Raw genomic sequence first — 143440 nt, forward strand, 5'->3', positions numbered from 1 at the left:
ATTTACCTTTAGAACTAGAGCACAAAGTTTATTGGGCTGTTAGAGAATTAAACAAAGATCCTAAACTTGCCGGTGATAAGCGGTTGTTGCAATTGAGTTCTCTAGATGAATGGAGAAGTGAAGCTTATGAAAATGCTAAACTCTTTAAAGAGAAAGTTAAAAAATGGCATGATAGGAGGATTATCAAAAGAGAATTTAATATTGGGGATAAAGTCCTATTGTATCGGTCTCGTCTCAGATTCTTTGCAGGAAAATTACTCTCGAAATGGGAAGGACCGTATGTTGTCGAGGAGGTGTATCGTTCAGGAGCAATCAAAATTAGCTCTCTCCAAGGCAATGCTACGCAAGTGGTGAATGGACAAAGACTCAAGCATTATATCTCAGGTGATTCCTATAATGTTGATGTTGATATTATTCAAGTGGAAACACCGGAAGCTTTCATCAAAGGACAAATTGACGATCCGCGTAACTCGACTTTGAATAGGTAACAGTACTGGTAATGAAAAGTACGCAATTTACTTTCCGAACTATATTTTTGCTGTTTTTGGAAAATATGAGAAATTACGAGTTCGAAACGGAGTGGAAAGGACGCACGAGGGGGTGCCACCATAGGGCGGCGCGGCCTGACCTGGGCCCGCGCCGGCCTATGGTTTGGCCGCCCCGTCGCCCCTTTCCGACTCTGGTTCGATCTGGTACTTTCCGTTTGTCGTGAAATTTTTTGCTATATAATCCCCCGGACCCCTGGAGGTCCGTATATCGTGTTTTCGACGTGTTTTGTTTCGAGTTGTTTCTGCCAGGATCTGTTTCGGATCTAGAGCCATCATGTCTTCGTCAGAAACTCCGAAGGACAGCTCCAGCAAGGATGTTGGCAACTTGTACATGGAGGAGCTGAGGATGCACCCCAAGGAGTTGCTGCTCGTTGAAGGAGAATTGCAGGTCAAGGATGTCCAGGGTCCTAAAGGAGAAGGAAGCCTGGAAGACAGGATGGAGAAGCTAGAACAAGAGGTTTTCAAGTACAAGAAGATGGCTGAGCGTGAGGTGGATATCTTCCACAAGATTGTGTCTGAACTCATTGCTGAACATGAGAAGGAAACTGCAAAGCTTTGGAGCGACATCCTCTCACTTCACGACACCACCAACAAGCTCCAAGCACAACTCTATGATTTTCAGAATCAGAACTGTGAGTATGAAAACAGGTTTAAATACATAAGCCGTGCTGCTAGTTTCAGGATCCCCGAGACCAAGATGTCGTTTCTTGATGGAGAGCCTCTTCCTTGGAAGTTTGATGACGGGAATTCATCACCACCATCGCCGAAGGAGTAATTCATCATCGGTATTGGCATCCCCTTGGTTTGTTCCAAGCTTGGGGGAGTGCCGCGGTATCACATTATCACTACCTTTTACTTTTATTGTCAAGTAGTGTCATATCATGAGTAGGGAAGTTATCATATAAGATAGGTTGCGTTTGGAAGTATCTCTCCTTTAGTTGGTTATCTATGTATCCATTGGTGTGAGTTATCGTTATGGAATATTAATGAGAAGTCTTATCATTTACATATTGCACATCTTATTCTAGTTTGCAATCTCTACTATATGATTCACCTTGTTGTTAGTATTGGTATCACTTTGGGAGCATTGAATAAATCTATTTGGTTTTGGCAAACTTAGCATTGGTCAATAGCAACAACACTTTGAGGTTTAAATAGAAAAGAGAAATACATGTAGATGTTTCATTGTCTTTCTTGTTAGCTCATAGCTTACTATTCTGAAGTTAAGATTGTTTGTGCTTACAAGGAAGATGCATGATTGTTTCTATCACATGTATATTTGTTTGTTTCCCTCGACTCTTATGCTTGCTAATTAACCTTGCTAGCCAAAGACCTGTACTGAGAGGGAATACTTCTCGTGCATCCAAACCTTAACCCAAACCTATGCCATTTGAGTCCACCATATCTACCTACTACATGGTATTTTCTGCCATTCCAAGTAAATACTTCATGTGCTACCTTTAAACAATTCAAAACTTAGTATCTCTTATTTGTGTCAATGTTTCATAGCTCATGAGGAAGTATGTGGTGTTTTATCTTTCAATCTTGTTGGGCAACTTCTACCAATGGACTAGTGGCTTCATCCGCTTATCCAATAATTTTGCAAAAAGAGCTGGCAATGGGATTCCCAGTCCCAAATTAATTAAACTAAATAGACACTCCTCCATGGTATGTGATTGATGGGCGGCACCCGAAGGATTCGGTTAGCCATGGCTTGTGTAAGCAAAGGTTGGGGGGAGTGTCATCATCATAATAAAGCTAAAATAAAAAGGCACTCCTTCATGGTATGAGATTGTTGGCAGGCACCCGAGGATTCGGTTAGCCATGGTTTGTGAAAGAAAGGTTGGAAGGAGTGCCACACAAAATGAAAATAATATGGGAGCCGCTCTTAGGAGGTTGTCTGGCAAGGGGGTTAGAGTACCCGCTACCAGTCGTTGACAACAACAAACACCTCTCAAAATGTTACTTTTATTCTCTTTATATGATTGCAAAACTGAAAAAGCTCTAGCACATGATTTAATCCCTGCTTCCCTCTGCGAAGGGCCTGTCCTTTACTTTATGTTGAGTCAGTAAACCTATTTCCCTCCATCTCAAGCAAGCATTTGAGTAGTTGTGATCAAACCATTATATTGTGATTTGCTACATCATGTCTTTTATTCTTCCTTGTTTAGTGCAAGTTTTATCTGAATGAATATAGCTTTGCAAGTTATCAATGATCATGAGAAGACCATTATGATTGGGTATGCAAGTTGTGCCTTATAAACTTTAACATGAGAGCGCTGCTCAATGAGATAAATATAATCTGTTAATTGTTCTCTGACCAAGAACGAAGTTTGCCATCACCAATTATGATTTCTTATGTACCTTTACTTGTGATTACCTTATACTTATTTCAAGATGAGTTATAAGAGGTTGTTTACTATAATGTCCTGTGTGAATGAATATGATGCTTCTTGTCCGTATTTTATTTATCGACTCTTCACTCCATAAACATGTGGTCATGTCTATCGAGCTCAGTTTCGCTTGGGGACAAGCGAAGTCTAAGCTTGGGGGGAGTTGATACGTCCAATTTGCATCACTATTTTATATCATAATTTGCTGTTATTCATTGATATATTTCATATTGGGACACAATACTTATGTTATTTCATCTATTTTGCATGTTTCATCATTATTGGAAGATCAAGCACCGGAGCCAGGATTCTGCTGGAAAAAGCACCGTCAGAACGCAATATTTCGGAAGATCAACTCTGGAAGGAAATTATACCAAAAATCCTATTTTTCAAGATGACGGAGGAAGCCAGAAGGAGGAGCCAGGAGGAGCAGGGTGGGCCCACACCCTAGGCGGCGCGGCCTGTGCCCCGGCCGCGCCGCCATGTGGTGTGGAGGGCCCACGGCCCCTTTCGCCTCCTTTTCTTCGCCAAACCCTTCGTCCCGAAGACCTAAGCCACAGAGGGTACCTCGCGAAGAGTTACAGCCGCCTCTGCGGGGCGGAGAACACCAGAGAGAAAAGAGCTCTCCGGCGGGCAGGAATCTGCCGGGGAAATTCCCTCCGGGAGGGGGAAATCGACGCCATCGTCACCGTCATCGAGTTGGACATCATCGCCATCACCATCATCATCATCTCCACCATCATCACCGCCGTCATCACCGCTGGACACCATCACCGCCGTAGCAATTTGGGTTTGATCTTGATTGTTTGATAGGGGAAACTCTCCCGGTATCGATTTCTACTTGTTGTTGATGCTATTGAGTGAAACCATTGAACCAAGTTTATGTTCAGATTGTTATTCATCATCATATCACCTCTGATCATGTTCCGTATGATGTCTTGTGAGTAGTTCGTTTAGTTCTTGAGGACATGGGTGAAGTCTAAATGTTAGTAGTGAACTATGGTTGAGTAATATTCAATGGTGTGATATTTAAGTTGTGGTGTTATTCTTCTAGTGGTGTCACGTGAACGTCGACTACATGACACTTCACCATTTATGGGCCTAGGGGAATGCATCTTGTACTCGTTTGCCAATTGCGGGGTTGCCGGAGTGACAGAAACCTAAACCCCCGTTGGTATATCGTTGCAGGAGGGATCGCAGGATCTCAGAGTTTAAGGCTGTGGTTAGATTTATTCTTAATTACTTTCTTGTAGTTGCGGATGCTTGCAAGGGGTATAATCACAAGTATGTATTAGTCCTAGGAAGGGCGGTACATTAGCATAGGTTCACCCACACAACACTTATCACAACAATGAAGATTATTTAGCCGTATGTAGCGAAAGCACTAGACTAAAATCCCGTGTGTCCTCGAGAACGTTTGGTCATTATAAGTAAACAAACCGGCTTGTCCTTTGTGCTAAAAAGGATTGGGCCACTCGCTGCAATTGTTACTCTCGCACTTTACATACTCGTACTTTATTCAACTGTTACATCAAAACCCCCTGAATACTTGTCTGTGAGCATTTACAGTGAATCCTTCATCGAAACTGCTTGTCAACACCTTCTGCTCCTCGTTGGGATCGACATTCTTACTTATCGAAGATACTACGATACACCCCCTATACTTGTGGGTCATCAACGTTTTGTCAATACTTGCCTCTTCCCCCCCTTTTTTTTAATTGTTGTCGAATTTTCACCTTCTGTATTGATTTCTTTTTTCCTTTGGTTTGCTCACCAGCCCGTGATGCAGTCATTTATTCGCCTCGGTACCCAATTCATCGGGTACCGTGATCATGCGAATAAACTAGAAGGTACTGTTTTTCCCTTGCCCTCTTTGCTGCATACTGCTTTAGTATGTTTGTCATGACGTTTTACCGTTGTCTGTTTTCTCCAGAAAATCTTGCCGAAGCCAACAAACGTGCTGACGCTCTTGCAATTGAATTAGAGCAAAGTGAATCAGCTCGTAAGAAGGCTGAAGTAGATGCTGCCTCTGTCGAAGACCTCCGAAAAAGGCTTCATGAGGCGGAAACTTCTTTGAGCGAGCATATAACCGCACAATCTGCTTGTGAAGAAGCGATTACTAAGCGCTTGGAATCGCAAAGCCATCGCTTTGTCAGTAAGTGCCCGAGCTATTTTGCATTCTTTGGACTTGCTTTTCTTTACTCGTTTGTTGATCAATAAATTTTTGCCTCGACAGGGAAAACATCTCAAGAATATGAACTTGAAGATCCCGACAATGATCCCCTTCTTGACGCACTTGCTTTCCTTGAGTTTCACGGAGATGAAGCACGCGAAGGTCTTACTGCGGCTAGGGAAGGATTGTCGCGGCTCTACCCTTACTTCTTCCCGAAGAAAAAGGAACCCGCGACTTTTCTTGCTCTTGCCATGTGCTTCAATCCCCCAGAAGATCTTGGACTGAAGCTTCGCCAAGAAAATATGAAGGTTGCCGTTGAAAGCACTATTGCCCTGGTTGCTGACAGCCAGCAAAACGTCGACTGGACCAAAGTTGGCGACACACAGGAGATGGAGACCACGAAGTGGCAATCGCTGATCAGGGCTGCAAAGCCCAACTCACAGAAGATCCTCGCCTATCTTGGATGCAAGCCAACTACTGCTCCTAGCTCGTCGAAGCAGGAGGTCTAGTAGAATGCCCTATCTTCTTCTGTATTTATTTTTACTGTTTCTTTTGATGTTGTCGTCACAATAGTTTTGGCGACAACTGTCGTGGTAGTTCTTTTGAAGACTCCTTCTGTAATAGCTGTGTATATTTTCTGAAGATCAATGGAATTCTGTTTTGCGTGATCATTGATACTGAAATTTTCTTTTGCAGTTGATATTTGATAACTACTCCGAAAATCCTCATCCTGCCGATACTTTTCATGCTTCCTCCTTCTCGAAGAAAACACTTGTCGATGATAACCTTATCGAAGGTTCTTCGAGTAAACACTTCTCGCAAGATTTGCAAGAGCTTCGCCAACAACTTCAATCCATGAAAAAGCAAACTCTTGCGATGATGGAGCAATCCCGCAGAGCATCCGAAAGAGAGGAACTTGCTCTTCAACAGACTCGAGAAGCCATAATTGCCAAGGAAGCCGCCGTTTCCGAAGCTGAAAAGGCAACCACTCGAGAAAATTCTATGTTTGAATTGATGAACGAAGCCAGTGCTGATATGTCCGGTATGTTTGTTCAAACCAGAAATTTTTCTATCTTTCTGCTATATCTTTCTTGAGTTTCTCATGCTGTCGCCAAATAGGTTCCTTTCTTAACGCTGCTGCTGAAGACGAAAGGGTAAACGCGAGGACCACTCTTCTCGTTAACCTTTCTCTTGATCATGGTTGTTTATTCTGGGCCACTCCAGAACGGACCGACAGATTGTCAGGTTTCAAGACCGCGCCTGTCAAGTTCGCGATTTCCTTGATCGCTCCACCAGAACATTGTCCCTTGTTTATAAGACAATGTTTCCTCGAGACGAGGCGCCCGAGACTCTTCTTGGTTTGATGGAAAAAATTTGGGATGCTCCTCGTATTCACAACTTTGTACGAGCTCAATTGACTGCTGGAGCAAGATTCGCCATGATCATGATACATATCTGCCATCCAAAATTAGATCTGACGAAGATTGTCTCTGAGTGCCTGGCCAAGAAATCGAGATGAAAGAATAACGTCGACGAAATCAATGGCATGGTGACTCCTGTAGCCGAAGAGATGATGGATGAACTTCTTCGGATGGATTCTGAATTCTTTGTCAAGGGGAGCTATGCTGATCACAAGACAACTGCTGCAAATAACAAAAGGTTTATCCATAGATAGTATATTAGGCATTGACTGAGTTGTACTATATTGCGAAAAGTTATGTCTATATTTTTCGTCAAATTCTTTGTATTGATGAAGTTGTCTATATTGTGAAGTGTAATCTATATTGCGAAGCCCCCGAGCCTTTGGTCGGAGCTTATACTATTTTTTTGTCTCGAAGAATTTACTGTTTTGCGAGAATATATGTATTTTGCTGTCGTGGGTTATGAGCCCCCGAGCCTGTCGAAGAAAAAGATGTATATCATCACTATCTTTTACTATATTGCAGCACCGCGAGCCCGCCTCATTAAAAACCTTTCCAGCCCCACTCGGTGCCCTGAAAAGGAAAAGAGTGCGTCTGAAAACTCGCGGGCGTTTCAGTACATTGTATTTTTACAAAGGAGGACTATATTTCGACTCTAAGCGTAGAACCGCCTGAGCTGCGCCACATTCCAGGGGTTTTTCTCGGGAACCCCTGTCTTCTTGTCCTTGATCCTGTATGCTCCTCCTTCAATTACTTCTGTGACGATGTAAGGGCCAAGCCATGGCGACTCGAGTTTTTCAGTACTTTGCTGATTGAGCCGTAGGACTAAATCTCCGACTTGAAAAGATCTTGGCCGTAATCGTCGACTGTGGTAGTTTTTCAGGTCTTGCTGGTACTTGGTGACCCGTGAAAGTACTTCATCTCGAGCTTCGTCGAGTGCATCTACATCGTCCTCCAAAGCTCTTCTAGAAGTTTCTTCATCATACTCTGTGACTCTTGGGGAGTCATGCTCTATTTCAATCGGTAGTACTGCCTCAGCTCCATGGACTAAGAAGAACGGAGTTTCTTGTGTCGCCATGTTTGGTGTTGTTCGAATACTCCAGAAGACACTTGGAAATTCTTCTGGCCAGGTATGTCGAGCCTTTTCAAGCGGTCCTAGCAGGCGCTTTTTAATACCATTGCAGATGATACCATTGGCTTTCTCGACTTGACCATTGGTTTGCGGGTGCCCAACTGAGGCAAAGTGCAATTTGATGCCTACTTCTGCGCAGTATGCCTTGAATTCCTTGGACGTGAAGTTGCTACCATTGTCTGTGACGATGCTGTGAGGTACTCCAAATCGAAAAACGATGCTCTTCACGAATTTTATTGCTGACGCTGCATCTGGTGAATTTATCGGCTTTGCTTCTATCCACTTGGTGAATTTATCAACAGCAACCAACATGTAGTCGTATCCTCCTGGCGAGGCCTTATGTAATTTTCCCACCATATCGAGACCCCATTGGGCAAAGGGCCAAGACAGTGGTATTGGCATCAGCTCTGTTGCCGGAGAGTGGGGTTTTGCGGCGAATCTCTGGTACGCGTCGCAGGTTCGTACTATCTCTTTTGCATCCTCGATTGCTGTCAACCAGTAAAATCCAGCCCGAAAAACCTTGGCCGCAATAGCTCGACTGCTCGCGTGGTGACCACATATTCCCTCGTGTACGTCCTTTAAGATTATCCTTCCTTCTTCGGGTGTAACGCACCTTTGCAGCACGCCCGAAATACTTCGCTTGTATAACTCCCCTTTGACCACTGTAAAGGCTTTGGATCGTCGAATAACTCGCCTTGCTTCAACTGGGTCGTCGGGTATTTCTTTCCTTAGGATATACGATATGTACGCTTGCATCCATGGGACTTCCACCATCATCACCAGCTCCTGGTCCTCTTCTTCTTCTGGTGCTTCTTTGATAGCCGTCGAAGTTTTTTCCTCCTTCTCCTTCTTCTGCGCCTTCTTTGGTTTGGTGGACCTTTCGGTTATCTCTTCCCAAAACACGCCTGGCGGAATTGCGAGACATTGCGACCCGATGTTTGCAAGAACATCGGCTTCATCATTTCTCAGCCTGCTAATATGATTTACTTCGCATCCATCAAATAGCTTCTCAAGCTCGTTGTACACTTCCTTGTATGCCACCATGCTGTCATTGACTGCATCACATTGGTTCATAACCTGCTGAGCTACCAAATGTGAGTCGCCAAAGATTTTTAATCGGGTTGCACCACAAGCTTTCGCCATCTTCATCCCGTGTATAAGAGCTTCATATTCTGCTTCATTGTTAGATGCGTTTGGGAACGTCATCCGTAGGACATACTTCAGTTTGTCGCCTTCAGGTGATATAAGTATCATGCCTGCTGATACGTCCCCGACGTATCCATAATTTCTGTTGTTCCATGCTTGTTTTATGACAATACTTACATGTTTTGCTTGCACTTTATGATGATTTCATGCGTTTTCCGGAACTAACCTATTAACAAGATGCCACAGTGCCAGTTCCTGTTTTCTGCTGTTTTTGGTTCCAGAAAGGCTGTTCGGGCAATATTCTCGGAATTGGACGAAATCAACGCCAAACCTCCTATTTTTCCCGGAAGGCTCCAGAACACCGAAGAAGAGTCGGAGAGGGGCCAGAGGGCCACCAGACCATAGGGCGGCGCGGCCTGACCTGGGCCCGCGCCACCCTATGGTGTGGAGCCCCCAGGTGCCCCCCTGCGCCGCCTCTTCGCCTATAAAATCCCTTTCGACCTAAAAACGCGATACCAATTGACGAAACTCCAGAAAGACTCCAGGGGCGCCGCCGCCATCGCGAAACTCCAATTCGGGGGACAGAACTGCTCCGGCACCTCGCCGGAACGGGGAAGTGCCCCCGGAAGCCATCTCCATCAACGCCACCGCCTCCATCATGCTCCGTGAGTAGTTCCCCCATGGACTATGGGTTCTAGCAGTAGCTATGTCGGTATACTCTCCCCCATGTACTTCAATACAATGGTCTCATGAGCTGCCTTACATGATTGAGATTCATCTGATGTAATCGGTGTTGTGTTTGTTGGGATCCGATGGATGATACATTATGATTAGTCTATCTATAAAGTTTGTGAAGTTATTGTTGCTGCAATCTTGTTATGCTTAATGCTTGTCACTAGGGCCCGAGTGGCATGATCTTAGATTTGAGCTCTATATTGTTGCTTAGATTGTATCTACAAGTTGTATGCACATGTCACTGTCCGGAACCAATGGCCCCGAAGTGACAGAAATCGGGACAACCGGAGGGGATGGTAGTGATGTGAGGATCACATGTTTTCACGGTGTGTTAATGCTTTGCTCCGGTGCTCTATTAAAAGGAGTACCTTAATATCCAAAGAGTTTCCCTTGAGGCCCGGCTGCCACCGGCTGGTAGGACAAAAGATGTTGTGCAAGTTTCTCATTGCGAGCACGTACGACTATATACGGAAAACATGCCTACATAATTAATAAGCCTGATGTTCTATCTTAATGCTTTGATTCCTATCAATTGCCCAACTGTAATTTGTTCACCCAACACTTGTCACTTATTGGAGAGTTACCACTAGTGTAGATCGCTGGGAACCCCGGTCCATATTTCATCATCAAATACTTGTTCTACATGTCATCATATTACCTCTCGTGTTACTATTATCGCCGCTGTGTTACTATTACTACTGCTTCTCATATTATCGCTACTTTCACATCACCCCCGTTACTAGTGCTTTTCCAGTGTGCAGCTGAATTGACAACTCGCTTGTTAAGGCTTATAAGTATTCTTTACCTCCCCTTGTGTCGAATCAATAAATTTGGGTTATACTACCCTCGAAGACTATCGCGATCCCCTATACTTGTGGGTTATCAAGACTGTTTTTTAAGGCGCCGTTGCCGGGAGGCATAGCTCTACTCATAAGTTCACCTGGGGAGTACACTCTACCTCTCTCTCTGTTTTATTTTATTTTGTTTTGCTTAGTTTACTTTTGTCTAGTTTATTTTTGCTTAGTTTATTTCTGTCTAGTATTAGTTTGCGTAGTTTACTTTTGCTTAGTTTATTTTTGTCTTGTTTTATTTGTCTCATATACCCAAAAATCCATAAAAATTTGAAAAACCAAAAAAATTAAAAACTGCTGTTATGGGAGAACCAACAACCTACTTGGAGCTTATAGAATGTTATAATAATTATAGAAAATCAAGAGCTGGTGAAGTAATGAGTGCTATGATAGAAAAAGTGAATACAATTGCTAAAATCTTGCTTAAACGCCATGATATAAACTGTTGCTCTCAACAGGATACTAAACATCTTAAATTTCAATGTGGCTTTAGTAAGGAATTTTTAATTAAGAACTATAATCGGAATTGCTATATTCATTATGGGTTTGAAGAGGTAGAACAATTTGTCGTGTTTATGGGAGCCTCTGAGATCGAATCCTTCATGGTTGAGAATTATGAAACTTGTGTTGTTTGTAAGGACCTTAAAGATTATGTCTCTTCTATCCTTAATTGTTGCATGGAATGCTTCGGTAATAATCCTTATATCATTGATTATAAAGAGAGACACATTGATGCACAAGAATGCACTCACAATTTGCAGGAACCGGTGGAAGAAGAAACTGATGAACCTGAAAGCTCATTGGATGAAAAAGAGGAGGAAATTGATGAACCTGAAAGCTCATTGGATGAAAAAGAAGAGGAGAGCGACGAACAAAAGGGGGAAGAATGGATTAGCTACCCATGCCAACCTTCTAATGAGAGTAACTCTTTATCTCTTACACTATTCGATTGTCCTCCATGCTTACCGGAAAAGGTTGAATGTTATGTTCCTGTGGATTCTCTTGAAATAGTACCTATGAGTAAAACTTGTGAGAATAATTATGCTACTGTTATTTATGATAATCCATGCTACTTTGATAAATCTTATGATAATGCTTTGTTTGTGCCTGAAGTCGAAATGCATGGTACTAAAGAATTTTGCTTAGCAAATGTTTATGATAAAGCTCTAGATGATGGTCCTATGTTACTTGATACTATTAATTGCACTACTAATGAAAATGGGATTGGAGAGTTCTTGACTTATTCTATGAGTCCCATATCTCTTGAGATTGATCAACTACCTTGTTATATTATTAATAAAAGTAAGTTTGAAAGTTTTTATTCCACTATTCTTGAACTTGATAAAAATTATGTGTTTGGAAATCATGAGAAGCATGCTGCATGTGATAGTTACATTGTTGAGTTTGTTCATGAAGCTACTGAAAATTATTATGAGAGAGGAAAATATGGTTGTAGAAATTTTCATAGTACTAATACGCCTCTCTATATGCTTAAAATTTTGAAGTTATACTTATTCTATCTTCCTATGCTTGTTACTTTGCTTTTCATGAACTTGTTTATTTACAAGATTCCTTTGCATAGGAAGCATGTTAGGCTTAAATGTGTTATGGATTTGCTTCTTGATGCTCTCTTTTGCTTCAAATACTATTTCTTGCGAGTGCATCATCAAAACTGCTGAGCCCATCTTAATGGCTATAAAGAAAGTAACTTCTTGGGAGATAACCCATGTGTTATTTTGCTACAGTACTTTGTTTTATATTTGTGTCTTGGAAGTTGTTTACTACTGTAGCAACCTCTCCGTATCTTAGTTTTGTGTTTTGTTGTGCCAAGTGAAGCCTCTAATCGAAGGTTGATACTAGATTTGAATTTCTGCGCAGAAACAGATTTCTATCTGTCACGAATCTGGGCTGTTTTCCCTGTAGAAAAATCAGAAAAATATGCCAATTTACGTGCGTGTTCCTCAGATATGTACGCAACTTTCATTAGTTTTGAGTTTTCTGATTTGAGCAACGGAAGTATTTTATTAAAATTCGTCTTTACTGGCTGTTCTGTTTTGGCAGATTCTGTCTCTGTTTTTTGTATTGTCTCTTGCGGACTTTAAGCGAGCTTTTCTAGACGTAGAGGGCTGTAGCTAATGTTTTATTGAGTTCTTGCAATGTGCCACTACAGGACCAAGGTGGATTCAATTTTTTTTTGAGTACTAACCCCTCTAATGAAGTTTATGAGAAGTTTGGTGTGAAGGAAGTTTTCAAGGGTCAAGAGAGGAGGATGATATATGATCAAGAAGAGTGAAAAGTCTAAGCTTGGGGATGCCCCCGTGGTTCATCCCTGCATATTTCAAGAAGACTCAAGCGTCTAAGCTTGGGGATGCCCAAGGCATCCCCTTCTTCATCAACTTATCAGGTTCCTCCCCTGAAACTATATTTTTATTCGGTCACATCATATGTGCTTTACTTGGAGCGTCTGTTTATTTTCGTTTTGTTTTTGTTTGAATAAGATGGATCCTAGCAATCCTTGATTGGGAGAGATACACGCTCCGCTTTTTCATATGAACACTTGTTCTTCGTTTTACTTTTAATGTTCAATGAATAAAAGTTGGAAGCTACAATATTTATCTTTATTTGGTTGGGAAAAGAAAATGCCTCATATGTCTTGGATAATTTGATACTTGGCAATTGTTTTGAGCTCTCAAGTAGATCATAAGTTTTTGCATGTAGTTTAAACCTATTAGTGGAGAACTACCGTAAAGCTTGTTAAAATTGGTTTGCATAATTGATCTCTCTTAAGGTCTAGATATTTTCTGGTAAAGTGTTTGAGCAACAAGGAAGACAGTGTAGAGTATTATAATGCTTGCGATATGTTCTTATGTAAGTTTTGCTGTACCGGTTCATACTTGTGTTTGCTTCAAACAACCTTGCTAGCCTAAGCCTTGTATCGAGAGGGAATACTTCTCATGCATCCAAAATCCTTGAGCCAACCACTATGCCAATTGTGTCCACCATACCTACCTACTATGTGGTATTTCCTGCCATTCCAAAGTAAATTGCTTGAGTGCTACCTTTAAACAATTCAAAATTTATCACCTCTGATTTGTGTCAATGTTTTATAGCTCATGAGGAAGTATGTGGTGTTTAGCTTTCAACCTTGTCATTTACTTTTGACGGACTCTCATATGGACTAGTGGCACATCCGCTTATCCAATAATTTTGCAAAAAGAGCTGGCAATGGGATTCCCAGTCCCAAATTAATTAACTCAAATAGACACTCCTCCATGGTATGTGATTGTTGGAAGGCACCCGAAGGATTCGGTTAGCCATGGCTTGTGTAAGCAAAGGTTGGGAGGAGTGTCATCATCATAATAAAACTAAAATAAAAAGGCACTCCTTCATGGTATGAGATTGTTGGCAGGCACCCGAGGATTCGGTTAGCCATGGTTTGAGAAAGAAAGGTTGGAAGGAGTGCCACCCAAAAATAAAATAAAATGGGAGCCGCTCTTGAATGTCCGGTTGGCGAGGTAGTTAGTGTACCCATTACCATTCGTTGACAACAACAAACACCTCTCAAAATTTTACTTTTATGCTCTCTATATGTTTTCAAAACCAAAGCTCTAGCACAAATATAGCAATCGATGCTTTCCTCTTTGAAGGACCATTCTTTTACTTTTATGTTGAGTCAGTTACCTACTTCCTCCCACCTTAGAAGCAAACACTTGTGTTAACTGTGCATTGATTCTTACATACTTGCATATTTGCATTCATCATATTACTTTGTGTTGACAATATCCATGAGATATGCATGTTGAAAGTTGAAAGCATCCGCTGAAACTTATATCTTCCTTTGTGTTGCTTCGATGCCTTTACTTTGAATTTATTGCTTTATGAGTTAACTCTTATGCAAGAATTTTGATGCTTGCCTTGAAAGTACTCTTCATGAAAAGTTTTGCTATATGTTATCTATTTGTTAGCAACTATAGATCATTGCCTTGAGTCACTTCATTCATTCCATATGCTTTGTAATAGTATGATCAAGGTTATGTAAGTAGCATGTCACTACAGAAATTATTCTTTTTATCGTTTACCTGCTCGGGACGAGCAGGAACTAAGCTTGGGGATGCTGATACGTCCCCGACGTATCCATAATTTCTGTGGTTCCATGCTTGTTTTATGACAATACTTACATGTTTTGCTTGCACTTTATGATGATTTCATGCGTTTTCCGGAACTAACCTATTAACAAGATGCCACAGTGCCAGTTCCTGTTTTCTGCTGTTTTTGGTTCCAGAAAGGCTGTTCGGGCAATATTCTCGGAATTGGACGAAATCAACGCCAAACCTCCTATTTTTCCCGGAAGGCTCCAGAACACCGAAGAAGAGTCGGAGAGGGGCCAGAGGGCCACCAGACCATAGGGCGGCGCGGCCTGGCCTGGGCCCGCGCCACCCTATGGTGTGGAGCCCCCAGGTGCCCCCCTGCGCCACCTCTTCGCCTATAAAATCCCTTTCGACCTAAAAACGCGATACCAATTGACGAAACTCCAGAAAGACTCCAGGGGCGCCGCCGCCATCGCGAAACTCCAATTCGGGGGACAGAACTCTGTTCCGGCACCCTGCCGGAACGGGAAGTGCCCCGGAAGCCATCTCCATCGACGCCACCGCCTCCATCATGCTCCGTGAGTAGTTCCCCCATGGACTACGGGTTCTAGCAGTAGCTATGTCGGTATACTCTCCCCATGTACTTCAATACAATGGTCTCATGAGCTGCCTTACATGATTGAGATTCATCTGATGTAATCGGTGTTGTGTTTGTTGGGATCCGATGGATGATACATTATGATTAGTCTATCTATAAAGTTTGTGAAGTTATTGTTGCTGCAATCTTGTTATGCTTAATGCTTGTCACTAGGGCCCGAGTGGCATGATCTTAGATTTGAGCTCTATATTGTTGCTTAGATTGTATCTACAAGTTGTATGCACATGTCACTGTCCGGAACCAATGGCCCCGAAGTGACAGAAATCGGGACAACCGGAGGGGATGGTAGTGATGTGAGGATCACATGTTTTCACGGTGTGTTAATGCTTTGCTCCGGTGCTCTATTAAAAGGAGTACCTTAATATCCAGTAGTTTCCCTTGAGGCCCGGCTGCCACCGGCTGGTAGGACAAAAGATGTTGTGCAAGTTTCTCATTGCGAGCACGTACGACTATATACGGAAAACATGCCTACATAATTAATAAGCCTGATGTTCTATCTTAATGCTTTGATTCCTATCAATTGCCCAACTGTAATTTGTTCACCCAACACTTGTCACTTATTGGAGAGTTACCACTAGTGTAGATCGCTGGGAACCCCGGTCCATATTTCATCATCAAATACTTGTTCTACATGTCATCATATTACCTCTGTGTTACTATTACTGCTGCTGTGTTACTATTACTACTGCTCTCATATTACTGCTACTTTCACATCACCCCTGTTACTAGTGCTTTTCCAGGTGCAGCTGAATTGACAACTCAGTTGTTAAGGCTTATAAGTATTCTTTACCTCCCCTTGTGTCGAATCAATAAATTTGGGTTATACTACCCTCGAAGACTATCGCGATCCCCTATACTTGTGGGTTATCACCTGCACCAGCTCCTTCCACCCTCTTGGATCCGTCGAAGTTCATGGTCCAAGTTCTCAACAAATCTGGGGGTCCTGTATTTTGCAGCTCCATCCACTCTGCGATGAAATCTGGCAGAATTTGCGACTTGATTGCCTTTCTTTTTTCATACGTGATGTCCCGAGGGGAAAGCTCTATTCCCCAAAGGGAGACACGCCCTGTGGCTTCTGGATTGTTCAGTATATTTGATAGAGGTGCTTCATTGACCACTATGATCGGGTGTGCCGAAAAATAGTGGCGCAATTTTCTTGCTGTTGTGAACACTCCATATGCTAGCTTCTGGTACTGCGGGTACCGTTGTTTTGAAGGCGATAAAACTTCATTAATGAAATATACCGGCCTTTGCACTCCATGGAGTTTTCCTTCCTCTGCTCTTTCGACGACTAGCGCCGTGCTGACCACCTGAGGTGTGGCTGCGATATATAACAGGAGAGGTTCCTTCTCTTTCGGCGCCACCAAGATTGGTGGTGTCGAAATTATGCGCTTTAGATCCTCGAAGGCTCTATCTGCCTCTTCGTTTCACTGGAATTTCTCTCCTTGCTTGATTAGAGCATAGAACGGTAACGCTTTTTCTCCCAACCGGGCGACAAATCTGCTTAAAGCTGCGACTCGCCCAGCTAACTGTTGTATTTCTTTCAACTTTGTTGGCTTCCTCATTGTTACGATAGCTTGGATTTTTTCGGGATTTGCTTCAATCCCTCTTGCTAAAACTAGAAACCCAAGAAGTTCTCCTGCAGGGACACCAAAGGAACACTTTGTTGGGTTCAACTTGAGGCAAAACTTGTCGAAGTTATCAAAGGTTTCCTTCAAATCCTCGATTAGCGTCGTCCCCTTTTTTGATGTTATGACGACATTGTCGATGTACACTTGTACGTTTTTTCTAATCTGTGTTGCTAAGCACTTCTGCATCATCCTCTGGTATGTTGCTCCCGCGTTTTTCAGACCAAAAGGCATTGTTCGGTAGCAAAACACGCCATAAGGTGTGATGAATGCTATTTTGACCTCATCTTCTTCTTTCAATCTGATCTGGTTATAACCAGAATATGCATCCAGGAAGGAAAGACGTTCACATCCTGCCGTGGAGTCGATAATTTGATCGATCCTCGGGAGGGGAAAGTGATCCTTTGGACAATGTTTATTGAGACACGTAAAGTCGACACACATGCGAAGGACTTTAGTGTTTTTCTTCGGCACCAAAACTGGGTTCGCTACCCATGTGGCCTCTGTATGCAGCTCCTTGATAAAACCAGCTTCTCTTAGTCGATCGATTTCTGATAGCATAGCTTTGCGGTTTGGCTCCGAAAAACGCCGAAAAGGTTGTTTTATTGGTCTCGCTAATGGATCCAAGTTTAGGTGGTGCTCGGCAAGTTCCCTGGGTACTCCTGGCATGTCAGCTGGACACCATGCGAAGATTTTCCAGTGCTCACGGAGGAACTCGATGAGCGCGCTTTCCTATGCGAGGTCCATGTCTGTCGCAATGGACGTCGTCTTTTTCGGGTCTGTCGGGGTGAATCTTCACCTCCTTACAATTTTCCTCGGTGTTAAAAGCTGATTCTTTGTTGGGCCTTCCTACATCTGGCAACACATCATAGTCAGTCGTGAGCCTTGACGCTATGTACTCTGCTTGCATCCCGAAGGTTTCTGACAGTCGATGAAAATCCTTATCACACTTATCGGCTAGCGCAAAGCTTCCTTTGACTGTGATTGGTCCCTTAGGTCCAGGCATCCTCCACAACAGGTACGTATAATGTGGTACCGCCATAAATCTGGCATATGATGGTCGTCCCAACAAAGCGTGGTATTGTGATGGGAAATCCACAACTTCAAATTCCAGCCTCTCTATTCTGTAGTTTTCTCGGGTTCCAAACTGAACGTCGAGATTAATCTTCCCCAGCGGATAACTTGGCTTCTCCGGTGTAATACCGTGGAATCGCGTGTCGGTTGGTTTCAGGTTTGCTAGGGATATGTTCATCTTCCTTAATGTATCTGCATACATAAGGTTTAAACTGCTGCCGCCATCTATGAACACTCGAGATACGTCGAATCCTGCAATTACTGCTGGTAAGATAAGTGTTGATTGCCCTGGTCGAGGGACTTGCTGTGGATGATCCGCTATTGTGAAGCCAATATCTTGCCCTGACCAGTTAAGATACTCAACCGTTGGTGGAGGCATCTTCTCTGCCATGAACACCTATCACGAGATTACTTTCTGAGCTCTATTGGATGGCCTGCCTTTCTGAATCATCGAGACCGCTCCGTTGGAATTGGGATCAACATAAGGCGGTGGTGCAGGTGCTGCCACTATTCTGAGCTGATGTCGATTTTCATCCGTAATTGCGAGAGGAGGTGGCAAGTGAATCTCACTCCTGGGTCCTTGAGGATTTCTGTGTGCTGCCTGGGCATTGGCATGCCCTGCCCACCTTAACATTGCTTGGAAATTTCGGCAATCCTTTTGCAAGTGTCCTGAATGTCTTTTTCCGTTATTGTCGAGATAAAAATGCATCTGACACGGCCCGTTCATCATCTCCTCGGGGGACACGAAAGGTCTCTGAAACCTTGACCCAGTATTTTGCCTGTTGTTTCGAGAGTCATCTCTATTGTCGCCTCGCTGCTCGTTGCTCCTCTGATAATCATCTCTATTGTTTCCTCCGGCGCTTGCTCGGAAGCCAGCCGAAATTTGCCCAGGAGCATCATAGCCTGAGTACTGCCGAGGAAATCGTCGCCTATTTTGATAATTTCGACTGCGGTCCTCCTCTGGTGACCTATGTTGTTTGTTGTGAACAGCATCTTCTCCATCTGCCCATCTGTTTGCTATCTCCATTAATGCGGATACTGTCTTTGGATTGGTTCTCCCCAAGTCCTCGACAAATCTCCTCGCATGATTCCTGCGACAAACGCATCTATCGCTCTCTCGTCAGATATATTCTCTGCCGAGTTTTTAATGATATTCCACCTTTGGATGTATTTCCTCATTGATTCGTCTGGCTTTTGTCGACACGCTCTCAGTTCCTCTAGCGATGCAGGTTTTTTGCAAGTGGACCGAAAATTCTTGACGAACACGTATTCGAAGCTATCCCAGCTGTCGATAGATCCTAGAGGAAGTTTTTTTATCCAAGATCGCGCGGCTCCACTTGAATGCACCTGGATGCTTTGCATAGCTGTTGCTCTGGTTCCTCCTGTGAGCTTCACCATCTCGAGGTAATCAACTAGCCAATCCTCTGGATCTTGCAGGCCGTCGAATTTTTTGAAGTTATCAGGCAGTTTAAACCCCGAAGGGACTCGAGTTTTTCGGACCCTCCTTGTGAAGCATGGCAAACCACACATATCCTCGTCGTTTAATTCTGGGGAATGCCGATGTTCCCTTCTATTTTGCCGTGCTCTGTCCACCCTTGCTTGCGCTGATGTGTCTCTTGCTCCACTTGTTCCTTCAGGAACTGTTGCTGCTGCCGCAGGTCTTGGACTATTTTGCCTTGCTGTTCCTTCGGGAGGTGTTGATACAAACGCCGTTCCCATGGCTCCGACTCCTGCCATTGCCATGTTGTACAATGCCTCCCTTGGATCTCCTGGAGGTGGCCTGGATGCAAGGATAAAGGCCTGTGTCGCCATATACCCAGCTTCTGGTGTCTTGGGGATAATGTTCCCTCTCGTGTCTATCGACATAAAAGACATGTCGAGGTTTTGAACCAAGTGCTCTCTTTCTCCTTCAGGTATGTTTTGCAGCCTTGATCTCGCTCTATTCCGAGCTTCCCTGTGGCTATCTCCCGAAGTTCCTGATTGTCGACTTAACTCTGCCCTTCGTCTGCTTGATGCGGAGGCTGCCTCCCTTCTTCTGTTCAGAGCAGCTGTCTGTTTTTCCGATTCCCTTGCAGCTCGCGCGAGCCTATATTGATATGCTTGCAATTCTTCTGGCGTGGCTGTTGTGGCCATTGGTTCTGAGCCATCCATAGCTCTTGCGGCTCTGTCCCATGCTGCTTGTGGGAGTTGAACCCTAACACGTGGTGTGGGTCCGACATATTTGCTGCCTAGACCTCGTCGTAAATCAGAGGGATCAACGTATGGATTTCCCAAATCGTCGAAAGCCTCAGACGTTTCCTCCTGATCGCGGCTTGGCTCTCCGATGGCATAAATCTGATGATATTTTGAATTCATATGTTTGTTGGGTTTGGTGACACCATCATAAAGATTGGTGAAGACCTTGCCCACAGTAGTGGATTTGTCGATGAAGTTGAAGCTGTCGACACTGCTCGAGTCATCGCTTATATAGGAGTCCGCGGATGACTCGAAGGACATGTCGCTGAAGATCTTGGCGAGCTTTTCGCTTGCCCTGGTGCTGATGAAGCGTGGCGATGAAGTCTCCTCGTCGCCTGACTCGATTGACGATGTTGAGTTCAAAAAATCGGAATCGACCGCCGATAATCCCGACGAGATCAGAATTTCGAGAAGATACGCTCCCTCCTTCTCGACGCGAAAGTGGAATCTTCCAAACGTCATCTCCATAGGCTCCTCCAGATACGCATATGCATCCAAACGGGAGGGCGGGTGAGGAACAAAATCGACAGGACCAGTTGCGATCTGTTTACCTCGATCCATCGCGTTGCTTGCTGTTGATGAAGTCGACGATCTTGAACGTGCCATCGAGATCAGATCCTTGACGCCTCTAATTCCCACAGACGGCGCCAATTGACAAGGGATTAACTTGCCAATGCCTACGGGTTGTAGACTAGGGTTTAGTTAGAAGTAGAGGGAAAGTAGATCTCGAAGGTTTCAGCCGAAAAGTATTCGACGATATGAAAACTAGGGTTTGTGAGACAATGATTCGATGCTTTCTTTGTCCCTCGACTCCCCCTTATATAGGAGGTGGAGCCGAGGGATTCGTGATGTACAAGTTACAGAGTCCGGGAGGGTTTCCAACTCATCCCGCAAGATTACAAATATCATCTTCTAATACAACTCTAGCTTTCCTTAATAACAATTTGGGCTTCTGATTCTTCTTATTCTTCAAGTCGTGGGCCTTCAGTAAACCCTGGGTACTATCTTCGGCAGGCCCATTGGGGATGCCTATATCATCGGCCACTTGGGGGCTGCGGCCTAGGAGGGCTTGGTGTGGCCGGCCCCTCCCCTATGCCCCTCATTATATAGGTGGAAGCCCCAAGAGTTGTATTCCAACTCTTCGAATAAGACCCCAACACCAAAACCTACCTTTGGTGGGAAACCTACTCAGGATGGGAGTCCCACTCTAGGTGGGATTCCCACCTTTCCTTGAGGGAGGGTGGCCGGCCACCTCAGGTGGAGCCCACCTGGGAGTCCTCCCTTAGGGTTTGGCCGGCCAAGCTCGTGGAGTCCCTCCGGGACTCCACCTTCCATAGTGCCTTTCTTCCGGACTTTTCTAGAACCTTCTAGAACCTGCCATAAATGCACCGGATCATTTCCAAACTTGGAATATTACTTCCTATATATGAATCTTATTCTCCGGACCATTCCGGAACTCCTCGTGATGTCCTGGATCCCATCCGAGACTCCGAACAAAACTTCGAAATCCATTCCATATTTCCATATCTACTTAAACGACATCAAACCTTAAGTGTGTCACCCTATAGTTCGCGAACTATGTAGACATGGTTGAGACTTCTCTCCGACCAATAACCAATAGCGGGATCTGGAGATCCATAATGGCTCCCACATATTCAATGATGACTTTAGTGATCGACTGAACCATTTACATACGATACCGATTCCCTTTGTCACGCGATATTTTACTTGTCCGAGGTTTGATCATCGGTATCTCTATACCTCGTTCAACCTCGTCTCATGACAAGTACTCTTTACTCGTACCGTGGTATGTGGTCTCTTATGAACCATTCATATGCTTGCAAGCTATTAGACGACATTCCACCGAGAGGGCCCAGAGTATATCTATCCGTCATCGGGATGGACAAATCCCACTATTGATCCATATGCCTCAACTCATACTTTCCGGATACTTAATCTCACCTTTATAACCACCCATTTACCCAGTGGCGTTTGATGTAATCAAAGTACCTTTCCGGTATAAGTGATTTACATGATCTCATGGTCGAAAGGACTAGGTAACTATGTATCGAAAGCTTATAGCAAATAACTTAATGACGTGATATTATGCTACGCTTAATTGGGTGTGTCCATTACATTATTCATATAATGACATAACCTTGTTATTAATAACATCCAATGTTCATGATCACGAAACCATGATCATCTATTAATCAACAAGCTAGTTATACAAGAGGCTTACTAGGGACTCCTTGTTGTTCACATAACACACATGTATCAATGTTTCGGTTAATACAATTATAGCATGCTATGTAAACATTATCATAATCACAAAGATATATTATAATAACTATTTTATTATTGCCTCTTGGGCATATCTCCAACACGTTGCCGGGGAGATCAAGACACGCTGCAAGGGGAGTCTCCACTTCCAATCTCTTTACTTTGTTTTTGTCTTGCTTTACTTTATTTTATTTACTGCTTTGTTTGCTCACTATATCAAAAATACAAAAAAATTAGTTACTTGCATTACTTTATTTACTATCTTGTTTGCGTTCTCAATATTAAAAACACAAAAAAAATAGTTACTTGCATTTATTTTATCTAGTTTGCTTTATTTACTATTGCTAAAATGGGTACTCCTGAAAATACTAAGTTGTGTGACTTCACTAGCACAAATAATAATGATTTCCTATGCACACCTATTGCTCCACCTGCTACTACAGCAGAATTCTTTGAAATTAAACCTGCTTTACTAAATCTTGTTATGAGAGAGCAATTTTCTGGTGTTAGTTCTGATGATGCTGCTGCCCATCTTAATAATTTTGTTGAACTATGTGAAATGCAAAAGTATAAGGATGTAGATGGTGACATTATAAAATTAAAATTGTTTCCTTTCTCATTAAGAGGAAGAGCTAAAGATTGGTTGCTATCTTTGCCTAAGAATACTATTGATTCATGGACTAAATGTAAGGATGCTTTCATTGGTAGATATTATCCTCCTGCTAAAATTATATTTTCGAGAAGTAGCATAATGAATTTTAAGCAATTGGATAATGAGCATGTTTCCCAAGCATGGGAAAGAATGAAATATTTGGTTAAAAATTGCCCAACCAATGGACTGACTACTTGGATGATCATCCAAACCTTTTATGCAGGATTTAATTTTTCTTCACGGAACCTATTGGATTCAGCTGCTGGAGGTACTTTTATGTCCATCACTCTAGGCGCCGCAACAAAGCTTCTTGATAATATGATGATTAATTACTCTGAATGGCACACGGAAAGAGCTCCACAAGGTAAGAAGGTAAATTCTGTTGAAGAAACCTCCTCCTTGAGTGATAAGATTGATGTTATTATGTCTATGCTTGTGAATGGTAGGACTAATGTTGATCCTAATAATGTTCCTTTAGCTTCATTGGTTGCTCAAGAAGAGCATGTTGATGTGAACTTCATTAAAAATAACAATTTCAACAACAATGCTTATCGGAATAATTCTAGTAACAACTATAGGCCATATCCTTATAATAATGGTAATGGTTATGGTAATTCTTATGGGAATGCTTACAACAATAATAGTAATATACCCCCTGGTCTTGAAGCCATGCTTAAAGAATTTATTAGTACACAAACTGCTTTTAACAAATCTGTTGAAGAAAAGCTTGGTAAAATTGATATTCTTGCTTCTAAAGTTGATAGTCTTGCTGCTGATATTGATCTTTTAAAATTGAAAGTTATGCCTAATGAAAATAAAGATATTAAGTCATTTGCTACAGCAAACGCCATCCAAGTTAGAATTAATGAGAATATTAGATTGATGGCTGAATTGCGTGCTAGGTTGGAAAAAGAAGAAAATGCTAAAGAGAATAATATAGCTAAAGTTTGGACTATTACCACCACTAGTAATTTCAAAATGTTGGGGACAATGATCCCATTGTTGTAGATCATAATGGTTTAGATTTTGATGATTGGCACATCTCTGAAGTTATAAAGTTCTTAAAAAACTTGCTAAAAGTCCCAATGCTAGTGCTATAAATTTGGCCTTTACAAAACGCATTACAAATGCTCTCATAAAAGCTAGATAAGAGAAACTAAAACTTGAAACTTCTATTCCTAGGAAGTTAGAAGATGGTTGGGAGCCCATCATTAAGATGAAGGTCAATGATTTTGATTGTAATGCTTTATGTGATCTTGGTGCAAGTATTTCCGTTATGCCTAAGAAAATCTATGATATGCTTGACTTGCCACCATTGAAAAATTGTTATTTGGATGTTAATCTTGCTGACAATACTCACATGTTTTATACACACTTTATGTCATTATTATGCATTTTCCGGCACTAACCTATTGACAAGATGCCGAAGAGCCAGTTCCTGTTTTGTGCTGTTTTTGGTTTCAGAAATCCTACAAAGGAAATATTCTCGGAATTGGATGAAATCAACGCCCAGGGTCTTATTTTTCCACGGAGCTTCTAGAAGACCGAAGAGGATACGAAGTGGGGCCACGAGGTAGCCAAACCACAGGGCGGCGCAGCCAAGGAGGGGCCCGCGCCGGCTTGTGGTGTGGGCCCCTCGTCAGCCCTCCGACTCTGTCCTTCCGCCTACTTAAACTCTCCGTCGCGAAAACCCTATTACCGAGAGCCACGATACGGAAAAAGTTCCAGAGACGCCGCCGCCGCCAATCCCATCTCGGGGGATTCAGGAGATCACCTCCACTCCGCACCGCCGGGAGAGGGGAATCATCTCCCGGAGGACTCTACATCACCATGATCGCCTCCGGACTGATGTGTGAGTAGTTCATCCTTGGACTATGGGTCCATAGCAGTAGCTAGATGGTTGTCTTCTCCTCATTGTGCTATCATGTTAGATCTTGTGAGCTGCCTATCATGATCAAGATCATCTATTTGTAATGCTACATGTTGTGTTTGTTGGGATCCGATGAGTATGGAATACTATGTCAAGTTGATTATCAATCTATCATATATGTGTTGTTTATGATCAATCTATCATATATGTGTTGTTTATGATCTTGCATGCTCTCCGTTGCTAGTAGAGACTCTGGCCAAGTTGATACTTGTGACTCCAAGAGGGAGTATTTATGCTCGATAGTGGGTTCATGCTTCCATTGAATCTGGGACAGTGACAGAAAGTTCTAAGGTTGTGGATGTGCTGTTGCCACTAGGGATAAAACATCGATGCTTTGTCTAAGGATATTTGTGTTGATTACATTACGCACCATACTTAATGCAATTGTCTGTTGTTTGCAACTTAATACTGGAAGGGGTGCGGATGCTAACCCGAAGGTGGACTTTTTAGGCATAGATGCATGCTGGATAGCGGTCTATGTACTTTGTCTTAATGCACTGAGTAAATCTCATATTACTCATCATGATATGTATGTGCATTGTTATGCCCTCTCTATTTGTCAATTCCCCAACTGTAATTTGTTCACCCAACATGCTATTTCTTATTGGAGAGACACCACTAGTGAACTGTGGACCCCGGTCCATTCTTTTACATCTGAATACAATCTACTACAATCATTGTTCTCTGCTGCTCATTGCAAACAAACATCATTCTCTACACCATACGTTTAATCCTTTGTTTACAGCAAGCTGGTGAGATTGACAACCTCACTGTTAAGTTGGGGCAAATATTTTGATTGTGTTGTGCAGGTTCCACTTGGCGCCGGAATCCCTGGTGTTGCACCGCACTACACTCCTCCGCCAACAACCTTCACGTGGCCTTTGACTCCTACTGGTTCGATAACCTTGGTTTCTTACTGAGGGAAAACTTGCTGTTGTACGCATCACACCTTCCTCTTGGGGTTCCCAACGGACGTGTGCTTCACGCGTTATCAGCGCTCCACCGCGTGGCGGCAATAAAAGCGCCAGACGCGCTGGTGGCCGCCCGTCGCCGGCGTCCAGGGCGAGAGCGAAAGGGTGGTGCCACGGCAGGCAGCTCTCCCGGCCGCGAGCACAATGTCGCGGTGGCCAGGGTGCTCGAAGCGGACGAGAAACGGCTCCGGATGATGCTTGGACACGTGCATCCGGCCGGCAGGGACGGCGAGATCGCGGGCGACGTGGTGCGTGGTGATGTCGGGGCGCGGCTCGGGCAGGGAGACGAGCACCGCTGAGAAACGGAGCTGGTCGATGGTGTCCTCCATGCCCGGCGAGCAGAAGGTGAAGGTGGAGCCCCTCCCAGGCCATTGCGCCGGCTCACCAAGGCGGAACTCGGGCGCCATGGGTTGCGGTGGAGGAGACGGGGCGGGAAGGGGCGGCGGTGGTGGGGGGAGAGTCGCTTCCTAGGACGGAGCGGCGCTTCCGGCAACGTCGAGCGCGGTGACCGAAACGGAGGCAGCAAGCGCACCGCACAGGGTCTCTGCAGTGCGAGGCACGGTGGTCTGAGGCAAGGCACCGGAGGCAGCGGCCTTTGAAGCGCAGGATAAAGGGGTCCGGGCGCGCTGCGGAGCTGGAGCGGGGCATGTCGCCATTAACGCCCCGCGCCGAAGATGGTACGGCCAGCGCACGCCGCCGGCGCCTCGAGGAGACGAGTTGCCATTCTGGGCCATCGTCACCCGAGCGGTCAACACAGAGGGGATCCGATGCTTGGTCGCGAGATCCGCACGATCCGACACAGAGCGGGCGGATCCGGTCCGGAGGCTGGTCTCAGGGTGCCTTGAAGGCGCGCAGGTGGTAGATCGAGGGCGCCCCGCCCTGGCCGACGCAGGCATTGAAGGCTCCTTGCCTGAAGAGGGCCTGGGGCGCGCCTGCCCGCTCGGAGAGCCCACTTCAAAGCGGCGGAGAGGCTCCCGCATACCAGCAGCGGCATGAGCAGGCGCCGGCGCAGCAGCCGGAGCAGGCGGGGCCCGGTGGAGGAGGCGCAGCCGCGTTTTCCGCAGATCCGGCAGGCGCCCAACGCTGGGAGGGAGAGACAGGATGGGGGAGGGTGCTCGACGGGCCCGGAGCGGACGGCGCCGATATGGTGGTCGTTAGGGGACTGGGCGTCACCGACGAGAGGCTGGTGGGGAGGGGGGAGGCCGCCGACGGGCTAGCAGGCACCGGCGGGGAGCACGAGGCCGCGCACCCCCCAGGGAGGGAGACGCGAGAGCCATCCGTATTATCAGAAATCATCAGAACTGGATGGCTGGTATGTGTATACCTACTGAGAGTACACTAGTAACCACATGCACTAAACAATAGTAGTACTCCCTTCGGCCCAAATGACGCAGCTATAAAGCTGCACCAATTAATTTGGCCCGGGGGAGTAGTACAAATTAGAGAGGGACATACAATCATCGCATCAGATCCACAAAGTAACGTCGCTGACTGAATTCGAGCACCATAATCAGAAGATTACTAGTAATGTTGCTGACTGAATTCGAGCTCATCTTCTCAATGCTGCTTTCATGTAAATTACCTTCCATCATTCACTCGTCCACCAATGTCATGTGCATTTTCGCCTCTTGCTAATCCATTTCCCTTGACAGTCAGTGCACATGCACTCCACTCTACTAGCTCAGCACATTAATCCTAGTCCTAGGCGCTGCATTCATGTGGCTAAAACTACTGTGCTGAAGTGTGCATACTCAAAATTCTAAAATCCAAAGTAACCACAAAATTAGCAGGCAACCACATAGTAGCATTACAAATTAGTTGCCACATTAGAACCGCAGAGTAATGTTGCTGAATGAATTCGAGCATCATCATCAGAAGATTACTAGCAACTTCTGAAAAATAAATTTTGTACACCATATGATCATTCTTACTAAAAATAAAACCCATCATGTATATATAGTCATATGAATTCAATTCTATGAATCTTAAATCAGATCTATATCCATCCATAAGGAGACTCAGAAATCATCAAAACTGGATGGCTGGTATTTGTAAACCTACTCACAGTACACTAGTTGACATACTCAGCAAGGTTCTTCACTTGTATTTCTCCATTATACGTCGGGCTTCTTCGGCAGGGTCGTCCGATAGATTGTCCCCTTCGTCCACACTCCTAGATCCCTCTTTTGCGTTCATTGCCAGGAAGGCGAAATATATAAGCCCCATCATCGCCTGTGAAGTAAACAACCAGCTGTAACTGAACATTGTGCACAGCAAATTACTGGGCTATGGCAGTGAATTCACTGTTGTGGGTACGTACCAGCACAAACAATGCAGTGGAGATAACGGACTTGAGAAGAAAAAGGCCGACCGACACCGCCAGGAATGTAACGCCTATCCTAGCAACTGGCCGTGGAACTGAACTCTGTCATACATCAGAGGGCAAAGCTACTTCAGCTCCCAAACTCAACAAAACTGTTTTGCATTAAGAGTTGAACCCTGGGCAGGTTCTTGCGGCCAGTTCCCATGTTTTTCCAAGAGAATTCAGTAAATGGAATGAAGTGACTAAATGGGTAAGTATGTAAAACATACTGGGACAAGAGAACTTCCAGTGTCAACGGCATCCTTGCCAACCCTCCATGCTGTCTGAACAGCTGCAGTGATATGCGGGAGTGTTAGTAACACAGACAAGCAAATAATTGCAAGTTGCATCATAACCAGAACAAGGGGACATGACATTAGCAATTAGCAGTAGCAAGAGCAGGACACAACAGAACGGCATTCTACATATAATTACAAGTGAAATTTGAGCGGGCAGGGAAGACGTTAAGTGATATATATTTGGAAACGAACAAGTCCATGCCAGAAACTGGATATGTGGATATTTGGGTGGGCTGTGTTGGGCACAAAGAGGTGTTTCAGTGGGCTGGGATGGCAATCACATTAACATGAGCTATATATATTCAGTATCAGCCTCCTGCTGGCATAATAGTCCCCAAACAAACAAGCCAACAATAGTAATATCATAGTCTTAATTAGCTGGAGTGACGACCGCTGCAGTTAGTGTTACACTTGCTGGGTGGTAGCACAACTAGTGAGTATATTACGTAGGGGATGAGATTCAGTACCAGTAGAATCGATGTAGCACACATTCATAATTAGCAGAGCGGTTCTTTGATTGTATTATAATACTCAGTAATCAGCTTGGACGAGATTATACAAAAAAAAGACGAGCGAATCAAAGAAATTTCGGAGGGAGGGAGGAAGAGAGGTACCTTTGGAGAAGTTGGACTGCGCGGAGGCGACGACGAGGAGGCGCGAGGGGATGATGCGTATCCGACGCATGGGCGTGGTACGGGAAGCGGCTGACCAAGGCCGGCGAGTAGCCATGGAGGCCGCCGGAGGAACCCGTGGGGCGGTAGCAGCCATAGCTATACCGCCATGGACGGCCATGGCGAATTTTGGCGATGCGCTGCGGTGCGGTGGTGACCACCCGTCCCCAGCCTCTGAGAGAGAAGCAGAAAGAGAGACTCGATGGATTAGATTGGCTTTGGCAGGGCAAATCGATAAATCAGGGCCGTTGATATTTTCTTGCTTCTGTGACTCTGTGTCTCGAAGCAGATCAGGATGTGTGGGTAATCACGGTTGTTGACCACCCAGACCTGCTACTGGTCTGGTGAGTGAACCCAATACTAGCGCTTCCTCTGTTTTTAAAATACTAACTTGCTTAACATTTTTTTAGATACTGATGTACCTACACATTAAAAATACATCTAAACAAACTTAAACAGCTTATTTTAGGATGAAGTACTTCTAATCTTCCAGTACATCATATTTGTAAGAGGAAACGTTAAGGTAATGAGGGGCGGTTCCAAAAACAAACTCTCGTCAAAAGAGAGCTAAAGAGGAGAGAAACCCTATAGTACTGCGCCACAAATGAAAACCTAAGTCTTTACTTTCTTTTGATTATACTAGTGTTTTTTTATATTAAGATCAACCAACTCCTACAAAACTATTCTTGAAAAAAGAACATCACACATAACTCTCAAGGGAACACAAACTAAAACTCAGTGGCTCGCCATAAGCAAAGCTCTATGTTGCTTCTAGGCTCTGAACCATGTTGGAGACAGGAAACTATTACTGACGGGGTAACCGGGAAGTCTAAGGTGGAAGACCCTAATGATAGTGATATGAGAAATAGATCATCGCCTCGAAGAAAGAAAACAACGAGCAGGGCTCCAAAATCAACCCTCCCTCCCTGAGCTATTGCATGTTGGCCAAATCATAACTTTAAGGACCTAACAATAGCGTCAAGCATAGCTTGGGGTCCCTATCCCCTCCATTTGCTGGATCGCCAGGCAGAGTACTCGGTCCAAAAGAAGTTCACCTATATCCACTGTTCAAAAACTACTAGACCGAATCAACATTTAATAGGCCGATTAATCGCTACTAGGGATTTGACCGTGTCGATTACCTCTAAGCATTTGTGTTAATCCTTGAACCCAATTAATTGCTTTGATAACCCGATTACTAGGAATATTCCTTATTAATTAGTCCACTTTGGTCAATAAAGTTGCAAATTGATCCTCACCTCGAAGAGCTCAATTTCCACCGTCACTGAACAATTGCTCACCGTTGCTGACCAGGCCTTGGATAAAAGATGTCGACCGCCTTGAGGAGCTTGTTGAAGAGCTCTAGGACCCCTTCAAATAGGGTAGGCGATTGAGGTGCAAGAGAGGCAGTACCCCTGGGTAGATGGTGGGAGAAGAGAAACTTTAGAGGGCAAAGGAAAAGAAGCGAAATGAAGGAATATGGCGGCGGTTGGTGGGTGATTACTTCACAGGGCAGAAACATACATGTTTTAATGGGATTTTAGGCTCTAGAAAAGTAGAACATGCATATAGAGATCCATATAGTATTTGTTTCTTTCTTATATAACTTGTTTTGGGTACTGATACGTCTCAAACGTATCTATAATTTCTTATGTTTCATGCTTGTTTTATGATGATACACACATGTTTTATACATACTTTATGTCATATTTATGCATTTTCCGGCACTAACCTATTAACGAGATGCCGAAGAGCCAGTTGCTGTTTTCTGCTGTTTTTTGTTTCAGAAATCCTAGTAAGGAAATATTCTCGGAATTGGACGAAATCAACGCCCAGGATCTTATTTTTCCACGAAGCTTCCAGAACACCGAAAGGGAAACGAAGTGGGGCGACGAGGCGACGCCACGCTAGGGCGGCGCGGCCCTACTGTGTGCGTCCCTCGTGGCGCCCCCTGACCTACCCTTCCGCCTACATAAGCCTTCGTCGATAATAGTTCCAGTACCGAGAGCCACGATACGGAAAACCTTCCAGAGACGCCGCCGCCGCCAATCCCATCTCGGGGAATTCAGGAGATCGCCTCCGGCACCCTGCCGGAGAGGAGAATCATCTCCCGGAGGACTCTTCACCGTCATGGTCGCCTCCGGAGTGATGTGTGAGTAGTTCACCCCTGGACTATGGGTCCATAGCAGTAGCTAGATGATCGTCTTCTCCTAATTGTGCTATCATTGTTGGATCTTGTGAGCTGCCTAACATGATCAAGATCATCTATTTGTAATGCTACATGTTGCGTTTGTTGGGATCCGATGAATAGTGAATACTATGCTATGTTGATTATCAATCTATTATCTATGTGTTGTTTATGATCTTGCATGCTCTCCGTTGCTAGTAGAGGCTCTGGCCAAGTCGTTACTTGTAACTCCAAGAGGGAGTATTTATGCTCGATAGTGGGTTCATGCCTCCATTAAATCTGGGACAGTGACAGAAAGTTCTAAGGTTGTGGATGTGCTGTTGCCACTAGGGATAAAACATCAATGCTATGTCTAAGGATGTATTTGTTGATTACATTACGCACCATACTTAATGCAATTGTCTGTTGTTTGCAACTTAATACTGGAGGGGGTTCGGATGATAACCTGAAGGTGGACTTTTTAGGCATAGATGCATGCTGGATAGCGGTCTATGTACTTTGTCGTAATGCCCAATTGAATTTCACACTACTCATCATAACATGTATGTGCATGGTCATGCCCTCTTTATTTGTCAATTGCCCAACTGTAATTTGTTCACCCAACATGCTATTTATCTTATGGGAGAGACACCACTAGTGAACTGTGGACCCCGGTCCATTCTTTTACATCGAATACAATCTACTGCAATACTCGTTCTACTGTTTTCTGCAAACATCATCATCCACAGTATACATCTAATCCTTTGTTACAGCAAGCCGGTGAGATTGACAACCTCACTATCACGTTGGGGCAAAGTAATCTGGTTGTGTTGTGCAGGTTCCACGTTGGCGCCGGAATCCCTGGTGTTGCGCCGCACTACACTCCGCCGCCATCAACCTTCAACGTGCTTATTGGCTCCTACTGGTTCGATAAACCTTGGTTTCTTACTGAGGGAAACTTACTGCTGTACGCATCACACCTTTGAAGCGACACAACCTGAATACAGATTGAATCTCTGTGCTTTTCTGTGCTAGTCCCTTGGATCAATCGCTAGCACGCACAGTTCGATGAATAACCAGAATAGCAAATGCGTCAATTATTACAACGTATGATCCATGGTATAATTATTACAAAGTGCATAGCTCAAGGCTAGCTGAAAATAACATAGTTCAAGCAGTAAATAAATAAACGAAGAGCTCCATCACGCCACAGGCGAACATGTTGGGTGTAAGCTCGCAACCTACGGTATCTCTTACTCGTCTTCAGAATAACCTGCAACATAAAAACGTTGCAGCCCCGAAGGGTCATTACCCTTGGAATGGAAATGGCAAGATGTCACTATGGTGGCTTTTTATGGCGCCTATCGCTACATGATATTTGGCAGGTGGAGTTCATATTTGCGTAAAGCCAGTTTTGTTTTCCCTACTCTCAAAACACTTATTTAAAACATAGTATATCAATAAGACTAATTACTACCCATAATCCACCTAGTGCATATATATTCAGAAATTCGACTGACGAGATTATCCAACAGTTTCAAGCTCTAATGGCTCAAAGATGTCCGTAACCGGGGACACGGCTAAGTACTTAGTTTTGACACTCTCGAGAGGCTGTACACATTCCCCACATGACCTAGTCTGTTCTTCTTCCATGATGCGCATTTTGCTCAAATGGACAGATGTCGACTAGGACAAGACCTTTCAGAAGCAATACCTCAACCACAATGGACGCGCTCCGTCCTACCAATATCTACCACCCTCTGTACATTGGGTCGAGTTCTCGCAACCTACTCAATCTAGCCAGAGCCCATATAGCATGTGGTTGTACTAGAAGCTACTAAAACAAGAAAACCGGGCTAATCTTTTTGTTCCTGGGTGGCCAACCTCAAGTGTGATGCACACGGTGCTGCCATAGAAATGACCCCGGTGCAACCACTCAACATAAACCAAGCATTACCACTTACCACCCAGGGCTGTATTAATTTGACATGGTTGTTTTCATTAAGAGAATAAAACATTTATCTCTCGCAACCTCTCCACTTTGATAATATCCCAGGGCCAGCAATTTGAAAACATTATGCACATAAAACAACTACCAATGCATAGAAAACAGTAGGATATTGAGTTTGTGACACTTGCCTTGATCGGTGTTCAGACAGTCGTCGCAATCGCACTCGTTGCAATCCGGGCAATCTAACGCAAGCAAAATAATCCACAATCAAACACCAAACAACACAAACAGGTAAAACACATAATGAAATCATGCATGCATGCTCTGGAAGAAATTTGATATCAAATATTTTTATAAACAATTACTTTATGCAATAAAGGTTTCAAATAGCCATTTAACCATGAACAAAATATATATGTATAAAATAGTTTCTAATATCTCTTGCAGGCATACTGGTGGATAGGCAATTTAAGTATCTGCAATTTGGCGTTGGATTCATATTAAAATAGTTTACATAATTTAAAATATACTAAAAATACTATATACATGATTTTAAATTGCAAAATTCGCAAGTTTCGTAACAGTATAAACTAACAGTACCAAAATATTCTTCTCATTTTTCCGAATCCAACGATATATTATTTGTTCAAAACCGAGTTACGAAAATATGTTTATGATTTTTCCAAGATTAAACGTTTCGCGGTCTTTTAATAATTTGCTCCGAAAAGTTGTCAGAAAAAGTTTCTCAGACGGAGAAACTTCCTACATGAAAGTTACAGAGAATTCAATTACGAACTTAATGCAAAAGGAATCATCTAAAACGGAGCTATAGATTATTTGTTATGAATTTTCAAAGTCTTTATGGGGAAACAAGCTAGCTGCTACACTCCATCGATCGATTCTGTACGTGGAAAAATTCAGTGTAATGTGTTAGCCCAATACCGTACCTATTGCACGAAAGACCGTGAATTAGACGTGAATGGCGAAGGCGTTCTAGTGATTCTCCGACACAGCCAAGGCGTGGACGTGAAGCCGCAGACGATTTCCGTCACGTTCGTGTTCTCGGTGTAGTTCAGCCAGGCTCCAGTTGGTGGCTATGGGCGGCTGAAGGCGGCGGACGGTGTCGGGACTCCGGCGATGTTTCCTCGATGTTCTAGTGGCCTGCATATCGGGGAAATAGGGTGAGGCGGCGGGGTTAAGTAAGGGGAACAACATGAAGTGAAGGAGGGGATCTCTGGGCGACGGGAACCTCCGGTTCTGAGCTCCAATGACGGCGGCAGATCGAAACTCCGGCGAGAAATTCGCGCAGCCTGGCGGCGCAAAAATTGTGAATTTTAGGGAGCAAAAACGGAGAAGATTATGAGGTATTTATAGAGGGATTTTCGTGGCAAAGGGAACACGAAATCGAACGGAACCGGGAGATTCTTCCGGCTTCGTTTTGGAACAGAGTTTGTTTCAGATACGAAGCTATAGTCTGGAGGTTGGAGATGATTGCTGGGTCCCAGCTGTCAGCAAAGAAAAAAAAAATGAAAAGGCAAAGGACACGTAGTTTGCCAGACTTTCCCCGCGTGTGGTCTCGCTCGCGAGCCCGCGTGTGGTTGGCTGGCCGTTTGGCCTGGCCGGCCGATCGGTTCTTTTTTTTTTCTCTCTGTTTTCTTTTATCAAATTACTGAATTAGCTACAGTTATAAAACTGACGCAAATAAAAATACGAAAATTTGTAAAAACTTTCAGTACAGTACCGGATATACTGGGCACAGCCCCAATCCAGTAAAGCACTAGGATAAATATAGTTTGCATATAGATTAATCAACAAGAAGCAATACTAGCAGTATAAAACTTTTATGCAAGATACATGTAAAACATTTTCTAAAACTGAAACTTTGATAAGCTGATGTGATGCAATGCATGAATTTGAAAATGCACAGTTTTTAGGATGTTACAACCTTTCACTTGGGGTTCCCAACGGTCGCGTGCTGAACGGAGAGACACACGTCAACTACGCGCAAGCAAGTAAATTTCTGGCGCCGTTGCCGGGAGATCAAGACACGCTGCAAGGGGAGTCTCCACTTCCAATCTCTTTACTTTGTTTTTGTCTTGCTTTACTTTTATTTACTTCTTTATTTGCTGCATTATATCAAAACACAAAAAAATTAGTTGCTAGTTTTACTTTATTTGCTATCTTGTTTGCCATATTAAAAACACAAAAAAATTAGTTACTTGCATTACTTTATTTTATTTCATCATGTTTCCTCCTAAGTTCACTCTAAAAGATATATATGTAGGAGAAGGGTCTATAATTGGAAGAGATAATATAGAAGCATTTTTCACCCATGTTAGCATTTTTCGTGCTTTTCTTTCAGAAAAGGATTATTTTTATCAAAATCGCCGACAACCCTCGACCGCTCCCCGATAGATCTTGAAATCTACTGTAGTTTACATCTGAAATTTTCCCGGATCCCAAAGCCGTGCACCCAATCCATCTTAGAACAAACCACCCCGTACATGCATGCCTCTGAAGTTTCAACAGCTCAGCTTCCGGAAATCACACTCTACATATATGTGGGCGTCCCAGGCTTATCTCGGGCGTCCATTTATGCTTCAAGATTCGTGCAGCTCGGTTGTGTACATTACAAAAGAACCCCTCCAGTGTAATTTCTGTTCACTATAAATTCACCTCTAATCTAGCGATGATTTACAATGACATCCCTGTGCTAAGCATCTGGTAGGACCTTGCCGGTTGCCGAATGAACCATCGACATAATTAGAACATAATAATTAGCACAGATCCAATTAGTATAGATTACATAAATCAATTAGTACATAATCATTTTGTTGGGCATTTTTCCTTGTAGACAAATCCAATACCAAATGTAAGAAGACTGTCACATTTGGTATGGATTTAATTAAGAACCAGATTAGTTTGTTACAAAAAAAAAGTAGGAAAAGCTGGATTAATTTTCCTTAGAGATCGACTGCATTCCACCATACGGTTTACTGTGAGAGGAAAGTTTCATGGATTTAGACTAGGATCGATTAGATTCACCATATGTTTAGGAAAGTTTCATGGGGAACAATGGAGCCACGGAAACCAACAATCTTTGGGGACCAAAAATTATAGGATGTGGTGGGGAATGTACAAAATCAAAATTAAAAACACGCAGAAAAAGCAAATCTGCACTCTTTACCATGCAAGCATCGTTAAAAGAAAATGGATCTGGATCGAGAACAAAAAAGAAAAAGAAAAACGAATCTGTAGCTATCACAAAGAAGGAAACAGGAACGCAGCGAATTTACATACGCCGGTACATACCGGTGTCTCATCCACTGTTCATTTTGCTTTGAGATTGGTGAGCCTTTTAACATTTTATCTAATATAAAACTAATAATTGAAATATAAGTGAAACTTTTGTGAAACCAAACTGATACATGGTTAACATTGTGAAACAATTTAAACTAGTATTTGAAATATAAGTGAAATTTTTGTGAAACCAAACAAATACATGGCTAACATTGTGAAACATTTTGGCACAAAAGTGAAACTACTGACGTCACTACCTTATGTTTTACAAAATATTTTTGTTTCAATTATGTTTCAGTTTTGCTTCATAATTTTGTGAGAGGATTAAGTCTGCACATGGCTGATGTCATTGCTGACATCACTGCTGTAGGTACCCGCAACTGTAAATAGAGGTTTTCGAAGGAAACAGGTCTTGGATGGTGAGCTGATGGAAACGACATGGTCCCCTTCTCCTTCTTCCTGCCACCGCCGACCAACCTGAACTTGCCGTCCAGCCTAACGCCGCCCGCTCCGTCGCGTTTCTCCCCGACGAGGAGCACGGGTTCTGTTTATGGTGCCTACGGGAAGAAGGCTGTAGAAGAGAGACGAACCCGGCCGAGATCCATGGCTGCCCCTTGAGAGACGTAGAGGAGGGCTCCGGTGGGGTGTGTGCAGGGGAGAACGAGAGGACGGGAGTTGGGAGGAGATAAGGTGTACATGTCCACTTTCGTTCCTATGGGGGGCAAGATATGAACAAAGACAAGGTTGTGGATGAAAAATGTTGTACACTAATCTTGAAATATTGAGGACCATTGGATAGGCCAGGGACACCCACGCCTATGTAGAAAAACTGCGTTGCTCAGCTTCGCCTTTTGTACTTTTCAAACAGTCTCTCTCACTAAATCCCAGTTTCATCGACTCGATTTTGTCCTCGACGCAGCCATACATTGCCATGGTACATATGCACGTACGTATAGGCGCGCGCGAGCCAGCAAGCAGAGACGCAGTTTAACGGCCATGGACGCGGTCGCCGACCTTGGAGCCCTCCTAAGATGAGAGGGACGGGTGGTTATTCATTCTATGGACACCATATTCTCGCTGGCGGCGGTGCCCCGTGCGCGCGTCCTGGAGCGCGCGGCGGCGCGCGTCCCCGGCTGCCTCTACCTCTGCCTCTGGGCACCGGTGACCGCCCAGCCCTCATCCAGGTTTGCACGTACCTCCCTCTCACTGCCGCGCTCGTTCGGTTTCCATCGCTCTTACGGCGTGGGCGCATTGGCTTTGCCAGCCATTTGTTCTGCTTGGACGCGTGGATCGGCGGCGGCGGTGGCGGTGATCGCGCACGGGCGACGTTCGAGGTGTACCGAGGAGCGCTCTGCGCCGTCGTAAGCGGGTAGGCAATGTGATTTCAGTTCAAAATTATCCGCTTCTTCTAGCTCTGTTCCCACGGTGTGATCGAGGTTGCATGCAGATGCGTGCCAGGGTGGGCGTACAAGGACGGCCGCGCGTACCTCGAGCTGCCGAAGCCGGCCCTGATGGCATCGGCGTCGCTGCAGGTGCAGCAGCGATTCTACCATGTCAGTGTACACAAGAAATTTTCTTCATTTTTTCAAACGTTTGACTCGACACATACATAGTTCAAGGTTGAAGCCATTCCTGAAGTTTGCACACATGTTGGTCTCCTTTTCTCCCTGCAGGAAGCCGGCACGAAGGTAAGTACGTGCGTTTTTCTTTGAACTGGCCGCCTTTGTGATGCATTGCGTCGAATGAGCGAGCTGACGGTCGTGGCAGATGGCGGTGTTCATGGGATGCGAGAGCGGGGAGATCGAGGTCGGCTTGTCGACTACGTCGGTAACAGCGGCCACAGTGGCGGACCACGTGCAGCAGGCGCTCCTGGAGGAGATCCTCGAGCTGCCGCCGGCACGTCCCTCGTCCTCGTCCTCCTCCATGCCGTCACACTCGATCGGGAGCCCAGAGTACTCCTCTCTAATCCGCTCAATGGCGACGTCGGTCGCTGCAGCGAGCGAGCCGTCGACTCAGTCAATGATGCTGGCGTCGCCGCTTCCCGACTTGCTCGCGCCGGTCTACGGCCGGCACGGGTTCTCGACCGCAGAACCATACGACGCCGCCGCAATGGCGGAGGCAATGCTCGCGCTCATCTCCTCCTCCGACGCGTCGACCACCTCCACGCCTCCGCCACCTCCGAGCTACTCCACGCCCTCGTGGCTGGCGCGCCACCGCTCGTCGCCATGGCGGACGACGGCGTTCAAGGCGTACAGCGCGGCGAGAGCGCCGAGGGCGCGGCCGCGGCCAGGCGCGCCCGGGCAGAGGATGATCAAGACGTGCGTCTCACTCCTCGCGAGCGTGCACATGGCGATGCGTAGCCGCGAACTCGGGGCGGCGAGCCACGAGGACGGCAGAGCGCAGCCACCGCCGGCATCCGCCAGCAGCCAGCTGCACCACATGATCTCGGAGCGGCGCCGGCGCGAGCGGCTCAACGACAGCTTCCAGAGCCTCAGGGCGCTGCTCCCTCCCGGGTGCAAGGTACGTCGATGAATCAAAATCAACCATCACGCATCGACCATCCCCCCGTTGCAAAGATTTCATTCAACATTTCAAAGTTATGATCGTCGTGCGTTCTGTAGAAAGACAAGGCCAACGTTCTCGCCAGCACGACGGAGTACATGGCCAAGCTGATATCCCAGGTGACCCAGCTCCAAGAGCAGAACCGGCAGCTCGAAGCGCAGCTTGGCCTGAACCCAGCCGTGATCGACGACGGCTCCTCGGAGAAAATAGAGGTGGAGGTGACCACCGGTGCATCGACGTCGACATCGTCGGCGTCCAATCAGCCCCGAGAGGTGAGCGTGCGGGTGACAGTGCGGGCGGAGTGCGACATTTCAGAGGTGCTGATCTCGCTGCTCGCCCGGCTCAAGGAGACAGGGAGTTTCGCCGTTGTCTCGGTGGACGCCAGACAACAGAGCGGTGCGCTTGCACGGGCCAGCCTCACATTGCGAGTCATGGTAAGAGCTCGACCTAATACTGATACACTATGTTGCCAATGTACGCATGCCTACAATAGTGCGGTCAGAGTAATGTTTAATGTGTGATAGGCTAGCTTCCATGCATTCCACCGTCAAACTTAAGAGGAACCAGACGGGAAAGTTGGTGTGCTTGACCTGGGTTAGACCATTCTTGCCGAATCTCTGAAATGTATTCGGTCCTTCAGAAAAAGGACTAAGCCAAGATCTGCAGAGAATCTAGCGAGCCACTTATTTCTCAGATCAAAACTGCAGGTCAATTGGTTTTCATTTGAAAATTAGGCATAGGTCAAATTGGTATTATGTTGTTTGAATTGGTTTCTGAAGACATGAGTACTCAATTGACTAATTAAGCCCTGATATATAGTTGAATACTTGAATTACTACACACACGTTCCAAGCTTAAAAACTGACCAAGACAACCAATAAAGCCATGATTGCGTTGTCAGCTTGGGAACACTTTCGCACCTAGTATTACCTCGTTAACTGTCCTATCATTCCAGTAATATACTACAGCACTCTTTGACAGGTCACGTACACTTTCAACCATCCCTAATTTCTTGATGTTCTTTTCCACACTGTCAACGACAAGTACAGTGTTGGAGCAAAAGTTCCAACGACCTGGCATGCATGGCTGGAATTGGAAAGCACCCCGGTCAAAGTACTTGCACATGAAGCTTAACTAACGTGTTTGCGTACCGTTCAAATGCTTGCTGCAGGAGGCTGGCTACGTGGTGGACGAGACATGGCTGAAGGAAGCTCTCACGAAGGTGGTCGAGGACGCCACAACGGCGACGGCGGCGGCGCCAGGGTCGCCGTAGGCTGGGCTCCATGCAGGTCGAGGAACTACAGCTTTTAAGTAGCATATCAGTTGGCGAGAAGGAGGCAGGAAGGGGACTGTGTTTTTCTTTCTCTAGTCTATTGTGTATCACGACTGAAGAGATGTCTTCTCGTTAGAAGTGTAGCCTAGTCTTCTCGATGGTAGTTTACCTGCTTGTCTACGTAGGGCCTTTGTTGCAATTTTGACATCAAATGAATCTCTTCTGCCTAGGAATAGTCATTGAGAAATTTCTTTGGGCACCAAATGCACGCACTGGCCGATGAAGCTCAGTTCAGAACCAGGCTGTACCCGTTCTTGCGGAAGCCCCGCGCGAAGAGGTCGCGCGTCCGCGACCGAAGCCCGTGCCCCGCCGGCATCTTCCCCTGCCTTCTTCTCTTCCTGCGGCTGTGCTGGTGCTGGCGGCGGCGGGAGTGTGTGCGGCGCTAGGGTTACGGAGGAAGGAGGTGCCGTCTATTTATAAATGGGGCTCGGGCCGTGGAGACGGGTGTGATTTTGGGCTAGGGTTTTGTGTTTCTTCGTTGGGCCTAAATGGGCTAGCACGAGGATTAATTGCTGAACCTTGGGTTGGGTTGTAAGCCCACGACTTGACTTGGTTTATTTGTTTGGCAAGCCTACTTGATATGAAAAAGGCTTACGATCGGGTAGAGTGAACTTATTTGGAGGCTATCATGAAGAAGCTAGGCGTCTCTCCAAGATTTGTGGATACGGTAATGAGATGTGTCAGCTCAGTCACTTTCTCAGTTCTTTTGAATGGTGGGAGGACAGAAGAGTTTCGCCCAAGCCGAGGAATTCGACAGGGAGACCCCATATCTCCGTATATGTTCCGTTTGGCAGCGGAAGGCCTTTCATGCTTACTCAAACATGCGATGAGTATTGGTTCTTTGGGAGGAATTCAAGTGGCCCAAACGACTCCAAAGATCAATCATTTGCTTTTCGCTGATGATTGCTTGCTATTTTGTAAAGCTACGACTCAGGAGGCGGCAAGTCTGAAGATTGTTGTGCAAAAATATTGCAGTGCTTCTGGTCAGAGAATAAATAATGCTAAATCTTCCATTTATTTTGGCAAGAAAGTTTCAGCGGCGATCAAATTGGAAATGATGCATACCTTAGATGTTCAACAGGAAACTTTGAATGAGAAGTATCTAGGATTCCCATCTATGTAGGGAGATCAAAGAATGGAGCCTTTTCTTACCTGCGGGACAGAGTTTGGAAGCGACTTCAGGGGTGGATGGAGAAACTTCTCTCGGGAGGGGGGAAGGAAATTTTGATAAAATCGGTTATTCAAGCAATACCAACTTATTCCATGGCCTTGTTTAAGCTTCCACGTGGACTCTCTCAGCATATCACATCTTTGATCAGAATTTGGTGGTTTTTGGTGGGGCAGTAGAAAGGGAGAGAGGAAGGCTGCTTGGGTTTCGTGCGAATCAATGGCTATGCCCAAATATAAAGGGGGTATGGGGTTCAGGGATATTGAAATATTTAACCTTGCCTTACTAGCAAGACAAGTATGGAGAATCCTGGTTGACCCTAACTCCCTTAGTGCACGTATTCTGAAAGCTGTTTATTTCTCCTCATCAAATATTTTGAAAGCTCCACTGGGAGCTCCCCATCACAGATATGGAGGTCTCTGTGTGAAGGCCGGGAAATGCTTCATCTAGGGCTGATTCGAAGGATAGGAGATGGTAGAACTACCATGATTTGGGAGGAGAATTGGTTACCTCGTGAATTTGGAATGGGGCCGTTATGTGCTACTAAGCCGAATCCACCACTGAGAGTTTCAGAGCTCATTTGTTCGGTTACACGCACATGGAAAACTGAGGTTCTGAATAATTTTTTTCTTCCTATGGACGTTGAGATCATCCAGCTGATTCCGATCAGCCAGACTAATCAACCTGATTTCTGGGCATGGCAGTATGACAAAATGGGGATTTTCTCTGTTCGGTCGGCGTATAAGATGATGGAAGAAGCAAAGAGGAGAAGGGTCGATTGGCTGGAAGGCAGAGAGGCCTCGTCTAATGTCGAAGGGGAGGATGCGAGCTGGAAGAAGCTTTGGAAACTAAAGGTTCCCTCAAAACTGCGCATTTTTGCCTGGAGGTTAGCAAGGTCGTCTCCCCCTACGGGTGAAGAAAGGAAGCGCCGCCATATGTCAACGACAGCGTCTTGTCCCATATGCAACGCTGCATGCGATAGTTGGCGTCATTCCCTCCTTGAGTGCAATATGGCACGCTCGGTGTGGTCTCTGTGGGATGAGGAGGATGTGGAACCACTGATGGTCGATGAAGCAATGGATCTGAAGATGTGACTCATGTCGCTATCTAATACTCTGCCGCAGAGGAAGTTTGTACAAGTCCTAGTGACATTATGGGCCATATGGTGGGCAAGGAGGAAGGCGATTCATGAGGAAGAATTCCAGAGTCCTTTATCCACGTTTTTGTTCATTCAGAAATACATCAGTGAGATTGAGTGAGAGAAGAAAGAACCTGCCAAACCAGGAGCGAGCAGATGCTAAGTGGCTGCCACCTGATGTAGGTTTCTGCAAGATCAACGTGGATGGTGCCGTAGCAAAGTCCTGCTTTAGAGGGGCTGCTGGTGCAGTTTGTCGCGACGAGCGTGGGAGGTTCTTGGGAGCATCGGTGGTTGTCTATGCAGGTGTGATTGATCCCACCATGCTGGAGGCGTACACTTGCAAGGAGGCCCTGGAGCTCGCGGAGGACCTGAGTCAACACAAGTTGATGATAACATCTGATTGTCTGAATGTCATCAATGACATTAGAGCTAAGTCTTACAAAGGCTACTACTGCATGATTCTGCGAGACATAGAGCAGCGTCGAGTATCGTTTCAAGCGACCAAATATGGTCACGAACAGAGGGAAGCAAATGGGGAAGCTCACAGGCTAGGATGGCTACCACTTTAGAGGTTGGACGCCATGTTTGGCTTTTGGATCCACCGGATCATCTTTGTATACCCATAAACATTGTGTAATAAAGATTCTCTTGTTCCTCAAAAAAAAGCCTACTTATTAGCACCGCACACCGTTCTGCTAAAAAAAATCTAAAAGCTTAAAAACGCAGCTGCGCTAGATCGCTGTCATGAGCGAACACCTACTATGGAAAGGAAAAGGCTAATGATCAGGTCCGGGACGGCAACGCTCGCATCGTCCGCCTCCACTGAATGACGTGTGTCCCTACGGGCCCACCCACGTGTGTTGTATCTCGGTGTTTCTTTCCTCCTCCTTCATTTTTATCCACAACCGCACGCCATTCCAACATGTCTCCGCGATAGCTAACTAGTGCGCTACGCCCCCGAGCCCAAGCTCATCACCTTCCGCCACGCCTCCATAAGCCCTCCCTCTCCCGCATCCTCCTCCCCCATCCTGCCGCGAGCGCACCATAGCTCTACCATCGAGCTCCCACCTTCTCTTACAGCGGTGCGGATGACGCCTACAGGGGCAGCGAGTTTGAGGCCGCCAAGGATGTCGAAGGAGTTGGGCCACTACCGAGGTGGTTGCTCGGAAATGACCACCATGAGGGGCTTAGGGTTGACGGAAGGCGACGATGGAGATTCCGAGAGCGAGAGAAGGCACGAGGTACCCAAGTTTACGTTCTCGCGGTGGAGGATCGTGCTTGTGACGGTAAAGCACACGTCCGTTGGGAACCCCAAGAGGAGGGTATGATGCGTACAGCAGCAAGTTTTCCCTCAGTAAGAAACCAAGGTTATCGAACCAGTAGGAGATGAAGGCCACGTGAAGGTTGTTGGTGAAGGAGTGTAGTGCGGCGCAACACTAGGGATTCCGGCGCCAATGTGAAACCTGCACAACACAATCAAAATACTTTGCCCCAACTTAACAGTGAGGTTGTCAATCTCACCGGCTTGCTGTAAACAAAGGATTAAACGTATGGTGTGGAGAATGATGTTTGTTTGCAAAGAACAACAGAGAACAGAAATTCACATGTTCAGAGAGGACACAATCATTCTTAACACTTCTGGACATTACCCAAAGCTACTGAAAGTTAATGGAACAAAGAAATCCACTCAACACAGTAAAAGAGGCAATGCGAAATAAAAGGCAGAATCTGTCAAAACAGAACAGTCCGTAAAGACGAATTTTTTCGGGGCACTTAACAGGCTCAGATGAAAAAGCTCAAATTGAATGAAAGTTGCGTACATATCTGAGGATCACGCATGAATTTTTTCAGCATTTAACGAGTTTCCTACAGAGAGATCTACTCAAATTCGTGACAGGTAGAAATCTGTTTCTGCGCAGGAATCCAAATCTAGTATCAACTTTACTATCAAAGACTTTACTTGGCACAACAACATGATAAGGAGAGGTTGCTACAGTAGTAACAACTTCCAAGACACAACCAAACAGTAGCAAAATAAAAAAACAACATGGGTTATCTCCCAAGAAGTGCTTTTCTTTAACGCCTTTCAGCTAGGCGCAGAAAGTGCAAATCAAGTAACATCAAGAGAAGAAGCATCAACATCATAATTTGTTATAATAATAGAATCAAAAGGCAACTTCATTCTCTTTCTAGGGAAGTGTTCCATACCTTTCTTGAGAGGGAATTGATACTTAATATTTTCTTCCTTCATATCAATAATAGCACCAACAGTTCGAAGAAAGGGTCTTCCCAAAATAATAGGGCAAGATGCATTGCATTCAATATCCAAGACAACAAAATCCACGGGGACAAGGTTATTGTTAACCGTAATGTGAACATTATCAATCCTCCCTAAAGGTTTCTTTATAGAATTATCAGCAAGATTAACATCCAAATAACAATTTTTCAATGGTGGCAAGTCAAGCATATCATAGAGTTTCTTAGGCATAACAGAAATACTTGCACCAAGATCACATAAAGCATTACAATCAAAATCATTGACTTTCATCTTAATGATGGGCTCCCAACCATCTTCCAACTTCCTAGGAATAGAAGTTTCAAGTTTTAATTTCTCTTCTCTAGCTTTAATGATAGCATTTGTAATATGTTTTGTAAAGGCTAAATTTATAGCACTAGCATTAGGACTTCTAGCAAGTTTTTGTAAGAACTTAATAACTTCAGAGATATGACAACTATCAAAATCTAAACCGTTATGATCTACAGCATTCTGAAAAATTTCAGCACTTTTATCACAAACAGTTTCAGCAGTTTCAGGCAATTTTGCATGCTTTGCACTAGGAGTATAAACATTGCCAACACCAATTATTTTATCATTGATAGTAGGAGGTTTAGCAACATGTGAAGCATTAACATTACTAGTGGTGGTAATAGTCCAAACTTTAGCTACATTACTCTCTTTAGCAAGTTTTTCTTTTTCTTCTCTTTCCCACCTAGCATGCAATTCAGCCATCAATCTAATATTGTCATTAATTCGAACTTGTATGGCGTTTGCTGTAGCAAATGACTTAATATCTTTATCTTCATTAGGCATAACTTTCAATTTCAAAAGATCAACATCAGCAGCAAGACTATCAACCTTAGAAGCAAGAACATCAATTTTACCAAGCTTTTCTTCAACAGATTTGTTAAAAGCAGTTTGTGTACTAATAAATTCTTTAAGCATGACTTCAAGACCAGAGGGTGTACTCCTACTATTGTTGTAAGAATTACCATAAGAATTACCATAACCATTACCATTATTAGAAGTATATGGCCTATAGTTGTTACCAAAATTATTACTATAAGCATTGTTGTTGAAATTATTACTTTTAATGAAGTTCACATCAACATGCTCTTCTTGAGCAACCAATGAAGCTAAAAGAACATTATTAGGATCAACATTAGATCTACCATTAACAAGCATAGACATAATAACATCAATCTTATCACTCAAAGAAGAGGTTTCTTCAACAGAATTTACCTTCTTACCTTGCAGAGTCCTTTCGGTGTGCAATTCAGAGTAATTGATCATCATATCATCAAGAAGTTTTGTTGCAGCACCCAAAGTGATGGACATAAAAGTACATCCAGCAGCTGAATCCAATAGGTTCCTCGAAGAAAAATTTAATCCTGCATAGAAGGTTTGGATGATCATCCAAGTAGTTAGTCCATGGGTAGGGCAATTCTTTACCAAAGATTTCATTCTTTCCCATGCTTGGGCAACATGTTCATTATCCAATTGCTTAAAATTCATAATGCTACTTCTCAAAGATATAATTTTAGCAGGAGGATAATATCTACCAATGAAAGCATCTTTACATTTAGTCCATGAATCAATACTATTCTTAGGCAAAGATAGCAACCAATCTTTAGCTCTTCCTCTTAAGGAGAAAGGAAACAATTTCAGTTTTATAATATCCCCATCTACATCCTTATACTTTTGCATTTCACAAAGTTCAACAAAATTATTAAGATGGGCACCAGCATCATCAGAACTAACACCACAAAATTGCTCTCTCATAACAAGATTTAGTAAAGCAGGTTTAATTTCATAAAATTCTGATGTAGTAGCAGGTGGAGCAATAGGAGTGCATATAAAATCATTATTATTGGTGCTAGTGAAATCACACAACTTAGTGTTCTCAGGAGTATTCATTTTAACAGTAATAAAAATAAGTAAAGCAAACTAAATTAAGTAAAGTAAAACAAGTAACTATTTTTTTGTATTTTTGATATAAAGAAAGCAAACAAGACAAAAAATAAAATAAAGTAAAGCAAGACAATAAACAAAGTAAAGAGATTAGATGTGAGAGACTCCCCTTGCAGCGTGTCTTGATCTCCCCGGCAATGGCGCCAGAAAAAGAGCTGCTTGTGACGGTAAAGCCCACGTCGGTTGGGAACCCCAAGAGGAAGGTATGATGCGTACAACAGCAAGTTTTCCCTCGGTAAGAAACCAAGGTTATCGAACCAGTAGGAGATGAAGGCCACGTGAAGGTTGTTGGTGGAGGAGTGTAGTGCGGCGCAACACTAGGGATTCAGGCGCCAACGTGGAACCTGCACAACAGAATCAAAATACTTTGCCCCAACTTAACAGTGAGGTTGTCAATCTCACCGGCTTGCTGTAAACAAAGGATTAAACTTATGGTGTGGAGAATGATGTTTGTTTGCAAAGAAAAACAGAGAACATAGATTGCAGTAGATTGTATTTCAGATGTAAAAGAATGGACCGGAGTCCACAGTTCACTAGTGGTGTCTCTCCAATAAGATAAATAGCATGTTGGGTGAATAAATTACAGTTGGGCAATTGACAAATATAGATGCACATACATATATCATGATGACTACTATGAGATTTACTTAGGGCATTACGACAAAGAACATAGACCGCTATCCAGCATGCATCTATGCCTAAAAAGTCCACCTTCGGGTTAGAATCCGCACCCTTCCAGTATTAAGTTGCAAACAACAGACAATTGCATTAAGTATTGTGCATAATGTAATCAACACAAATATCCTTAGACAAAGCATCAATGTTTTATCCCTAGTGGCAACAGCACATCCACAACCTTAGAACTTTCTGTCACTGTCCCAGATTCAATGGAGGCATGAACCCACTATCGAGCATAAATACTCCCTCTTGGAGTTACAAGTATCAACTTGGCCAGAACCTCTACTAGCAGCGGAGAGCATGCAAGATCATAAACAACACATATATGATAGATCAGTAATCAACTTGACATAGTATTCAATATTCATCGGATCCCAACAAACACAACATGTAGCATTACAAATAGACGATCTTGATCATGATAGGCAGCTCACAAGATCTAAACATGATAGCACAAGAGGAGAAGACAACCATCTAGCTACTGCTATGGACCCATAGTCCAAGGATGAACTACTCACGCATCAATCCGGAGGCGGGCATGGTGATGTAGAGCCCTCCGGTGATGATTCCCCTCTCCGGCAGGGTGCCGCAGGCGATCTCCTGAATCCCCCGAGATGGGATTGGCGGCGGCGGCGTCTCTGGAACTTTTCTCGTATCGTGGCTCTCGGTGATAGGGTTTTCGCGACGGAGAGATTATATAGGCGAAGGGGCAGAGTCGGGAGGCGCCCGAGGGGCCCACCCCATAGGGCGGCGCGCCCAGGGGTGGGGCCGCGCCCCCCTAGGGTGTGGCCGCCTCGTCGCCCCTCTTCGTCTCCTCTTCGGACTTCTGGAAGGCTCCGTGCAAAATAATACCGTGGGCTTTTGTTTCGTCCAATTCCGAGAATATTTCGTGTGTAGGATTTCTGAAACCAAAAACAGCAGAAAACAGGAACTGGCGCTTGATGTCTACGCACGCTTCTATTCCTGTAGACAGTGTTGGGCCTCCAAGAGCAGAGGTTTGTAGAACAGCAGCAAGTTTCCCTTAAGTGAATCACCCAAGGTTTATCGAACTCAGGGAGGAAGAGGTCAGAGATATCCCTCTTAAGCAACCCTGGAATTACGATACAAGAAGTCTCTTGTGTCCCCAACACACCTAATACACTTGTCAGATGTATAGGTGCACTAGTTCGGCGAAGAGATAGTGAAATACAAGTAATATGGATGAATATGAGTGGTAATAGCAATCTGAAATAAAGATGGCAGCAAGCAAACATGTAACAGAACTTGTTGGAAACGGTGTTTCAATGCTTAGAAACAAGGCCTAGGGATCATACTTTCACTAGTGGACACTCTCAACAACGATCACATAAATAAATAAATTCTCTTCTCTTATGCTACTTTTAAAGACTCTATTGTTGGATAACAAACACCATTCATTGTGTAGGGCTACGAGAGCACCCTCAAGCCGGAGTAAACAAGCTCCACAACGTCATAAAGGAATCACACAAGATGCAAACACTGTCACTGTCACACCATAGAGAGTAATTCCGGAGTTCATATAAAGTAACTCTAGAGTGCATAGTAATAGTTAACTTCACAATCTACAAGAGATCACGATCATAACCTACGCCAAGTACTACATGATGCACACACTGTCCACATTACATCATGAAGGAGGAATAGACTACTTTAATAACATCACTAGAGTAGCACATAGATTAATAGTGATACAAAGCTCATGATCACATAAAGATCACATGGGAGAGAGAGATGAACCACATAGCTACCGGTACAGCCCTTAGCCTCGAGGGAGAACTACTCCCTCCTCATCATAGGAGACAGCAGCAGCGATAAAGATGGCGGTGATGTCGATGGAGATGCCTTCCGGGGGCACTTCCCCGTCCCGGCGGTGTGCCGGAACAGAGACTTCTGTCCCCCGAATCTTGGCTTCGCGATGGCGGCAGCTGCGCAACTTTTCTCGTCCCGTGGCTTAATCCTTTAGGGTTTTCGCGACGGAGTCCTTAAGTAGGCAGAAGGGCAGCCTCGGAGGGGCCCTGGTGGGGCCACACAATAGGGGGGCGCGCCCCACCCCTTGGCCGCGCCGCCCTGGCGTGTGGCCCCCCTGGCTCCCCTCTGGTCTCTCTCCGGTGTTCTGGAAGCTTCGTGGAAAAATAAGGTTCTGGGCGTTGATTTTGTCCGATTCCGAGAATATTTCCTTTGTAGGATTTCTGAAACCAAAAACAGCAGAAAACAACAACTGGCCCTTCGGCATCTCGTCAATAGGTTAGTTCCGGAAAACGCATCAAAACGATATAAAGTGTGAACAAAACATGTAGGTATTGTCATAAAACTAGCATGGAACATAAGAAATTATAGATACGTTTGAGACGTATCAGCGCTTCGGTATCTTGTTAATAGGTTAGTGCCGGAAAATGCATCAAAATGATGTAAAGTGTATATAAAACATGTGAGTATTATCATATAACTAGCATGAAACATAAGAAATTATAGATACGTTTGAGACGTATCAGATCGCTACGTCATGCTAGCAATCCAGTATATGAATATATGGGTACAGGGTGCCGCCGTAGGTGAAGGTGTTGTATCTAGTCTAGTTCTAATCCGCGGGTTGCGATGTCTAGGAGTATCGCGTGTATGATCTTACATATTGTGTTGTTTGAATATCTAATCTAAGGGGTGCCCCTGTCTGGCTTTATATATGCAACCAGGTTAGGGTTTACAAAAGTTCTAGTAGAATAGGTATTGGCGTCCTCTTTCTTGTAGTCCAAGTTGATACTACGTGTGGGTATATCTTGTCGAGTCCTTGCGCTAGTCCACCTCCATAATCTGCATTGAGTATAGCAATGTCAGGTACCCGAAGGGTAATTCCCACAACAGTAGCCCCCGAGTGTCTGGTCGAAATGAAGCTTCGGGCAAGGACTAAAGTCGTCATCATCTGAATGTCTTGATCATCCGAAGAATGTTGGATCTTGCGCGAAGTTATTTTGTATCGGGTGCCGCGCAGCGCTCCCGATGGGAGTAGCCCCCGAGTCTATGGACGGGTGCTTGCAGCCGCGTGTAGACTCGAGTTGTACTACTCGAAGAGCTTGATGTTGATGTTGGTGTTTTTTGAATCCTTTTCATCATTCGATACTTTTAAATCTATCGGTTCTTCAAAAATATGCAGGCTCAATAGAAGCTGAAAAACTGACGAACCAAGTATCAGAATAATGATCTGTTTTCATCGTTAGAGTCATCGTGACGAGATCTTCAAAACTAGATATCATACGAATATGTTTCGTCGATTTTTTCAGAGATGCAACTTTCGTATGGGAAAAGCAATTTTATTATTGAGACAAGCAACTTTAGCATTGAGGAAAGAAACTTTGTTTTGTGGTAGTTGTTTTTCACCGTCCTCTGCTTTGACATAGTTGAGACAAGCAACTTTATTGTCGACAGAGCAATATAGTCCGACTGAGCAAGTCCTACGTCCGATAGAGCAATAGTTAATGCGAATTTGTCTACCTCTCCAGCAAAATAGTCTACCATTATGGTGATTGGTGAAGTTGCTTAGAGTTGAATTCAATTTGTCTCGTGATGTTGAGAAGTTTCCTATCATTGCAGGGAACTTGGATACCATTGCAGCGAAGTCTCCTACTGCTGCAATGAAGTTGCATGATGTTTCCATGGAGTTGCATTTTTTTTGTGAAATTGATTATAGTCAGTTGCATTGAATTTGTCTCGTGCTGTTGCGAAGTTGCCTATTGTTGCAACGAAGTTGGTCATGTTGCTGTGGAGTTGCATCTTGTTGTTGTGAAGTTCAACTGCATTGGAGTTGTCCGCCGTTGCTATGAAGTTGCTTACTATTGTGTTGTGATATTGTATAGTGTCATCTCCGATGCATTGCGAGACATCGGTGTTGCTGTGAAGTTGCCTACCACCACATCGAAGTTGCCTACAACTGTTACGAATCAAGTTTCTTTCGCGGACATCAAAGTTGCTTTGTCGTGCGGCAAAGTTGTTTTGTCGTGCAATAAAGTTGCTTCTTAAAAAAATATGTCGAAAAATATATAAATGTGATCTAGTTTTGAAGATTTTTTAAAAGGCTGTAAGAAAACTCTTTGCCTGGTGATGGGTTTCGGAGGAGGAGGAAGTGGTTGGCTTCTGTTAGGCATTTTTTTCTCTTTTATCATGTTTTCATCAGTAATCTTTTGTTGTACCTTCAATAAAAGTATGTGGGAAAACCTAGTCGATGTGATCAGGTGTGGATTGTTGTTGCGTTATGGTGTGTAAGGATGGAAACCTTGTAGTATGCTGGTTTGTTTAATAAAATTGGGGATATAATCCCTTTTATCTTAAAAAAGAGTTATGAAGATTTTGTCGCTAGGATTTTAGAAGTGAAAATGAATTAAAATTCGGACCCATGGTTCAAAAGTTATGCAGGTGGAGCTGTTCCTGAATCCTGAGTATCCTTCCCTTTGGCAGGGTGTGCCAGACCCTACGAACGATCGCCCATACGCCCGCTAGATAAACCCAAAAAAAAAAACGAAAACGACACGAACCTTTTCCGAATTCGGGCTAGTCGCGAACGAACGGGCTACCTGGTCGGAGTCGACTTCCAGTTCCAGGACGAGACGGCCACGCTCGATGCTTTAAAAAGCCCCAGTGTTTCCTCCTCGATCACCAGACCACAATCGCACACGTTCGTTCGAAACTTCAATCGAGCCAAACGAATCCAAGGACTAGAGATCAGCTGAGAGCGCGTGCGATGGAGAGCGCGTCGTCGTCGAAGAAGGCGGCGAACCGGCTGGTGGTGGAGGAGGCGACCACGGACGACAACTCCATCTGCAACCTCCACCCGGCCACCATGGACGAGCTCTCCATCTTCAAGGGCGACCTCGTGCTGCTCAAGGGCAAGCGTCGCCGCGCCACCGTCTGCATCGTCGTCCCCGACGACACCTGCGAGGAGCACAAGCTCAGGATCAACAAGGTGACCCGCTCCAACCTCAGGATGCGCATCGCCGACGTCGTGTCCGTGCACCTCTGCCCCGACGCCAAGTACGGTAGGCGCGTGCACGTCCTCCCCGTCGATGACACCGTCGAGGGCATCACGGGCAACCTGTTCGAGGCCTACCTCAAGCCCTACTTCGCGGACGCCTACCGCCCGGTGCACAAGGGCGACCTCTTCCTCGTGCGCGGCGGCATGCGGAGCGTCGAGTTCAAGGTCATCGAGATCGACCCTGCCATCGACAACTACTGCATCGTGGCGGGGGACACGGAGATCTTCTGCGACGGCGAGCCGGTGAAGAGGGAGGACGAGGAGAGGCTCGACGGCATCGGCTATGACGACGTGGGCGGCATGCGCAAGCAGATGAACCAGATCAGGGAGCTGGTCGAGCTGCCGCTCAGGCACCCGCAGATTTTCAAGTCTCTCGGCGTGAAGCCTCCCAAGGGCATCCTCTTGTACGGCCCTCCCGGCTCCGGAAAGACGCTGATTGCTCGTGCCGTGGCCAACGAGACAGGAGCCTTCTTCTTATGCATCAATGGCCCCGAGATCATGTCCAAGATGGCCGGCGAGAGCGAGAGCAACTTGAGGAAGGCCTTCGAAGAGGCCGAGAAGAACGCGCCGTCCATCATCTTCATTGATGAGATCGACTCCATTGCTCCAAAGAGGGAGAAGACACACGGCGAGGTGGAGAGGCGCATCGTGTCCCAGCTGCTGACGCTCATGGACGGGATGAAGGCGCGAGCGCACGTCATCGTCATGGGCGCCACGAACCGCCCCAACAGTATCGACCCTGCTCTCAGGCGCTTCGGGAGGTTCGACCGCGAGATCGACATTGGCGTGCCGGACGAGGTCGGCCGCCTTGAGGTTCTACGCATCCACACCAAAAACATGAAGCTCTCTGAGGATGTTAACTTGGAGGTGGTCGCCAAGGACACTCACGGGTATGTTGGCGCTGACTTGGCCGCACTCTGCACCGAAGCGGCGCTGCAATGTATTAGGGAGAAGATGGACGTGATTGATCTTGAGGATGACACAATCGACGCCGAGATCTTGAACTCCATGGCTATCACCAACGACCACCTCAAGACTGCTCTCGTCGGCACTAACCCTTCGGCGCTTCGCGAGACCGTCGTGGAGGTGCCCAACGTCAGCTGGAGCGACGTCGGCGGTCTCGACGGTGTCAAGAGGGAGCTGCAGGAGACTGTGCAGTACCCGGTGGAGCACCCCGAGAAGTTTGAGAAGTTCGGCATGTTGCCTTCCAAGGGCGTCCTCTTCTACGGGCCACCAGGCTGCGGCAAGACGCTGCTGGCCAAGGCGATCGCCAACGAGTGTCAAGCCAACTTCATCAGCATCAAGGGGCCCGAGCTGCTCACCATGTGGTTCGGCGAGAGCGAGGCCAACGTCCGTGAGATCTTCGACAAGGCGAGGCAGTCGGCGCCGTGCGTGCTCTTCTTCGACGAGCTCGACTCGATCGCGATGCAGCGCGGCGGGAGCGTGGGAGACGCCGGCGGTGCAGCCGACAGGGTCCTGAACCAGCTGCTGACGGAGATGGATGGCATGAACGCCAAGAAGACGGTGTTCATCATCGGCGCCACCAACAGGCCGGACATCATCGACTCGGCGTTGCTCCGTCCCGGCCGCCTCGACCAGCTCATATACATCCCCTTGCCGGACGAGGCCTCGCGACACCAGATCTTCAAGGCTTGCCTCAGGAAGTCTCCCGTGGCCAAGGACGTCGACCTCGGTGCACTCGCGAGATTCACGAAAGGTTTCAGTGGTGCCGACATTACAGAGATTTGTCAGAGGGCGTGCAAGTATGCCATCAGGGAAGACATCGAGAAGGACATCGAGAGGCAGAGGTCAGGCATGGAGATGGACGGCGGGCAGGAAGATGAAGTGGCTGAGATCAAGGCAGCTCACTTCGAGGAGTCGATGAAGTACGCGAGGAGGAGTGTGAGCGACGGCGACATCAGGAAGTACCAGTCGTTTGCTCAGACGTTGCAGCAGTCCAGGGGCTTCGGCACCGAGTTCCGCTTCCCGGCGCAGCCACAAGCGTCAGAAGTTTCTCCCATTGCCTTTGACACCTCGGTGGCAGCGGATGAGGATGATCTCTACAACTAATTTGACGGGCAATCAGCATAGATAGGTTCTGATTTATTTATTTATTTTGCTTTTATCTGTACTCATGTAACTGAATTTGGCATGAGTGTCCCTGTCATATGTTTTTCTCATACAGTTCAATAACCGAATTTGGGGAATTGGAATTTGTGGCCCTAATTCCGTTGTTTGGATACGCTTAGAATTAGGATCCGGAAATACATTCTAATTCCAGCCCGCACTCATCCAAAACGTTTTTTGTCGCTGGCCAATTCGGAGGGTGAGACCTCCCTATTGCCTCGGAATCGCGAAGCGGTAGGTCGCGCAGCCTCTTCTCCGCTCGAAAGCGACATTCCCTTGCCGAGCCTCGACAGAGCCGTCTCCGACCTGAAGCTAGCTGGCGGCGGCGCGACCTGCAGCAATCCGCCGCCGGTGGCAGTGGTGAGCGCCCCCGCCCCGCCCTCCTCTCCCTCTTCCCTACCGTCCCTCCTCTCCTTCCTCCCGGTCCTCCTCTCCATCTTCTCCATCGAACCCAAACTCAAGGTTGACCAGGCAGGATGGGGAAGAGCAGCGGGAGGGGTAGCAGCGGCGATAGGTGTAGCGGCAGCCGGAGGGAACGGCAACGGTGCAGCGGGATAGCCTGGCCGCCACCGCATCTCTGCCAGACGGGATTTCCCTCCTCCCCATCATCTTCTCTGATTGCATCGGCTAATGCTCGATTTTATTGTCCTGTGTGTGCTTGCTTAGATGGGGAGGAAGACCGTGAGGGATCCGTGGAAGATGTTTGTGGAGATGCAAAGGAACAGCCATCTCCAGATCATTAGCGATATTGTCCGATCAATTGCACTGCCCGTCAGCGGCCAAGCTCGAGCTGCTGCCATAATCTTCTCATCAATCGAGCTCATCTGCTCAGCAGCTCATCTGCTACTGGAACATAAATAGACACGAGAAAGAAGCTTGTGTCTCATTTTAATATATAAATACTGTGTTTTATGTTTGTACGTAACTTTATATTGTTCAAACTCAACCAAACATTTAATTCCGCCGCTTGTACATCCAAACATGAATTGTAATTGGAGGCTACAATTTGATTCTAACAACATCTACCATGCACATCCAAACGGCGGAATTGAAATGAAGTCATTTCCTTTCCATCTTGGTTTTGGTATTCCATTTAAATTCAATTCCAAGATTCAATTCTATGCATCCAAACACAGCGTAGCGAAGAAGTAGTATGCCATTAATGTTTTTGGGTGGCTTCACAAACAGTGACAGAGATGATAGTTTTTACTTGTACCTGTCGAATTTTGGGGCAGAAATAGTAGAGCTGATGCATCACTCTGTTAAACACCTCGTTTCTCTCTGCCCTCAGTAAAAACGGGTTCAGCCGGCCTGCTGGCAGAAGTGATGCTGTCAGTTCTGAAGCTCCTTTTCGAAAAGAAAAAAATCAGTTCTGAAGCTGTTCTTTTAGTTACAGATAGAGCTGATGTATGTGTAAAGAACCTCGATACCATATTCATCCAGTTAAAATTAGTAGCAGTAACAATTAGTAATGCCAGATGCAGGTTAAGGAATAATTCTCACACGGTGAAGGTGCAGATAAAATATTATTCAAATCAAAATCCTCAAGTAATCACAATCCATAATACAAGTCAAACATAGTATCCAGAAGTATTATAACACAATCGCGGGAGTATCTATTCCTAGATGCCCATTACAACTATGAAACCTGAGCATGTGCTCCAGAACACCAAAGAAAAATTTAAATTTTGATGCCCATTACAACTATGAAACCTGATCAAACAGAACAACGAATAAGCCAGGCTAACCACCTTCCAACACATGATTCAATAAATTATCATGATTCTTTCCAACGAAAGCTTAACCATTAATTCAGAGTCTAAAGACATCACATTAGAAAGTTTGTCAACTAAAACATATTTCTAATTTGGAAGACTGAAGTCGTTTGGAAGCCAGGTTTTCATTTCATTTGTAGCATTTTGAAATGAATACATGTATTCATTTCATTTACATTGTAATTCCAGAAATGGACACTTGTTTGGTTGCCACAGGAATTGTAAATGAAAGTAGAATTCAATATTGAATTTGTTTGGTTGCCACAGGAATTATGAATGACAGGTTTCAGTTCGGAATTGTGATTACACATGGCATCATTTTGCTGGATTTCCTAAATGAAATGATAGCCCAATTCTGTGGCAACCAAACAGCCCACCTATGAAATTTTAAAATGAATTCCAGAATTCCAGACTCAAATGATGGATACCAAACGACCTCTAATTGTTTCTAACTTGGAAGAGTGGAGCTGCCTCATCTGGAGGGAGACTGACTCTTGTTAATTTCTGCCTTTCAACTTGCCCGTGGTGGTGGACAATTCATATCCACGAAACGTACCACTCAAGACACTGCCATCGGAGGAGACAAAGGCATCGTGTGGAGGTGGCTGGACAGTTCGAACCATCAGCGTCTTTCCGGCAAAAAGCTGTAATGCTTCTACAAAGGAAGGGGGCAAATTTCCAAATAGCATGAATTACAGAACAGTGAACTGTAGGACATCCAAACAAGCCTGCAACGGAAGCCAACAAAAAATATCTTTAAAACTACCAGGAAAAGCCAGCAGGACAAAACAGCATATTAAATCTTTGTTCGTCACCTTCAGGATCTATACAGTACAAAACGGTATATTTAGTGGCTCCAAGGCAAAATTATTAACCGAAACCCGTATAGTTTGCGCTTGAGACGGCTTAATGGGGATCAACTGGGATCTCCAAGTGTTCTCTCTTGTCATGGTCACCCTCTCTAAGCTTCCCTGTTGCTTACTCTTCTCGGAAACAAAGGCCTTATGACATATATACAAGGTGGCAACACATTTGTGTAAGACATACATTCTAATTACAAGATATATACACCCAGTAGATGTGTCCTCCAGGTTGAACACTCGTGGCAGGTGCTCCTTTAGCCTAGCTGGCTACCTAGTTGTATCAAGTTCTTCTGTGAGAGATTGATGATCGAATCTGCGATTACTCGTGCACTCAACTTCATGTAGCCGCCTGAGAAGGGGGTGGAACAGTGTGCAGGATGTGATATTAGTAGTTGATGTATGCGAATATGCAGGATAGCAACAAAAACATGAATTATAAGGGAAGTGGTTCACCTGATGTCAGCATGAGAAGGGGAATGTTCTGATCTTTTGCAAACCTGAACACCTTTTCATCTCTAATCACCACACCTTCAGGACTTATCTGAAATTTTGGGGGAAAACATGTAAGATTCAGCAGCATCAAGCCAACTGGTGCAAGGGACTGAAGCAAAACAAAGGCAATATTTAAATTTTAAACTAGTGTTCATAATACGTCACCGCATGATTAGTTTCCAATTTTCTGGTGTGCCATTACAGCCAAAAAAGATCTAGCTTAGGCGGAGAACTGTTGGACTAAGCTAAGTCTTGTTGCCGTTTATGGTTAAGATTCTGTACAATGATGCAATCAAGAAACTTTTTGCATTTTGCACCGTTGCAGAATACATTATACACAGGCGAAGCTATTTATTTATTGGTCTAATCTTTGTGAATAAAATAGAGTCGATTAGAAAAGTACATTCAAGTTCCCCAATGGATCACCATCCAGGATGTCTGTTCCAGCATTATAAACAATCAACTGGGGCTGAAATCTACTTTCTGCGACCTGCAAACGGCATGATCCAAGAGGAACTGTAAATAGCAAGTCTCATAACAAGAAATAAAATTATAAATATAAAAGAAGAGTGAATGGTTAAAAGTGCAACAAGTCTGGCAAACGGGAGGAACAAGTACACTGCGAAGTGCATAAAGTTGGAAAGTTGGATTACAATAACAGATTAAAAAAAGTATTGCACTACCATTGTGTATGACCATGTCATCAGAAAGTAACATGAGAAATTATGTTGGTGCCAACCCATTTTGAACATATTTTTGTCCCATCTCAAACCTCTATTTCAGTTGAATGTGACGCAAATAACTTATTCAACACTATGCTCTTCACCTCACAATCTAAAATAGTATATAAAAATCACCTTTATGTCCAGTTTACTCTGTAATCCTAGAATATTGCAAAACATGGCACATCAGATACCATCTTTCTCCTAACAATTCTCCTTAGCCATTGCACACAGGATAATTTCATTTATAAATGCAAAATTTGCAAGCACCCCATCTGTAAGTGTAAAGATACCTTGAGAGCCTTGTCAAGCTGATCCAAGTAATCATCTGTTTTTGTCCCACTCTAAAATGCACAATCACATAATGCACTCAATTCTTATTTGAATTACATGAAAAGAAACAAGAGAATAAATAACCAACAGCTTGCAAGATGTAACTTACAACTAACTCGACTTTTTGATCAATATGCCGCTTAGCAGCATGGTCCTAAAAAAAGTTGTCAGTTTATATATAACATCGGAAACATTATATGCATCCAATAAAACGGAATGACAATAGACAAGGACTGAACTTAAATTTGGTGACACAGACTAAGCATTGGACAGTGGGTGTTCAAGATTTCATAGCAATAAAACATTAGAAATAATTTTAGCATACACAGCAGGACTTCTGTTCTTTCTTTTATATTGCATCATTCTTTGTATGTTATCTTCCAAAGCATGATGCAGGATATAAGTTTCTGGGGTTGAGAACAGAACTTATTGTCAACACCATGACATGGAAAAATATTCTAGACAAGTAACCTCTACACCAGAAGCAGTTCTGAACCATCAAAAGGAAGCTTGAATTTCCACAGTTGTAACTAGAATTCTAGAAAGTGGTGCTTACGAAGGGATAAATTCCAGCATTGTACATGTCCAAAATGTAAACCCTTCCTGCAAGCGAAAAATTGAGATCCTCGTGTCATCATTGTGAACATAAAATGCAGAGAAGAACAGAATAGAGGGCATACCATCATTAGCGAAATCCTTTTCATGGCCATTTCCTTGGTGAGCATCCAGATCTATGATCATTACTCTGCAAGTGTTTGAAAAGGATAGGCACTTATACGAAGCTAAACTGGTGAGTAAACAATATACAGATGTTTGAACCCTTGCATTGCACTGCCAGTACAAGTCCTACGCAGTTGGCGGAACATAGTGCTAAACAAGATTAACATGACAGAGGATGACTATCAACGCAGATAGTTTACGGAGTATATTCACAGCTGGGCAAGCAATCACTTTGTACAAGTCACATAAATAGTTCCAGACTAAAGAAACATAGTTTCTACAGTCACAGTCCGGTCGGTACAAGTTTCTCACCTTGAAATATTTAATCGGACGAAGGCAAACTGAATGCAGAGTGTAATATCAGCGTAGGCACAAAACCCACCCCCTTCCTCCGCCGAACAATGGTGAAATCCCCCGCCGACGTTAACGGCCCATCCCCTCTCGAGCGCAAGCTTGGCTGATAAAATGGACCCACCCACCTACGGAGAAAAGGAACTAGCTTATAGAGTTTCCTCAAAATATCCATGTGTTTAATTCCAGTACAGATGGGGGCTGCTAACCACAAGACGTCACCTGCTTCCGGAAGGGGTACAGTAGCTTTTGCTGCACCACCCAATTAGGAATGAGCGTTACAGGAGGAACCTGAAATAAAAGAACATCTCATTAGCAATCTCAACTGCGTTAATTTCTAACAGTCAGGCCAACTGAACTTCCTCTGATAAATTAGTACCTCCACAATGGCTGCAACCCTGAAGCTGCTCTTGAGGCTGTTCAAGTATGAATCCGTGTGAACCTGGTCAAGCAAAGACATCGAACAAACTTAAAGGGGGATCAGACAATAAGATGGCAAACTATAGCCAAGCAAAAGAAACAGGTTCCTGATTATTGGTTCGTACCACCAGTAAATCTTCCTTGGAAGCTTCCAACGGCTCAATCACTCTGTTCTTCTCCAGGTGGCCTTCCGCGGTGAGGAACCTGCATATCCGGCCCCATTTGGAGGAGTCGAACGGGTGCCTGCACAAGATGTCGCGCGCACAGCGTGAGGCGTAGCCGAGGCATGTCTACGAAGGTACTGGAGGCAGCAGGCGGCTCACTCACAGCTTCTCGATTCCGAGGAAGGCGATGTCGTAGGCCGCCGAGTAGACCACCGGAGCCTGCGAGGACGCAACCGCAACCGCGCGCAGATTAACAAGCGATGATGATCGGAGTAAGTAACCGGGGGAACGTTTCCGCGGGCGAGCGACTGACCTTGGAGCCCGGGACGTCGAAGTAGAGCTTGCTGGAGAGGATGCGGTTGCGGCGGAGCGCGTCCGCCGCGGTGGGCCCTTTCGGGGCGGCGGATGAGGAGGACATCCCGGCCGCCGGCCGCCGGGTGGTCAGGGCTCCGGCGGGGTTGCGGCGGCGACGAGTGGTGGCGTCCACGTCCGGGGCTGGGAGTAGCGTTGAGTTGCCGCGGGGAAGAGGAACAATGGAGATGGGGCGCACGGCCCCAGGAGAATCCATTCGGTGGCGGTGCTCGGATTATTTCCAGCCAGTCCTTCCGAAGATACATATTTTCATATCTGCCCCTGCTTTCCGTTACTGCAGCCCCCGCAAAGTCATTTTCACCACACGAAAACTTTATCCGCGGAAGATCAGGTGGTGAAATGTAAAATACCACGCCGCCGCCCGCCGAGGAGAAAGATCGCGTCCACTCCAGTCCTTCGGCCGCCGCGCCGCTTCCATGGCGATCTCGAGGGCCCGGGGCCGGGCGGTGCCCCTCCTCCCGCTCCTCCTCCTCATCCTCCTCGCCCCGCTCATCTACTCCGGTGCGGCCCCGCGGCGCCTTCCTCCACGCATTGCGCAGCTTGTTGCTCCCCCTGACGATCCAATCTGTGTCCGTCCTTGCAGTTTCCAGGCTGCGGTTGAGCTGGGCGCCGGAGCAGCTGCCCCATCCTGCGGCGCCGAAGCGTCCCGATGTCCTCGTGCTCGGCCCGGCCGCCGGCCAGGGCCGCCCCGATCGCCTCCAGTGCCAAGGTTTTTTTTCCTTCAGCTTCGGTAGTCCCATCAGTTTCTCGCATTGTGAATTGTGATACAGTAGTGGGTTGTGGCGCTGCTGGGTTTCGGAGCTGGGGAGTAGAGTTGGCCCGTGACACTGAGGAGTGGCGAAGCCACATTCAGTTAACACCACAACATTTTTGCAAAACCATCTTATGTTGGTACAAACAAATGAAAAGCATAGAAAACAGTGCACAGCTTGTAGATAACATCATACGTAAGCTCTGTACTATCCCGATTTGAAGCAATTCCGAGGAGGGTAGGAAACAAGAACACTGTTTATCAGCGCTTGACGAATGTACATGCTCTGCCGCATGTAAATTACCGATTGAACGCTGTGATATGCAATTTAGCAGTGGCAGTTAGGCTTCAGGATACCACGTAAGGTTATTCATACTTCTATAGCGTGAGTGAAATCAGCATCTACTGTGTGGCTACTGACTGACTGCATTATACCGTTTTCGTCAGGACTTAAAGCTGTGAATAAGATCAGTTTATCAAGTGAAAGGAAAGATTCTGGAGAACCTGTTTCGTTTGTTACAGTATTCACAACCTACAATTCTCACCCAGCTGGAGCTGGCAAAGTGCCATCTATTGATGCTGTAACTGTTGGGAAGCATTCTTATAGCAAGGAGGAAAGGTCCATGGCCATTCTGAACACCTTCGTCAGTTTCATACAGGTACTTCTTCCTTTTCTTCCTGTGTTTGTGCTGTCCACTAGGTAAAACCAGGATGCTTACATTTTTTATCATGTTGATGACTCATAATCACTCTCAGCTAAGAGGGTGAGATGGTAATAGAGAAAGAGGAATAAATGTTGCGAAGACTAAAATATAACTATTGACATGACCTCACTATGACCCAGGCACCCAGCTAGCACCCCCTTTTGTAGAATCCAATATGGGTGTTAGCATTCTGGCATATGAATTGAATCATCACAGTAGAAGGGACATAAATTGGTGATTGCGAGGATGTTTGTTCAACAAGCAAAGTCATAATATTGACTAATCTTATTTGTAGAACTCTGTAGGTGTCAATGCCAGCAAGCAAAGTCATAATATTGACTGATCCTAAATCCAAATTGTCAATAAATCAAGGGAGGGCCACAATACTTCCTATTGAAGGAAATTATTCTCGAGGAAATTTGATGCTTCAGAGAATCAAGTCTTACATTGTAAGTCGGTGTGCTTTATGCAAACAACAGTTTCCTGCATATGCTTTCTCAGATCAGAACTACTGCTTATGTGATCTAGAAATAATACTCCTGTGCAACCATCTATATGCATTATTTTCTTCTAAAATACCTTCATCTTTGTGTTTATGGTTCATATTCAGGCCTTTCTAGAGCTAAAACTTGAGGAGGTTGACCAAGTGAACAGTTTTCGTAATTATATTTTCACTGATTCTGATATGGCAGTGGTTGAGGATCTTGGGCATATCTTCAAGAGATATCCTCACTGTCACCTTGCTCTTACTTTTCGTAATAACAAAGGCCAACCTCTGAACTCTGGATTTGTAGCGGTGAGAGGGACCAGTGATGGCATCTCTAAGTAAGTAAAACATATATGTAACAAACCTTATTGTGAGAACTTGGCAGTAAATTGAATAATCCTTTCCTTTGCTTTTAGGGCTATCACATTCTTCAAAAAAGTCCTTGAAGCATACAACCTAAAATATATGAAGGCTTCACGCATGCTTGGTGATCAACTAGCACTGGCATGGGTTGTGAAGTCTTATCTGCCATCAGCTTTTGGGAAATTTTCTAGGCCTGAAATATTTACAGAAGAAGTCAATGGAACATCTGTTCTGTTTTTGCCTTGTGCGGTTTATAATTGGACTCCACCTGAGGGTGCTGGACAGTTCCATGGTATGCCCTTGGATGTTAAGGTATAGCAATTTTCCTACTCTAAGAAATTATTTGATCCATGTCCTTCTCATGATAAAAAATTTAACGCTAGTACTTTGCACAGTTATCTGCTCTTTTGCTATCGGTACACTGTTTTTCATGTCTTGCCACTTGTCAGTGTTACACGTGCTGATTTTGGGAAGCTCAAGCTCCCAGCTTCCCAGGAGCATGTTGTATGCAGTATTTTTTTCATTAAATATGATAGCTTACTGAATCTGATAAAATGTTCTTAGGTTGTCCATTTCAAAGGATCAAGAAAGCGTTTGATGCTTGAGGCATGGGATTTCTACAATTCAACCTCTCAATTATCTGACATGTTGTGCCTAATCTTGAAGAGTGGCAGAACAAAATACGACTTCTGAACCTTTGTTTCACAATGAAGTTACACCCGGTACAGTTTCTCTCCCTCCTGACAATCTCTGGCTCAGTCTGCATTTCGGGTTTTCTTTTCTAGTATCTTTTGTAGTTGTGGCAACACAGTTAGTGTTAGTCTTTGTGGTGTCTTTGCAATGCTTTATGTATGCTTTACTCTGAAATTTTCTCTTAACAAGCTTGCCTTCTTTTCACAGTTGATCATCACTGAACACCGCATGGTTCCATTTGGCATAGGCTCTGCAGTTCTGAGTCATTTCCAGAATCCAGGGGGCGCATGATGCAAATAGAGCCATCCAAGAAATACAGATACTGCACAATGAAAACAGGGTGATCCAGAATGCAAGGAGAGCACACATGTGTGATGAGAATGGCGCGAAGGGTGGAAACAGCGCCATACATGATACTAGCTATCAGGGTGATCATGTAGAAAAGTACCAGTTGTTTTGGTGATCATTTTGGTAGCTTTGTCACTTGTCACCCTTCACTAGCTCATGATAACAGTTTTTTGGTTGAGGGCTTGATGCGGATGAGATTATTGTAATTTTTTTATTTCAATACATGCTTAATTAGCAAATGATGATGCTTTGCTAAATGAGAAATATAGGAGGAAATATGACACTTGTACTCTGTACTCGATTTAACCTCCTCCTATCGCCTGCCTATTGGAGGGTCGTTGTGCGCGTGCCACTTGACCTACTGAGCACTTCAGAAGTTCAGGGAGGTTGTGCTCTGCTTCATGCCTCGTGCTGTTACAGTTCAGTGGCAAAATGTTACTCTGCAAAGCATAAGCTTGTATGCACTGTTTTGTTCAATTTAAGCCTTCACTGTTCAAACATGTAGGCAACTTGTTCCAGAACATTCAAACGGCAATGGCTTGGGAAGTTGTAATGGAAGAATGAAGGATTGCGTAAAACAGTGAGCTGTGCGCTCTGCCACATATATCAACAATAACAGCACCAATATATAAGACAGTTCGCCGAGATAACTGGTTCCACGGTCAAATGCATAGACCTTAGCATAGAGACAGTAATACCAGATACTTCCCAAGAACTGTTGAGACATAGCATAAAAATGAACAAGGTCAAATAGGATTAAGTAACAAGCAACTCTTGCAAAATAACACGTCAACTGTTTCGACACTGAATTCTGAATTCAAGTCCTAGATAGCTCTTTACCGTGCCATCTTGATAGCAAGCACTGCTCCAACTCACTTTAAGCCTAATAACTTAGTTAAATCACAGATCTCGATCAATCGACAAAGCTGGCAGCTGGTTCATGCAAAACTGATTCAGGGAAGTCATAGTAATGCTGATCATAGAATTCATAACAGTTGATTCACACAAAACTGGTCTACATGCAGGTCATACCAAACACAGTCAGGTTATTCAGAGAATCCGTCTTATCTACTGTGCTTGGGATGCGAAGAAGCAGCTGTTGAGTTTCTTTTAGTACACTAGCAAGTTTCTGGTGCTATGTGACATTAGCACTTTTAGTACATGACTTGATCTACTGTGTACAACATTGTATACTTGAGTATGTGAGCGGCTGCTGTGCCCCGCCACAGATCACGAAAATAACAGCAACAATATCACGGAGATAACTGACTCCATCCGCACAAGACCCAAATGCATAAGCCTCATCATAGCACAACGAAACAGTAGACCCAAAAACCAATGGCATAGCACAAAATTTAACTGGTTGAAAACCTGGTCAAATTGGGCATTGGGTAACAAAACAAACCCTTCCCAACAAACAAATAAAAATGAATAGTGTTTCATACCAGCCCAGCAAAGAAAGCCTAGGCAAGAAGTCTGCGCTTGCTTCTTCTACTAGATCAGAGAGGAGATGCGGGCAGCCGGGACATGGCTCCGCCATTGGTTTCAACACTGAATTCAGGTCCTACATAGTTCTTTGTCGCTTCCGTCAAGCACTACTCACTTGAAGGCACATAGCTCAAGGTTGTCCTCAATCATGGCATTGACGCGCTCCTTCTGGGCCTCATCAGAGATGTCAACTTTGGTCTCCATGAGGATGTCCTGGTCATGGAAAAGGGTGGAGTTCCTTGACCCTGAAGGGCGCCACAGAACCAATCACAAGCATCTTGCCGAAAGCATTCTTGTAGCACAGATCCATCCACAATAGGAACCTGCCAATCTTGTTCAGGGCCACATATGACATAGTGTTCTCTTTGTGGTACTTGTAGTTACAGAACCACAGAGTAACTGTCTAGATCATACATGTCCCAGAATCCCGAAATACAGACATCATATCTGAGTTCCAATTCATTTGAGGATCAAGGTTAGAACACAAAAAAACTGACTTTCTAAATTATTTAGCTATAAGCTAACATGATGTATGTCCAATTCTAGTCTCCAGCGATTACAAGGGCTGAGTGCCTCAATTACAATCACATTTGAAAAAAAAATACAGTCCTGGTGCACCAAGGAACATTTGTTAAGACAAAGCTAACTGCAGGAGGTGGTATATAATTGGTTACGACAGACTAACTGCACGACTCAGGACTCACAGAGACGGCAACAGAATGTTAAGCAGAGAGAAACATCAAAGAAGGGACAGTTAGTGTTGGCTCAGCAAATTTGTAGCAATCAGTGGTTGGTTTTATTGCTAGATTACAAATTCTATGGATAAGGCTTCTAAACAATGAACAAACATCACAGATAGAAGTTGCAACGGATCACTGACACCTTTTAACAGCAACCTCATGGAAGATCTTTGTGTTTGCTTGCAACAACACAACCATTAACAGGTAAGAAAAAAAAACTTGTATTCTCAAAAAAAAAGAACTAAAACTTGTTGAGCTCTAGAAAAATGACTCGATCGATTACTCACATGTTCAATAAGAGATTCTCTGAAAACTGAAAGAAGCTTCTCACCCTTCGAATGGGCACCTCGGGAATTAAAGGTAAACATTTATTATTATAATCAGTGAAAGGGACGGTAAATTTAAATCAAAGGGTGTAGCACAATGTTTACCGTACCGTCAAATAGCATTCCTCTGAAAGATAGCACCACCCGGAGTCTCCAGGACAGGCACATGCAAAGAATTATCAGTTCCTGAATCACTGTACTAAAAATTTGAACTTGTCTGTACATTTAATTGGTGTATGTACCTTTCTGAGGGGTTTCATCTTGATAAATTCAGCAGTTTTGTTTGAGACACCAAACTCGAGGTCCTTGGCCAGCTCAACCTTGACCCACATGGTATTCTGCAGCAATAAGTGCCTTAAAACGCCTTACAACCATAACAACGGAAAATAATATGTTCTGCATATAAAATAGCTAAAACTTGCTAACAATCACCTTGCGATATTGGAATCAACCTCTCCAGTAGAGAAGTCCATCCATCACTTCGTACCTGCCTGCAGAAACCAATAACTGGTAAGCACCAAAACTTGCTGGGCTATGATAGTAGAGTTAATTGATAGATCACTCACATATTCGATAAGAGAATATCCGAAAAGAAGGTTGCCACCATTCGAACGATCAACTTCAGGAAGAAATAAGAACAGTTATTAATTTAGTATAACTGCAAAGAAGCTTCTCACCCTTCGAATGAGCAATCTCAGGATCAAAGAATAACAGTTACCAATTTAATAAGTGCAAAGGTTGGTAATTTCAAATCAAAGGATGTAGCACGATATATACCATAGCGTCGAATAGCATTGCTCCCAAAAACAGCACCATCCAGAGTCTGAGGGACTGGAACATACAAAGAATTATTAGTCCTGAATCAATGTAATGAACACTTAAAACTTATCTGTAAATTTAACTGGTGTATGTACCTTTCTGAGGGGATTCAGCTTGATAAATTCAGAGGTTTTGTCCGAGACACCCACCCATCTCGAAGTTCTCGGTCAGCTCAGCCTTAACCCCCACACTATCCTGCAGCAATAAGTGCCATAAAACCATAAGGCATACAGCTGTAAAGATCATCAGATAATCTAGAAATAACTAGGATGTTCTGGAGACTTGACATCCAGGATGCACGAAATGAATCTAGCAGAGACAGAGATCTAAGGCACACGCCAAGTATCAGAACAAGGAAACCCTCCCAATAACAGAGGCTCAAGATCACTTGATCAGATGGACATCTACTTGCAGGCAAATCCGACAACCATAACTAAGCAACATTTAAATCTAGGAAGAATTTTCGCAAATCTTTGAAGAATGATGAAACTCACAAAATAATTGTCTACGGGAGCTGCTGGCTTCGCCCAATCCAAATCTTGAACCTGCACAAAAGCAACAAACTATTAGCTTCTGTTCAGAAAAAAAGGTTGAACTAGTAACCAAAGAATCCCGAGTCCTGAGACTCAATGAACGCCACCACGACGGTGATGTCGTCCTCCTTCCCGCCAGTGCGAGGCTGTCCCTGCTCCCGGCTGGCAACGCTGAAAGGCGAGTCTGTTTTGGGATCCTTGGACGTGACATATGCTCGAAATGCCATGATGCCCGCAACCTCTTCGGGCGTAAAGCCGAGGAGCATGGTGGACCACACTAAATTTTCCAAGGAGGAATCGGAGACATTGTCAAATAGGCCATCGGACGCAACCACCAGCACGTCGCCTTCCTCGACGGCCATCTCGCCCACCGCGGCGTCGCCGACCTTGGTGACGCCATTGCCGGCGCAGAGCTGGAAGGGGCAGTTGAAATACCACTGCTGCGGCTGGAACCGGCGCAGAACCTTGCCGCCGCGGAACACAGCAAAGCCGCTGTCCCCGACGTACGCCCACCGGAGGAGCCTGCCGGCCAGCGAGACGACGACGGCCGTGGACGCCGCGGGCGTGCCCGAGGCCGCGGTGCGCCGGTACGCCCGGTCCAGGATCTCGTAGGGGCAGACGGGCTTCCCGAGCTCGGACGTGGCCACCTCGGAGAAGGCGTTCTCCATGAGCCCGCGCGAGAAGGCGGCGGCGTCCACGCCTTGGGCGCGGCACCCCCCGACGCCGTCCGCCACGGCGACCACGCCGAAGACGTCGTGGCGGAAGTGGGAGTCTTCGTCGTGCTGGGGCACGTAGCAGGAACCGGAGCGCAGCCTCAGCGGCGCGCGTGGCGCCGTGGTGGGAGTGGGATTCGGCCGCGCGCGCGACTGCAGCTGCCGCAGAGAGCAGGCGACGTCCTCGCGGCCCGCGGCGGCGGAGGCGGGCAGGGTTCCGAAATGGATGCGCAGGGCGATCAGCATGGCGTCGGGGAGCCGGCCGTGGATCTGGTCCATGATCTTGCGGACCTGCGGCGGCGACTCCATTCCCGGGCTTCGATCGCGTTTTCGACCGACGAGGTGAGCTCAGAGGACTTTCTTGGGCTAGTTCCCCGGCGAGCGAGGGAGCGAGCTGAAGATCTCCGGCGCGCGATCGATCTGCTTCTTGCTTCGATTTGGGCTAGGGTTTCTGGTGCGCGCGAGCTTCTTGGATTAGAACTAGATCGGGCGCGATGAAAGCGGGGAGATTTTAGGTCTGGGATGGGGAAGGGAATTTATAGATTCGGTGCTGTCCGAACTCGAGTCGAACTCGGTTTGAATTTGGATGAAATCCAGCTGTGCGCGCGCTGTCCTGTCCGTGGTGGACTCGGTTTTGCGCGAGATTTCGGGCAGATTTGATTATAAGAGCATGTCTAACAAACCCTTAAAAGGACCAAACCCGTATAATAACCACCGATATACGGGGTAGGGCTCTACCTGGCCGTCTAGCAGACCCCGTAAAACAGGCCCCGCGCTGAGTTTTTACAGTTTCGGCTAAGGGGTGACTTTTGCCCCTTACTTGTACGGGGCGGGAGGCTGAATACACGGCCAACCCCTCACTCATGGCGGGCTGAAATTTCAGCACATAGCAACTGCTTCTGCGCATAATCTCGCCGGAATCCGGCCAAATTCCGGCGAGTTGCGGCCGAGGGTGGCGGCACGGGGCTAGGGATGGCGGCGCGCGAGACTAGGGCGACGGCAGGGCGGAAGGGCGGCGCGTGGGCTGGAGCGGGCGGCCAGGCGTGGCCATGGCGAGCGTTCGGAGCGGGACGGGCGCGGCCGCGTGGGCTATGCCGGAAGCGAAGCGCTATCAAAAGCGCGGACGGAGTGGAGCGAGCGGCGGTCGGAAGCGGCGCGGCGGCCGTGGCTCGCGTGGCAGTAACGTGAGCGGGCGAAGCGAAGCGGCGGGCGGCCGTGGGCAGCGGCGGCAGCCGGCCGCGAGCAGCGGCGGCGAGGCCGGTCGGGACGAACAGTGGGGCTGAGGCGAAGTGGGCTGGCTAGAGGAGGAAGAAGGAGAGGATGAAGAAGAGGAAGAAAATTAATTTGGCATATTTAGGAATATTCCCTTTTACAGTTTAGGCATACGGTGTCTGCTAGCTCGGACGAGTTTTCGGCCGGCGAAAAGTGAATACAGGACCCTTTACTCACGTTTTAAGGGGCGAAAAAATACGGAGCCTGTTAGACATGCTCTAACCCCCCTGGCTGGGCTCACTTGGATCATGTACCCCACATTGTTTGTCACTCTGGTTCTCAGCCCCCCCAGCTGGTGTTGGTGTTGCTCATGCCCCCTTTGGCATGATTAACAAATGCATCAGCATATAACCAGCGAACAGAAATATGAATAGACATATATACCCTGGTCCCTTCTCAGGTTGAATCACAAGTTTTTACCAATCAACAATGCTACTAACTTTTTCTACCTCATTGGATTGAGCAGAAACATGCTCAGAAACTCCGTCGGACCTAATACATATAGATAAAAAAAAACAGAAATTTTACACACCTAAACTCAAGCATATGTCAAACTAAACAAGGCAATATGCATTTACCTCTGCAGATCCATCACACCCTTTGTCAAATCCGTGCGGGGGGACGCGGCGGGGCGGCTAGAGCTCCCCTGGCGGCTCGGTCGCGGAGAATAGAATGGGCGAGCGGGGGGCGAAGGGAATGAATCGATGCGTGCCCTCCCCTTCTGTGTACGTGACTTGCAGGAGGGCATATTAGTCAAATAGAGCAGTTTCATTTTATTAAACGTTAATTCAGCAGCTAACAAAGAGAAAAGAGGCAATCATCCAGAATTTAGGCGTGGTGGGGGGCTGAGAACAAGGTGAGCCCAAATCTGGGTTTATTATCAAACCCTTGCCAAGTTTTGGGGTCAAAAGCAATTCTCCCGAGATTTCAGGGAGGGGAAAGTGTTCCACTCGGTTTCGTTGCCAAAGATTTAAGTCGGTTTCAACCAAATTAACCTTCAGCAGGATCTCCTTACTTTTAAAAAAACAAAATCTAACCTTTTTGATAGCGCATATCTTTGGAGCGCTACCCTCTCTACATAGCGTCATTCTCAAAGACGCTACTCTAGGGCGCTACCATGCCGAACGCTAGGCCCGTGTTTGCCAGCTGGTGAAAGAGTAGCGCCGTCGAGAATGGCACTATGTAGAAGATGGTAGCGCCCCAGAGATAGGTGCTACCAAAAAGGGTTACATTTTGATGATTTTTAAAAATGAGGTTAGATCGTGCTGAAGTTTCAAAAAGGGTTTATTTTGTTGAAATCGCCGAGATTTGAATACAAAATCTGATCGGTTCGGATTTGGAAGCAATCGCAAAATTCCCTGCAATATAAATTCAGGGGTTTTGTTTGAGACACCCATCTCAAAGTTCTTGGACAGCAGAACCTTTGGCCCCGCAGTATTCTGCAGCAATAAGTGCCTTGAAGGCATTCTTGTTGCCGTTGGCCGAATGCAAAATCTACGCAAATAAAACAAAATAAAATCAGGAGTGATATGGATTGATAAATTCAAGGGTATAGGTATTTCGAGCAAACAAAGTCATCTTTGTCTGCATATAAAAAGTAACTAGAGCATACATGCAAGCAGAATAGCTTTGTGTGCAAACAGAGCTTGGCTCTAGTGGTTAGGTCCCTTGTGGTGGAACCAGCCCACCCAGGTTCAAGTCCTAGACTTGACATGGGTGTTTGCATTTACCTGGATTTATTCCAGGATTTAACCGGCGCTATGCTTTCAGTGGTAGGTGACGTGCCCGTCAACAGCGAGGCGCCAGTGGTGACTTCGTCAACCTCAAGATATGCCGGCTCAGTCCCTCGAAGGTGCTCATAGGGGTAGGGTGTGCGTGCGTGCGTTCATAGGGGTGTTTGTACGTGCGTGTTTGTGAGCGTCTGCGTTGTACTGTGTTCTCAAAAAAAAAAAAAAAAAAAAAAAAAAGAATAGCTTTGTGTGCACCAACAGGATAAGCAGAGCGAAAAAAGAAACAAAGATGCACTAATCTCTCTAGGTCAGACACACAAATAAACAGCTCCCTAAATCCAGTCCAATGTGATCATATATAAGCTACAGAAACTGAAAAATGGAGAATTCAAAAAAAAATGGAAATAACTAGCATATCCTGAGGACTAAGCTTCTAACCTCCACGAACCGTTTTGCCTCTCTCTCCTAGGCGGCGGGCGGCAGGCGGCCAGATCTTCACGGGCAGCAGCCTTGGGCCCCTCTCCCTCCGCTTGCCGCTCTAGCGGCAGGAGGGGGAGGGGACCTCGTTCCTTTGCTCTGTAGTTAGGACTTGTGTGCCGTGGTGCGTCGTTGGGGTGGTGGGAGCGGCGCTCGGGTAAATAAATCTGCCTCAACTCCAATCCCACACCGTCGGCGACCTTTATGGCGGTGTCTCGGAGTTGTTGGCAACGTGTGCTTGTCGATCTTTCAGGTCGGCAGCTTGGTCTTCTCGCCGTTCTTCAGATCTGGCGAGATATGTTTCTCGACGTGTCGCTGGCATCTATCGTTGTCCACGACGGCACTGGGGGCCGGGGCGAGGTGGATGCTCTGGAGCAAGGATGCTGGTCCGAGGATGGTGGATTTGTCGTTATTCCTCGACTTCATCGATGGGATGCGGCGGATCTTGGCCCAAGATAGCACGGGGATGTCCCCCGGTTGACGTGCCACAGCGACATGTGCCTCGCTGCTTGCAGCGGGCCTGTTCATCGACTCACAAAGCCTTGTTAGCGATGGTGCTCTTTTGGATCTGGCAATGGTGGAGGCTCGGCGTCTCTTCCAACGCGCGTCTAGGCGGCGTTGGAGTTTGGCGGCGGCCATCGGCTTCAGCGAGTGCAGGAAATCTTAAGGATAGTTTTATATATTTCTGTTATTTAGGTTTTCAGGACAACTGTTTTCTCCTGATATGTCTGGTAGTTTTCAACGTTTGTTTACTCTTGTAACTTAATTTTCTATTAATGAAATACTCTCAAAAAGAAAAAAGAGGACTAAGCTTCTGCATATACACAGCACCACCTATCAAACCAAATACTTGGATCAGAACCATATATAAATCACAACCCATCCAGGACCATGGATTGGAACTACATCCATCAGAGACCGACGCAGACTGAGACCTACAACCCGCGTCGAGCACCAGACCAAGCCAATCACACATCATGCCCCCTCCAAATCGACGCGATCAAATCAGCATCTATCAGCAACAAGGAACCTACGAAGCGAGGTGAAACTCACGAGCGCCATCAGGAACGAAACAGTGACCTTCGACTAGAATTGCCACGACCTCGAACTCTCTAACCAACGTTTTACCGTGACAGTACAGATGCAAATATGCAATGGAGTCATGGACAGTCTCACGGACTATCATGCCATGCAGGTCATCCATTCCTAGTTTTGACATTTTTTTGAATCATATAATATACAGTATTATGCAAGCAAGCCGCAAGGAAAACCTTCGGAACTTGATGGCTTTGAAAGCTAATGAGGGCAGTGAAACGGTACAAATCAAGAATAACAGCAACAATATCAGAAGAGACAACAATATCATATGATTCAATCTGCAGGAAGACCCAGATGCATAAACCTCATAGCATAACGAGACTCATGACATAGCACAAAAATTGATTGGTTCACCAGGTCAATAGGCATTAAGTAACAAGCAAACTCTTTCCAAAAAAACGACAACTGTTTAGACACTGAATCCTTGTCCTACATAGATCTTCGCCCGACTGTCATCATCCGCACTGGTCCGCTTACTTGAAGCACTTGGCATCGAGCAAGGCCTCCCCCTCGAATGGCTCAAGGTCCTCGATCATGGCGTTGACGCGCTCCTTCTGGGCCTCATCGGAGAGGTCGACCTTGGTCCACGTGTAGAGCTCCATGTCGTAGACCTCTTCCATGACGAACTTGGGGATCTCCTGGCCACGGAAGAGCCACAGTCCCTTGAGCTTGAAGGGTGGCACAGAACCAATCACGAGCATCTTGCCAAAAGCATACTTGCGGCACAGGTCCATCCTCTGGAGGAAACCGCCGACCTTGTTCATGGTCACGTATGACACGGTGTTCTCTTCTTGGTACTTGTATTCACAGAACCACAGAGAGTATCCCTCTGGGTCAAACATGTTCCAGAAACCTGAAACAATGACATCACAAATGAGTTACATTTCTTGTGAGGATCTTGTTCATGAAACAAACAAAAAATGTATTTTCCAAATTATTTCATTTGGATTAAACAAGAGAAGGTCGACAAAAAAGAATAACATGAATGTATTCTGCTAAACAAAGCTGGCATTGTATTTTAGTGAAGAAAATTGCTACCCTAAGAGCATGACTCGGATGGAGTTGAACGTTTAACAGGCAGAAACATGAAGAATGGACAATGAGTTACTCTTAGCTTTACATCAATTAGTGTTCACTGAATGAATTTGTGGCTATCAATGATCAATTATAATTTCTAGATTATGAAATCCACATATCAGGCTTCTAAACAATTAACAAACATAAGATAGAAGTTGCAACAGATCACCAACATACAAAAAAATGGTAAGATGGACGTAATACCTTTAATGGCAACCTCGTGGAAGTTGCTCTTTGTGTTTGAGTACAGCCTCTTCCAGTCATCAAGCACCATCTTGCTTGGTGGCAGCAGATCAAGGGGATTTTTGGCCTTGGGCTTTGGTGCCTCTTCCTCTAGTGCCTCAACCACTGGCTTTGGGGCCTCCTTGGGAGCCTCTTTCTTGACCTCCTTTGGCTTAGCTGGAGCAGCAGCCTTCTTCTGAATAGCAGGAACAGCCTCTGCCTGCTTGACCTCACCAATGACCTTCTTGAAGTTAGGCTGGTTAACCATTGTCCAGAAGTACCTCTCAACATGAGGGAACTCAGATGTGAAAGCCTTGGTCAAGATGCGTGCAAAACCATGGTAGAGGTTGCATGTCATGACGATATCGGCCAGAGTGACAGCATGCCCAACAAGGAATGTGTTTGAGGCCAGGTGGGTGTTCAAAGCATCAAGCGCCCTCTTCAATCCAGCAATGGCAACTTCCTCTGACTGAAATGGTTTAACATTAGAACCTTGCAGCATACCAATGCTCATATAGCTGACATACAAATCCTAAAACTTACCGGAGCAATGTAAGGCATATAACCCAGCCTTGGGTACAACCACCTTGCGAGATTGGTATCAACCTCTGTGGCAGCAAAGTCCATCCATTGCTCAACATGTGCCTGCAAGAACCATTAGCAGGTCATTTACTAAACCTTCCTGAGAAATGACGATAGAATTTGTTGATAGATCACTCACGTAGTCGATGAGAGAGCTGCCATAAAGAACGCTGTCACCCTTTGAGCGAGCAACTGAAGGAAGAAAAGAGAACATTGGTTAAGTTAGGCAGTGTGGAGGGAGCAAAGTTAAATCAATAGCTGTAACAGTATATATACCATAGCGTGCAATAGCATTGCTCTCAAAAACAGCACCATCAGGAGTCTCAAGGACAGGAACCTGCAAAGAATTATCAGATGATGGTTCACTGTGTTAACCTTGGTTTGCAAATTTAGTCAGTGTTACCTTCCCGAGGGGATTCATCTTGATGAACTCAGGGGTTTTGTTGGAGACACCCATCTCAAAGTTCTTGGCCAGCTCAACGTTGATTCCACAGTACTCCGCAGCGATGAGTGCCTTGTAGGCATTCTTGTTGCCGCTGCCGGAGTGCAACACCTGAGCGAACAAGACATGAGACAATGTTCAGAACAATTGAAAATCATCTGCATATGCAGATAAAGTAACTAGAACGTACATGTGCAGGCAGAACAAGTTTTTGCACACCGGCAGACTAAGCAAAGTAAATGAAGCAGTGATGCAATAAAAACTCCCTCAGGCACAAACAAAAAACAGCACCCTAAATCCGTTCTAGCGTGGTGATATATGAACACATCGAGAATTCGGAAACCCAGAAATATCTGACATATCCTGTAGATCTAAGAGGCATGTGCATGGTCATATAAAAACTTAGATGACACTATTAGCGAACATCAATCAAGTGAGTGTACGGGGAAACGCTCCAGCGTCAGCAAACAAATCAATATTCCGATCAGAACCGCTGTAAATCGAACATCCAGGACCAGCGAACTAAATCCAGCAGAGACGCTATACAGGTAATAAGAGGCCTACGACCCACGTATGGCAACGGAACAAGCTAAGCGCACATAACGCGCCCTCCAAATCGGAGAGGCTCAGCAGTTACTCGGTAACATCAACGTCTAAATTCACAGGCAATTCCGAACTAGGCAAGCATACATAATAAGCAACAAGCAAATCTACGGAGCGGGATGGAAACTCACGAGCGCCATGGCGGCAGGAGCAGCTGGCTTTCGCCCGACCCAAGATCTCAGATCTGCACAAAAGCACAAGAGGAAACCGTGAGCTCCGACCAGAATCACGACGAGCGGGAGATCGAGGGGAGAGGGATCCCCAGGGCGGCGGAGCTCGGGATCTTACGGCGGTCGTGGATCGGGACGAGATCGCGGCGAAAACCCCAGGAGACGAGGTGGGAGAGGCGGAGCGGAGAGGGGTTTACGAATGGAGGGAGTGTCCGGATTTATGGCGGCGCTGGGGGTGGGAGGAGCTCGCGGCTATCTAGGGTTGCGGCGCGGACGGCCCGGATGGCGCGGCGGGGGAGGATGGACGGACCAGATTAGTCGGGGGATGGGGTTGTGGTTTTTTTTGGTTGCGACTCCCTTGAGTTTCTTCGAATCTGTATCAGGTCCCTGCAGTGTGGAGCTTGTTCGTTGGGAATATTACTTGGACGATACGGATCCGTGCGTGCCATTGACGGGTGAGTGAGCGTCACGTCATCTCCAAACATGCTTTACGTGTTATCAAAAACAAACAAAAAAAACATGCTTTACCTTGTGCCCTATCCACTCTATGCTTCTATGAATTTCTTGTGAACAGTGCCATATTGTTTTCTTGAATTTCACCTTGTGCCCTAGCCACTCTGTTTTGGAACTCGTATTCCATTTGAAATGACCCTACAGCTTTTGTTGCTGATGTTCGGGCAGCATGTGAAGTTCATCTCTTTTTTGGTTGTTGTTTTAATGATGCTATGAGCCGCGTTTGGTAGCCTGGGTGTCCCTTCGCTCACATCGGCCCACCAAATTTCGGGTCGTTTGGTTCCCTGGACGCACTCACGTTCTTGCATACACGGGTTTTAAAGCACCCCTGGGACATGCCCCGGAGGAACACCCGGTTTGACAGTTTCTCCAGGGCCAGGCCCTGGCGAGACGAAAATCGACAACGTCGTTTGCGCGGGAGCTCCGCCTCGGCATGGCAGGAGAAGCCGAAATTCCAGCGGCGTTGCGGGGTAAAGGTAGGGGTAACCTCCCTCTTCGGTTACCCTCTCCATTAGCCCCCTCCCAAATTTTGCATTCCGCCAATTTCCGCACCGGCGGCGGCGACCTAGATCTGGCAGCGTGCATCTACCTTCGGTCTCCGGCGCCGGACCAGGCTCCTCTTCTCCAGCCGCGGCGGAGCCTGCGCACATCTGCAGCGGCTTTCGGCCGTGTCCATCGTCGCCATGACGGAGGTAAGGGGAAACTCCTCTGCTCTACTATAGTGTTCGATTCATATTCGTAGAACTGGTTGGATTCGATAAGACCGTTCGTAATGCATATATCTTGTTGAGTAGACCGACCAGCTCCAGCTTGTGCATCACGCCGCAGCACTCATCATTTGCGTACAAGCTTGGATCCTGATGGTGCACAAGAGAGCAGTTAGGCATGCTGCTTATCCTCGTGTGATTTACGGATCTATGATACACCGAGATCAGGAGAGGATTGTCAACCTAAACAACATCTACAACTGCAACGACGTAGAAGCCATCCAGATGCTACTGATGAGAAGAGCCCCTTTCTATGCACTTGTGAAAACGTTCAGTGAAAGAGGACTGCTGACGGGTAGCATCCACACCTCTGTCGAAGAACAAGTCGCAATGTTTCTTCATGTCGTCGGTCATAACCAGAGGTTCAGAGTCATCCATAACACATTCAGGCGATCCACGTAGACTATCTCTCGGTACTTCCAGCAGGTGTTGTCCGCAATTGGGGAGCTCAGAGGTGAAATGATCAAGCCTGCATCAATGAATACACCAACCAAGATAAAGAACAGCTACAGGTGGTTCCCTGATACGTCTCAAACGTATCTATAATTTCTTATGTTCCATGCTACTTTTATGATGATACTCACATGTTTTATACACATTATATGTCATTATTATGCATTTTCCGGCACTAACCTATTAACGAGATGCCGAAGAGCCAGTTGTTGTTTTCTGCTGTTTTTGGTTTCAGAAATCCTAGTAAGGAAATATTCTCGGAATTAGACGAAATCAACGCCCAGGTCCCTATTTTTCCACGAAGCTTCCAGAAGTCCGAGGGAGAGATGAAGTGGGGCCACGAGGTGGCCGCACCATAGGGCGGCGCGGCCCAGGCCCTGGCCGCGCCGCCTGGTGGTGTGGGCCCCTCGGGCGCCCCCCTGACCTAATTCCTTCGCCTACTTAAAGCCTTCGTCGCGAAACTTCCAGTACCGAGAGCCACGATACGAGAAAACATACTGAGACGCCGCCGCCGCCAATCCCATCTCGGGGATTACTGAGATCACCTCCGGCACCCTGGAGAGGGGAATCATCTCCCGGAGGACTCTACACCGCCATGGTCGCCTCCGGATTGATGAGTGAGTAGTTCACCCCTGGACTATGGGTCCATAGCAGTAGCTAGATGGTTGTCTTCTCCCCATTGTGCTTCATTGTCTGATCTTGTGAGCTGCCTATCATGATCAAGATCATCTATTTGTAATGCTACATGTGTGTTTGTTAGGATCCGATGAATAGAGAATACTATGTTATGTTGATTATCAATCTATCTATGTGTTGTTTATGATCTTGCATGCTCTCCGTTGCTAGTAGAGGCTCTGGCCAAGTCATTGCTTGTAACTCCAAGAGGGAGTATTTATGCTCGATAGTGGGTTCATGTCTCCGTGAATCTAGGGGAGTGACAGCAACCTCTAAGGTTATGGATGTGCTGTTGCCACTAGGGATAAAACATTGATGCTATGTCCGAGGATGTAGTTATTGATTACATTACGCACCATACTTAATGCAATTGTCTGTTGTTTACAACTTAATACCGGAAGGGGTTCGGACGATAACCTGAAAGTGGACTTTTTAGGCATAGATGCATGCTGGATAGCGGTCTATGTACTTTGTCGTAATGCCCAATTAAATCTCACAATACTCATCATGTCATGTATGTGCATTGTCATGCCCTCTCTATTTGTCAATTGCCCAACTGTAATTTGTTTACCCAATATGCTATTTCTTATGGGAGAGACACCTCTAGTGAACTGTGGACCCCGGTCCATTCTTTTACATCGAATACAATCTACTGCAATAATGTTTCTACTGTTCTCTGCAAACAATCATCATCCACACTATACATCTAATCCTTTGTTACAGCAAGCCGGTGAGATTGACAACCTCACTGTTTCGTTGGGGCAAAGTACTTTGGTTGTGTTGTGCAGGTTCCACGTTGGCGCCGGAATCCCTGGTGTTGCGCCGCACTACACTCCGTCACCATCAACCTTCAACGTGCTTCTTGACTCCTACTGGTTCGATTAAACCTTGGTTTCTTACTGAGGGAAAACTTGCTGCTATACGACATCATACCTTCCTCTTGGGGTTCCCAACGGACGAGTGCTTTACCGTCACAAGGAAGCTACTACGCCCATGTCAACTCCCACGGTAGCAGCATATTTTCTGGCGCCGTTGCCGGGGAGATCAAGACACGCTGCAAGGGGAGTCTCCACATCACAATCTCTTTACTTTGTTTTTGTCTTGCTTTATTTTATTTACTACTTTGTTTGCTGCATTATATCAAAATAAGAAAAAATTAGTTGCTAGTTTTACTTTATTTACTATCTTGTTCTCCATATTAAAAACACAAAAAAAATAGTTACTTGTTTTACTTTACTTAATATCATGCAGGTTTTTATTTCACTAGTTAAGCATAATGGAAAACAACAAAAATATGAGAGATCTTTATGAACTTTATCTTGAATTAGGAAATGATGTGTTTGAAGAGAGAATTAAGAAACCCATGGAACTTTATATGCATGCTAATGGGAATGTTATTAATATGAATGCTTTGAACACTATTGTTGCTAGTGCTATGGAAAATTCTAAGCTTGGGGAAGCTGGTTTTGATGAGCATAATATTTTTAGTCCCCCAAGCATTGAGGAGAAAATTTTCTTTGATGATACTTTGCCTCCTATTTATGATGATTATAATGATAGTAGTCTTTTAGTGCCACCTACTATGGAGGATAAAATTGATTATGATTACAATATGCCTCCTATATTTGATAGCTACTTTGTTGAATTTGCTCCCACTACAACTAATAAAATTGATTATGCTTATGTGGAGAGTAATAATTTTATGCATGAGACTCATGATAAGAATGCTTTATGTGATAGTTATATTGTTGAGTTTGCTCATGATACTACTGAAAGTTATTATGAGAGAGGAAAATATGGTTGTAGAAATTTTCATGTTACTAAAACACCTCTCTATATGCTGAAATTTTTGAAATTACACTTGTTTTATCTTTCTACGCTTGTTGCATTATGCCTACATAACTTGTTTATTTACAAGATCCCTTTTCATAGGAAGCATGTTAGACTTAAATTTGTTTTGAATTTGCCTCTTGATGCTCTCTTTTGCTTCAAATACTATTTCTTATGAGTGCATCATTAAAACTGCTGAGCCCATCTTAATGGCTATAAAGAAAATAACTTCTTGGGAGATAACCCATGTGTTATTTTGCTACAGTATTTTGTTTTATATTTGAGTCTTGGAAGTTGTTTACTACTGTAGCAACCTCTCCTTATCTTAGTTTTATTGCATTGTTGTGCCAAGTAAAGTCTCTAATAAAAGTATGATACTAGATTTGGATTACTGCGCAGAAACAGTTTTCTTTGCTGTCACGAATCTGGGTCTAATTCTCTGTAGGAAACTCAGAAAATTATGCCAATTTACGTGAGTGATCCTCAGATATATACGCAACTTTCATTAGTTTTAAGTTTTTTCATTTGAGCAAGTCTGGTGCCTGTTAGAAATTCGTCTTTACGAACTGTTCTGTTTTGACAGATTCTGCCTTTTATTTTGCATTGCCTGTTTTGCTATGTTAGATGGATTTCTTTGTTCCAATGACTTTCAGTAGCTTTGTGCAATGTCCAGAAGTATAAAGAATGATTGTGTCACCTCTGAATATGTGAATTTTAATTGTGCACTAACCCTCTAATGAGTTGCTTTAAGTTTGGTGTGGAGGAAGTTTTCAAGGGTCAAGAGAGGAGGATGATATACACCATGATCAAGGAGAGTGAAAGCTTTAAGCTTGGGGATGCCCCGGTGGTTCACCCCAGCATATATTAAGAAGACTCAAGCGTCTAAGCTTGGGGATGCCCAAGGCATCCCCTTCTTCATCGACAACATTATCAGGTTCCTCCCCTGAAACTATATTTTTATTCCGTCACATCTTATGTACTTTGCTTGGAGCGTCTGTTTGTTTTTGTTTTTGTTTTGTTTGAATAAAATGGATCTTAGCATTCATTGTATGGGAGAGAGACACGCTCCGCTGTTGCATATGGACAAGTATGTCCTTAGGCTTTACTCATAGTATTCATGGCGAAGTTTCTTCTTCGTTAAATTGTTATATGGTTGGAATTGGAAAATGATATATGTGGTAATTGGTATAACATCTTGAATAATGTGATACTTGGCAATTGTTGTGCTCATGTTTAAGCTCTTGCATCATATACTCTGCACTTATTAATGAAGAAATACATAGAGCATGCCAAAATCTGATTTGCATGTTTGGTTTCTCTAAGGTCTAGATAATTTCTAGTATTGAGTTTGAACAACAAGGAAGACGGTATAGAGTCTTATAATGTTTACAATATGTCTTTTATGTGAGTTTTGCTGTACCGGTTCATCCTTGTGTTTGTTTCAAATAACCTTGCTAGCCTAAACCTTGTATCGAGAGGGAATACTTCTCATGCATCCAAAATCCTTGAGCCAACCACTATGCCATTTGTGTCCACCATACCTACCTACCACATGGTATTTCTCCGCCATTCCAAAGTATATTGCTTGAGTGCTACCTTTAAAATTTCCATTCTCTACCTTTACAATATATAGCTCATGGGACAAATAGCTTAAAAACTATTGTGGTATTGAATATGTACTTATGCACTTTATCTCTTATTAAGTTGCTTGTTGTGCGATAACCATGTTTCTGGGGACGCCATCAACTATTTCTTTGTTGAATATCATGTGAGTTGCTATGCATGTTCGTCTTGTCTGAAGTAAGAGTGATTTATCATGATCAAATGGTTTGAGTATGCATATTGTTAGAGAAGAACATTGGGCCGCTAACTAAAGCCATGATCCATGGTGGAAGTTTCAGTTTGGACAACAAACCTCAATCTCTTATGAGAATATTATTTGTTGTTGAATGCTTATGCATTAAAGAGGAGTCCATTATCTGTTGTCTATGTTGTCCCGGTATGGATGTCTAAGTTGAGAATAATCAAAAGCGAGAAATCCAATGCGAGCTTTCTCCTTAGACCTTTGTACAGGCGGCATAGAGGTACCCCTTTGTGACACTTGGTTGAAACATGTGCTATGCTATGATAATCCATGTAAATCCAAGCTAATTAGGACAAGGTGCGGGCACTATTAGTATACTATGCATGAGGCTTGCAACTTGTAGGATATAATTTACATAACTCATATGCTTTATTACTACCGTTGACAAAATTGTTTCTTGTTTTCAAAATAAAAGCTCTAGCACAAATATAGCAATCGATGCTTTCCTCTTTGGAGGACCATTCTTTTACTTTTATGTTGAGTCAGTTCACCTATTTCTCTCCACCTTAAGAAGCAAACACTTGTGTGAACTGTGCATTGATTCCTACATACTTGCATATTGCACTTGTTATATTACTCTATGTTGACAATATCCATAAGATATACATGTTACAAGTTGAAAGCAACCGCTGAAACTTTATCTTCCTTTGTGTTGCTTCAACACTTTCTACTTTGAATTATTGCTTTATGAGTTAACTCTTATGCAAGACTTATTGATGCTTGTCTTTAAGTACTATTCATGAAAAGTCTTTGCTTTATGATTCAGTTGTTTACTCATGTCATTTACCATTGTTTCGATCGCTGCATTCATTACATGTGCTTACAATAGTATGATCAAGATTATGTTGGTAGCATTGTCACTAAGAAATTATCTTTGTTATCATTTACCTACTCGGGACGAGTAGGAACTAAGCTTGGGGATGCTTGATACGTCTCAAACGTATCTATAATTTCTTATGTTCCATGCTACTTTTATGATGATACTCACATGTTTTATACACATTATATGTCATTATTATGCATTTTCCGGCACTAACCTATTAACGAGATGCCGAAGAGCCGATTCTTTGTTTCTGCTGTTTTTGGTTTCAGAAATCCTAGTAAGGAAATATTCTCGGAATTGGACGAAATCAACGCCCAGGTCCCTATTTTTCCACGAAGCTTCTAGAAGTCCGAGGAGAGACGAAGTGGGGCCACGAGGTGGCCACACCATAGGGCGGCGCGGCCCAGGCCCTGGCCGCGCTGCCTGGTGGTGTGGGCCCCTCGGGCGCCCCCCTGACCTAATTCCTTCGCCTACTTAAAGCCTTCGTCGCGAAACTTCCAGTACCGAGAGCCACGATACGAGAAAACATACTGAGACGCCGCCGCTGATACGTCCAAAACGTATCTACTTTCCCGAACACTTTTGCTATTGTTTTGCCTCTAATTTGTGTATTTTGGATGCAACTAACACGGACTAACGCTGTTTTCAGCAGAACTGCTCTGGTGTCTCGTTTTTGTGCAGAAATCCAACTTTCGGGAAAATCCTCGGAATTTATGCAGAAGGCCCTATTTTCCCAGGAAACTAACGGAGCCAGAAGGACAATTGAGGTGGAGGCCCGAGGGCCCCACACCATAGGGCGGCGCGGCCCAGGGGGGGCCCGCGCGGCCCTGTGGTGTGGCCCCCTCGGCCGGCCTCCGATGCCCTCCTTCGGACTACTTATTCGCCTCGACCTAAAAACGCACGGGGAGAAGTCGAAGTCGCCAGAAACCCTCCAGAACGCCGCCACATCGCGAAACTCCGTCGCGGGAGCCAGAAGTCTCCGTTCTGGCACTCCGCCGGGACGGGGAATTGGAGGAGATCATCACCGCCATCACCGCCAACGCCTCTACATCAACCAGCCATGTTTCCCCCATCCATGTGTGAATAATTCCCCCACTGTAGGCTGAAGGGGATGGTAGGGATTGGATGAGATTGGTCATGTAATAGCATAAGATTGTTAGGGCATAGTGCCTAGTGTCCGTAATTGGTACTTTGATGATATTGTTGCAACTTGTTATGCTTAATGCTTGTCACTAGGGCCCGAGTGCCATGATCTCAGATCTGAACATGTTATTGTTTCATCATGATATTCATTGTTTATGATCTTACCTATAAGTTGTATACACATGTCGCTGTCCGAAACCAATGGCCCCGAAGTGACAGAAATCGGGACAACCGGAGGGAATGGTAGCGATGTGAGGATCACATGTGTTCACGGAGTGTTAATGCTTTGCTCCGGTACTCTATTAAAAGGAGTACCTTAATATCCAGTAGTTTCCCTTGAGGCCCGGCTGCCACCGGCTGGTAGGACAAAAGATGTTGTGCAAGTTTCTCATTGCGAGCACGCACGACTATATATGGAACACATGCCTATTGATTGCTTTGTACTGGGACACCGTTTTATTATTATCTGCAAATGCCCTGCTATGATTGTTACATGAGTTTCTCTCATCCATGCAACGCCCGTCATCCGTCCCCGTGCCTACAGTATTTTAATCCTGTTGTTTACTAAAATCACTACTGCTGTCTTTATTACTCTGCTGCTGTTATTTCACTACTGCTACTGCTATAAAACTGTTACTACTGATAAACTCTTGCGAGCAAGTCTGTTTCAGTGCGGCTGAATTGACAACTCATTGTTAAGGCTTCCAAGTGTTCTTTGTCTCCCCTTGTGTCGAATCAATAAATTGGGTTATACTACCCTCGAAGACTCGTTGCGATCCCCTATACTTGTGGGTCATCAAGACTATTTTTAAGGCGCCGTTGCCGGGAGCATAGCTTTATTTGGAAGTTCACTTGGATTAATATTGTTCGCTGCAAATTCTCCATCATGGGTAAACCTCGCGATACTAAGATCGCCATATTACCATCCACTACAAGAAAAGGTACAATTCTGAATACCTCTGCTGCTCTTGATTCACCATCTGTGATTGATAAACTTGTTTCACCGCCGCATGCTTCACATGCAGGTACTTCTGCTGAATCTGAAAACTCTCATAATATTGATAATGTTTCTGCTGTGCTTGATGATAGTGGTTCATTGGGATCCTTTCTAGATGCTACAATTGCTAGGTCTAGACAAATAGAAAATGCTGAAACTCCTAATGCCACTACACCTGTTAGTTCACCTGAACTTGATTATTTTAGTGATGATCCTGAGGAAGATTATGTGGAGCTTAATGATGATTTTATTGAAATATGCAATGCTACTACTGATGCAAGAAAAATTAAAAAGTTGCTTGCAGAACATACTGTTAGATATAAACTGTCTCCTGATCCTAAATTTGCCACATCTCCTATAAACATTAGGGATAAAGATTATGATTTTTCTCTTGATCTATCTCATATAGCTATTGTTGAGAAAACACCTTTTTGTGGTACCGAAAAAGAGAGTGCTGTTGAACACATGACTGAGTTATCTACTCTTAGTAGCTTATTTTCTGATGATGTCAAGATGCGTACTTACTTTGTTACTAAAATCTTTCCATTCTCATTAAAGGATGACGCTAAAACTTGGTATAATAATTTGCCACCTAATTCTATTAAAAGTCCAAGAGAATTGCTTGATACTTTCTTCCGCAAATACTTTCCTGCTAGTGCTCAACATATTGCTTTGCAGAGAATCTATAATTTTGACCAGGGAGATGAAGAGAAATTGCCTGAGGCTTGGTCGAGATTTTGCTCTCTTATTAGAGCTCGGCCTGATCATGATTTGGAAAAGCATGATTTACTTGATATATTTTATAGTGGACTAACCATTGAGTCTAGGGCATACCTGGATAGTTGTGCTGGTTGTGTTTTTAGGAAAAGAACTCCGGATGACGCTGAAGAATTATTGGCTAAAATAAGCCGGAATCATGATGATTGGACTACGCACAGACCGACTCCAACACCAATATTGAAGAAGAGGGGTTTAATTAAATTGAATGATGAAGATATGAGGGAAGCCAAGAAGTCTCTCAAGGAGAAAGGTATTAAATCTGAAGATGTGAAGAATCTACCTCCTATAGAAGATATATGTGAGATAATTCCCCCTTCATCCATGATTGAGGTAAACTCCCTTCAACGCTTTACTAGGGAAGATATTCCGTATTCGAAACCTCCTGCTCAATGCTTAGATGAGTTTGATAATTATATTGTTAAGCAAGAAAATTTTAATATGAGAGTAGAGAATCATTTAATGGAAAATTCTCGAGCTATTAGTGAATTGCATGGTATTGTAGAAAGAACCTCCAATGATGTTAAGATGCTTGTTAAACATTTTCATATGATTCAAACTCAAATTGATCAACTCACTAAAGTGCAAAATGACTTGTTAGGGAATAATTCTAAAGAGAAACATGCTTATGAAGTAACAACTAGAGGTGGTGTCTCTACCCAGGATCCTTTATATCCTGAAGGGCATCCCAAAAGAATTGAACAAGATTCTCAACGCATTGAACCTAGTGCTCATTCTAGGAAGAAAAAGAAGAAGAAACATAAAAATGTTGTAGAATCCTCTGAACCTGTTAATGATCCTAATAGTATTTCTATTTCTGATGCTGAAACTGAAAGTGGCAATGAATATGATAAAGATAATGATAAGAATGATACTCCTGATAAAGAAGAAGTAGAAGAAGAACCTGAAAAGCATGCTAAAAATAAAAAGTATACTAAAGAAGATTTTATTGCTGAGAAACATGGTAATGAAAGAGAACCTTGGGTGCAAAAGCAAATGCATTTTCCTGCTAAGAAACTAAAATCAAAGGAAGAAGAACACTATAATAAATTTTGTGATTGGATGAAACCTTTATTCTTGCAAATCCCTTTGACTGATGCTATTAAATTGCCTCCTTATTCAAAGTATATGAAAGATATTGTTACTAACAAAAGGAAAATCCCCAATGAGGAAATTTCCACTATGCTTGCTAATTACTCCTTCAATGGCAAAATACCAAAGAAGTTGGGCGACCCAGGTATACCTACTATTCCTTGTTCTATTAAGAATAATTATGTTAAAACTGCTCTATGTGACTTGGGAGCCGGTGTTAGTGTTATGCCTTTTTCTCTTTATAAGAGACTTTACTTAGATAAGTTGATACCTACTGATATATCTTTACAAATGGCTGATAAATCTACTGCTGTTCCTGTTGGTATATGTGAGAATGTTCCTGTTCAAGTTACTACAAACTGCTTGATATTAACTGATTTTGTTGTGTTGGAAATGCCTGAAGATGATAATATGTCTATTATTCTTGGGAGACCTTTTCTTAACACCGCAGGGGCTGTTATTGATTGCAATAAAGGAAAGGTTACTTTTAATGTTGATGATAAGGAGCATACCGTCTATTTCCCCAAGAAGATTGATAAAGTATGTGGAGTCAATACTATTACTAATGTGAGAAGTATTAAAGTGGGAACTATTGATTGTCCTATATATGAGCCTAAAGAAGAATATCAAACTCTCGTGATTGTATCCATATCAATACAATTCAAGGTAACATGATTGATTTGAGGTTCATTTCTTCTTATGCTATGTAAAATTTATTTGGTGGCAAGACTTGATCAACCTTGTTAACAAATACCTTTTATATGCATAGAGGAGGTAAACAACATCTCTTTCTTCCTCCACTTTCTCTAGTTGCTGTAACACTTTTTAATTTGCAAAGTTCCTTAGTTATTTGAAGATTTCAAAAATTTTCCTGGCCAGTAATAATAAACTAAATACCCGGAATATGATCCATCTTCGTCGTACTACGGAGATACCACTTCATGGCCCCGATGGGATTGATCTCCACTTAGGCCAAAAGCCTAAGCTTGGGGGGAGGTATACCGGCATCACTCATTCTTTGCATATTATGATTGCTGGATACTTGTACATACTTGTTTTGTTCGTTTGAGTGGTTTTCTAATGAGAGGAAGATGATATTTGGGGAAGTGCTGCCTGAAAACAGATTCTGGACTGTTACTAGAAAAATTCGTGCGCACAGCCAGAACATTATTTTGAGCTGCCAATTTTTGTGCAGGTTCCCCAGGTTGTTATCTAACTTTCATTAGTTGAACACTTTTCGATCTGAGCAACGTAAGATTTTTGTAAAAATCGATTTCTGTACTGCTGTCAGGTTTTGGCAGATTTCTGTCATCCTGTTGTTATGTGTTTCTTTTAGTTTGCTATTTCTTGTTTTTGCTTTGTTTCTTTCCCAAAACACAAAAAGACCAAAAATATTTCTGTTGTTTCTCTTCACCATTTGTTTTGCTTTGGTTTCTTGCATTTGTTTCACTTTATTTGCTATTGCTAGTTTGCCATAAGAAAACCCAAAAAGATTTTGCTTTGTTTGTTTGTTTCCTTTTGTTCTTGTTCTCAAATTCGAAAACACCAAAAATATTTGCTGTTCTTCTTTGGTTTGCAAAGTTCTTTATGAGTTCAATGGTCTTCGGTGGCTGGAGCGTGGTTTTCATTTCATATTATCCAAGCTACACAAGTGAAAGGGCAATAATGACGATCTACGACAATCTGATTGCGGTGAGAGGCTGGTATGAACTCTATTTGTTTTCATTTTTGTACATATACTCATCCATGTGAGCATGCTTAGTTGGTTCATGTGAGGTATATGTTATTTGAGAAAGTCTAGTAGTTCATGATCTCTCATGTTTAGCACCAATTTATTAATATGAGTAGCATGTCAGGGATGTTTGCTTGCATTGTTTTATTCATAAGTAAGTATGGCATTGTGGTATCCTCCTCTGAATAATTCATTCATATCGACTTGGCACATGCTCACGCATGCATATGACTGAACAAAAGTCAATTAAGCCTCGATGATTTATATTGCTTCAGAGTTCTTGTATCACTTTTATGCCTCCGTTAATTTATTTTGCCGCAAGCATGATTATGACAGTTGCTGCTCTCTTGATTTGTCACTCCCTAGTCCATTGCTAGCCTTCACTTGTACTGAGCGGGAACGTTGCTCGTGCTTCCAAACACCTGAAAACCAAGTTGTTCCAAAGTGTCCACCATAAATACCTATGCATGGCATTTCAAACCATTCCAAGTAAATTCTCATGCGCTACCTTTAAAACCTTCAAAATGCTTCTCAATTTGTGTTTATGTTTCATAGCTCATGAGGAAGTATGTGGTGTTTAGCTTTCAACCTTGTCATTTACTTTTGACGGACTCTCATATGGACTAGTGGCACATCCACTTATCCAATAATTTTGCAAAAAGAGCTGGCAATGGGATTCCCAGTCCCAAATTAATTAACTTAAATAGACACTCCTCCATGGTTTGTGATTGATGGAAGGCACCCGAAGATTCGGTTAGCCATGGCTTGTGTAAGCAAAGGTTGGGGGGAGTGTCATCATAATAAAACTAAAATAAAAGGGCACTCCTTCATGGTATGAGATTGTTGGCAGGCACCCGATGATTCGGTTAGCCATGGTTTGTGAAAGAAAGGTTGGAAGGAGTGCCGAATAAATATGCAATAATTCATGGGAGCCGCTCTTGAAAGTCCGGTTGGCGAGGTAGTTAGTGTACCCATTGCCATTCGTTGACAACAACAAACACCTCTCAAAATAATTTTACTCCTGATTATAAAAATGAAAAGCTCTAGCGCATGTTAATCCCTGCTTCCCTCTGTGAAGGGTCAATCTTTTACTTTTATGTTGTGTCTCCATCCTTTCTTTGAGCACTCTCTTGAGAGCACAACTGTCATTCTTAGTATAATATGCTTGTCTCAAAATATGATTGATTGTGGTATAACTTTGATGCATTTATCTTTTGACAATCACTACTTCTAGTCTTTCTATGAACTCCAGAGGTGCCCGGGCATTTATGTTTTGCCAATCAAATACAGGCAAGCGAGATACCACTTTATCATACTCTCTTATGAACATTGCAATCCTGCTTATATACATGATTCATGATGCTTATTATTAATTGTTGGTACCTCTCCATGATTGACATGGCTGTTAGATGATCTTATTTGCATGTATCCCATTATGAATTGCTTAAGTATTAGCCATAGCATGAGAATATATACATCATATAAGCAAATGTGTTCGTTAAAGTTCTTTTATCGCTCAGTTGTTAACTGAATTGCTTGAGGACAAGCAATAAGCTACGCGTGGGGCGAGGTGATACGTCCAAACCGTATCTACGGTCCCGAACACTGTTGCGATTCTAGTGCCTCTAATTTGTGTATTTTGGATGCAACTAACACGGACTAACGCTGTTTTCGCAGAATCTGCTCAGTGTCTCGTTTTTGTGCAGAAATCCAACTTTCGGGAAAATCCTCGGAATTTATGCAGAAGGCCCTATTTTCCCAGGAAACTAACGGAGCCAGAAGGACAATTGAGGTGGAGGCCCGAGGGCCCCACACCATAGGGCGGCGCGGCCCAGGGGGGGCCCACGCGGCCCTGTGGTGTGGCCCCCTCGGCCGGCCTCCGATGCCCTCCTTCGGACTACTTATTCGCCTCGACCTAAAAACGCACGGGGAGAAGTCGAAGTCGCCAGAAACCCTCCAGAACGCCGCCACATCGCGAAACTCCGTCGCGGGAGCCGAAGTCTCCGTTCGGCACTCCGCCGGGACGGGGAATTGGAGGAGATCATCACCGCCATCACCGCCAACGCCTCTACATCAACCAGCCATGTTTCCCCCATCCATGTGTGAATAATTCCCCCGCTGTAGGCTGAAGGGGATGGTAGGGATTGGATGAGATTGGTCATGTAATAGCATAAGATTGTTAGGGCATAGTGCCTAGTGTCCGTAATTGGTACTTTGATGATATTGTTGCAACTTGTTATGCTTAATGCTTGTCACTAGGGCCCGAGTGCCATGATCTCAGATCTGAACATGTTATTGTTTCATCATGATATTCATTGTTTATGATCTTACCTATAAGTTGTATACACATGTCGCTGTCCGAAACCAATGGCCCCGAAGTGACAGAAATCGGGACAACCGGAGGGAATGGTAGCGATGTGAGGATCACATGTGTTCACGGAGTGTTAATGCTTTGCTCCGGTACTCTATTAAAAGGAGTACCTTAATATCCAGTAGTTTCCCTTGAGGCCCGGCTGCCACCGGCTGGTACGACAAAAGATGTTGTGCAAGTTTCTCATTGCGAGCACGCACGACTATATATGGAACACATGCCTATTGATTGCTTTGTACTGGGACACCGTTTTATTATTATCTGCAAATGCCCTGCTATGATTGTTACATGAGTTTCTCTCATCCATGCAACGCCCGTCATCCGTCCCCGTGCCTACAGTATTTTAATCCTGCTGTTTACTAAAATCACTACTGCTGTCTTTATTACTCTGCTGCTGTTATTTCACTACTATCGCTATAAAACTGTTACTACTGATAAACTCTTGCGAGCAAGTCTATTTCCAGGTGCAGCTGAATTGACAACTCCGCTGTTAAGGCTTCCAAGTGTTCTTTGTCTCCCCTTGTGTCGAATCAATAAATTGGGTTATACTACCCTCGAAGACTGTTGCGATCCCCTATACTTGTGGGTCATCAGCCGCCGCCAATCCCATCTCGGGGGATTCTGGAGATCACCTCCGGCACCCTGCCAGAGAGGGGAATCATCTCCCAGAGGACTCTACACCGCCATGGTCGCCTCCGGATTGATGAGTGAGTAGTTCACCCCTGGACTATGGGTCCATAGCAGTAGCTAGATGGTTGTCTTCTCCCCATTGTGCTTCATTGTCTGATCTTGTGAGCTGCCTATCATGATCAAGATCATCTATTTGTAATGCTACATGTGTGTTTGTTGGGATCCGATGAATAGAGAATATTATGTTATGTTGATTATCAATCTATCTATGTGTTGTTTATGATCTTGCATGCTCTCCGTTGCTAGTAGAGGCTCTGGCCAAGTCATTGCTTGTAACTCCAAGAGGGAGTATTTATGCTCGATAGTGGGTTCATGTCTCCGTGAATCTGGGGGAGTGACAGCAACCTCTAAGGTTATGGATGTGCTGTTGCCACTAGGGATAAAACATTGATGCTATGTCCGAGGATGTAGTTATTGATTACATTACGCACCATACTTAATGCAATTGTCTGTTGTTTACAACTTAATACCGGAAGGGGTTCGGACGATAACCTGAAAGTGGACTTTTTAGGCATAGATGCATGCTGGATAGCGGTCTATGTACTTTGTCGTAATGCCCAATTAAATCTCACAATACTCATCATGTCATGTATGTGCATTGTCATGCCCTCTCTATTTGTCAATTGCCCAACTGTAATTTGTTTACCCAATATGCTATTTCTTATGGGAGAGACACCTCTAGTGAACTGTGGACCCCGGTCCATTCTTTTACATCGAATACAATCTACTGCAATACTGTTTCTCTTGTTCTCGCAAACAATCATCATCCACACTATACATCTAATCCTTTGTTACAGCAAGCCGGTGAGATTGACAACCTCACTGTTTCGTTGGGGCAAAGTACTTTGGTTGTGTTGTGCAGGTTCCACGTTGGCGCCGGAATCCCTGGTGTTGCGCCGCACTACACTCCGTCACCATCAACCTTCAACGTGCTTCTTGACTCGTACTGGTTCGATTAAACCTTGGTTTCTTACTGAGGGAAAACTTGCTGCTATACGACATCATACCTTCCTCTTGGGGTTCCCAACTGACGAGTGCTTTACCGTCACAAGGAAGCTACTACGCCCACGTCAACTCCCACGGTAGCATTCCCCTATTTCAGGGTGAGTATAAAATCATGTTCCTTCTACCTATCAGATGTGTGGTACTGATACGTCTCCGACGTATCGATAATTTCTTATGTTCCATGCCACATTATTGATGTTATCTACATGTTTTATGCACACTTTATGTCATATTCGTGCATTTTCTGGAACTAACCTATTAACAAGATGCCGAAGTGCCGATTCTTTGTTTCTGCTGTTTTTGGTTTCAGAAATCCTAGTAACGAAATATTCTCGGAATTGGACGAAATCAACGCCCAGGGTCCTATTTTTCCACGAAGCTTCCAGAAGTCCGAAGGAGAGACGAAGTGGGGCCACAGGGTGCCCAAACCCTAGGGCGGCGCGGCCCACCCCCTGGCCGCGCCGGCCTATGGTGTGGGGCCCCTGTGCCCCCTCCTGACCTGCCCTTCCGCCTACTTAAAGCCTCCGTGACGAAACCCCCAGTACCGAGAGCCACGATACGAGAAAACATACTGAGACGCCGCCGCCGCCGATCCCATCTCGGGGGATCCAGGAGATCGCCTCCGGCACCCTACCGGAGAGGGGAATCATCTCCCGGAGGACTCTACACCGCCATGGTCGCCTCCGGAGTGATGAGTGAGTAGTCTACCCCTGGACTATGGGTCCATAGCAGTAGCTAGATGGTTGTCTTCTCCCCATTGTGCTATCATTGTTGGATCTTGTGAGCTGCCTAACATGATCAAGATCATCTATCTGTAATTCTATATGTTGCGTTTGTTGGGATCCGATGAATAGAGAATACTTGTTATGTTGATTATCAAAGTTATATCTACGTGTTGTTTATGATCTTGCATGCTTTCCGTTACTAGTAGATGCTCTGGCCAAGTAGATGCTTGTAACTCCAAGAGGGAGTACTTATGCTCGATAGTGGGTTCATGCCTGCATTGACACAGGACAATGACAGAAAGTTCTAAGGTTGTGTTGTCTTTGTTGCCACTAGGGATAAAACATTGATGCTATGTCTAAGGATGTAGTTGTTGATTACATTACGCACCATACTTAATGCAATTGTCTGTTGTTTTGCAACTTAATACTGGAGGGGGTTCGGATGATAACCTGAAGGTGGACTTTTTAGGCATAGATGCAGTTGGATAGCGGTCTATGTAATTTGTCGTAATGCCCAATTAAATCTCACTATAATCATCATGATATGTATGTGCATGGTCATGCTCTCTTTATTTGTCAATTGCCCAACTGTAATTTGTTCACCCAACATGCTGTTCGTCTTATGGGAGAGACACCTCTAGTGAACTGTGGACCCGGTCCAATTCTCTTTCTTGAAATACAATCTACCGCAATACTTGTTCTCTTGTTTTCTGCAAACAATCATCTTGCACACAATACGGTTAACCCTTTGTTACAGCAAGCCGGTGAGATTGACAACCTCACTGTTTCGTTGGGGCAAAGTACTTTGGTTGTGTTGTGCAGGTTCCACGTTGGCGCTGGAATCTCTGGTGTTGCGCCGCACTACATCCCGCCGCCATCAACCTTCAACGTGCTTCTTGGCTCCTACTGGTTCGATAAACTTTGGTTTCTTACTGAGGGAAAACCTGTTGCTATACGACATCATACCTTCCTCTTGGGGTTCCCAACGAACGTGTGAGTTACACGCCATCAAGCGCTTTTTAAGGCGCCGTTGCCGGGGAGATCAAGACACGCTGCAAGGGGAGTCTCCACTTCTCAATCTCTTTACTTTGTTTTTTGTCTTGCTTTATTTTATTTACTACTTTGTTTGCTGCACTAAATCAAAATACAAAAAAATTAGTTGCTAGTTTTACTTTATTTGCTATCTTGTTTGCTATATCAAAAACACAAAAAAATTAGTTTACTTGCATTTACTTTATTTATTACTACTAAAATGAGTAATCCTGAAGTTGAAGTTCGTTCGTTTAAGCAACAAGGGGGAGAATGTTTAAGAGATGCTTGGTATAGAATTATTAATGCCCATAATAGGTGCACTAAGAAACACTCCGCCACTATTTTACTCAGGAATTTTTATGTTGGTATCTCTAGCTGGAATAGGCATGTTCTTGATTGTCTCGTAGGAGGTAACTTCTTAAGTACCCCTGCATTAGAAGCTAGTTGCATTATTGAGAGTCTATTTGGAATACCCCCTGTTGATAAAGTTAAAACTGAAATCTCTCTTGAAGATGTTATGAAAAAATTGGGAACCATAGAGAAAAATTTTCCAAGTATTGAAGCTAAAGTGGAAGTGTTACTTGATAAAACTGATGAACTTGATAAATCCTTAGTAGGAATTGATGAAAGAATTAGTGCTCTAGGAACTTGTGTTGTCCATGATGATCAAATTAATAGGATTGATGAACTTGAAAAGGCTATGGGAACCTTGGGTTCAACATTTTCTTCTCTTAAATATAAGGAGAAAGCTTATGTGGGTAAGGAGCAAAAGTTTATGTATGTCTCTAAAGTGCCTAGACCAAAGAAGTATTATTATAGGCCTAAAATTGACAAAGCCCTTAGTACCACTATGGATGGGGGAGCTCATGATAACAACACTTCGTCTCTTGATAATACTTGATACACACTTTCTGCGCCTAGCTGAAAGGCGTTAAAGAAAAGCGCTTATGGGAGACAACCCATGTTTTTACCTACAGTACTTTGTTTTTATTTTGTGTCTTGGAAGTTGTTTACTACTGTAGCAACCTCTCCTTATCTTAGTTTTGTGTTTTGTTGTGCCAAGTTAAGCCGTTGATAGAAAAGTAAGTACTAGATTTGGATTACTGCGCAGTTCCAGATTTCTTTGCTGTCACGAATCTGGGTCCACCTCTCTGTAGGTAACTCAGAAAATTATGCCAATTTACGTGAGTGATCCTCAGATATGTACGCAACTTTCATTCAATTTGAGCATTTTCATTTGAGCAAGTCTGCTGCCATTTTAAAATTCGTCAATACGAACTGTTCTGTTTTGACAGATTCTGCCTTTTATTTCGCATTGCCTCTTTTGCTATGTTGGATGAATTTCTTTGATCCACTAATGTCCAGTAGCATTATGCAATGTCCAGAAGTGTTAAGAATGATTGTGTCACCTCTGAATATGTTAATTTATATTGTGCACTAACCCTCTAATGAGTTGTTTCGAGTTTGGTGTGGAGGAAGTTTTCAAGGATCAAGAGAGGAGTATGATGCAACATGATCAAGGAGAGTGAAAGCTCTAAGCTTGGGGATGCCCCGGTGGTTCACCCCTGCATATATCAAGAAGGCTCAAGCGTCTAAGCTTGGGGATGCCCAAGGCATCCCCTTCTTCATCGACAACATTATCATGTTCCTCCCCTGAAACTATATTTTTATTCCATCACATCTTATGTGCTTTTTCTTGGAGCGTCGGTTTGTTTTTGTTTTTTGTTTTGTTTGAATAAAATGGATCCTAGCATTCACTTTATGGGAGAGAGACACGCTCCGCTGTAGCATATGGACAAGTATGTCCTTGGTTTCTACTCATAGTATTCATGGCGAAGTTTCTCCTTCGTTAAATTGTTATATGGTTGGAATTGGAAAATGATACATGTAGTAATTGCTATAAATGTCTTGGGTAATGTGATACTTGGCAATTGTTGTGCTCATGATTAAGCTCTTGCATCATATGCTTTGCACCCATTAATGAAGAAATACATAGAGCATGCTAAAATCTGGTTTGCATATTTGGTTTCTTTAAGGTCTAGATAATTTCTAGTATTGAGTTTGAACAACAAGGAAGACGATGTAGATTCTTATAATGTTTACAATATGTCTTTTATGTGAGTTTTGCTGTACCGGTTCATCCTTGTGTTTGTTTCAAATAAACCTTGCTAGCCTAAACCTTGTATCGAGAGGGAATACTTCTCATGCATCCAAAAAACTTGAGCCAACCACTATGCCATTTGTGTCCACCATACCTACCTACTACATGGTGTTTTCCGCCATTCCAAAGTAAATTGCTTGAGTGCTACCTTTAAAATTCCATTCTTCACCTTTGCAATATATAGCTCATGGGACAAATAGCTTAAAAACTATTGTGGTATTGAATATGTAATTATGCACTTTATCTCTTATTAAGTTGCTTGTTGTGCGATAACCATGTTCACTGGGGACGCCATCAACTATTCATTGTTGAATTTCATGTGAGTTGCTATGCATGTCCGTCTTGTCTGAAGTAAGAGAGATCTACCACCTTATGGTTAAGCATGCATATGTTAGAGAAGAACATTGGGCCGCTAACTAAAGCCATGATCCATGGTGGAAGTTTCAGTTTTGGACACATATCCTCAATCTCAAATGAGAAAATTATTAATTGTTGTTACATGCTTATGCATAAAAGAGGAGTCCATTATCTGTTGTCTATGTTGTCCCGGTATGGATGTCTAAGTTGAAGAATAATCAATAGCGAGAAATCCAATGCGAGCTTTCTCCTTAGACCTTTGTACAGGCGGCATAGAGGTACCCCTTTGTGACACTTGGTAAAAACAGTGCATTGTGATGATCCGGTAGTCCAAGCTAATTAGGACAAGGTGCGGGCACTATTGGTACACTATGCATGAGGCTTGCAACTTATAAGATATAATTTACATGATGCATATGCTTTATTACTACCGTTGACAAAATTGTTTCATGTTTTCAAAATCAAAGCTCTAGCACAAATATAGCAATCGATGCTTTTCCTCTATGAGGACCATTCTTTTACTTTCAATGTTGAGTCAGTTCACCTATTTCTCTCCATCTCAAGAAGCAAACACTTGTGTGAACTATGCATTGATCCCTACATATTTGCTTATTGCACTTATTATATTACTCTATGTTGACAATATCCATGAGATATACATGTTACAAGTTGAAAGCAACCGCTGAAACTTAATCTTCTTTTGTGTTGCTTCAATGCTTTTACTATGAATTGTTGCTTTATGAGTTAACTCTTATGCAAGACTTATTGATGCTTGTCTTGAAGTGCTATTCATGAAAAGTCTTTGCTTTATGATTCACTTGTTTACTTATGTCATATATATTGTTTTGATCGCTGCATTCACTACATATGCTTTACAAATAGTATGATCAAGATTATGATGGCATGTCACTCCAGAAATTATCTGTGTTATCGTTTTACGCTCGGACGAGCAGAACTAAGCTTGGGGATGCTGATACGTCTCCGACGTATCGATAATTTCTTATGTTCCATGCCACATTATTGATGTTATCTACATGTTTTATGCACACTTTATGTCATATTCGTGCATTTTCTCGGAACTAACCTATTAACAAGATGCCGAAGTGCCGATTCTTTGTTCTGCTGTTTTTGGTTTCGTAAATCCTAGTAACGAAATATTCTCGGAATTGGACGAAATCAACGCCCAGGGTCCTATTTTTCCACGAAGCTTCCGTGTCCGAAGGAGAGACGAAGTGGGGCCACAGGTGCCCAAACCCTAGGGCGGCGCGGCCCACCCCTGGCCGCGCCGGCCTATGGTGTGGGGCCCCTGTGCCCCCTGACCTGCCCTTCCGCCTACTTAAAGCCTCCGTGACGAAACCCCCGCACGAGAGCCACGATACGAGAAAACATCGAGACGCCGCCGCCGCCGATCCCATCTCGGGGGATCCAGGAGATCGCCTCCGGCACCCTACCGGAGAGGGGAATCATCTCCCGGAGGACTCTACACCGCCATGGTCGCCTCCGGAGTGATGAGCGAGTAGTCTACCCCTGGACTATGGGTCCATAGCAGTAGCTAGATGGTTGTCTTCTCCCCATTGTGCTATCATTGTTGGATCTTGTGAGCTGCCTAACATGATCAAGATCATCTATCCGTAATTCTATATGTTGCGTTTGTTGGGATCCGATGAATAGAGAATACTTGTTATGTTGATTATCAAAGTTATATCTACGTGTTGTTTATGATCTTGCATGCTTTCCGTTACTAGTAGATGCTCTGGCCAAGTAGATGCTTGTAACTCCAAGAGGGAGTACTTATGCTCGATAGTGGGTTCATGCACGCATTGACACAGGACGATGTGAGAAAGTTCTAAGGTTGTGTTGTGCTGTTGCCACTAGGGATAAAATATTGATGCTATGTCTAAGGATGTAGTTGTTGATTACATTACGCACCATACTTAATGCAATTGTCTGTTGCTTTGCAACTTAATACTGGAGGGGGTTCGGATGATAACCTGAAGGTGGACTTTTTAGGCATAGATGCAGTTGGATGGCGGTCTATGTACTTTGTCGTAATGCCCAATTAAATCTCACTATAATCATCATGATATGTATGTGCATGGTCATGCTCTCTTTATTTGTCAATTGCCCAACTGTAATTTGTTCACCCAACATGCTGTTCGTCTTATGGGAGAGACACCTCTAGTGAACTGTGGACCCCGGTCCAATTCTCTTTACTGAAATACAATCTACTGCAATACTTGTTCTACTGTTTTCTGCAAACAATCATCTTCCACACAATACGGTTAACCCTTTGTTACAGCAAGCCGGTGAGATTGACAACCTCACTGTTTCGTTGGGGCAAAGTACTTTGGTTGTGTTGTGCAGGTTCCACGTTGGCGCTGGAATCTCTGGTGTTGCGCCGCACTACATCCCGCCGCCATCAACCTTCAACGTGCTTCTTGGCTCCTACTGGTTCGATAAACCTTGGTTTCTTACTGAGGGAAAACCTGCTGCTATACGACATCATACCTTCCTCTTGGGGTTCCCAACGAACGTGTGAGTTACACGCCATCAGGTACTGTCAGAAATATGACTGTGTGCTAATTTTTTTACAGGATTGCATTGGGGCTATTGATGGTACTCATGTCACTGCAAAAGGTACCGAGATCAATGTTTGCAGCATTCCGCGGGAGGAAGCACTACACCAGCCAGAACGTGCTAGCAGCTGTGGATTTCGATATGAGGTTCGCCTACGTTCTTGCTGGGTGGGAGGGTTCAGCTCATGATGCGAGCATCCTGGCCAACAGCTTGTCAAGGCCTGATGGGTTGCAAATCCCTGATGCTAAGTTCTACCTTGGAGATGCTGGATATGCATGCTGACCTGGAATTCTACCTCACTTCAGAAAAACAAGGTACCACCTCAACGAGTTCTCTGCGAAGAACCGACCTCTAAATGCGAGAGAGTTGTTCAATCTCAGACACTCAAGCCTTAGAGTCAACATTGAGAGGGTCTTTGCTGCACTGAAGAACAGGTTCAAGGTCCTTGACCAGAAACTGTTCCACATGTTTGACACTCAGGTAAAGCTGGTCCTTGCTTGCTGCATTCTTCGCAACTGTATCCTAGGTTGGGGCGAGGATGAGTTCTTCGAAGAGGTTGTCACTTTTGATAAAGTAGAGACTAGCCATGGCGTGGAAACTTGCGACAATGATGTCTGGAAGGTGAAGAGGCAAGAGTGGGCAGACGCAATATGGAAAGCCAGAGGAAACACCACCATCTGATAAGAAGTGAAGAAGTGAAGAAGAAGTGAAGAAGAAGTGAAGAAGAAGTGAAGAAGAAGAAGAAGAAGTGAAGAAGAAGAACCCCTATGATCCCCTGTTTCTCGAACCCTTTTCGATCCCCATTTGTTGAACGACCCCGTTATGATTCGTAGTATCGTGTTATGAACTACCATTCGTAGTAGCTAGGGATGATTTCGTCAACTGGTTGCTGATACGTCCATTTTGCATCACTATTTTATATCATAATTTAATGTTATTCATTGATATATTTCATATTTAGAGGTGATACTTATGTTATTTCATCTATTTTGCATGTTTCATGATTTTTGGAGGATCGCGCACCGGAGTCAGGATTCTGCTGGAAAAAGCGCCATCAGAATGCAATATTTCGGAAGATCAACAATTGACGGAATTTATATGAAAAATCCTATTTTTCCAGAAGACGAAGGGAGCCAAAAGGGGGAGCCGAGGAGGGCCGCCATGGCCCCCCTCAAAGGCCGGCGCGGGCCCTGCCCTGGCCGCGCCGCCATGTGGGGAGGGGGCCCACAGCCCCCTCTGGCCTCCTCTCCTTCGCGTACTTCTTCGTCCCGAAAACCTAAGCTCCAGGGGATAGTCGCGAAGAGTCACAGCCGCCTCTGCGGGGCGGAAAACACCAGAGAGAAAAGAGCTCTCCGGCAGGCTGAAATCTGCCGGGGAAATTCCCTCCCGGAGGGGGAAATCGACGCCATCGTCACCGACATTGAGCTGGACATCATCTCCATCACCATCGTCATCATCTCCATCATCATCACCGCCATCTCCACCGCTGCACCTCGTCACCGCTGTAACAATTAGGGTTGAATCTTGATTGTTTGATAGGGGAAACTCTTCCGGTATTGATCTCTACTTGTTATTGATGCTATTGAGTGAAACCATTGAACCAAGGTTTATGTTCAGATTGTTATTCATCATCATATCACCTCTGATCATGTTCCATATGATGTCTCATGAGTAGTTCGTTTAGTTCTTGAGGACATGGGTGAAGTCTAAATGTTAGTAGTGAATTATGGTTGAGTAATATTCAATGTTATGGTATTTAAGTTGTGGTGTTATTCTTCTAGTGGTGTCATGTGAACGTCGACTACATGATACTTCACCTTTATGGGCCTAGGGGAATACATCTTGTACTCGTTTGCTAATTGCGGGGTTGCCGGAGTGACAGAAACCTAAACCCCCGTTGGTATATCGATGTAGGAGGGATAGCAGGATCTCAGAGTTTAAGGCTGTGGTTAGATTTATCTTAATTACTTTCTTGTAGTTGCGGATGCTTGCAAGGGGTATAATCACAAGTATGTATTAGTCCTAGGAAGGGCGGTGCATTAGCATTGGTTCACCCACACAACACTTATCAAAACAATGAAGATTAATCAGCTATATGAAGCGAAAGCACTAGACTAAATCCCCGTGTGTCCTCAAGAACTTTTGGTCATTATAAGTAAACAAACCGGCTTGTCCTTTGTGCTAAAAAGGATTGGGCCACTCGCTGCAATTATTACTCTCGCATTTTACTTACTCGTACTTTATTCAACTGTTGCATCAAAACCCCCTGAATACTTGTCTGTGAGCATCTACAGTGAATCCTTCACCGAAACTACTTGTCAACACCTTCTGCTCCTCGTTGGGATCGACATTCTTACTTATCGAAAATACTACGATACACCCCCTATACTTGTGGGTCATCAGTTGCAACTATCATGAACTGTGATTTTTGCGTGATGGGAGGTGATAGCATGGTAAGGCTACCCGTTGTAGAGAAGAGGTAACCGTAGACATACATGGATGGTACCAAACAGGACTAATATCATCTCCATTGAGATTTGGGCTTGGCTGCTGATACGTCTCCGACGTATCGATAATTTCTTATGTTCCATGCTTGTTTTATGACAATACCTACATGTTTTGTTCACACTTTATATCGTTTTTATGCATTTTCTGGAACTAACCTATTGACGAGATGCCGCAGTGCCAGTTCCTGTTTTCTGTTGTTTTTGGTTTCAGAATCCTAGTAAGGAAATATTCTCGGAATTGGACGAAATCAACGCCCAGAACCCTATTTTTCCCGGAAGCTTCCAGAGCACCGAAGAAGGGTCAGAGGGGGGCCAGGGGGGCCCCACCCCACAAGGCGGCGCGACTAGGTGGTGGGCGCGCCACCCTATGGTGTGGCCCCACCAGGGCCCCTCTGACGCCGCCCTTCCGCCTACTTAAGGCCTCCGTCGTGAAAACCCTACCACGATCGACGAAACCCGCAGAAACCTTCCAGAGCCGCCGCCATCGCGAAGCCAAGGTCTGGGTGATGACCCACAAGTATAGGGGGTGTATCGTAGTATCTTCGATAAGTAAGAATGTCGATCCCAACGAGGAGCAGAAGGTGTTGACAAGCAGTTTCGATGAAGGATTCACTGTAAATGCTCACAGACAAGTATTCAGGGGGTTTTGATGTAACAGTTGAATAAAGTACGAGTAAGTAAAGTGCGAGAATAATAATTGCAGCGAGTGGCCCAATCCTTTTTAGCACAAAGGACAAGCCGGTTTGTTTACTTATAATGACCAAGCGTTCTCGAGGACACACGGGATTTTAGTCTAGTGCTTTCGCTACATACGGCTAAATAATCTTCATTGTTATGATAAGTGTTGTGTGGGTGAACCTATGCTAATGTACCGCCCTTCCTAGGACTAATACATACTTGTGATTATACCCCTTGCAAGCATCCGCAACTACAAGAAAGTAATTAAGAATAAATCTAACCACAGCCTTAAACTCTGAGATCCTGCAATCCCTCCTGCATCGATATACCAACGGGGGTTCAGGTTTCTGTCACTCCGGCAACCCCGCAATTAGCAAACGAATACAAGATGCATTCCCCTAGGCCCATAAATGGTGAAGTGTCATGTAGTCGACGTTCACATAACACCACTAGAAGAATAACACCACAACTTAAATATCACACCATTGAATATTACTCATCCATAGTTCACTACTAACATTTAGACTTCACCCATGTCCTCAAGAACTAAACGAACTACTCACGAGACATCATACGGAACATGATCAGAGGTGATATAATGATGAATAACAATCTGAACATAAACTTGGTTCAATGGTTTCACTCAATAGCATCAACAACAAGTAGAAATCGATACCGGGAGAGTTTCCCCTATCAAACAATCAAGATCAAACCCAAATTGCTACGGCGGTGACGAGGTGCTGCGGAGGAGATGGCGGTGATGATGGTGGAGATGATGATGATGGTGATGGCGATGATGTCCAGCTCGATGACGGTGACGATGGCGTCGATTTCCCCTCCCGGAGGGAATTTCCCCGGCGGATTCCCTGCCCGCCGGAGAGCTCTTTTCTCTCTGGTGTCCTCCGCCCGCAGAGGCGGCCGTAACTCTTCGTGAGGAACCCTCGTGGCTTAGGTCTTCGAGACGAAGGGTTTCGCGAAGAAAAGGAGGCGAAAGGGGTCGTGGGCCCCCGGACCACATGGCGGCGCGGCCAGGGCATGGGCCGCGCCGCCCTAGGGTGTGGGCCCACCACAGGTCCTCCTGGCCTCTCCTTCGGCTTCCTCCGTCATCTTGAAAAATAGGATTTTTGGTATAATTTCCTCCCACAGTTGATCTTCCGAAATATTGCATTCGACGGTGCTTTTTCCAGTAGAATCCTGGCTCCTGCTTGATCCTCCAATAATGATGAAACATGCAAAATAGATGAAATAACATAAGTATTGTGTCCCAATATGAAATATATCAATGAATAACAGCAAATTATGATATAAAATAGTGATGCAAATTGGACGTATCAACTCCCCCCAAGCTTAGACTTCGCTTGTCCCCAAGCGAAACTGAGCTCGATAGACAGGACCACATGTTTATGGAGTGAAGAGTCGATAAATAAAATACGGACAAGAAGCATCATATTCATTCACACAAAACATTATAGTAAACATCCTCTCATAACTCAACTTGAAACAAGTATAAGGTAATCACAAGTAAAGGTGCATAAGAAATCATAATTGGTGATGGCAAACTTCGTTCCTGGTCAGAGAACAATTAACAGATTATATTTATCTCATTGAGCAGCGCTCTCATGTTAAAGTTTATAAGGCACAACTTGCATACTCAATCATAATGGTCTTTTCATGATCATTGATAACTTGCAAAGCTATATTCATTCAGATAAAACTTGTACTAAACAAGGAAGAATAAAAGACATGATGAAGTGAATCACAATATAATGGTTTGATCACAACAACTCAAATGCTTGCTCAAGATGGAGGGAAATAGGTTTACTGACTCAACATAAAGTAAAAGACAGGCCCTTCGCAGAGGGAAGCAGGGATTAAATCATGTGCTAGAGCTTTTTCAGTTTTGCAATCATATAAAGAGAATAAAAGTAATATTTTGAGGGGTGTTTGTTGTTGTCAACGACTGGTAGCGGGTACTCTAACCCCCTTGCCAGACAAACCTTCAAAGAGCGGCTCCCATATTATTTTCATTTTGTGTGGCACTCCTTTCAACCTTTCTTTCACAAACCATGGCTAACCGAATCCTCGGGTGCCCACCAACAATCTCATACCATGAAGGAGTGCCTTTTTATTTTAGCTTTATTATGATGATGACACTCCCCCCAACCTTTGCTTACACAAGCCATGGCTAACCGAATCCTTCGGGTGCCGTCCATCAATCACATACCATGGAGGAGTGTCTATTTAGTTTAATTAATTTGGGACTGGGAATCCCATTGCCAGCTCTTTTTGCAAAATTATTGGATAAGCGGATGAAGCCACTAGTCCATGGGTGAAAGTTGCCCAACAAGATTGAAAGATAAAACACCACATACTTCCTCATGAGCTATGAAACATTGACACAAATAAGAGATACTAAGTTTTGAATTATTTAAAGGTAGCACATGAAGTATTTACTTGGAATGGCAGAAAATACCATGTAGTAGGTAGGTATGGTGGACACAAATGACATAGGTTTGGGTTAAGGTTTGGATGCACGAGAAGTAATCCCTCTCAGTACAGGTCTTTGGCTAGCAAGGTTAATTAGCAAGCATAAGAGTCGAGGGAAACAAACAAATATACATATGATAGAAACAATCATGCATCTTCCTTGTAAGCACAAACAATCTTAACTTCAGAATAATAAGCTATGAGCTAACAAGAAAGAAAGACAATGAAACATCTATATGTATTTCTCTTTTCTAACTAAACCTCAAAGTGTTGTTGCTATGGACCAATGCTAAGTTTGCCAAAACCAAATAGATTTATTCAATGCTCCCAAAGTGATACCAATACTAACAACAAGGTAAATCATATAGTAGAGATTGCAAACTAAAATAAGATGTGCAATATGTAAATGATAAGACTTCTCATTAATATCTCATAACGATAACTCACACCAAGGGATACATAGACAACCAACTAAAGAAGAGATACTTCCAAACTGCAACCCATCTTATATGATAACTTCCCTACTCATGATATGACACTACTTGACAATTAAAAGTAAAAGGTAGTGATAATGTGATACCGCGACACTCCCCCAAGCTTGGAACAAACCAAGGGGATGCCAATACCGATGATGAATTACTCCTTTGGCGATGGTGGTGATGAATTCTGGACAAGCTTCTCAATAAGCTCCTGAAGCTCATCAATCTTGTACATGAGATTGCGGATCATCTCCGAATTATGCTCGACGCGGTTAAGAAGTATATCCGACGGCGAGCCCCAACTCTTGGAGTTATTTCCCACTCTTGACTTCGAGCCTCGTCCTTCTGCGGTGTTAGAACGATCTATATCCCAATTGCTAGGCAATGCTGCCTTGGGAGTCCTTTCAATTTGACTATTGTAAATTAGATTGCGGAAGGGGTTGTAGGTGCCTGGAGGAGATGTCTTTGGAGCTAGGTAATGACGTGGAACTCCTCCTCCAGTGCTAATCCGTGCACTCTTCTTGGCGTTGAACGGGTTTGACACCACTCCGATGCTTGCAATGGTGGTGCGCGGGCGCACTCGCGGAACTTCCTCGACTTCCTCTTCATCCTCCTTGACTTCTTCCTTCAACTCGGGGTCTTGGATATCTTCCTCCGAAGGCTCCTTGTCCTTGTTGTGGGAAACCATGGCGCTTCTAAACTGAAAACAGATCCTGGCAGAAACAGCTCAAAACAAAACACGTCGAGGAAACGATATACGGACCTCCAGGGGTCCGGGGGATTATATAGCATGAATTTTTATGTCAAAAGGAAAGTACCAGATCGAACCAGAGTCGGAAAGGGGCGACGAGGCGGTGCCACCATAGGGCGGCGCGGGCCCAGGTCAGGCCGCGCCGGCCTGTGGTGGCACGCCCTCGTGCGTCCTTTCCACTCCGTTTCGAACTCGTAATTTTTCTTATTTTCCAAAAACAGCAAAAATATTGTTCGGAAGGTAAATTGCGAACTTTTCATTACCAATACTGTTACCTATTCAAAGTTGAGTTCTGGCGGACTGTCAATTTGCCCTTTGATGAAGGTTTCCGGTGTTTCCACTTGAATAATATCAACATCAACATTATAAGAATCACCTGAGATATAATGCTTGAGTCTTTGTCCATTTACCACTTGCGTGGCATTGCCTTGGAGAGAGCTAATTTTGATTGCTCCTGAACGATACACCTCCTCGACAATATATGGTCCTTCCCATTTCGAGAGTAATTTCCCTGCAAAGAATCTGAGACGAGACCGATACAATAGGACTTTATCCCCAATATTAAATTCTCTTTTGATAATCCTCCTATCATGCCATTTTTTAACTTTCTCTTTAAAGAGTTTAGCATTTTCATAAGCTTCACTTCTCCATTCATCTAGAGAACTTAATTGCAACAACCTCTTATCACCGGCAAGTTTAGGATCTTTATTTAATTCTCTAACAGCCCAATAAGCTTTGTGCTCTAGTTCTAAAGGTAAATGACAAGCTTTCCCATAAACCATTTTATAAGGTGACATTCCCATGGGATTTTTATAAGCAGTTCTATAAGCCCAAAGTGCATCCTTCAATTTACTAGCCCAATTCTTTCTAGTTTTATTAACGGTCTTCCCCAAAATAGATTTAATCTCTCTATTTGATAGTTCTACTTGACCACTAGTTTGAGGATGATAAGCGGAAGCAATTCTATGATTAATACCATACCTAGCAAGAGTTTTTCTAAAACCTCCATGAATAAAATGAGAACCTCCATCAGTCATAATATATCTAGGTACTCCAAATCTAGGAAAAATAATATCTAAAAGCATTCTTAGAGAGGTCTCACCATCAGCACTTTTTGTAGGTATAGCTTCCACCCATTTAGTAACATAATCAACAGCAACAAGTATGTGAGTGTTACCTTCTGAAGACGGAAAAGGTCCCATGAAATCAAATCCCCAACAATCAAACGGTTCAATAACAAGAGTATAATTCATTGGCATCTCATTACGTGTGGAGATATTACCAACCCTTTGGCATTCATCACAAGATAAAATAAACTTCCTCGCATCTTTGAAGAGAGTTGGCCAATAAAAACCTGATTGTAGAACCTTTTGCGCGGTTCTTTCTCCGGCGTGATGTCCTCCATAAGCACTACCATGGCATTTACTCAATATCTCCTGTTGTTCATATTCGGGAACACATCTTCGCATAATACCATCCACTCCTTCTTTATATAAGTGTGGGTCATCCCAGAAATAATGCCTCAAGTCATAAAAGAACTTCCTCCTTTGCTGAGCTGAAAAGGTTGGAGGCAAGTACTTGGAAACAATAAAGTTAGCATAATCAGCATACCAAGGACTGTCTCGCGAGCTCACCTTTATTACAGCCAATTGTTCATTTGGAAAACTATCATTAACAGGAACAGGATCATAAGCAATATTTTCCAATCTAGACAAGTTATCAGCAACAGGATTATCAGCACCTTTCCTATCTACAATATGTAAATCAAATTCTTGCAAAAGAAGTACCCATCTAATAAGCCTCGGCTTAGCATCTTTATTTGTCATTAGGTATCTAATTGCAGCATGATCAGTATGAATAGTAACTTTTGAATCAACAATATAAGGTCTAAATTTATCACAAGCAAAGACTACAGCTAATAATTCTTTTTCAGTTGTAGCATAATTTCTTTGAGCAGCATCAAGAGTTTTACTAGCATAATGAATAACATTCAGCCTTTTATCTACTCATTTGTCCAAGAACAGCGCCTACAAAGAAATCACTAGCATCGCACATAATCTCAAAGGGTAAGTTCCAATCAGGAGGTTCAACTATAGGAGCAGTTGTTAAGGCTTTCTTAAGAGTTTCAAAAGCTTCCTTACAATCATCATCAAAAACAAATGGTACATCTTTTTGAAGAAGATTAGTAAGAGGCTTTGAAATCTTGGAGAAATCTTTAATAAATCTCCTATAAAACCCAGCATGACCAAGAACACTACGAATACCTTTAACATCCCTCGGATAGGGCATCTTCTCAATTGCTTCAACTTTAGCTCTATCAACTTCAATACCTCTCTCAGAAATTTTATGTCCCAATACAATTCCTTCATTAACCATAAAGTGGCATTTCTCCCAATTAAGAACAAGGTTAGTTTCTTCACATCTCTGCAAAACTTTATCAAGGTTTCGCAAGCAACTATCAAAAGAATTCCCATAGACGGAAAAATCATCCATGAATACCTCTACAATACTTTCACAAAAACCATGAAAAATAGCAGACATGCATCTTTGAAAAGTAGCAGGAGCATTACATAAACCAAAAGGCATGCGTCTATAAGCATAAGTTCCATAGGGACAAGTAAAAGTGGTTTTCTCTTGATCTTTAGCTTTATGACAATTTGTGAAAACCCGTAATAACCATCAAGAAAACAAAAATGAGTATTTTTAGACAATCTTTCTAACATTTGATCAATAAATGGCAAAGGGTAATGATCTTTCTTAGTAACTTTATTAACTTTTCGAAAATCAATGCACATTCTATACCCTACAACTACTCTTTGAGGGATGAGCTCATCATTATCATTAGGCACAACAGTCATTCCTCCTTTCTTGGGAACACAATGTACATGACTAACCCATCTACTATCAGCAATAGGATATATAATACCAGCTTCAAGAAGTCGTAATACCTCATTTCTTACCACTTCCTTCATCTTCGGAATTAGACGACGCTGATGTTCAACAACAGGCTTTGCATCATCTTCCATATTAATAGCATGTTGGCAAATAGAAGGAGAAATCCCCTTCAAATCATCAAGAGTGTAGCCAATAGCTCCTCGGTGCTTCTTCAATATTTCCAATAACCTTTCTTCCTCAATTTCTGAAAGCTTAGAACTAATAATAACAGGATATATTTTCTTATCATCAATATGAGCATATTTAAGATTATCAGGTAAAGGCTTTAAATCAAAAACAGGATCTTCCTTTGGTGGAGGTGTTGTACCCAAATCTTCCACCGGTAAATCATGCTTGAGAATAGGTTGGCGAAGAAAAATTTCCTCAAGCTCATCTCTTTCTTTCCTAAAAACTTCACTCTCGCTATCCTCCAAATGTTGCTGCAAAGGATTATTAGGAACAAGAACAATAGATGCACATTGCTCCATTTTAAGATCATTACTAGGCAAGTCAGCTTTATAAGGAGTTTTAGTAAATTTAGAGAAGTTAAACTCATAAGATTCACCAGCAAATTTAGTCAAAATTTTCTCTTTCTTGCAATCTATAATAGCTCCACAAGTATTTAGAAAAGGTCTACCGAAAATAATAGGACAATAATCACTAGCAGCAGAACCAAGTACCAAAAAGTCGGCAGGATATTTAATCTTACCGCATAAAACTTCCACATCTCGAACAATACCAATTGGAGAAATAGTTTCTCTATTAGCTAGCTGAATAACCACATCAATATCTTCAAGTTCACAAGAATCAATTTCGTGCATAATCTCCGTGTAAAGCTCATACGGAATAGCACTAACACTTGCACCAATATCACATAATCCATAATAGCAATGATCACCAATTCTAACAGATAGCATAGGAACACTAGCTTGTTTGGGTTTATTAGGATGTGAAACAATATTAGAAGCATCTTCACGTAAAATAATATGACCATCCTCCACATTTTCAGTCACAAGATCTTTAATTATTGCAACAAAGAAGTTCAACTTTTATTTGTTCTTCGTGTTCTACAGGTTTCTTTTCACTTTTATGAACCGCACTATTTATAACAGAGTACTCCTTCATTTTAGCAGGGAAAGGAGTTTTTTCAATATAAGCTTCAGGAATAACATGATCAGCAGTTTCAACTACAACACATTTATTAATAGATGAATCAATTTTATCTTTATACGGTTCATGATACTTATCAAAATTCTTCTTTGGCAATTCATAATGAGAGGCAAAAGCTTTATAAAGATTTGCAGCAACTTGAGAATCAAGACCATATGTAGCACTCATATCACGAAATTTATCAGTATCCATAAAAGCTTCAATGCATTTATAATCATAAATTATACCGATTCTCTATCCTTGTCGTTCTCCCAAGCTTCAGTATTTTCTTGGATCCGATCAAGAAGGTCCCTTTTAAACTCTTCTTTGTTGCGTGTAAATGATCCGTAACAAGAAGTATCCAAAGAAGGTCTTGTCTTGAAAAGAAAGTCTTGCATAGAAATTATCAATAATAACATTACCAGGAAGCTCATGAATGGGGCATTTGAGCATTAAAGACTTCAATCTCCCCCAAGCTTGGGCAATACTCTCTCCATCATGAGGCCAAAAATTATATATGCGATTCCGATCCTTGTGAATTTCACTTGGAGGATAGAACTTAGAATAAAACCGGGGCACAATATCATTCCATTCAAGAGAATCCCCATTATCCAGTAATTTATACCAATGCGCCGCCTTACCGGACAGCGATAAAGAGAATAGCTTCTTCCTCACTTCATCCATAGCAATACCTGCACATTTGAATAACCCGCATAATTCATGCAAAAACAGTAAATGATCACCGGGATGGACAGTTCCATCCCCTTCATAGCGGTTATCCATAACACGTTCAATAATTTTCGTAGGTATTTTATATGGTATCACTTCCTCACCTGGCGCCTCATCCACTACCGTTGCAGTAGTAGTAGATTTCCCAAATAAAAAATGAAGAGAAGATCTCTCCATAATGAATTATAGCAGCAGGCGGGAATAAAATCAGCACAACAAGAAAGGTTTTCCTCACCAATTCCACTTACCAATAGCGCTTCACTCCCCGGCAACGGCGCCAGAAAATAGTCTTGATGACCCACAAGTATAGGGGGTGTATCGTAGTATCTTCGATAAGTAAGAATGTCGATCCCAACGAGGAGCAGAAGGTGTTGACAAGCAGTTTCGATGAAGGATTCACTGTAAATGCTCACAGACAAGTATTCAGGGGGTTTTGATGTAACAGTTGAATAAAGTACGAGTAAGTAAAGTGCGAGAATAATAATTGCAGCGAGTGGCCCAATCCTTTTTAGCACAAAGGACAAGCCGGTTTGTTTACTTATAATGACCAAGCGTTCTCGAGGACACACGGGATTTTAGTCTAGTGCTTTCGCTACATACGGCTAAATAATCTTCATTGTTATGATAAGTGTTGTGTGGGTGAACCTATGCTAATGTACCGCCCTTCCTAGGACTAATACATACTTGTGATTATACCCCTTGCAAGCATCCGCAACTACAAGAAAGTAATTAAGAATAAATCTAACCACAGCCTTAAACTCGAGATCCCGCAATCCCTCTGCATCGATATACCAACGGGGTTCAGGTTTCTGTCACTCAGCAACCCCGCAATTAGCAAACGAATACAAGATGCATTCCCCTAGGCCCATAAATGGTGAAGTGTCATGTAGTCGACGTTCACATAACACCACTAGAAGAATAACACCACAACTTAAATATCACACCATTGAATATTACTCATCCATAGTTCACTACTAACATTTAGACTTCACCCATGTCCTCAAGAACTAAACGAACTACTCACGAGACATCATACGGAACATGATCAGAGGTGATATAATGATGAATAACAATCTGAACATAAACTTGGTTCAATGGTTTCACTCAATAGCATCAACAACAAGTAGAAATCGATACCGGGAGAGTTTCCCCTATCAAACAATCAAGATCAAACCCAAATTGCTACGGCGGTGACGAGGTTCTGCGGAGGAGATGGCGGTGATGATGGTGGAGATGATGATGATGGTGATGGCGATGATGTCCAGCTCGATGACGGTGACGATGGCGTCGATTTCCCCCTCCCGGAGGGAATTTCCCCCGGCGGATTCCTGCCCGCCGGAGAGCTCTTTTTCTCTCTGGTGTCCTCCGCCCCGCAGAGGCGGCTGTAACTCTTCGTGAGGAACCCTCTGTGGCTTAGGTCTTCGAGACGAAGGGTTTCGCGAAGAAAAGGAGGCGAAAGGGGTCGTGGGCCCCCCAGACCACATGGCGGCGCGGCCAGGGCATGGGCCGCGCCGCCCTAGGGTGTGGGCCCACCCTGGGTCCTCCTGGCCTCTCCTTCTGGCTTCCTCCGTCATCTTGAAAAATAGGATTTTTGGTATAATTTCCTCCCACAGTTGATCTTCCGAAATATTGCATTCTGACGGTGCTTTTTCCAAAGAATCCTGGCTCAGGTGCTTGATCCTCCAATAATGATGAAACATGCAAAATAGATGAAATAACATAAGTATTGTGTCCCAATATGAAATATATCAATGAATAACAGCAAATTATGATATAAAATAGTGATGCAAATTGGACGTATCACTGGGGGACAGGAGTCTCTGTTCCGGCACGCTGCCGGGACGGGGAAGTGCCCCCGGAAGGCTCCTCCATCGACACCACCGCCATCTTCATCAACGCTGTTGTCTCCCTTGAGGAGGGAGTAGTTCTCCATCGAGGCTAAGGGCTGTACCGGTAGCTATGTTGTTAATCTCTCTCCTATGTACTTCAATACAATAATCTCATGAGCTGCCTTACATGATTGAGATTCATATGATGATGCTTGTAATCTAGATGTCATTATGCTAGTCAAGTGGATTTTACTTATGTGATCTCCGGAGACTCCTTGTCCCACGTGTGTAAAGGTGACAGTGTGTGCACCGTGTGGGTCTCTTAGGCTATATTTCACAGAATACTTATTCACTGTTATGAATGGCATAGTGAAGTGCTTATTTATATCTCTTTATGATTGCAATGTGTTTTGTATCACAATTTATCTGTGTGCTACTCTAGTGATGTTATTAAAGTAGTTTATTCCTCCTGCACGGTGTAATGGTGACAGTGTGTGCATCGTGTAGTACTTGGCGTAGGCTATGATTGTGATCTCTTGTAGATTATGAAGTTAACTATTGCTATGATAGTTTTGATGTGATCTATTCCTCCTTTCGTAGCGTGAAGGTGACAGTGTGCATGCTATGTTAGTACTTGGTTTGGTTATGTTGATCTGTTGTGCACTCTAAGGTTATTTAAATATGAACATCGAATATTGTGGAGCTTGTTAACTTTGGCATTGAGGGTTCGTGTAATCCTACACAGTTAGTGGTGTTCATCATCCAACAAGAGAGTGTAGAGTTTAGCATCTATCTATTTATTCTGTTGTGTGATCAATGTTGAGAGTGTCCACTAGTGAAAGTATGATCCCTAGGCCTTGTTTCCAATACTGCTATCGCTGCTTGTTTCTTTTTTCTTTGCATCTCTACTGCCTGCAATATTACCACCATTCATCACACGCCAGTCCTGGAAAACAAAGCACTTTTCTGGTGCCGTTGCTACTGCTCATACTTATTCATACCACCTGTACTTCACTATCTCTTCGCCGAACTAGTGCACCTATTAGGTGTGTTGGGGACACAAGAGACTTCTTGCTTTGTGGTTGCAGGGTTGCATGAGAGGGATATCTTTGACCTCTTCCTCCCTGAGTTCGATAAACCTTGGGTGATCCACTTAAGGGAAACTTGCTGCTGTTCTACAAACCTCTACTCTTGGAGGCCCAACACTGTCTACAGGAAAAGGAGGGGGCGTAGACATCAAGCACTTTTCTGGCGCCGTTGCCGGAGAGGAAAGGTAAAAGGCTTTCACACTCCGGTCCCAGGTAACCAAACACTTTTCTGGTACCGTTGTGAGTGCTCGAAGCTATTTCCTTTAGATCCCGCAATTGCATCTTTTTGTTTCTTGTTTTACACTAGTAAGGCATAATGGACAACAATGAGCTTCTTATTCTATTTCCTGATTTAAGACATGGATGGTTTGATGCGGAAATTAAAAAACCCATGGAACATATTAGTATGAACGCTTTGAACACCATTGTTGCTAATGATATGGAAAATTCTAAGCTTGGGGAAGCTGGTTTTGATGAGCATGATATTTTTAGTCCCCCAAGCATTGAGGAGAAAATTTTCTTTGATGATACTTTGCCTCCTATTTATGATGATTATAATGATAGTAGTCTTTTGGTGCCACCTACTATGGAGGATAAATTTGATTATGATTACAATATGCCTCCTATATTTGATGATAGCTACTATGTTGAATTTGCTCCCACTACAATTAATAAGAATGACTATGCTTATGTTGGGAGTAGTAATTATTTTATGCATGAGACTCGTGATAAGAATGTTTCCTTTGATAGTTATATTGTTGAGTTTTCTCATGACACTGCTGAAAGTTATTATGAGAGAGGAAAATACGGTTGTAGGAATTTTCATGTTACTAAAACACCTCTCTTTTTGCTGAAAATCTTGAAGCTGCACTTGTTTTATCTTTCTATGCTTGTTGCATTATGCTTCATGAATTTGTTTATTTACAAGATTCCTTTTCATAGGAAGCATGTTAGACTTAAATGTGTTTTGAATTTGCCTCTTGATGCTCTCTTTTGCTTCAAATACTATTTCTTGCGAGTGCATCATTAAAACTGTTGAGCCCATCTTAATGACTATAAAGAAAGCACTTCTTGGGAGATAACCCATGTGTTTATTTTGCTACAGTAATTTTGTTTTATATTTGTGTCTTGGAAGTTGTTACTACTGTAGCAACCTCTCCTTATCTTAGTTTTATTGCATTGTTGTGCCAAGTAAAGTCTTTGATAGTAAGGTTGATACTAGATTTGGATTACTGTGCAGAAACAGATTTCTTGCTTTCACGAATTTGGGTTGAATTCTCTGTAGGTAACTCAGAAAATTCTGCCAATTTACGTGAGTGATCCTCAGATATGTACGCAACTTTCATTCAATTTGAGCATTTTCATCTGAGCAAGTCTGGTGCCTCTAAAAAATTCGTCTTTACGGACTGTTCTGTTTTGACAGATTCTGCCTTTTATTTCACATTGCCTCTTTTGCTGTGTTGGATGGATTTCTTTGTTCCATTAACCTCCAGTAGCTTTGTGCAATGTCCAGAAGTGTTAAGAATGATTGTGTCACCTCTGAACATGTGAATTTTTAATTATGCACTAACCCTCTAATGAGTTTGTTCAGAAAATTCTGCCAATTTACGTGAGTGATCCTCAGATATGTACGTAACTTTCATTCAATTTGAGCATTTTCATCTGAGCAAGTCTGGTGCCTCTAAAAAATTCGTCTTTACGGACTGTTCTGTTTTGACAGATTCTGCCTTTTATTTCACATTGCCTCTTTTCATGTTGGATGGATTTCTTTGTTCCATTAACCTCCAGTAGCTTTGTGCAATGTCCAGAAGTGTTAAGAATGATTGTGTCACCTCTGAACATGTGAATTTTTAATTATGCACTAACCCTCTAATGAGTTTGTTTTGAGTTTGGTGTGGAGGAAGTTTTCAAGGGTCAAGAGAGGAGGATGATATAATATGATCAAGGAGAGTGAAAGCTCCAAGCTTGGGGATGCCCCGTGGTTCATCCCTGCATATTTCAAGAAGACTCAAGCATCTAAGCTTGGGGATGTCCAAGTCATCCCCTTCTTCATCGACAACATTATCAGGTTACCTCTAGTGAAACTATATTTTTATTCCGTCACATCTTATGTGCTTTACTTGGAGCGTCTGTTTGTTTTTGTTTTTTGTTTTGGTTGAATAAAATTGGATCCTAGCATTCATTGTGTGGGAGAGAGACACGCTCCGCTGTTGCTTATGAACACATATGTTCTTAGCTTTATTCTTAATGTTCATGGCGAAGGTTGAAACTGCTTCGTTAATTGTTATATGTTTGGAAACAGAAAATGCTACATGTGGTAATTGGTATAATGTCTTGAATAATTTGATACTTGGAAATTGTTGTGCTCATGATTAAGCTCTTGCATCATATACTTTGCACCTATTAGTGAAGAAATACATAGAGCTTGCTAAAATTTGGTTTGCATAATTGGTCTCTCTAAGGTCTAGATATTTTCTGGTGAGGGTTTGAACAACAAGGAAGACAATGTAGAGTCTTATAATGCTTGCAATATGTTCTTATGTGAGTCTTGCTGCACCGGTTCATACTTGAGTTTGCTTCAAACAACCTTGCTAGCCTAAACCTTGTATCGAGAGGGAATACTTCTCATGCATCCAAAATCCTTGAGCCAAATACTATGCCACTTGTGTCCACCATACCTACCTACCACATGGTATTTCTCCGCCATTCCAAAGTAAATTGCTTGAGTGCTACCTTTAAAATTTCCATTCTTTATCCTTGCAATATATAGCTCATGGGACAAACAGCTTAAAAACTATTGTGGTATTGAATATGTACTTATGCATCTTATCTCTTATAAGTTGCTTGTCGAGCGATAACCATGTTCCTGGGGACGCCATCAACTATTTCTTTGTTGAATATCATGTGAGTTGCTATGCATGTTCGTCTTGTCTGAAGTAAGGGTGATTTATCATGATCAAATGGTTTGAGTATACATATTGTTAGAGAGGAACATTCGGCCGCTAACTAAAGCCATGATCCATGGTGGAAGTTTCAGTTTGGACAACAAACCTCAATCTCTTATGAGAATATTATCTGTTGTTGAATGCTTATGCATTAAAGAGGATTCCATTATCTGTTGTCTATGTTGTCCCGGTATGGATGTCTAAGTTGAGAATAATCAAAAGCGAGAAATCCAATGCGAGCTTTCTCCTTAAACCTTTGTACAGGCGGCATAGAGGTACCCCTTTGTGACACTTGGTTGAAACTTATGTTATGCAATGATAATCCATGTAAATCCAAGCTAATTAGGACAAGGTGCGGGCACTATTGGTATACTATGCATGAGGCTTGCAACTTGTAGGATATAATTTACATAACTCATATGCTTTATTACTACCGTTGACAAAATTGTTTCTTGTTTTCAAAATAAAATCTCTAGCACAAATATAGCAATCCATGCTTCCCTCTGCGAAGGGCCTTTCTTCTACTTTTATTGTTGAGTCAGTTTACCCATTTCCTTCTATCTTAAGAAGCAAACACTTGTGTTAACTGTGCATTGATTCCTACATACTTGCATATTGCACTTGTTATATTACTTTATGTTGACAATATTCATGAGATATACATGTTACAAGTTGAAAGCAACCGCTGAAACTTAATCTTCCTTTGTGTTGCTTCAACACCTTTACTTTAAATCTATTGCTTTATGAGTTAACTCTTATGCAAGACTTATTGATGCTTGTCTTGAAAGTACTATTCATGAAAAATCTTTGCTATATGATTCAATTGTTTACTCATTACATTTACCATTGCTTTGAATCGCTGCATTCATCTCATGTGCTTTACAATAGTATGATTAAGATTATGTTGGTAGCATGTCACTTCAGAAATTATCTTTGTTATCGTTTACCTACTCGGGACGAGTAGGAACTAAGCTTGGGGATGCTGATACGTCTCCGACATATCGATAATTTCTTATGTTCCATGCTTGTTTTATGACAATACCTACATGTTTTGTTCACACTTTATATCGTTTTTATGCATTTTCTGGAACTAACCTATTGACGAGATGCCGCAGTGCGAGTTCCTGTTTTCTGCTGTTTTTGGTTTCAGAAATCCTAGTAAGGAAATATTCTCGGAATTGGACGAAATCAACGCCCAGAACCCTATTTTTCCCGGAAGCTTCCGGAGCACCGAAGAAGGGTCAGAGGGGGGCCAGGGGGGCCCCACCCCACAAGGCGGCGCGGCCAGGGGGTGGGCGCGCCACCCTACGGTGTGGCCCCACCAGGGCCCCTCTGACGCCGCCCTTCCGCCTACTTAAGGCCTCCGTCGTGAAAACCCTACCACGATCGACGAAACCCGCAGAAACCTTCCAGAGCCGCCGCCATCGCGAAGCCAAGATCTGGGGGACAGGAGTCTCTGTTCCGGCACGCTGCCGGGACGGGGAAGTGCCCCCGGAAGGCTCCTCCATCGAAACCACCGCCATCTTCATCAACGCTGCTGTCTCCCATGAAGAGGGAGTAGTTCTCCATCGAGGCTAAGGGCTGTACCGGTAGCTATGTGGTTAATCTCTCTCCTATGTACTTCAATACAATAATCTCATGAGCTGCCTTACATGATTGAGATTCATATGATGATGCTTGTAATCTAGATGTCATTATGCTAGTCAAGTGGATTTTACTTATGTGATCTCCGGAGACTCCTTGTCCCACGTGTGTAAAGGTGACAGTGTGTGCACCGTGTGGGTCTCTTAGGCTATATTTCACAGAATACTTATTCACTGTTATGAATGGCATAGTGAAGTGCTTATTTATATCTCTTTATGATTGCAATGTGTTTTGTATCACAATTTATCTGTGTGCTACTCTAGTGATGTTATTAAAGTAGTTTATTCCTCCTGCACGGTGTAATGGTGACAGTGTGTGCATCGTGTAGTACTTGGCGTAGGCTATGATTGTGATCTCTTGCAGATTATGAAGTTAACTATTGCTATGATAGTTTTGATGTGATCTATTCCTCCTTTCGTAGCGTGAAGGTGACAGTGTGCATGCTATGTTAGTACTTGGTTTGGTTATGTTGATCTGTTGTGCACTCTAAGGTTATTTAAATATGAACATCGAATATTGTGGAGCTTGTTAACTCCGGCATTGAGGGTTCGTGTAATCCTACACAGTTAGTGGTGTTCATCATCCAACAAGAGAGTGTAGAGTTTAGCATCTATCTATTTATTCTGTTATGTGATCAATGTTGAGAGTGTCCACTAGTGAAAGTATGATCCCTAGGCCTTGTTTCCAATACTGCTATCGCTGCTTGTTTACTGTTTTACTGCATCTCTACTGCCTGCAATATTACCACCATTCATCACACGCCAGTCCTGGACAGCAAAGCACTTTTCTGGTGCCGTTGCTACTGCTCATACTTATTCATACCACCTGTACTTCACTATCTCTTCGCCGAACTAGTGCACCTATTAGGTGTGTTGGGGACACAAGAGACTTTTTGCTTTGTGGTTGCAGGGTTGCATGAGAGGGATATCTTTGACCTCTTCCTCCCTGAGTTCGATAAACCTTGGGTGATCCACTTAAGGGAAACTTGCTGCTGTTCTACAAACCTCTGCTCTTGGAGGCCCAACACTGTCTAGAGGAAAAGGAGGGGGCGTAGACATCAGCTGCAGGCAAACAAACAGAAAATCCTTATTGGCCTAGCCGATGCAGCCCGACCTACCAAACAACAGGCCAATTTCGGCCTGTGGCTCGTTCTAGAGGCGGAGAGGGGTTTACGAATGGAGCGAGGTGCGGATTTATGGCGGCGCTGGGGGTGGGAGGAGCTCGCGGCTATCTAGGCGCGGACGACCCGGATGGCGCGGCGCGGGAGGATGGACGGACGAGATTAGTCGGGGGATGGGGTTGTGTTTTTTTTTTGTTGTGAGTCCCTTGAGTTTCTTCGAATCTGTATCAGGTCCCTGCAGTGTCGAGTTCGGAATATTACTTGGACGATACGGATCAGTGCGTGCCATGGCCCGCTGGGAATTAACGGGTGAGTGAGCGTCACGTCATCTCCAAACATGCTTACTTCTATGAATTTCTTGTGAACAGTGCCATATTGTTTTCTTGAATTTCACCTTGTGCCCTAGCCATTCTGTTTTGGAACTCGTATTCCGTTTGAAATGACCCTACAGCTTTTGTTGCTGATGTTCGGGCAGCATGTGAAGTTTATATCTCTTTTGGTCTTCCTTGTTTTAATGACGTTGTGATGTCTAGATGGCGAGAGTTGTGTACTTTGTTGGATCCAGGGCCGCCCCATAGGCCGGGCAAACAGTGCGCCCACACCGGGCCCCGGCGAGCTAGGGGCCCTGGTCCAGCTAGTAGTTCTATTATTAGTATTTGAAAATTTCTGATTTTTTAGCGCTCTAAATGAGATGAAAGCCCATGTGCTGATGTCCATGTCCAGCCTACCCAGACCAGCTTGTACGAGACAGAAGCGGAGAAAATCAATCGATCCAGGAATCGTTCCTCTATCCTCTGGACCGCTCTAGTCGTCAGATGAAACGACCAATCTCCTCGTTTCATGAACTCCTCCTTCCCCAAATCTGAGGTTGCCAAATTTAGAACAACATCCTTCCATTGTTAATATTTTTAATCTGCACCATGTCAATCTTGTATGACAAGTATAAGGATAAGGTGGACCACAAATTGGCCATGACAGGGAACAAATGTAGGTCAATGCACTAACCTTATATCCATAACACAAAAACTTCATATAATCATCAATTTTGACAAACATATTCTTTTTGCAGAATAAAAAAATGTTCTGCCTTATCCGCTTAATTGAGACAAATCACAAATATTGTTGTTTTTGGAGTCATGTTCTATCATTTTGAGAGTTAAAAGATCATGGATCTATGCTATGTAGTGAATATTCTTTGTTATTGAAATACGAGGATTTTTTAGGTTGAAATATATTGTTTTAATAGTTTGTGTGTGTGAATAAGGGCCATTTCGGTCATTTTGCACCGGGGCCTCGAAAAAGTATGGGCCGGCCCTGGTTGGATCCTATCTCCCTCTCTAAACAGGATTGTGCTCCTATTTAGAATTCGGATGCCTCTGGTAAGTATTCGGTAAATTTGTGGTACCAAGTGGTGAATGGCGGGGCGTTCGTGTCCCACACCTTGCAGTTATTTAGAAAATTGTTGTTTCAGGACAAGTATAGGTTTTACTGTGCTTCTCGTCCAAAATGGGAGTGCGGTCAGTTCATGATCGACAACACTAACTAAGGTGAATTTATTGTGGATTGCAAGAGGGGTGAATTATTGTGGATTGCTTTGTGCCTTTGAAAATAGATGTGGACCGCAGTCAGTTCTTTATCGACAACACCAACTGGTTCGGGCTAGTGTAGTTTACTTTCCATGAGCATGTGTGCCTGCATTTGACATATGTAATATAAATTTTTGGTTGCACTTTGTTGGGAGTGCAAACTCAACTTCGTCTTGCGAGCTACTGATGACCCACGAGTATAGGGGATCGCAACAGTCTTTGAGGGAAGTAAAACCCAATTTATTGATTCGACACAAGGGGAGCCAAAGAATATTTGTAAGCCTTAACAGCGGAGTTGTCAATTCAGCTGCACCTGGAAACAGACTTGCTCGCAATAGTTTATCAGTAGTAACAGTTTTATAGCAGTAGCAGTAGTGAAAAATAACCAGCAGTGTAATAAAGACAACAGTAGTGATTTTAGTAAACAACAGGATTAAAATACTGTAGGCATAGGGATGGATGAACGGGCGCTGCATGGATAAGATAACTCATGTAATAATCAAGACAAGGCATTTGCAGATAATAATAAAACAGTATCCAAGTACTAAATAACCATAGGCATGTGTTCTGTATATAGTCGTACGTGCTCGCAATGAGAAACTTGCACAACTTCTTTTGTCCTACCAGCCGGTGGCAGCCGGTGAAAGGATCGTATGCCGCACCTGGAGGGGGGGGTGAATAGGTGCTAACCAATTTTTAGTTCTTTTTCAATTTAGGCTTGACACAAAGGTAAATTCTCTAGATATGCAACTAAGTGAATTTACCTATATGACAAGATAATCAACTAAGCAAGATATAGCTACGCAATATAAGAGATAGAATAGGATAGAGGTAACCGAGAGTGGAGCACGCGATGACACGGAGATGATTCCCGTAGTTCTCTTCCTTTGCAAGAAGGTACGTCTACGTTTCGAGGAGTGTGGTTGCTACGAAAGCCAAACCAACAGCCACGAAGGCTTCACTCAGATCTCCGGTGAGCAACGCCACGAAGGGCTAGCCCACTTCCACTAAGGGATTTCCTCGAGGCGGAAACCGGGCCTTTACAAGGTTCTTGGGGCACACATCCACAACCGAATTGGAGGCTCCCAAATCTGTTACAACACAACAATCAACAACAATACATCAACACAAATCAACTAGGGATCCAAAGAGGAACACTAGCAAGGGGGCCCTCAAGCATAAGAGGGGGAAATGAGAAACGCTTCGGTGAGGATGTAGATCGGGGTCTTCTCCTTCGATTCTCCAAAGCACAAGTGATTTGGGTGATTGAGGGAGGAGATCTGGCTATTTTGGTGTTCTTGGTGGCTCAGCAATGGAGGATGAATATCTTAGGGTTTGAGCAACCTTCCAAGGTAGGTGAAGGGGGGTATTTATACCCCCCCAGCTTTTCTGCCCGTTGGAGACGAATCGCCGGTAGTGCCGGCCTTGAGACGCCGGCAGTGCCGGCCACATTTTCGAAACAGCAGCCCGACAGGCAGGCCGGCAGTGCCGGGCTAGAAACGCCGGCAGTGCCGGGGTGCACTCACCGGCAGTGCCGGGGTGCACACACTGGCAGTGCCAGCCCGGTGTTGCCGGCAGTGCCGGCCTGGGCCAGTCTCCAAGTTCCTCCTTCTTCTTTTCTTCCTTTTTGAGTGGGTCGAGATTTTCCTGTGATATCTTTTCCTAAACTGTAAACCACTTAGCACATGGTTAAATTGTCACCGGTGTTGTTAACAAACACAAAAAACTTAGAGATCATGAAATGTTCTTTCAATCTCCCCCTTTTTGGTGTTTGATGACAATACCGGGATTTTGCAAAGAATAGAGCAAGAACATCTATATGTTTGACAGAAGAGAGAAACTCCCCCTAGATGTGTGCATGCGAGAAATTTAGTGCAAGAATATATATATATGCACACATTAGGTAAAGAGCAACTTCAACTTACAAGATAGTAAGCACAATGCTCATAAGACATAAGACATATAATGTATGGGAAAAGATAAAAGATGACAAGTTAAGATCATACCCTTTCATATTGACATCCTTAACATTTCAAGACAATAGTCTCAATATCATGAACAAGAATCCCACAATCACATCAAGTATCAATTTGAGATAAATCCATAGACAATATGTGATATAAGATGATCATACCAATCCATGACAATACTCTCAACCATATAGAATACCGAAAACCATAGCAATAGTTCACTCACTAAAAAGTCTTGTCCACCACACATAGGACACATAAAACACAAGATAAGGTTCAACATAACATAGAAGATAAACGGAGGACACAAGCTTTAACGGAATGATAAAAAGCAAATGCTTGTGCCCTCAAACCACCCTAGCAAATCCCGTGCAAGTCCTACTAGACCTTCTTCTCCCCCTTTGGCATCAAGACACCAAAAAGGAGAAAAGAAGTGATGCTACAACGTCCCATGAAAGCTCAAACATCCTCGGAGGATTCCTCTGAATCTTCATCATCGTCAGACTCGGCGGGCTCAACTTCATTACTAGTGGGGCGCCGACGGCGAGAAGGACCGGGAAGCCCAAGTTGTTCAAATTCAGTCACATTGCCATGCTTAGAGAGCCATTGTTCTTCAGGAGTGATGACCTCCTCAGATCCACTCTCAACAGGAATATCCAACTTGCGCATGATGAGCTTTGTGTTCCTCCTGTCCAATTTCCGCTCCCTATGAGCTTGATACTGACGCCTGTTGATGTCAGACTTGAGACAGAACATCTTGGCCAACTTGGCCTCTATGCGAGCAACCCAACCATTGTCAGCAGGGGGAGCATACTCCATATCAGAGTCTTCTTGGGCAGAATCCTCATCATTGGGAAGACGAGGAGGATTAGCATGAGTCTTGACCTTGAGATCCTTGGCCTTGTGAGGTAGAAGAATAACCTCATCAGAGAGTTTGCCATAACCAGCATTGTCCCAACGAGAGCATATGAAGAACATGAAGTAGGGAGCAAATACAGGAGCCTTGCGAGCAATAATGCATGCCCAAAACTCATTCCACAGAAAGTCCATCACATCAAGCTGAAGACCAGTGTCACGGTGCTGGTGAGAGAGATATAACAAGTTCCCAAGGTACCCATAGATCTGATCAACGCACCCAACCTTGGGATTAAGGACCTCTCGGTAAATGCGGAGAAGGATGTCATACACCGGACGAAGGAATTTCTGAGATCCATATACCACTTCTCCTTCCAGATAAAGATCAACAAGGAGAGTCTTCTCGATGGGCTTGGGAGTGTTGTGAGCTCTAAAATATCCGTCTTCATTGTCAGTGAGCACCGGATAACCAAGACATGCTGCAAATTGGTCCCAAGAGCCATGCAACATGCGACCCTCTGTCATCCAAGTCATAGTCTTGGCATCATCATTGTCAACATAAACTGTGGCAAAGAATTGCCCAATCACATCCACACTGTAAGGATGATGAAACTTCATCAGTGGAAAAAGACCAAACTGCTCACAAACAACTCGAGCTTCAACAAAGTATTGGGCGTGTCTATCCATGTGAGCAAAGTTGATGTGATGCATAGGAGCAACTTTATAGGTGGCATTTGCATAGAGATCATCAAAAATCTTCTCTTGATACTTAGTCCAGAACAGCTCAGAGCAATTGGTGGCCTTGGGAGAGGTGTAGATGTTGGTCTGACGCAGCCGAGCATACTCATTATCTGGCCACTTCCCAATGGGCATGCCTCTCAGCCTCCGGATGAGGTTAGCTCGAGGTTCAGCCGGAGCCATATCCTTCTCCCGACGAGACGACTTCTTCAAAGGTAGGATTTCAGCTTCAAAGTCACTAGGTACCGCCCGTTTGCCTGAGTTAGAGCGATGAGAACCACCTGCACCTGTGAGAGCAATGGGTAGAAGAAGCATAGGATAAGGTACACTAAAACAGGGCAAACTTGATAAGCAAAGCATGATGAATGATATGTTCAAGATACAAAAAGAAGAGGCTAAAGATGATCTGGACTTAGCTTCACCGGCGGTCGGTGGTATGGGCGCGATGCCGGCCCGGCCAGCGATCTTTGGTGAGACAGGCGGCAGCCGGCCCAGCCGGCAAGGCCTTGGGTGAGGAGACAGCGGCAGTGCCGGTCATCATGGAAACACACCAGATCTGCTCTAGACTCAACCATTGTTCCTCAAAATTTCACAGCACCATGCACAAGATCATCCACCTCTATGGCAAAACTTACGGAGAGAATCGTACATCCATCTTTCTTCTAGAGAGGTCTACCCAATCTAGAGAGGGAGAGAGAGGAGAAGAACTAACCGGAGGAGGAAGCCATGGAGGGGAGGGGGCACTGCCCGGATCCACCGACTAGAGGAGGAAGGAGGTCCAGGGACGGCGACCGGAGGGCAGGAGGCGACGGCTGGGGTCGGGGATGGGAGAGAGGAGAGGCACGCGCGATGGGGGAGAAAGGGGTAGTTGCCCTAACTCCCCCTGCGGGCCCTCAACATAACCCCTGCCCACAGCGGCAGTGCCGCCCAGCCGAGGCCGGCAGTGCCGGTGCCACCGGCAGTGCCGTGGTGTAGGCACCGGCAGTGCCGCCGAAGCATCTCACAACCCAAAAACCTCAAAAGTTTGCAAAGTTTTAGTATATGGAGATAGAAATGGTTTCTTTTAGGTAAGGTGGGGCTTAGGATAGAAAGAGCACACTGTTGATGGTACGATATCACTCATATTTGCAAAAAATTGCAAATAAAGACCAAACATGAGTGATTTCCCATAAGAACAAAAGATAGGCAAATGAAGTCCAATAAAGTTCCAAATTACTCCAACTCTTCACAAAGAAGAGTGTGGTGGCCTAGGCCACCATATATGAGTGTTATGGCATGGCACCGCGAAGATATATCTTGGGTCCAAGCCACTACTCATCATTGAAGCTCACATATCAACACATGATATAAAGAGAATGATTTATTAATGTTGGCATTGTGGGGGAAGGGATAGCTCAATAATTTAAACCGCACTCCCCCTATTTCCATGCCCATATCTAAACCAAATAAAGTTTTGAGACAAAGGTGTGTTTACAAGATGGTCAAGCTATACTCCTTGAATCAATGATATTTAGCTCATTCCTCAAATAAGTGAACCTTGCTTCATCAAGAGGCTTCGTGAATATATCGGCAAGTTGATCTTTGGTAGGAACATAGATAAGCTCAATATCACCACGGGCAACATGATCCCTAATGAAATGATTCCGGATCTCAATATGCTTCGTTCTTGAATGTTGCACCGGATTATAGGCAATCTTGATGGCACTTTCATTGTCACATAATAGAGGCACTTTGTCACAAATGACACCGTATTCCTTTAAAGTTTGCCTCATCCATAACAATTGAGTGCATCCACTTGCGGCGGCAACATATTCAGCTTCGGCGGTGGAGAGAGATATACAATTTTGCTTCTTAGAAGACCAACACACCAAGGACCTACCAAGAAATTGGCAAGCCCTGGAAATTGATTTCCTATCATCCTTGTCTCCCGCCCAATCCGCATCGGTGTATCCATTGAGAATAAAGCTTGAGCCTTTGGGGTACCAAATACCATATCTTGGGGTATCAACCAAATATCGAAAGATTCTTTTGAGAGCCATCATGTGGCTCTCCTTAGGAGAAGCTTGATACCTTGCACACACACCAACACTCAACACTATGTCCGGTCTAGATGCACAAAGGTAAAGCAAGGATCCAATCATGGAGCGATATACCTTTTGATCCACCTCTTTACCATTGGGATCAAGTGCAAGATGACATTTCGTAACCATAGGAGTGGCTATACCCTTCATCTCGGTCATCTTGAACCTCTTGAGCATGTCTTGGAGATATTTTGCTTGGTTGATGAAGGTTCCTTCTCTCAATTGCTTGATCTCAAAACCAAGGAAGAACTTCATCTCTCCCATCATAGACATCTCAAACCTATCGGTCATAAGCTTTGAGAATCCATCATTGAAAGCTTTGTTAGTAGAGCCAAAGATAATATCATCAACATATAATTGGCAAACGAAAAGCTCCCCATTGACCCTCTTAGTAAAAAGAGTGGGATCGATTAGCCCAACATCAAACCCACGGTCTACCAATAATTCTTTAAGGTGCTCATACCAAGCTCTAGGAGCTTGTTTGAGACCATAAAGAGCTTTATCAAGCTTGTAGACATGGTTAGGGAAGTTGAGATCCTCGAACCCCGGGGGTTGCTTAACATAAACCTCTTCATGCAAAGGACCATTAAGAAATGCACTTTTCACATCCATTTGTTGTAACTTAAAGATATGATGCGATGCATAAGCAAGAAGGATACGGATGGACTCAAGGCGAGCCACGGGAGCATAGGTTTCTCCAAAGTCAATTCCCTCAACTTGAGAGAACCCTTGAGCCACCAATCTTGCCTTGTTCCTCACAACATTTCCAAACTCATCTTGCTTGTTCTTGAAAATCCATTTAGTGCCTATAACATTGCGGCACTCCTTTGGCTTCTTTACTAGGGTTGTTATCACCAGAATTTGACCGAGTCGGAGGTGGGCCGCGATCAAGATGGGCTTGAAGGATATACATGGAGGGAATACATGGATCGGCCTTATATGCAAAGTTTGGGCTAGTTCGCCCGTGTATCTGTAATATAGTAGGATACGTATCGATTAGTTAGAGTTTGGCTCGTGCACGGTTGGGATTATTCCCACGTTAGAAAGTCTACGGACTATAAATATGTATCTAGGGTTTATGGAATAAACAACAATCACGTTCACCACAAACCAATCTAGGCGCATCGCCAACTCCCTTGTCTCGAGGGTTTCTTCCGGGTAAGTGTCATGCTGCCTAGATCGCATCTTGCGATCTAGGCAGTACAAGTTTATTCGCCGTTCATGCGTTGCTCGTACTGAAGCCTTTTTGATGGCGAGCAACGTATTTATCTTAGACGTGTTAGGGTTAGCATTGTTCATCGTATCATATGTTGTCGTCGTGCAACCCTGAGACGTCTAGCCGCCCTTACGCCTATCTTAGGTGTAAGGGCGGCACCCCGCTTGATCTTTATTTAGTAGATCCGATCCGTTATGATTGCTCCTTGTTCTCCAAGGATTAGTTTAATATCTGCATAGTTAGGCCTTACAAACGGTTTGAAGGATCCAGTGGCGCGTAGGGTGTAGTTTGCTAGCCCTAGACAGGATGTTCCGGGGATCAACCTCGTGTTGGTTTTTAGGCCTTGTTTAGGGTCGGTTTACGATCACCGTGCGTGGCCGCCAGGCTCAATCACGAGTAGGATGTTCCGATTATGTGGTGAAAACCCTAAATCGTAGTAGGTCGTTTTAGCTTTATCTTGATCAAGCAGGACCACCATATATTCGTACACCTCGTACGGATCATGGGTGGATCGGCTCTTTGAGCCGATTCACAGGACAACCTGAGAGCCGATCGAGGCTCGTATTTAATGTTTACGTGTATGCCATGCAGGAAACTAAGCGAGGCACATCCATCACCTTCCTGACTAGGTATAGGTCAGGTGGCACGCCCTTGCACCAGCATCGGACGTGCGTGCCGAGTCTTTGCGGGCCATCGCTCGGAGGGACCAGGGCCAGCCGCAGTCCTGGGAGCCTCCCGGCTCTACTGTGTTACCCGTCGCTGCTCGCCGGTGGGTTTCTGACCGCAACACATTCTGGCACGCCCGGTGGGACAATCTTCGACATCAACCGCATCGCCATCTACATCTGAGATGGCGGAAGGCACCCCAGTCACGTACGAGGATCTGACCGAGGAGCTCAAGAAGAAGTATGACGAGGTCAAAGCACTCCTCGAAGCCGACCTCATCGGCTCTTTTCACAGAACCCGCTCACATGGCATCAGGTGGAAAGGGTTCGCGCCCGAAGGCGCACTCGATGGAGTGGACCTGTCCGCCCCGTCAGAAGAACGCACCAGGTCCCTGCGTCAGGAGATTAACTTCATGATAGCTCATTCGCTGCACCGCCATTCTGAGAGCCTGGTGAACACCTTGGAGCGTGTCGCTCTTCGCGTGATCCAGGAAATCATGAGGCATAAGTACTCTCCGTCAGGACCAGCTCTCGGGACTTACCAAGGAGAAATGCCACTCCAGTCCCGTCCACCGCTGCCATTCGCGCTGGCAGCACCAGAAGTGCCGAATTCACCGGCATACGTCGTCTACAAGATCGGTGGTGACCCTAGTGACTACCAGTTCTTGCATGAGGCGCCTAAGGAGATCCCTCACGGATACACGTGCACATACGTGCCGATCGCAGAATCGGGCACTCACAAACCAGACTACAACAGCAGGGACTTCTGGAACAACAGGAGGAACTTCGGGAACAGATCTTGAGAAGCAGACGTGGCTAGCTAAGTATGCCACTCCGACAAACCTCCAGAGCTCAGCTCCTGCAGTTGGCTCAGAGCTGGAAAAGCAAGCATGGCTGGCTAAGTATGCCACTCCGGCGAATCTTCAGAGTTCGACTCCTGCAGCCAGCACCGCGGATCAGATCAGTACCATCCTGAGGGACCGGTTCGGCATGGTGCCGAAAAGGAGGACAATCGGCTATTCCAAGCCGTACCCCAACGCGTACGAGTTGATCCCGCTACCACCCAAATATCGGCTCCCTGATTTCTCCAAGTTTAATGGATCAGATGGTTCCAGCTCCATCGAGCATGTGAGCCGATATTTGGCATAGCTGGGCACGATCTCAGCATCAGATGAGCTGCGTGTGAGGTTCTTCGCACAGTCCCTCGCAGGATCGGCTTTCGGGTGGTACACATCGCTGCCACCAGACTCAATCCGGACTTGGAAGCAGTTGGAAGAGCAGTTCCACATGCAGTATCACTCAGAGGCTTCCGAGGCTGGCATTGCCGATTTAGCACAAGTACGTCAGAAGCGCGGAGAAACAGTGTCAGAATACGTCCAGCGCTTCAGGACCGTTAGGAACCGATGCTATTCGGCTCATGTGACTGAAAAAGAAGCAGTCGAGTTGGCGGTGGTGGGTCTCGCATCATCGATCAAGGACGTGGCCTCCCAAGCAGACTACCCTTCACTGGCGCACATGGTGCAGAAGCTGTCAGCATATGAACAACGCCACCCAGATGTATACCAGGATAAATTCAAGCGTGCGGTGGTCCTGGTTGAGGCAGATGAAGACGAAGGCTCTGCGGGAGATCAAGAGGTAGCAGTGGCTGAATGGACTCGGGGGGCAAGCCCCGTGTCCTGCAAGTGGGTTAAGCCACAAGGTCCTCCCAGAGGGTGTGACTTCGACGTTACCAAAGCTGAGCAGATTTTTGACCTCTTACTTAAGGAGAAGCAGCTAAAGGTACCCGAAGGCCACAAGATCCCCACGGCGCAGGAGCTGAATGGAAAGCCATACTGCAAATGGCATAACACGTTCACCCATGCCACCAACGACTGCAGGGTGTGGCGGCAGCAAGTCCAAATGGCGATAGAACAAGGGCGTCTAATTTTCAGCCAGTACGCCATGAAAGTCGACACACACCCTTTCCCCGCCGTTAACATGGTGGAGTGCACTTACCCAGGAGGGTGCCAGCCAGGATTCTCGTTCGATATCAACATGGTAGGACCTGGACACCACTCCGGTAAGGACGGAGACGAGGGCAGCTGCTCTCATAGCAAGGACACAGAGGAAGCCGCTCCACGCGATCGGCTTTGGCAAGATGGCAAGCGCTACGTCACAGAGGGAGAAGTGAAGAATATACGATACCAACGACCTCTCTCTGATCACCTCCTCAACAAACACGTGAGTCAATACGACCAGCGCCGACGATGTGACGACGACGACGAAAGAGATCGTCTGGCTAGTAGAGACGCCAGGAGAGACCGCCGGCATGATCGCGACGAGGAGAGATATGAGCGCCATGCCAAGGAAAAGTCAAGAGAGCAAGACGACGAGGATAGGCACTGGGACTGTCCCTTCTTCAGACACTGCTGAGATTCAGGAATGAGCCGATTGCCTACAATCGGCAACTGCCCAGAATGTAGACAGAAGAGGAAGGATACAGCTAACGTGTCCGTGTTCAAACGTCTAGGACCTCTCCCGCCTCGGAACAAGCACGCTGAGTCCTCTCGGGTGGAAGATCTCGAGGAATTGGAAGACGACGAAGAAGAAGAAGATAAGTACCACCGGCCAAGGTGGTGCCCTGATGGACTCAGCCGTTCCCAAAAGCGTAGGGTTCAGTGACTACGTGGTCTGGAGGAAGCCGAAAGGTTATACCTGCACACGTTGAGGAAGGCGCGGCCTGATCTGGCCGCTAAAATTCAGCGAACCCTGGACGAAGAAGGTCAGCCACAAAGGAAAGAGTGGCGCCCCAGACAAAAGAAAGCCGATGATGAAACATCGGCTGGCACAAACATGGTGTTCATCCTTCCGACGGAGTTTAGTGCTCCAGGATTAGACGAAGCACCTGTGGCACAACTTGACTGCGGCCCACGGCCGGTTATCTTTGAGAAGCCACGAGAAAGAAGCTACAGACATCTGAAGGCCCTGTACTTGCGAGGTTATATCGATGGGCAGCCTGTCAACAAGATGCTGGTGGACACTGATACGTCCCCGACGTATCCATAATTTCTGTCTTTCCATGCTTGTTTTATGACAATACTTACATGTTTTGCTTGCACTTTATGATGATTTCATGCATTTTCCGGAACTAACCTATTAACGAGATGCCACAGTGCCAGTTCCTATTTTCTGCTGTTTTTGGTTCCAGAAAGGCTGTTCGGGCAATATTCTCGGAATTGGACGAAATCAACGCCAAACCTCCTATTTTTCCCGGAAGGCTCCAGAACACCGAAGGAGACCCGGAGAGGAGGCCCAGGGGCCCCACACCACTTGGCCGCGCGGGCAGGCCCCTGGCCGCGCCGGCCTAGGGTGAGGCCGCCCTGGTGCCCCTCCTGCGCCGCCTCTTCGCCTATAAAACCCCTTTCGACCTAAAAACGCAGCACCAATTGACGAAACTCCAGAAAAGTTACTGAGGCGCCGCCGCCATCGCGAAACTCCAATTCGGGGGACAGAAGTCTCTGTTCCGGCACCCTGCCGGGACGGGGAAGTGCCCCCGGAAGCCATCTCCATCAACGCCATCGCCTCCATCATGCTCCGTGAGTAGTTCCCCCATGGACTACGGGTTCTAGCTGTAGCTAGTTGGTATTCTCTCCCCCATGTACTTCAATACAATGATCTCATGAGCTGCCTTACATGATTGAGATTCATCTGATGTAATCGGTGTTGTGTTTGTCGGGATTCGATGGATTGTTACATTATGATTGTCTATCTACAAAGTTTATGAAGTTATTGTTGCTGCAATCTTGTTATGCTTAATGCTTGTCACTAGGGCCCGAGTGGCATGATCTTAGATTTGAGCTCTATACTTATTGCTTAGATTGTATCTACAAGTTGTATGCACATGTCACTGTCCGGAACCAAAGGCCCCGAAGTGACAGAAATCGGGACAACCGGAGGGGATGGCGGTGATGTGAGGGACACATGTTTTCACGGAGTGTTAATGCTTTGCTCCGGTACTCTATTAAAAGGAGTACATTAATATCCAGTAGTTTCCCTTGAGGCCCGGCTGCCACCGGCTGGTAGGACAATAGATGTTGTGCAAGTTTCTCATTGCGAGCACGTACGACTAAATATGGAAAACATGCCTACATGATTAATAATCTTGATGTTCTTTCTTAATGCTTTATCAATCCTATCAATTGCCCGACTGTAATTTGTTCACCCAACACTTGTTATTGGAGAGTTGCCACTAGTGAAGATAGCTGGGAACCCCGGTCCATCTCTCATCATCATATACTTGTTCTACATGTCATTAGAAGTAGTATCAACTATTTTCTGGTGCCATTGCTCTCATATTACTGCTACTGCTGCTGTGTTACTGTTACTATTGCTCTCATATCAATGCTACTTTCACATCACCCATGTTGCTAGTGCTTTTCCAGGTGCAGCTGAATTGACAACTCAGTTGTTAAGGCTTATAAGTATTCTTTACCTCCCCTTGTGTCGAATCAATAAATTTGGGTTTTACTACCCTCGAAGACTGCCGCGATCCCCTATACTTGTGGGTTATCAAGATCAAGTTTTACGGCGCCGTTGCCGGGGAGGCATAGCTCTACTCATAAGTTCACCTGGGGAGTACACTCTACCTCTCTCTCTGTTTTATTTTATTTTGTTTTGCTTAGTTTACTTTTTCCTAGTTTACTTGTGCTTAGTTTATTTCTGTCTAGTATTACTTTGCTTAGTTTACTTTTGTCTAGTTTATTTCAGTTTTGTTTTATTTTCCTCATATACCCAAAAATCCATAAAAAATTGAAAAACCGAAAAATTAAAAACTGCTGTCATGGGAGAACCAACAACCTACTTGGAGCTTATGGAATGTTATAATTGTTATAGAGAATCAAGAACTGGTAAAGTAACGAGTGCTATGATAGAAAAATTGAATACAATTGCTAGAATCTTGTTTAGACGCCATGATATAAACTGTTGCTCTCAACAGGATACTAAACATCTTAAATTTCAATGTGGCTGTAGTGAGGAATTTTTTATTAAGAGCTATAATCGGAATTGCTATATTCATTATGGGTTCGAAGAGGTAGAACAATTTGTCTTATTTATGGGAGCCTCCGAGATAGAATCCTTCATGGTTGAGAATTATGAAACTTGTGCTATTTGTAAGGACCTTAAAGATTATGTCTCTACTATCCTTAATTCTTGCATAGAATGCTACAGTAGGAATCCTTATATCCTTGATTATAAAGAGAGACACATTAATGCACAAGAATGCACTCACAATTTGCAGGAACCTGTGGAAGAAGAAACTGATGAACCTCAAAGCTCATTGGATGAAAAAGAGGAGGAAGTTGATGAACCTGAATGCTCATTGGATGAAAAAGAAGAGGAGAGCGACGAACAAAAGGGGGAAGAATGGATTAGCTACCCATGCCAACCTTCTAATGAGAGTAACTCTTTATCTCTTACACTATTTGATTGTCCTCCATGCTTACCGGAAGAGGTTGAATGTTATGTTCCTGTGGATTCTCTTGAAATATTTCCTATGAGTAAAACTTGTGAGAATAATTATGCTACTGTTATTTATGATAATCCATGCTACTTTGATAAATCTTATGATAATGCTTTGTTTGTGCCTGATGTCGAAATGCATGGTACTAAAGAATTTTGCTTGGCAAATGTTTATGATAAAGCTCTAGATGATGGTCCTATGTTACTTGATACTATTAATTGTACTACTAATGAAAATGGGATTGGAGAGTCCTTGACTTATTCTATGAGTCCCATATCTCTTGAGATTGATCAACTACCTTGTTATATTATTAATAAAAGTAAGTTTGAAAGTTTTTATTCCACTATTCTTAAACTTGATAAAAATTATGTGTTTGGAAATCATGAGAAGCATGCTACATGTGATAGTTATATTGTTGAGTTTGTTCATGAAGCTACTGAAAATTATTATGAGAGAGGAAAATATGGTAGTAGAAATTTTCATGGTACTAATACACCTCTCTATATGCTGAAATTGTTGAAGTTACACTTGTTCTATCTTCTTATGCTTGTCACTTTGTTCTTCATGAATTTATTTGTGTACAAGATTCCTTTTCATAGGAAGCATGTTAGGCTTAAATGTGTTTTGAATTTGCCTCTTGATGCTCTCTTTTGCTTCAAATACTATTTCTTGCGAGTGCATCATTAAAAACTGCTGAGCCCATCTTAATGGCTATAAAGAAAGAACTTCTTGGGAGATAACCCATGTGTTATTTTGCTACAGTACTTTGTTTTATATTTGTGTCTTGGAAGTTGTTTACTACTGTAGCAACCTCTCCTTATCTTAGTTTTGTGTTTTGTTGTGCCAAGTGAAGCCTCTAATCGAAGGTTGATACTAGATTTGGATTTCTGCGCAGAAACAGATTTCTATCTGTCACGAATCTGGGCTGTTTTCTCTGTAGGTAACTCAGAAAAATATGCCAATTTACGTGCGTGTTCCTCAGATATGTACGCAACTTTCATTAGTTTTGAGTTTTCTGATTTGAGCAACGGAAGTATTTATTTAAAATTCGTCTTTACTGGCTGTTCTGTTTTGGCAGATTCTGTCTCTGTTTTTTGCATTGTCTCTTGTGGACTTTAAGCGAGGTTTTCTAGACGTGGAAAGCTGTAGCTAATGTTTTATTGAGTTCTTGCAATGTGTCACTACAGGACCAAGGTGGATTCAAATTTTTTTGAGTACTAACCCCTCTAATGAAGTTTATGAGAAGTTTGTTGTGAAGGAAGTTTTCAAGGGTCAAGAGAGGAGGATGATATATGATCAAGAAGAGTGAAAAGTCTAAGCTTGGGGATGCCCCCGTGGTTCATCCCTGCATATTTCAAGAAGACTCAAGCGTCTAAGCTTGGGGATGCCCAAGGCATCCCCTTCTTCATCAACTTATCAGGTTCCTCCCCTGAAACTATATTTTTATTCGGTCACATCATATGTGCTTTACTTGGAGCGTCTGTGTGCTTTTATTTTTGTTTGTGTTTGAATAAATTCGGATCCTAGCAATCCTTGTTTGGGAGAGAGACACGCTCCACTTTTTCATATGAACACTTGTTCTTCGTTTTACTTTTAATGTTCAATGATAAAAGTTGGAAGCTACAATACTTATTGTTATTTGGTTGGAAACAGAAAATGCCTCATAATGTCTTGGATAATTTGACACTTGGCAATTGTTTTGAGCTCTCAAGTAGATCGTGATTAATCTCTTGCATCATGTAGTTTAAATCTATTAGTGGAGAACTACTGTAGAGCTTGTTAAAATTGGTTTGCATGATTGGTCTCTCTTAAGGTCTAGATATTTTCTGGTAAAAGTGTTTGAGCAACAAGGAAGACAGTGTAGAGTATTATAATGCCTGCAATATGTTCTTATGTAAGTTTTTTTGTACCGGTTTATACTTGTGTTTGCTTCAAATAGCCTTGCTAGCCTAAGCCTTGTATCGAGAGGGAATACTTCTCATGCATCCAAATCCTTGAGCCAACCACTATGCCATTTGTGTCCACCATACCTACCTACTACATGGTATTTCCTGCCATTCCAAGTAAATACTTCATGTGCTACCTTTAAATAATTCAAAATTTATCATCTCCTATTTGTGTCAATGTTTTATAGCTCATGAGGAAGTATGTGGTGTTTTATCTTTCAATCTTGTTGGGCAGCTTTCACCAATGGACTAGTGGCTTCATCCGCTTATCCAATAATTTTGCAAAAAGAGCTGGCGCGGGGTTCCCAGCCCCCAATTAATTAACTTCATTAATAATTCTCTTCACATGTTTTGCTCTGATTCATCAGTAAGCAACTTAATTTTGCAAATAGACACTCCTCCATGGTATGAGATTGTTGGAAGGCACCCGAGGATTCGGTTAGCCATGGCTTGTGTAAGCAAAGGTTGGGAGGAGTGTCACCCATAAATAAAAACTAAAGTACATGTGTAAACAAAAGAGAAGAGGGATGATCTACCTTGCTGGTAGAGATAACGTCCTTCATGGGAGCCGCTCTTTGAAAGTCTGTTTAGCAAGGGGGTTAGAGTGCCCACTACCATTCGTTGACAACAACAAACACCTCTCAAAATTTTACTTTTATGCTCTCTATATGATTTCAAAACTTAAAAAGCTCTAGCACATGATTTAATCCCTGCTTCCCTCTGCGAAGGGCCATTCTTTTACTTTATGTTGAGTCAGTTTACCTACTTCCTTCCATCTTAGAAGCAAACACTTGTGTCAACTGTGCATTGATTCTTACATACTTGCTTATTTGCATTCATCATATTACTTTGTGTTGACAATTATCCATGAGATATGCATGTTGAAAGTTGAAAGCAACTGCTGAAACTTATATCTTCCTTTGTGTTGCTTCGATGCCTTTACTATGAACCTATTGCTTTATGAGTTAACTCTTGTGCAAGACTTTTGATGCTTGTCTTGAAAGTATTATTCATGAAAAGTTTTGCTATATGTTATCTATTTGTTAGCAACTATAGATCATTGCCTTGAGTCACTTCATTCATTTCATATGCTTTGTAATAGTATGATCAAGGTTATGTAAGTAGCATGTCACTGCAGAAATTATTCTTTTTATCGTTTACCTGCTCGGGACGAGCAAGAACTAAGCTTGGGGATGTTGATACGTCCCCGACGTATCCATAATTTCTGTCTTTCCATGCTTGTTTTATGACAATACTTACATGTTTTGCTTGCACTTTATGATGATTTCATGCATTTTCCGGAACTAACCTATTAACGAGATGCCACAGTGCCAGTTCCTGTTTTCTGCTGTTTTTGGTTCCAGAAAGGCTGTTCGGGCAATATTCTCGGAATTGGACGAAATCAACGCCAAACCTCCTATTTTTCCCGGAAGGCTCCAGAACACCGAAGGAGACCCGGAGAGGAGGCCCAGGGGCCCCACACCACTTGGCCGCGCGGGCAGGCCCCTGGCCGCGCCGGCCTAGGGTGAGGCCGCCCTGGTGCCCCTCCTGCGCCGCCTCTTCGCCTATAAAACCCCTTTCGACCTAAAAACGCAGCACCAATTGACGAAACTCCAGAAAAGTTACTGAGGCGCCGCCGCCATCGCGAAACTCCAATTCGGGGGACAGAAGTCTCTGTTCCGGCACCCTGCCGGGACGGGGAAGTGCCCCCGGAAGCCATCTCCATCAATGCCATCGCCTCCATCATGCTCCGTGAGTAGTTCCCCCATGGACTACGGGTTCTAGCTGTAGCTAGTTGGTATTCTCTCCCCCATGTACTTCAATACAATGATCTCATGAGCTGCCTTACATGATTGAGATTCATCTGATGTAATCGGTGTTGTGTTTGTCGGGATCCGATGGATTGTTACATTATGATTGTCTATCTACAAAGTTTATGAAGTTATTGTTGCTGCAATCTTGTTATGCTTAATGCTTGTCACTAGGTCCCGAGTGGCATGATCTTAGATTTGAGCTCTATACTTATTGCTTAGATTGTATCTACAAGTTGTATGCACATGTCACTGTCCGGAACCAAAGGCCCCGAAGTGACAGAAATCGGGACAACCGGAGGGGATGGCGGTGATGTGAGGGACACATGTTTTCACGGAGTGTTAATGCTTTGCTCCGGTACTCTATTAAAAGGAGTACCTTAATATCCAGTAGTTTCCCTTGAGGCCCGGCTGCCATTTGGTAGGACAATAGATGTTGTGCAAGTTTCTCATTGCGAGCACGTACGACTAAATATGGAAAACATGCCTACATGATTAATAATCTTGATGTTCTTTCTTAATGCTTTATCAATCCTATCAATTGCCCGACTGTAATTTGTTCACCCAACACTTGTTATTGGAGAGTTGCCACTAGTGAAGATAGCTGGGAACCCCGGTCCATCTCTCATCATCATATACTTGTTCTACATGTCATTAGAAGTAGTATCAACTATTTTCTGGTGCCATTGCTCTCATATTACTGCTACTGCTGCTGTGTTACTGTTACTATTGCTCTCATATCACTGCTACTTTCACATCACCCCTGTTGCTAGTGCTTTTCCAGGTGCAGCTGAATTGACAACTCAGTTGTTAAGGCTTATAAGTATTCTTTACCTCCCCTTGTGTCGAATCAATAAATTTGGGTTTTACTACCCTCGAAGACTGCCGCGATCCCCTATACTTGTGGGTTATCAGACACCGGAGCGGCAGTCAACATTATGCCATACTCCATGCTACGTCGGTTGGGACGCTCTAGCTCGGATCTGATCAAGACCAACGTGACATTGAGCGATTTCAACGGCCAAGCGTCTGACGCACAAGGTGTTCTGAACGTGGATCTGACCGTAGGAAGGAAAACCATCCCTACGACGTTCTTTATTGTCGATAGCAAGAGCACCTATGCTGTCCTGCTAGGAAGAGATTGGATCCACGCCAACTGTTGCATTCCATCCACGTTGCACCAATGCGTAATACAGTGGGATGGAGATGAAGTAGAGGTCGTCCATGCAGATGACTCAGCCGAGATTTCCACGGCTAGCATGAACGTTTGGGAGACAGCAGGCCAAGAGTCACTCTCATGCATCAATTTGGACGACTGCGAGCGCATCGACGTCACGAAGGACGGGGTTAGGCTAGTCTTATCCACCGGCCTGACCGTATAGCAAGAGCAAACCTATGAACAAACGTGGCGAGGCCGATTCTTGGGATCGGCCCCAAAGATCTATGGAGGAACATTGCAAAACCTTCATTGAGCAAGTCAATCAACGTGGAGGCCGATTCCAGCAATCGGCCAAAATTATCTTCACCACACGTTCTGCCTGTGTTCAACGTCAATCTAATGAGCAGCGGTTTTACGTCGGCTGATGAGAGTCAACATTGGTCCTAACGGAGCCGACGTCCAAATACAGTGCCTTGGCTAACCACAGAGCCGATATCCGCAGTTACCTGGCAGATTCGGCTCTGGGGGCACCTAATTAGATAAACATGTGCGATACATGTGCAGTGAAATATTGGGGGCCGATAGAAAATCGGCCAGTAAAAAAAAATTCTCATGATGTACAGCCGATGCACGGACATCGACTTTAGAACTAAGGAACAAAGCCGATGCACATGTTGGAGATATGCCCAAGAGGCAATAATAAAAGTGGTTATTATATATCTTTATGTTTATGATAAATGTTTATATACCATGCTATAATTGTATTAACTGAAACATTGATACATGTGTGATATGTAAACAACAAAGAGTCCCTAGTATGCCTCTTAACTAGCTTGTTGATTAATGGATGATTAGTTTCATAATCATGAACATTGGATGTTATTAATAACAAGGTTATATCATTGTATGAATAATGTAATGGACACACCCAATTAAGCGTAGCATAAGATCTCGTCATTAAGTTATTTGCTATAAGCTTTCGATACATAGTTACCTAGTCCTTATGACCATGAGATCATGTAAATCACTTATACCGGAAAGGTACTTTGATTACATCAAACGCCACTGCGTAAATGGGTGGTTATAAAGGTGGGATTAAGTATCCGGAAAGTATGAGTTGAGGCATATGGATCAACAGTGGGATTTGTCCATCCCGATGATGGATAGATATACTCTGGGCCCTCTCGGTGGAATGTCGTCTAATGTCTTGCAAGCATATGAATAAGTTCATAAGAGACCACATACCACGGTACGAGTAAAGAGTACTTGTCAGGAGACGAGGTTGAACAAGGTATAGAGTGATACCGAAGATCAAACCTCGGACAAGTAAAATATCGCGTGACAAAGGGAATTGGTATCGTATGTGAATGGTTCATTCGATCACTAAAGTCATCGTTGAATATGTGGGAGCCATTATGGATCTCCAGATCCCGCTATTGGTTATTGGTCGGAGTGAGTACTCAACCATGTCCGCATAGTTCGCGAACCGTAGGGTGACACACTTAAAGTTGGATGTTGAAATGGTAGAACTTGAATATGGAATGGAGTTCGAATATTTGTTCGGAGTCCCGGATGAGATCCCGGACATCACGAGGAGTTCCGGAATGGTCCGGAGAATAAGATTCATATATAGGATGTCATTTTATGTGAATAAAATTGACGCGGAAGGTTCTATAGAAGGTTCTAGAAGGTTCTAGAAAAGTCCGGAAGAAACCACCAAGGAAGGTGGAGTCCACATGGGACTCCACCTCCATGGCCGGCCAGCCCTAGTGGGGGAGGAGTCCCAAGTGGACTCCCCCTAAGGGGGCCGGCCACCCCCCCATATGGGAGGTGGAACTCCCACCTCTAGTGGGAGTCCTAGCTTGGCTAGGTTTCCCCACCATATGGAAGGTTTTTGGTTCGGGTCTTATTCGAAGACTTGGAGACCAACTCTTGGGGATCCACCTATATAATGAGGGGCCAAGGGGAGGGGGCCGGCCACCCAAGAACCACAAGGTGGCCGCACCCCTATAGTGGCCGGCGCCCCCTCTCCCCAAACCCTAGCGGCCTCTCTCCTCCATCACGTCCCGCACGCTTAGCGAAGCTCCGCCGGACTTCTCCACCACCACCGACACCACGCCGTCGTGCTGTCGGATTCAAGAGGAGCTACTACTTCCGCTGCCCGCTGGAACGGGGAGGTGGACGTCGTCTTCATCAACAACCGAACGTGTGACCGAGTACGGAGGTGCTGCCCGTTCGTGGCGCCGGAACCGATCGTGATCAAGATCTTCTACGCGCTTTTGCAAGCGGCAAGTGAACATCTACCGCAGCAACAAGAGCCTCATCTTGTAGGCTTTGGAATCTCTTCAAGGGTGAGACTCGATAATCCCCTCGTTGCTACCGTCTTCTAGATTGCATCTTGGCTTGGATTTCGTGTTCGCGGTAGGAAAATTTTTGTTTTCTATGCAACGTTATCCTACAGCACAACCATCGACTCTCGCACAAATTACACAGGATCTACCCGCTGCGTGTTCAAGACGCGGATTTTCACCAAGTCGGTCTTCAGTCCAGCTTCAAGGCCTTTTGCTTCCTTGAGGGAGTGAACAATGAGAGCTTCCTCAGCTGCAATGAGCCGATTTTGGTGCCCGAACTTTCTCTTCGAGGACTTCCAACCCTTTACGCCAGTTCAGCAGTACTGTCAGAGGCGTCAGTTTTGGCGTGCAAAGCAGCCTTTTGCTCATTAAGCCGTTGGTGTTTCGTCTACAATATCGGCTTTCAACGGAAGAAGAGGCGATCAATGGGGGCAAGTTTGGCTGGCTCGGCACGATGGCTGTCTCAGAATTAAAGCACTTTGTCTGATCTGTGCATCCTCACCGCTGTTCTCGCCTTAACTGAGGCTCGGGGGGCAGCTGATCTGGTAGACACTCTGTTTTGGGAGCCGATTGGAGTGTCGTCGGCTGGCCCTGCACCATAACCTTCTTCAGAAGCGGTGAATTGTTGCAGGATAAGACAACCAGAGTTGCTGAAAGGGATCTAAAAGGGGATCCATCATCATTGACAGGATCTGGGCCATCTTGTTGCTACACAGAAACAGAGCAGGGTTATAAAGCATCACTGGAGACTATCGCGAGGAGATTTGCGAGCAAGTGGCACCTGTTCTGCAGAAGTATCAGCTTCAACGTCAAGTTGTTTCAAGCAA

General features: G+C 44.2%; 7 protein-coding genes, 2 long non-coding RNA genes and 1 pseudogene across 12 annotated transcripts; 5 read left to right on the top strand and 5 right to left on the bottom strand.

Moving 5' to 3' along the window:
- Positions 1 to 27839: 27839 nt before the first annotated feature.
- Positions 27840 to 29453, bottom strand: LOC127313242 (uncharacterized). Its single transcript, XM_051343795.2, has 4 exons — positions 29194 to 29453; positions 28511 to 28572; positions 28239 to 28343; positions 27840 to 28150 (listed from the first exon to the last, which is right to left on the bottom strand). The coding sequence occupies exons 1-4, from the start codon at positions 29369 to 29371 to the stop codon at positions 28016 to 28018; spliced, it is 480 nt and encodes a 159-aa protein (XP_051199755.1). The 5' UTR covers positions 29372 to 29453; the 3' UTR covers positions 27840 to 28015.
- Positions 29454 to 32481: 3028 nt separating this feature from the next.
- Positions 32482 to 34866, bottom strand: LOC127313243 (uncharacterized). Its single transcript, XR_007858851.2, has 4 exons — positions 34618 to 34866; positions 34316 to 34529; positions 33557 to 33610; positions 32482 to 32690 (listed from the first exon to the last, which is right to left on the bottom strand). It is a non-coding gene; the product is annotated as an uncharacterized lncRNA (long non-coding RNA).
- A 2791-nt stretch (positions 34867 to 37657) lies between these two features.
- On the top strand, positions 37658 to 40925 carry LOC127311876 (putative transcription factor bHLH041). Its single transcript, XM_051342361.2, has 7 exons — positions 37658 to 37852; positions 37933 to 38037; positions 38116 to 38221; positions 38342 to 38356; positions 38436 to 39188; positions 39290 to 39664; positions 40402 to 40925. Exons 1-7 carry the CDS (start codon positions 37728 to 37730, stop codon positions 40501 to 40503), a joined length of 1581 nt encoding a protein of 526 aa, XP_051198321.1. The 5' UTR covers positions 37658 to 37727; the 3' UTR covers positions 40504 to 40925.
- Positions 40926 to 52543: 11618 nt separating this feature from the next.
- On the top strand, positions 52544 to 54904 carry LOC127311877 (cell division cycle protein 48 homolog pseudogene; annotated as a pseudogene).
- A 234-nt stretch (positions 54905 to 55138) lies between these two features.
- LOC127313247 (uncharacterized) lies at positions 55139 to 56086 on the top strand. Its single transcript, XR_007858852.1, has 2 exons — positions 55139 to 55321; positions 55628 to 56086. It is a non-coding gene; the product is annotated as an uncharacterized lncRNA (long non-coding RNA).
- Positions 56087 to 57517: 1431 nt separating this feature from the next.
- LOC127313244 (histone deacetylase 2) lies at positions 57518 to 61333 on the bottom strand. 2 transcript variants are annotated; one of them, XM_051343797.2, is made up of 13 exons: positions 61115 to 61330; positions 60965 to 61020; positions 60763 to 60880; positions 60597 to 60659; positions 60440 to 60508; positions 60179 to 60345; positions 59827 to 59891; positions 59703 to 59749; positions 59256 to 59300; positions 59107 to 59157; positions 58495 to 58581; positions 58053 to 58140; positions 57518 to 57948 (listed from the first exon to the last, which is right to left on the bottom strand). In XM_051343797.2, the coding sequence occupies exons 1-13, from the start codon at positions 61217 to 61219 to the stop codon at positions 57854 to 57856; spliced, it is 1056 nt and encodes a 351-aa protein (XP_051199757.1). In that variant the 5' UTR covers positions 61220 to 61330; the 3' UTR covers positions 57518 to 57853. The 2 variants fall into 2 exon arrangements, with proteins under 2 accessions (XP_051199757.1, XP_051199758.1); XM_051343798.2 differs by lacking the exons at positions 59107 to 59157; positions 59256 to 59300 and having other exon boundaries at positions 61115 to 61333.
- A 170-nt stretch (positions 61334 to 61503) lies between these two features.
- Positions 61504 to 64825, top strand: LOC127313246 (uncharacterized). The gene is made up of 8 exons (XM_051343799.2): positions 61504 to 61674; positions 61757 to 61882; positions 62372 to 62583; positions 62934 to 63077; positions 63239 to 63453; positions 63532 to 63790; positions 64043 to 64200; positions 64379 to 64825. The coding sequence occupies exons 1-7, from the start codon at positions 61590 to 61592 to the stop codon at positions 64169 to 64171; spliced, it is 1170 nt and encodes a 389-aa protein (XP_051199759.1). The 5' UTR covers positions 61504 to 61589; the 3' UTR covers positions 64172 to 64200; positions 64379 to 64825.
- A 1389-nt stretch (positions 64826 to 66214) lies between these two features.
- LOC127313248 (putative protein phosphatase 2C 24) lies at positions 66215 to 69623 on the bottom strand. 3 transcript variants are annotated; one of them, XM_051343801.2, is made up of 7 exons: positions 68387 to 69623; positions 67988 to 68087; positions 67851 to 67904; positions 67640 to 67692; positions 67506 to 67564; positions 67035 to 67411; positions 66215 to 66406 (listed from the first exon to the last, which is right to left on the bottom strand). In XM_051343801.2, exon 1 carries the CDS (start codon positions 69445 to 69447, stop codon positions 68488 to 68490), a length of 960 nt encoding a protein of 319 aa, XP_051199761.1. In that variant the 5' UTR covers positions 69448 to 69623; the 3' UTR covers positions 66215 to 66406; positions 67035 to 67411; positions 67506 to 67564; positions 67640 to 67692; positions 67851 to 67904; positions 67988 to 68087; positions 68387 to 68487. The 3 variants fall into 3 exon arrangements, with proteins under 3 accessions (XP_051199761.1, XP_051199760.1, XP_071680641.1); XM_051343800.2 differs by having other exon boundaries at positions 66215 to 66410; XM_071824540.1 differs by having other exon boundaries at positions 66215 to 67411.
- A 4400-nt stretch (positions 69624 to 74023) lies between these two features.
- LOC127313249 (elongation factor 1-gamma 2) lies at positions 74024 to 77063 on the bottom strand. Its single transcript, XM_051343802.2, has 8 exons — positions 76930 to 77063; positions 76773 to 76825; positions 76000 to 76149; positions 75873 to 75933; positions 75736 to 75788; positions 75558 to 75659; positions 74997 to 75483; positions 74024 to 74568 (listed from the first exon to the last, which is right to left on the bottom strand). The coding sequence occupies exons 2-8, from the start codon at positions 76779 to 76781 to the stop codon at positions 74189 to 74191; spliced, it is 1242 nt and encodes a 413-aa protein (XP_051199762.1). The 5' UTR covers positions 76782 to 76825; positions 76930 to 77063; the 3' UTR covers positions 74024 to 74188.
- A 23404-nt stretch (positions 77064 to 100467) lies between these two features.
- On the top strand, positions 100468 to 101076 carry LOC127315347 (protein ALP1-like). Its single transcript, XM_051345842.1, has 2 exons — positions 100468 to 100643; positions 100701 to 101076. The coding sequence occupies exons 1-2, from the start codon at positions 100468 to 100470 to the stop codon at positions 101074 to 101076; spliced, it is 552 nt and encodes a 183-aa protein (XP_051201802.1).
- The last annotated feature ends 42364 nt before the right edge of the window (positions 101077 to 143440 follow it).

This window comes from Lolium perenne, chromosome 7 (assembly GCF_019359855.2).
Source record: "Lolium perenne isolate Kyuss_39 chromosome 7, Kyuss_2.0, whole genome shotgun sequence".
Classification (NCBI taxonomy): Eukaryota; Viridiplantae; Streptophyta; class Magnoliopsida; order Poales; family Poaceae; genus Lolium; species Lolium perenne.

Excerpts from the sequence above, each read along its gene's own strand:
- LOC127313242 (XM_051343795.2), bottom strand. The coding sequence starts at position 29,371 with ATGGCCGTCCATGGCGGTATAGCTATGGCTGCTACCGCCCCACGGGTT. Across the intron at positions 28,344-28,510 it reads CTGGAAGTTCTCTTGTCCCA|AGTTCAGTTCCACGGCCAGT; the intron begins GTATGTTTTACA and ends GATGTATGACAG. Across the intron at positions 28,151-28,238 it reads CCACTGCATTGTTTGTGCTG|GCGATGATGGGGCTTATATA; the intron begins GTACGTACCCAC and ends TTTACTTCACAG.
- LOC127315347 (XM_051345842.1), top strand. The coding sequence starts at position 100,468 with ATGTTTGCAGCATTCCGCGGGAGGAAGCACTACACCAGCCAGAACGTG. Across the intron at positions 100,644-100,700 it reads TTGCAAATCCCTGATGCTAA|AAAAACAAGGTACCACCTCA; the intron begins GTTCTACCTTGG and ends ACCTCACTTCAG.
- LOC127313249 (XM_051343802.2), bottom strand. Across the intron at positions 75,934-75,999 it reads AGATGAATCCCCTCGGGAAG|GTTCCTGTCCTTGAGACTCC; the intron begins GTAACACTGACT and ends AATTCTTTGCAG. Across the intron at positions 75,789-75,872 it reads CAATGCTATTGCACGCTATG|TTGCTCGCTCAAAGGGTGAC; the intron begins GTATATATACTG and ends TTCTTCCTTCAG.
- LOC127313244 (XM_051343797.2), bottom strand. The coding sequence starts at position 61,219 with ATGTCCTCCTCATCCGCCGCCCCGAAAGGGCCCACCGCGGCGGACGCG. Across the intron at positions 60,509-60,596 it reads GGGTTGCAGCCATTGTGGAG|GTTCCTCCTGTAACGCTCAT; the intron begins GTACTAATTTAT and ends CTTTTATTTCAG. Across the intron at positions 57,949-58,052 it reads CCTTCTCATGCTGACATCAG|GCGGCTACATGAAGTTGAGT; the intron begins GTGAACCACTTC and ends CCCCCTTCTCAG.
- LOC127313246 (XM_051343799.2), top strand. The coding sequence starts at position 61,590 with ATGGCGATCTCGAGGGCCCGGGGCCGGGCGGTGCCCCTCCTCCCGCTC. Across the intron at positions 61,675-61,756 it reads CGCCCCGCTCATCTACTCCG|TTTCCAGGCTGCGGTTGAGC; the intron begins GTGCGGCCCCGC and ends CCGTCCTTGCAG. Across the intron at positions 62,584-62,933 it reads CCTTCGTCAGTTTCATACAG|GTGTCAATGCCAGCAAGCAA; the intron begins GTACTTCTTCCT and ends AGAACTCTGTAG.
- LOC127313248 (XM_051343801.2), bottom strand. The coding sequence starts at position 69,447 with ATGGAGTCGCCGCCGCAGGTCCGCAAGATCATGGACCAGATCCACGGC.
- LOC127311876 (XM_051342361.2), top strand. The coding sequence starts at position 37,728 with ATGGACACCATATTCTCGCTGGCGGCGGTGCCCCGTGCGCGCGTCCTG. Across the intron at positions 38,038-38,115 it reads CTCTGCGCCGTCGTAAGCGG|ATGCGTGCCAGGGTGGGCGT; the intron begins GTAGGCAATGTG and ends GGTTGCATGCAG. Across the intron at positions 39,665-40,401 it reads GCCTCACATTGCGAGTCATG|GAGGCTGGCTACGTGGTGGA; the intron begins GTAAGAGCTCGA and ends TGCTTGCTGCAG.